Source organism: Ursus americanus, chromosome 21 (assembly GCF_024610735.1).
Source record: "Ursus americanus isolate L20-20 chromosome 21, mUrsAme1.1.p, whole genome shotgun sequence".
Classification (NCBI taxonomy): Eukaryota; Metazoa; Chordata; class Mammalia; order Carnivora; family Ursidae; genus Ursus; species Ursus americanus.
Window position 1 is genome coordinate 50,422,445 of NC_142147.1, and position 113,175 is coordinate 50,535,619.

Sequence of the window (113,175 nt, forward strand, 5' to 3'; positions counted from 1 at the left end):
TCTGCCTGGAAGATGATTCACGCCCCACCTCCTGATGATCTTCCCTCCAAGGATTGTCAGTGGCCCTCCTAGAACACCACGTCTTCACTCCCAGTTTCTCATCACAGCCGTAGTTGGTTGTCTACCTCCCCTCCCGCACAGACCAAGCTCCTTGAGGGCAGTGGGCTTGTCTGCCCTGCTCACCATCGTGTCCAGATGTTTAACATAACGTTTGTCCGGTGAACATGGAGAAAAAAGAAAGGGGGAGAGACAGGTGTAGCGGGCAGGGCAGTGAAACAGAAGGAGGTGCAAACAAGCTGCAAGAAGAGGGGTCGCAAACGGGACAGACGGTTGGCGACTGTGGGCTGGGCAGCCAGACAGGCGTGGCAGCAGGTGGGGCGGTCGCGGCGCCCGGAGCTGAGCGCACGTCGGGCCGCGCCCCCGCAGGGGGCGCCAGCCGCCCGGGGCGTGGCCTCACCTAGCCCCGCCCCCCTCGCCGGAGACCGGGCAGGCGGGCGGCTCACGGCGGCGGCGGCGCAGACATGGCTGCGCTGGTGGAGCCGCTGGGGCTGGAGCGGGGTAAGCGCGCCAGGGGGCCCTGCCCACCGGCCGCGGCCCGCGTCCCGGACCCCGGTCCCCGCCCCTCCCCAGCCAGGCCCCGGCGGGTGGGCGGGCAGATCGAGCGGGGGTGGGCGGGGCGGGGCGCCGCGGTTTGTGGGTGTGGGAGGGTCCGTGGGCTTAGAGGGCCCAGGAGGGGCGCCCACTGCACAGCTCTTCCTGTGTGCGTATGGACATCCTGGGGCGCAGGGCGCCTGGCCGGCCGCAGTCTCCCCTGCCCCCGGCGACTCTGCGGGTGTCCGACTGGGACTCGGCTGTCTTTCCCGGGATCCGTCAGCGCTCGCCCTTAACTCGGCTTCTGGCCGCATCTCTCCGTGCTTCTCCGCGTCTCTGACTTTGTGTCTCTGCGCCCCGCCCCCGCCCCGCAGACGTGTCCCGAGCGGTGGAGCTCCTCGAGCGGCTCCAGCGCAGTGGGGAGCTGCCCCCGCAGAAGCTGCAGGCCCTCCAGCGAGTCCTGCAGAGCCGCTTCTGCTCTGCCATCCGGGAGGTGAGAGCAGCGCGGCGCCGGGGCACAAGCGGTCGGCCGCTGTCCTGGTCGTCGCCCGGAGCCCAGGGACTACGCCTCCCAGCAGCGCCGGGGGCGGCCCGCCTTGGGGTGCCCGCGCTTTAGCTCCGGGGTTCTTCGGGAGTTGTAGTTTCCTCGGGCTCCGGGTTGCGGGGGGCGGGGCCGATCCTTGGGTGGGAGGGTCTGCGGTCCTGGACTCGGGCATCGAAGGGAGGAGGGAGCTGCTGTTTCCCTGATGCTGCGGCGTCTTCACCAGGTGTATGAGCAGCTCTATGACACGTTGGACATCACGGGCAGTGCTGAGATCCGGGCCCATGCCACAGCCAAGGTGGGTGCCCCCTACCCATCCCTCATGGTATCCACTGAACTGCATGGTGTAGCTTAGTAACTTCCTAAAGTCAGGCATGCCTGTTTTTTCATGACTTTTGCCAAATCTATGTACCAGCGTTACTATTATTTACTGATATTATAATCTCATATGTTGTACTTAAATGTCATATAAAGGCATCTTGAGCAACTTCAAATGGAAACTAGTGCCATATACCTGACAAGAAGATACCTTCGAACACCTATACAATGAAATAGCATGAAACAGTGAAATCTTTTTTTTTTTTTAAGATTTTATTTATTTATTCGACAGAGATAGAGACAGCCAGCGAGAGAGGGAACACAAGCAGGGAGGAGCGGGAGAGGAAGAAGCAGGCTCATAGTGGAAGAGCCTGATGTGGGGCTCGATCCCATAATGCTGGGATCACACCCTGAGCCGAAGGCAGACGCTTAACCGCTGTGCCACCCAGGCGCCCCTAAACAGTGAAATCTTTTTAAACTGTAGTTGTATGCTCTTTCTTGCTGCTTCCTGGAGGCTCTCAGCTCCTTCCAGGCCTTGTTTTTCTCTATTAAAAATCGAGATTGGCAAGCGTTGAGTATTTAAGACACGCTCACACCAAGTGGAGATGTTCTCTTTGACATGTCTGAAGCATCCAAAGTGAATTAAGAGACACTCATTATTACAGTGTGAGCTTGTGTTGAACTGTGGCAGGTGTCGTCCCCTGTGTGGGAAAGTGATCTGGCCCAAATCGTTCTCCGTGGCCCAGATCCCCCCCCCCCCATTCAGCCTGCGCACCATGGAGCGGCCCTCACCTCCCAGGGCTTTCTCTCTCTCCCAGGCCACGGTGGCTGCCTTCACAGCCAGCGAGGGCCACGCACATCCCCGGGTAGTGGAGCTGCCCAAGACAGATGAGGGCCTGGGCTTCAACATCATGGGGGGCAAGGAGCAGAACTCCCCCATCTACATCTCCCGTGTCATCCCTGGAGGCGTGGCTGACCGCCACGGAGGCCTCAAGCGCGGGGACCAGCTGCTGTCAGTGAACGGTGTGGTGAGTGGCGACTGAGGCTGGGCTTACACTCTGTTCGAGGTAGCACAGTCCCTGCTGTTATTCATTCAACATGCAGTGGTGGAGTACTGCGTGCTGGGCACTGCTACAGACCCTGAGAGAAGTTTGCCTCAGCTCCTATATTCAAGGACTCCCTTCTTGGTGCGGGAGATTGACTGCAATAGTCCTAATCTGGGGAGGTAATAATGAAGAAGCACAAAGCATTGCAAGAGCCCAAATGTGGATCTCACCAGACTAGTGTAGATGAGGGAAGTTTTTGCAGAGAAAGGAACATTTGAGTTGGGTTTTGAAGGACCAGGAGTTCTCCAGGCAACTAAGGTAGAGAAGAGTATTAGCAGCTAAGGTGTTGTAGGCACTGGCTGTGACTGTACACTCCTCCGAGCCGAACAGAAAGGGCTTAGGTCTAGAATTAGACGGCAGTACAGCTGGATCGGGAGTGGGGGCTGGCTATGCAGGGCCTGAGTGCCAGCCTGAGAAGCTGGGATTTTTGTCTCAGGGGTTCTGGGGAGCCATGGGAAGTCTGTGAATAGAAGGATAGGCTCAGCTTGGAGGTTGAGAAGGACCCCTTTGGGACTCTATAGGGGACGGACTGAAGGCAGAGACTGGAGGCCAGAAGTTCTAGGGAGGAGGCTAGGTGAAAGTCCATTGGAGAGAGGATGAAGCCTGAGCTGGGGCCAGGTGGTGGGGACAAAGAGGAGGGAGTCAGCAAGAGGGAGGGGGCTGGGGATTAACAGGCTTTGGGGACAGAGGGGATAAAGATGGACCTGGAGGTCTGGCTTAGTGAGTGAGGGCAGATAGGGCTTGTCCCCGACATGAAGGTTTTAAGGGGGGACACGAGGCCTTGACATCTCGGGCTGGTACCAGGCCCACCAACAGCAGGTCCCATTTCCAGTGTTGGGCTGGATGTGGGTGGTAGGCCCCAGGCCCAGGTGTCTGTGCACTGCCTTGCAGAGCGTTGAGGGTGAGCAGCACGAGAAGGCAGTGGAGCTGCTGAAGGCAGCCCAGGGCTCCGTGAAGCTGGTAGTGCGTTACACACCTCGCGTCCTGGAGGAGATGGAGGCCCGCTTTGAGAAGATGCGCTCTGCCCGCCGGCGCCAGCAGCACCAGAGCTACTCGTGAGCCCTTTGCCCCCACACCCCTGGCGCCCCTGTTGCCTCCTTTATCCCCAGAGTCCCAAACCAGGCCAGTGATTTCTGGGACCTTCATGGCTACCTCCAGCCTTGGCTCCTCTCCCTGGGGTTCTGACCCTTGACCCCGACCCAGGCTCTTACAAGCCATTCTGGCTAAATCCCTTGGGGACACCCAGCTCACTGTCATCCCAAGATCTACTCTCCGGAATCCATCATCCACTTCCCTGGGCCCTTGGCTCTGGAACCCCGGTCCTGGTTCTCTCCCAGGCCTCCCCGGGTCCCCTCCCCTGAGCTTGGCTCCCATCTCTTCACTCTCTCTGCAGGTCCTTAGAGTCTCGAGGCTGAAACCACAGTATCTGGACCCTCACCCCGCGCCCTACCCTGTACAGTATTTATTGTCACCGGCTCCTTATTTAAAGATCTTTGACCCCCACTGAGTGTCTGTGTGTCTGTCTTGCATCGTGGGGTTAGAGTGTCTTGGGATGTGGGGGAGGGAGAGAAGCTGAAATCTAGAGCAGGCCGGGAAGAAACCCTTTTCAGAGTCTGAGAGCAGAGGAAGCGTTTCCCCCAAGGTCTGAAGGCGGAGGCTGGCCGGCTTCCTAGGCATAAGTCCAAGGCGGAGGCTGGGACCCTGTCTGGGTCCCAGTACGGGGTCGTAACCGAAGACAACGCCGCCTGCCCTTAAAGAGAGACTGAGGGCGAAGGCCAAGCCCCTTCTGTAGTTGGTCTGACAGCGGAGTCCTGAGAAGCTGCAGAGCCGGTGGGCGGCCTCTGTGTGGGCGGGGTGGAGCGAACCATTAGCTTCGTTCGCCAGGGGAGCCCTGCAGGCTGTACTATCATCAGCGTGGGGGGTGGAGGTGCCGCATGCAATTCCCGAGGTGGGCGCAGGGGGTGCAGAACAAGGTGCACTCGCCGACCCGGCATTTACCCCACCTTCCAACCTGAGCGCGTGTCTCCGGAAGCCGCCCCCGCCTTAAAATCCAACCTTTACTCCCACCTCACCGCCGGTCCAGCCCTCGCGTCCCGTGCGGCGCTAGGGCCGGCGCGCGCCACTTCCGAGATCCGGGGTCGCAACTTGCATTCCACGCCGCGCGCCACTAGCTCCAGGTGACATCATCCCCCTGCCGGACTCCGCCTCCCGCCCCAGCCGCCGCACGCCGCGCGCTTATTGGCCAACGCTCCTTGAGCCCCGCCTTCCGCTCTCCGCCCGCGCGACCCCTCCCACTCCGTGCGGAGGCGGGGTTTAGCCACCGGCAGGCGCCGACGACGCCTCCCATTGGCCATTCAGAGCCGTCTGTCAGTCTCCTGTTAAAGGGGCCACGACCGCACGGGAGCTGGGGTGGGGGGGAGGGAGGAGGAATTTTTTTTGGGGGGAGGTGGGATTTGGGGGGCGCTGGTGGGCACCCCTGGATCTGGCGGCTGCGGCCTCGCGGGGGGGAGGCTGAACGGTGATAGGGGCAGGGGGCTATTTTAGGGGGTAGAGGGCTGTGAGACCGTGAGGGGGAGGGGGGGTCCCTAGCGCCCAAGCCGGAGCCAGAGACGCGGAGCCCGCGCGAGCGGCGGAGACAGGGCTCCGGAGCTACAGATCCGGGCCCCGGCCGCCGCCAGGGGCCCCGCCCGGTCCCCCCACCCCACCCCACGTCCCTCCTGAAGCCCAGCTCCGCCCGCAGCCGCCGCGGACCAGGTAGGTAAGAGCCCGGCCCAGCCCGCTTGGCAGCGCCCACCCCGGGGACCCCTCGCCGATCCTCCCTCGCCTTCCCGAGATCTGGACTCCCTTCTTTATCCCAGGGGGCTCTGGAGTCCAGATTTCACAGCCCAACCCCAGAGACTCAGGCGTGCCCCTCCCGGCTCTCAGAGTCCCCAACCGAACCCTAGAATCCCAGGCGTACTGCCGCCTTGCGCCTCGTCCGGGGCCCAGGAGCCTGGATTTCCCAGTTCAGCCCCGGCAGCCCCCTCTGGACCTACATCCTCCTCCTCGGCCCATTCTCGGGAGCTCCAGACACCTGCCGTGGCTGTCTCAGACCCCCGGCTAGGGCCAGCTGCCCCCCGTTGGGTGTGCATAGTCCCCTATTCATGCACTCGGTCTTCCCATCTCCAGCCTCCGGCTTGAACAGCCAGCCTCCTCCTTCGGTCCAGGCCGGCTCGGAAGCCGCCCTGGACACAGGCCCGCTCTGGAGCTGTCCATGGTCAGCGCACTCGGCAGCCTCACCTCCCCCACCTCCCGCTGCTGCTGCCGCCGGGGAGGGGGCGCCTGCGGCGCGGGGAATACCCCCTGCAGCGCCTTTGACCCGGAGATACCCGGGGCCCTCTCCAACCCGGGCGCCTGGGCCTCAGCGTTCCGCTGGCGAGCCTCTCGGCCTGTCCTCAGTACCCCAGGTTTCTGGGACCCCGGCTGCTTCTTGAGGAGTCAGGGCTTCTGAATGTTCCTGCCTGGTCCACCCTTAGGGACCTTGGCATCCAGGGATCCAGCTCCCACCTGGCTCTGGAAGCCCTGTCGGTGCTCACTCCGTCTGGCTGAAGGCCCAGCTGGTAGCCCCCACCCGCTCAGGACCTGGGAATCCAGTTTCCCAGCTCTTGCCCCCTTTAGAGACCCAGTGCAACAGCCCCTGTGCCCCTCAGGCAAATACACCCAGCCTCCTGGCACCCCAGCATCTGCCTGCTTAGGGATTTGGGCACCATGACTGTCTCCCTTTGAGGGACTTGGAATGCAATTCTTAATGCAATTCTCTGGCTTCTGCCCACCTTCCCCCTTGGAGACCTAGATGCTTTGTCCCTGGTCCTGCATTGCCTCAGGGACCCAGGAGTTCAGACCCCAGCTTCTGTATTGCCCACCAAAACCACCAGCCACAACCCTCCTTCCGAACAAGGACTCAGGCTCCAAGCTTCCATCTCCTGTCCTTTATCTCCACAACGATTCAGGAGTCCAGGCCCCCACCAAGTATCAAGCCCATTAGCTTTTACCCTTAGGGACCCAGGTCCCCCCAGCCTCACAATCCTCCTCAACTTGACATCTCTAGTGGCCTTATTAAACCCCTGCCTCATCCCCATATCATCTCAGGCACTGGGCTCCCTGGGGGTTCTCTTCTCTATTCGCTGAGACCCAGTTTCTTGAGATGTTTCCAGCACCCTATCATGATGTTTCCGTCATGATGTCCCATCCTCTGAGTACAGCTTCTCAGGCTGATGAGCCAAACATACATTGCTTCCTCTAGATGTGTTCTGTGACCTGGGTTCATTAGATGATCTAGAACCTACCCACTATCTTCCATATTTCCAGTTAAACTGTGCCCTTGCAATGCTCTAGATTCTTTCTAAATCTTAGAACGCTCTCAGTCAATATCTCTGTTCTGTTTTCACCCATGGTATGCTCTCAATTCTAGGTTAGATGCTAAATTCTAGGCATGTATTTCCCCAGGGGAGTTCAAATGTCTTGATAATGCCCCCAAACCAAATTCTGATCCCACCTTCTCCTCACATATGTTCCAAATTTTTAGAAACAGTACTTGCTTATTCTCTGCTAAAATTTTATTTTAAGTGTGTTCTAGGCTCCAGCCACATCCTTGGCATTGTTCTAGATTCCGTTCTCTTCCCAGGGGCATTCTACATTCTAGAATATGTGTGCTCCAATTATGTGTTCTAGCCTTTCTCCAAATTGTGCTATCAATTTTAAAATGCACTTTCCTATTTTAGGTTCCATCCACTTCTACAGTCTTAAATCTAAAGGATTCTCACTGAAATGTTGTACATCTTCCTTTTTTCATGTACTAGGTTCTAGACCCATCCGTTCCCACCTTTTCTGTCCATCTTTTCCCTAATGTGACCTTCCTTTAGAACTTACCTCCTGGAGGACTGTGGGCTTCCTCCTCCATCTGCCACCTTAGCATTCTAAGCAGGCTCTAGGCCCATCTCCTCTTTTGGAGTCTTCAGCTAGAAATGTCCTCATTTCCAGAACATCTCCCCCACCCCTTCCTTTGCCAGCTCAGTCCTTATGCCAGTAAATTCTCAATTCCCAGCATGCTTCTGAATCTTCCCCCAGGCACTTCTAAGTTCCAGGCAAACTCTTTGCTACTTTCTAGGGTTTTTTCCCCCCACCCCCAGGGCATGTTCTGAATTCTAGAGTCTACCTTCTGCCTTGCGTCTGTCATCTAGACACATGATAACACCAAGAGTGTGACCCCTGCTATATTCTTTGTTACACCTGCATCCCTGTAGGTTCTGGGTTCTAGATGTCTCCTGACTAGGTTTGTCATGCATTGCACTAGGTATATTCTTAGATATCATTATGCTCCCCTCTGTGTTTGGGGTTCTTCAGTGACCCAGACCACTTTTTAATTTATTGGGTTGCTTTTGACTGTTCAGGTTCCAGACCTGGGTTCTAGAATATGCCCCTCTACTTGGCCCTATGTGAGGCTTTTACCCCAAGCACACTGTACATGTGGAAACACATGTCCTTTCTGCACTCTGTACTGTCTTCATGCCAGTGGCTTTCCAGATCCTATACCCAGCCTTGCTAAATTTTATTTCCTTCTCAGTGAATTTGAAGTTCTAGAGCGGCTTCTCGGAAACATCCTGTGTTGCCTCTCCCGAGAAGATTCTGGGTTTTAGATACCATGTTGGTTTTGACCTGTCTCCTTATAAATATTGTCTTAAATCTGGCCTCTGGTGTCTGTCTAGATTCCCAGGGGCACCTCTTCAAAGACCCAAGGCTGCAGGCATCTAGCTGACTTCACTCCCAGGTTCCAGGGCCCTCCATCCCCTCCTCTTCTCATTGAAGTCCAAGACCCCAGTTCCAGGTTTTGGACATAGTCTGCACACTGGGTGGGGCTGGGAACTATCCACTGTCAGAACCGGTTATGCCGCTGCCTGGAGGGAGAGAAGGAAAGGAGGGAATAGAGTGAAAGTCCCTCCTGCTTTCGACCAGGCCAGCTGGACCCGTCTGACCTGATGTGTGTGGAGGGAGCGGCTCAGGAGACCTCCCTTCATCTCCGCCCACGGTTCATGCACCCAGATTCATGGGGCCTGGGGGCCTGGACTCCTGGATTCTGGGGGAAGTGGGGTCTGAAGGCTGGGATTTCTCGGTCTGAGGTTGAAATCTCAGATTCTTGTGTCCCTGTCTGACCCCCAGGATTGGGGAAGAGGCGGCTGGAGGCTCAGACTCCGGGGTCTAGGGGAGAGACGGGAATTGGGGACCCAGCCTCCTGTAACCTGAGGTAGGAGGGAGCTGGATTTTGGACTCCTGGGTTGTGGGAGATGGCTAGCAAGTGGAGTGGTTTTTAGATTCTTCTGGAGCTGGGGTCCAGGTATCTGGGAAATTGGGGGCAGGAGTTGGGCTGGATAGGTGAAGACCATCCCTGTGAATCTGTACTGGTACCACTGACCTAATTCTGTGGCCCCAGTTCTTTGACCTCCTGAAGGCATGGTTCTCAGCTGGGCTTGTCTTCTCATTCATGCAGTGGGTTAATGGGCATTCCCAGCAGGGTCAGAATAGGTAGACTGATTTTCCCCCATTGACTCAGGCAATGGGTCACTTGGCTTTGGTTTCTCTGGTCTGAGATTTGCTGCCAGTGCCTGATGGAGTCTGACCTCGGTTTCCCAAAATGCTCTCACCCACGTAGCTAGGCCTGATTTCCTGAGAGCAATGAGTTTCAGTTTATCCTGTGCCGTGATCAGAATGGATGGGCCCCAGTTTCTTCTGTACAATGCCTGGGTTGCCCCACCTCGGTTTCCACTACGGAGTATCCCAGTGGCCGTGCCTCAGTTTCTCTGCCAGTGCCGCGACGAGGCCGGTCTCTGTTCCCTGCCCCCTCCCCACTCCCGCAGGCCAGCACCGCCGCCATGATGTGCGAGGTGATGCCCACCATCAGCGAGGATGGCCGGCGGGGCTCGGCGCTGGGCCCGGACGAGGCGGGCGGCGAGCTGGAGCGCCTTATGGTCACGATGCTCACGGAGCGCGAGCGCCTGCTGGAGACGCTGCGCGAGGCGCAGGACGGGCTGGCTACGGCGCAGTTGCGGCTGCGCGAGCTGGGCCACGAGAAGGACTCGCTGCAGCGCCAGCTCAGCATCGCTCTGCCCCAGGTCTGGGCGGGACCGGGGCGGGGCCTGCGGGAGGCGGGACCTCGACCACCGAAGGCGCGGAGAGGGCGGTCCGGAAGGGGCGGGACTTGGCGCAGGGAAGGGAGGAATGCATGGAGGTGGGGGCTTGCCGGTGATGGGCGGGGCCTGAGCCGCTGGAAGGGGCGGGATTTAGCAGGGAGGGGCGGGGCCTTCAAATTTCCAGTCCTGTGTAATGAGGGAGAGGGGAAAATATTGATCTAATTGTCCGGATCCTGCCCACATCTGGACAGGAGTTTGCGGCTCTGACGAAAGAGCTGAACTTATGTCGGGAGCAGCTGCTGGAGCGGGAGGAAGAGATTGCAGAGCTGAAGGCGGAGCGCAACAACACGCGGGTGAGGGGTGTGGGGCCGGGGCCTAAGCGGAGTGGGCGGGGCCACGAGGTGTTGCAACCTGACCCATCTTTTTTACCCATCTTGCCTTCTTGTCTTCTCTTCCCTGCTCTCACTTCCTGGCTGGTGTCCTCTGGTCCCCCCCTTCCTTCACATCTCCTCCCTTATCTCCATAATTGTTCTTTTCCTACACCATTCCTTCTTTGACCATGCCCCTACCTCTGATATCCCTCTCTCTTCCTGACCTCTCTCCTTACCCCTTTGCTTGGCTCCACTCTTCCTCCGTGTGTCCGCCCCACCTGTCTGAACCACCCTTGTCCTCGACGCTGCCTCTCTTCCCTTGTCTCTTTTCCTTGGCCCGGTGACCACCCTGTAGCTTCTCCTTGAACACCTGGAATGCCTGGTGTCCAGGCACGAGAGGTCACTGCGCATGACCGTGGTAAAGCGCCAGGCCCAGTCCCCGGGTGGGGTCTCTTCCGAGGTGGAGGTGCTCAAGGCTCTAAAATCCCTCTTCGAGCACCACAAGGCCCTGGATGAGAAGGTATGCGAATCGGGAGAACCTGGATGTAGAACTTAAGCCCGTGGTTGTCTGGGGCTGTACTGGATAGGAGAGATTCTGGCCGTGATACTGGGGATGTCCTAAGTGGGAAGAATGTTAACTGAGATTGATTGGGACGGGCGACTCAGACTGGGACCTGACTGGTTGAAAAATGAATTTCGGGGGTTACCGGTGGGTGGGGCTGCCTTGGTAACTGGTTGGAGCTACACATCCATTACGGGTAGAGAAATGCTAATGTCGCCCTATCAGGCCGTCCCAGGGGTGTTCGGCCTCATGGTCAACTGTCCTAGATTTTGTCTGATCCCCATCTCACTCTGTCCTGCCCTCATCCCCAGGTCCGGGAGCGGCTGCGGATGGCATTGGAGCGGGTGGCGGTGCTAGAGGAGGAGTTGGAGCTGAGCAATCAGGAGGTGGGGGCGTGGCCAAGAAGGAGGAGGGACTAAGGAGCTACCAATGGGGTGGAGCTGATTGGGTGGGTTCGGGGCTAAGGGAAAGAACCGGCTATGGAGGAAATGATTGGATGGGGAACGTTAAGGCTATAGAGGATACCGCCGCTAGGAGGCTAGGGGGAAGAGTAAGGGTGGACTTCTTCACACTGGGCGGCTAAGGAGAGATACAATGAAGGCGCAGGGTCTAAAGACAGACTGTGGGATGGGATGGCCCCAATAGGACCAGTGCCAGTGGGAAGTAGAGCCGGGGGCCCTAGGACTCCTTTTGTCCTGATCTCCGTTTCCGTTCCCAGACGCTGAGCCTTCGAGAGCAGCTGTCTAGGCGCCGGTCGGGGCTGGAGGAGCCCGGAAAGGATGGGGACGGGCAGGTGAGAGGTGGAAGTCCTTCGCTTCCCTTGCTCGTCAAGGATCCCCATCCCTGTGACCTCGACTCAGCCCCCTAACTTTGTGATGGTCCTTTTAATGTTTGGTATGATCCTCACTACCTCTATGACATCTGAAGTCCAAAGATCCTTATTGGCCTTGGACCTCTGATTCAAGTGCTAGCTAACTTCTGCGACCTCCAGGCTGATCTTTGATTCCCTCCCTCCCCCATAAACTTTCTCCTTGTATTCTCTCTGTATCTCTGTGTTCCCCACTCCGGGTTCTGTCCCTTCTTCTCTCCCTGTTCCCACTCTAGCCCCTTGCCAATGGCCTTGGTCCTGGCGGGGATTCGAACCGGCGCACAGCAGAGCTGGAGGAGGCCCTGGAGCGGCAGCGTGCGGAGGTGTGCCAGCTGCGGGAGCGCCTGGCGGTGTTGTGCCGCCAGATGAGCCAGCTGGAGGAGGAGCTGGGCACCGCCCACCGCGAGCTGGGTAAGGCCGAGGAAGCTAACGCCAAGCTCCAGCGCGACCTCAAGGAGGTGAGGCCGGAGCCCCTGGTGGGCTGCCCTCTGTCCCTCCCTCCCCTAACCCTCCCCGTCCTCCTTTCCCCAAAGTCACAGAATTCATGAATGGTGGAACCTGGATTCGGTCCACAAGCTGTGTGGACTCTCCTCCTCTCTGAGCCTCAGTTTGCTTACCAGTAGAATGGGATTTAAGACCCTTACCAGAGGGTTGGCACATGACACACACATGGTAGGCGTTCAATACCTGGTCCAAGGGATATTATCATTGGGAAATTCTCTTGTGCCTTTTTTTTTTTTTTTTAAGATTTTATTTATTTATTTGAGAAAGATCATGAGCGGGGAGGGGTTGGGGGAAAAGGGCAGAGGGAAGAGGGAGAAGCAGGCTCCCTGCTAAACAGCGAGCTGGAGGCATGGCTCTATCCCACAACCCCTGGGATCACGACATGAGCCCAAGGCGGATGCTTAAACCAACTGAGCCACCCAGGCACCCCACTCTTGTGCTTCTAAGTTGACGTCCTTTGTCTGCATTTCACCCCATCCTGGCTTAGGCCCCTTGATCCTAACTCCTATGTCCCTGGGACTGCTGGGAAATGTAGGGTATGGATTCTGGAAGTCATTGGATGAGAAGAGCGAGCACTTTATTTTTCATCATCCATTGGGACTTTCACCTCAGGTTTTAAGCCTGGATGGCCCTGGGGCCTGTTGGGAAGTGTGGCCCCACCTCATGGACCCCTAGGCTGAAGTCTCTCTTCCTTGAGACCCTGGAGCCCTGTCTTAGGTTTTCTGAGCCTGTGCTACCCTGGGGCTCTTGGGAAATGTTTCCTCCGATGTGAAAAAGGGACTTTTGTTTTTCATGAGACCCTAGGGCACTTGCTCTGTGATTCTAAGCCTGAGCTGTGCTAGAAGCTGGTGAAAAATCTAAGGCCTGGATTTCCTTCTTTCTTTCTCTTTCTTTCTTTCTTTCTTTCTTTCTTTCTTTCTTTCTTTCTTTCTTTCTTTCTTCTCTTTTTTACTAGCTTCAGAGGTAGAATTTAGTGATTCATCATTTGCATATAACTGGAATTTTTTTTAAAGGTAGTTATTATTCTTTTTAAGTAAACTCTCCCCGCAGAGTGGGGTTTGCACTCACTACCCCAAGATCAAGAGTCACATGCTCTACTGACTGAACCAGCCAAGTGCCCCTAAGGCCTGGATTTTTGAGGAGAGTGGGCCAAGAAGAGGTCATCCATATGGGGAGGTCTAAGACAGTACACCCTAGAAGCTCATGGGAGGTGTGGTACCACCATTTTAACTCTCAGGTGGCCGGGGTGCTAAGGTTGGCTGTTCCTGAGAGTTCTTGGCCGGTGTGGTTCCACCATTCTGACGCCCAGATAGCAGGAGACTTCATTTCCCAGGTTACCCTGGGGTGCCTGATCTGGGGTTCTAAGCCTACACTACCCGCCGGGCTTTCTGGGAACTGTCGTCCACGTGACCTTTTGCCGCCTCTGCAGGCGCTTGCGCAGCGGGAGGATATGGAGGAGCGGATCACGACCCTGGAGAAGCGCTACCTGAGTGCCCAGCGCGAGGCCACGTCTCTGCACGATGCCAACGACAAGCTGGAGAACGAGCTGGCCAGCAAGGAGTCGCTGTACCGGCAGGTGGGGGCACGGCCGGGGAGGTGACGTGGGGGCGAGGCCCGCGGCCTGTGTGACCTAGCTGCTCTCCTTCCCCCTCCACCCCCCACCCCCACCTCTGTCCTCCCTCAGAGTGAAGAGAAGAGCCGGCAGCTGGCGGAATGGTTGGACGACGCCAAGCAGAAGCTGCAGCAGACTCTGCAGAAGGCGGAGACCTTGCCCGAGATAGAGGCACAACTGGCCCAGCGCGTGGCGGCGCTGAACAAAGTGAGGAGAGACCTGGGGCGGGAGTGTGGGGGTGCGGGGTAGAGGGATGCGGCCGGGCCTTCAGTCCGGAGGGGTAGGAGGCTTGCCGCTGGGATTCTGGGGAAAGGGGCGGGGCCAGGGGGGTCTAGGAAAGTGAGAGAACGTGGAATGGGGGCAGGGCCTGGGGGTTTGTGGGGTGTTCTCTAGTCCTGACTGACCGGGTGGCCTGGAATGCAAAAGAGACAGAACGAACCCTAAGGAAGGGACAGGGCGCGAATCCTAGTGCAGGGTCTGAAGTCTCTCGGGGGAGGAGCCTGGAGCTGGGGGGCGGGGCGCCCAGCCTTAGAAGAGGCGGGGCCGGAGCCTGACTGGTTCCCAGTGGGGCAAAGTCAGATGCCCTGGCTTCCTGTCCGCTAGGCTGAGGAACGTCATGGGAATTTTGAGGAGCGGCTTCGGCAGCTGGAAGCCCAGTTGGAGGAGAAGAATCAGGAGCTGCAGCGGGTGAGGGGGCGGACGACTGCAGAGCGGGTGGGGCTTTGAAGCTGGGGCGGGAGCTTGGGTGAGGGGGTGGAGTGGGGGGGGGGGCTGGAGCCCAGGGCAGGGGCGGTACTCCGGGCCAGGCGGGCTTGAGCATCCCTGTCCCGCTGTCCTTTGGGCAGGCCCGGCAGCGGGAGAAGATGAACGATGACCACAATAAGCGGCTGTCGGAGACGGTGGACAAATTGCTGAGCGAGTCCAACGAACGCTTACAGCTGCACCTCAAAGAGCGCATGGGGGCCCTGGAGGAGAAGGTGTGCCCCAGCCCGGGACTTCAGTAACCTGCAGTCCCAGACCGCCTCTTTCTGGAATCCCGGAGCCCCAGACCTTTCCCCAAACCAGTTAGTTGAGATCTCAAATCTGGGCATCCGGAATTTGAATTCAACAGGCTTCTCTGGACTGTTGTTGGGGCCATTCTTTCACCTGGTCTAAACACCCCAAGAGCTGAATTCTGGGGCACCCATGCCCTGAGTTCTTGGCTTTTCCTCAAGCTTCTCACCCTTTGGACCGTCACACTTTGAAGACTATTTATTTATTAGTTTTAGACAGAGAGTGTGAGCAGGGGGAGGGGCAGAGGGGGAGGAACAGGGAGAGAATCTCAAGCAGACTCCCTGTTGAGGGCGCGGGTGGAGGTGTGTGTGTGCTTGATTTCACGGCCCTGAGGTCATGACCCCAGCCTAAACCAAAAGTTGGATGCTCAACCAACTGAGCCACCCAGGCATCCCTGGACCCTCAAAGTTCGAATTTTTTATTACACAGGATGCTGGGTTCTGGGGCTCCCAGGCATTCCCCTCCTCAGATGCATCTTTGGCCCCACAAGCCCCATGCCCTCCAGCTCACCATTCCTGCCCACCTCATTCCCCTGGGGCCGCCTTTGGCCAGTCTCTGGACACTTACAGCCCCAGGACGTGCCCCTTCCAGGCTCCACCCCCTCACCGTCCCCCTGTCCTCTACAGAATTCACTGAGCGAGGAGATTGCCAACATGAAGAAGCTTCAGGATGAGCTGCTGCTCAACAAGGTAAGGAGGGGTCTGGAGGAGAGGGCCTGGGGGCCTAGGACCAGGGACATGGAGCGGGCATTGCTGGGGGGTGGCATCAGCCAGGCCAGGAGGGGCTATTCCTCAGGGACGGGGTGGATTCTAACCTGATACCTCCAACTCCTCCCACCAGGAGCAGCTCTTGGCAGAGATGGAGCGGATGCAGATGGAGATCGACCAGCTGCGGGGAAGGCCACCATCCTCCTACTCCAGGTGACCCTAGTCCTGCCTCACTCCTGCTGGTAGGAGCCCCCTTGGCCAAGCTCATCCTTCCTGATCTCCAAGTCTTCCCCAATCCCACTCCCTATTCTCCCAAGGCTTCCACTGACTCCTGTTATTTTTGATACCTGACTTCATGACCTCTGACTTCTGACTTCAGATCCCCCTCCCAGTCCTCTGACCCCAGGCCTTTTCCCATGACGCCTGACCTCTCTGCCCTTTTCCTGGCCCCTGGGTCTCTGACTGCCCTCTCCATGCCCACAGGTCTCTCCCCGGCAGTGCCCTGGAGCTCCGTTACTCCCAGGCACCCACATTACCTTCTGGTGCCCACCTGGACCCCTATGGGCCTGGCAGTGGCCGGGCAGGCAAGAGGGGTCGCTGGTCAGGGGTCAAGGATGAGCCCTCCAAGGTCAGCAGCCACTTTTGGGGCCTGGACTGAGCAGGGGTGGTGGGCAGCAGTAGGAAATGGAGTCTAATACGCGGGGCTCTGGGAGGGGCTTGGGCTGAGAAACAGTGTCTCTTGGACCCATGTTGTCTATTTTTTTCTCCCGCAACTGCATCCTCTCCACTTGCCCGATGTCTCTTCATGTGGATATCCTGCTACCTGGTGAGAACCTTAGCAGAATGATGAGGTGGGGAGAGGGGTGGTGAATGGGGGATGGGCACAGTGTAGAATCCTAGAATGGGGGTGCAAGTTGAAGAAAGCAAGTGGCCTGGGTCAAGGGAAATGGTGGAATCAGGAGATGGGATAGAGTCCTGGGTGGGACAGTTGGTCAAGGAAAGGGACTTGTCAAGAGACAAAGCTGGGCTGGGAAAAGTATGTGGGCTGGATCACAAGGTGAGGCCAGTCCTTGTCAGGGGATATGGGCAAGGTCATGGACAGTGGACAAAGTCGGTAGAGGTGAGGGAAGCCCCAGCACCTACCTTGGCTCCTACCCACCTGACATCCTTTTATCCCCACACAGAGACAGGAGTGGGAGCGGTCTGCCCCTGCGGGGTCCATGCCACCCCCGTTCCCAGGGGAGCTGGATGGCTCAGACGAGGAGGAGGCTGAGGGGATGTTTGGGGCTGAGCTGCTCTCCCCCAGCGGACAGGCCGATGTGCAGACGCTCGCCATCATGCTTCAGGAGCAGCTGGAAGCCATCAACAAGGAGATCAAGTGAGCGCTGACCCAGTCCTTCTCCACCCTGCCTGAGCTGACCCTGTAACCCCTCTGAAGGCCTTAGCACATCTCCTCTCTTACTATCCTCAAGGAATTCCCCCAGCCCAACACTCCCTCCAGTAACTAGGAATCCCTCAGGATATACCCAGAAGTCTCCTCTGTGCTTCATATCTATCTATTCCTTACCAAGTATTCACAGTTTCCCAATACACCAAAAGCTGCATTCCCAAATACCCAAGTTCTCAAGCCAGTACACCAAGAATCCTCCAGTACATCCTGGATGTCATGGCTTCACACAGCTGGTACCCAGAGTCTCCCACTATCTCAAGAATCTCAATACAACACAAGGTCCCCAATCCCAAACACCAAGAGGCTCACCCTAATACTTCAAGAACCTCAATTCAAGATACCAAGAATTTCGACTTAATATAACAAGAATCCTCGATTTATCACGAATCCCCCGCTGACATAAAGTCTACCCTGATTTCCCAGAAATTGTCCTACTTGGCAATTCTCTAACAACACACTCTCCCTGGGCCCCCGCAAATATACGAACATGACCTCCACTTTCCATCCAAAGTCATTGTGAGTTGAGGCATTGATTCACATACCAGATGACCCCATGAACTTCCTAGATTCTGGGTTGACCTCAGAGTCCCTGATCTCCCCCCAGTCTTATGATCTTGCTCTTTCTTTCCTCCTTGGAATTGGACCTCTTTCCCATAGTAATCTTTTTTATGATTTTATAGAACCATGTGGTTATCATCATGGAAGCCTTGATGCAGACCCTGATCTTCCTCTTGTCCCTCATCCCTCCATGACCTCCTGAGCCTCTCATGACCCCCTGACTCCCCTTGAATCTGTGAGGCCATGATGAATCCACCAAGACCCTCTAACCTCATTATGCCTTCCTCAGAATTCTTCTGGCCCCACCAAGCCTTCCTGGCCCTTTGGGATCCCCAGACTCTGTCTCCCATTGCTTGCCTCTGTTCTCTCACCCAGTCTGCCCCCTTTCCCTCCTCAGGCTTATCCAAGAGGAGAAGGAGACAACGGAACAAAGGGCAGAAGAGCTAGAGAGCCGGGTGTCTGGCTCTGGCCTGGACTCACTGGGCCGCTACCGCAGTAGCTGCTCACTGCCCCCCTCCCTTACTACCTCTACCCTTGCCAGCCCCTCCCCTCCCAGCTCTGGCCACTCAACGCCCCGTCTGGCACCCCCTAGCCCTGCCCGTGAGGGCACCGACAAAGCTGTGAGTGTTTTGAAGTCTCCTCATTTTGGTGGGGTGGCTGGGGGAGATGGGAGACAGGGCTCCCCAACCAACAGCAACAATAACCGCTCACACCAGTGATTTTCAAAAGCAACCTAGCTTTCCCTAAAAGTTTCAACTTAAAGGGCATAAGGAGGAAGCTGAGCCATGGGGTATCTGAACCCTAACTAGTACTTTACTCAGATTTGGCCTGCTTTTACCTGTTTTATGCAGTAAGTTTCTTCATAGGGTTTTTTTTTTTTTTTTTTTAAGGTTCCCATGACTAAACATAACATTTGAGAGCTAATATTAGATTCTCAGAATTGATCATTGAAGAGGAATAAGACATATTAGTCCTATTTTATTGCCTTAAATCCAGTTTTCCGGCTTCCAGAATGTGTAACTCATTAGCTTTCCTTGAGTCTGAGAGGATCCCACTCCTGACACCAAGAGCTAGGATACATAAAAACCGGCTGGTCAAGCTCCAGGCCGATTCATTGCCTTTATGTTTCTGCAACTTACCCCCACCTGATCTAGGCTACCTTCAGAAATGGTACCCCAAACCAGGGGCATCCCAGACACCCCCTAGTAGGCATCCCAACTAATGAAGAGCCCCCGGCATGACCCCTCCAATTCAATTTAGCTTCTCTGCCTTTCTGTCCCCAGAATCATGTCCCCAAGGAGGAAGCTGGGGCTCCACGAGGGGAGGGGCCAGCCATCCCAGGAGACACCCCACCTCCCACTCCCCGCTCTGCTCGCCTTGAGAGAATGACACAGGCCTTGGCTCTGCAGGCAGGATCCCTGGAAGATGGGGGGCCCTCACGGGGAAGGTCAGCAGGGACAATGGATAGGATGGGGAGGGGTTTGCTTGGGAGGATGTGTCAGGGGAATGGACACGGACTTGGGAGGAGAGGAAACATCCCCGATGGGGTCTGCCCTCACTCTGTCCTGTTCACCCAGTGAAGGCACCCCAGATTCCCTGCACAAAGCCCCCAAGAAGAAGAGCATCAAGTCGTCCATAGGCCGTCTCTTTGGCAAGAAGGAGAAGGGGCGAATGGGACCACCAGGCCGGGACAGCTCTTCTCTGGGTGAGGACTGTGATGCCAGCCCTCTCTCCCTTCCTCTCTTCCTTCTTTCCTTCCTCTTTTCCTTCCTTCTTCTTTTTCACAAGTTCACTTGACGTTCTTCTGAGTCTTCATTCATTTGGTAATTCATAGGATGTGAAAGGGGCAGGACTTGGCAGTGGGAGAGGGAAGGAAGAGGGACAAGGACAGGGCACTCTGAGGCCTGCCTGGGTGACTGGAGGTGGGGAGCTAAATGAATTTTATTATTGCATTTACCTATTTTTTAAATAGAGAAAGAGAGAGAGCCACCTAAAGCCAGGGCTGTTGGTGTGCTGCAGCCTGCTTGTACTGGCCTGTGAAAGCCAAGAGTTCAATTTTCAGGAGTTTTGTGGGCTGCTTGACACTACATCGGTAGCCTGAAATTGGTGGGATTCTTTACACCAATGGAAATTGGCAAACACCACAAATCAGGGAATACGCCCGCCCTCTCTCTCTCCCTCCCGGGGAGCCAGTGGTTAAAGAGTTACTAGCGTCCCACTGCCACCTTACCAAGGCCAGCCCACGGAACCCAGCCCTGTTCTGGGGATGTCTCCAATTCCCGGCCTGGCAGGTGAAACTGGTTCCTGTTTGGCTTTATCACTCCCTCGGGGCCTCCGCTTCCCTGGCCTCCTTCTCAGCAGCCCCCGACATCAGAGAGTCTCCTTCCTACTTGAGACCCTCCAAACTCTGACCCCTCCCTGCCTTCAGCAGGAACACCATCGGACGAGACACTGGCCACGGACCCCCTGGGGCTAGCCAAGCTGACGGGCCCAGGAGACAAGGACCGAAGGAACAAGAGGAAGTGAGTGTGTGTATAGGGTGGGCTGGGGGAGGCCACTTACAGAAATTTCCTTTTTTTTTTTTAAAACCTTCTTCCAAGTTTTCTGTTTTCATAAAAAGTGCTTTGGGGGCTCAGTTTGGCAGCCCATATATTAACACTGGAACGATCCAGAGAAGACTGGCATGGCCTGTGCGCCAGGATGCCAGGCAAATTCATGAAGTGTTCCACTGAAAGACAAAACCGTGCTTCGGAGGGGCTTTGTGGGAAAGGCGCCCATCCAGGATGGCTGGGTGGTGTCTCTGCCCCTGAGAGCCCCTGCCCTACTAGGCCTCTGTCCCCAGGCACGAACTTCTGGAAGAGGCCTGCCGCCAGGGCCTGCCCTTTGCTGCTTGGGATGGGCCCACCGTGGTCTCCTGGCTGGAGGTACTGGGGCCCAGAATTGCCCTGACTCTTGATCCCAACTCCTGTGACAGCCTTGCCACTAAGGGTCACTGGTGCCCCCAGCATCCTCCTCCTAGCCCAGAGGGGGGTGGGAGGAGGGGGATGAGGCACTCGGAGAGGTCAGCCTTCCCGTTGATCCAAACAGCTTCCTCCTCCTTGTCCCCCCATCCCTGTGCCTCTGGCTATGCGCCCCTCGGTGCTGCTCTCCTGTTGTCTCGTGTCTTCCCACATCTCTCTCTCATTCTATGGGGTTCCCTGTGTCTGATATTTTGCCCCTCTCCCCATCTCTGTTTTTGTCATTCCCCACATTTCTTCCCACGTCTCTGGGGCTTCCCGTGTCTCTTTCCCAATGTCTTTTGCTTCTCTTTCCCCCACATCTCTCTCTCATTCTATGGGGTTCCCTGTGTCTGATGTTTTGCCCCTCTTCGCATCTCTGTTGTCATTCCCCACATTTCTTCCCACGTCTCTGGGGCTTCCCGTGTCTCTCTCCCAATGTCTTTTGCTTCTCTCTCCCCCCATCCCTCTTTTCCCGATGACTCCGGCGTCACCCTCTGCCCCCCCTCTTTTATTCCCTGTGTCTCCCTCTGACTCCCTCTCATCTTGTTTGCCTTGCCCCATCTCTATCGCTTCTCACCGCTAACTTTCCCACCTCTCCGTCTCCCTCTCTCCTTTTCTTTCTGCCTCTCTCCTGTTTTTCCGGTGTCTCCCCGGATATTGTCTGTGTCTCTCCGTGTGTGCGTCTTCCTTCCCTCTCTCCTCCCCCCTCCCTCCTTCTGTCCAGCTGTGGGTAGGCATGCCTGCATGGTATGTGGCCGCCTGCCGGGCCAACGTCAAGAGCGGTGCCATCATGGCCAACCTGTCGGACACGGAGATCCAGCGGGAGATTGGCATCAGCAACCCGCTGCACCGGCTCAAGCTGCGCCTCGCCATCCAGGAGATGGTCTCGCTCACGTCGCCCTCAGCGCCCGCCTCCTCCCGCACGGTGAGCGTCCGCAGGCCAATCCCAGCCCTTGCCGTCTCAGGGCCCCCCCACTTGCCCTCAGACTAGCCAATCCTGGGCTCGCTCACTCCAGCTCCTTCTCAAAGACCCTTTCCCCCTTGTGTCTCACCTGGATTGGATTATCTGGGGCGTGGGGTGGGGGGAGTCCCTTCTCAGGTCTCCCTGCCTCCGCCCTACCTCTATCTGTCTTACACAGACAGAACCCCATCCGGGAGAAAAATCCAGATTCATATGGTTCCTTACAAAGTCCTTGATGAGCCCCCTCCACTCCCGTCAGCCCACCTCTGACTCGGCTCCTTGGCTAGTGCCGCTCCCTGGCTCCCTTTCCTCAGAGCACTTCTCCCCCTGTCTCAGCTCAAATGACACCGCCTCCAAGAAGCCTGCCTAACTCAACAACTAGTCCCTCGCCCCATCACCCCAGCACCTTAACACCCAATTTTCCCCCCACAGTGTTTATTTATGGCCTTCTAATAATTTATCCTTTTGTTCCCTGCCGAAACTTCTTTGTGCCATGCCCAATTCAGCAATTGTTAATCCCTTGCCCGACTTGCTGTTTGCCTGTGTGTGTGTGTGTGTGTGTGTGTGTGTGTGTGTGTATCTGAGACCCTCCAGTGTAATTTGTGGACATCATTACTGGTTAGTCCGCAAAATTACTTCATCAGGGCATCTTCTAACACTAAGAACATTCTCTGCAGCCACCGCGCCCTTATACCGAAGAATGTGACCATTATTGTCAGTTTTATCTCTTCCGTCTATTTTCAAATTTCCCCTCATGTATCCCAGACCCTGCACCTGGGCCTGGCGCGCATGAAGAGCTTCAGAAGTGTCTGAATCAATGTACGAAGTCCTAACTCGGGGGGTTGTTGGGAGCAGGTGCTCTGTAAATGCGAACACCCCCCCTCTTTTGTCCCAGTGCTGTGTCTGCCACCTCATTCTGAGCCGTCACTCTGTCCATACATCTGTGTGAGGTCAGAGAGGTGATGTTGTGCCTGGGGTCACACAGCAAAATACCCAGGCAGGACCCCAATTCAAGCCTGAAAACTTGCCCGTCCTCAAAGCCCATGTCCTTTTGCCTGGTACACTGCAGGTGCTCAATAAATGATCATTCGTTTTCTCTTTCACTGCCTGGCCCGGAGCAGTGACTGGCCTTTCTGAGACAGAAAGCAGAATGTATATAAATGGACCTGGCCTGGGCCTCTGGGAACACCCCTCCCCTATCCAGAAGCCTTCTCCTCTCAACCTCCATAACACCCCTCGCCCCTCAGTCCACAGGAAACGTGTGGATGACACACGAGGAGATGGAGTCCCTTACGGCCACGACCAAGCCTGTGAGTGACCCCTGCCGGCGGCCTTGGGGGTGGCACTAACTCTCCCTGGGGAGGGGTGGGGAGGCGAATCTCTGGCTGTTCGTCCGTCTGTTCGTCCCTCCCGCCCTCCTCCGCCTGCCCCTTAACCCACCCCTTCTCTCCCCTCTTCCCACTAACGGGTCAGGAGACCAAGGAGATCAGCTGGGAGCAGGTAGGGGGCGCGGGGAGGGACATGGGCGCATGAACAGGCTCTGCACGCTGCATGCACGCCCCTCCTTCCCCAAGCCCCGCCCCCTCGCCGGAGCGTTCCATCATTGCCGCGGGGGGCGCCGCGTGGCGCCGGCTCTGGACTGTCTCATTGTGGCTTGGTGGGGGTCGGTGGAAAAGCCTGGACTAGTCCATTGTTAGCGTGGGGCACGGGCCATTCCATTCTCCTGGGTTGCGGGGGCTCCAGGGGCTGTCCCACTGCTGTAACTAGAGGGAGGCCTTTTCTCTCTGACTGAGGGGAAGTGGGACTGTTCCAGTGGACTGGAGCAAAGGGGTAAGCATACTGGGGAGGGCGGCAGGTGAGGCTGAGAAGTTGGGGAGGAGGAGGAGCTATACTTTGTTCTCAAGAAGGGAGAGGCATGCACTCCCCTGAGGTAGACGAACCCAGTTGGACTGGGGTCTTCCGTTTCCAGTCCCGGGGTAGGGAGGTGTGGAGGTGGGGATTGTTTCCTTATGCTAAAGGGAGTGACGGACTTTGGGCTGATCCAGAATATTGGCCCCGGGCCAGATAGCATTAGACTAGTATTTTTGGCCAGTGCAAGAGTGGCGGATGGATCCATTATCGTTTATTGTGGGGAGAGCTACATTGGAAGAATCCGTTGTCCGGGCTTGGGGGAGTAGCTATGTTGGACTGATCCATTGTTCTGAGCTGGGACTAGACTAGTGCCTGTCACCCCTTACTGTTCCGGTACCCCGAGGATCTGGTGGCAATGCAGCTTCTGATTCAGTAGCCTGGGGTGGGGTCTGACCTTCTACAGTTCCGGCAGGTGCACAGGTGATGGTGCTGCTGCGGGTCCAAGGACCACACTTTGAGCAGACAAGGGTCTATTCTGTTATTATGAAGGAGTAGGAGACCCCTGGATTGGTCCATTGTCCCGAGCAGAGATTGACCATTGTCCTAAGGTGGGGTGGAGAACAACCTTGGGTCAGGGGGTTGGAGTGTACCCTTTCATACATACATGGGAAGGGGTCAGAGGGCCTGACCCCTCCCCCACCTGCCCATGGCCCCAGATCCTGGCATATGGTGACATGAACCACGAGTGGGTGGGGAACGACTGGCTGCCCAGCCTGGGGCTGCCCCAGTACCGCAGCTACTTCATGGAGTCGCTGGTGGATGCCCGGATGTTAGATCACCTTAACAAGAAGGAGCTCCGGGGCCAACTCAAGATGGTGGACAGCTTCCACAGGTGGGGGCTGCCTGGCCACTGGGGACAGTCCAAGGGGAAGCCTCAGTCCTAGAGAGTCTTTGGCCAGTGGGACTGGTGATGGGAACGTCCCTGGACTATCTTTGGCCCTTTAGCCCGGATTCTCAGGCAATCCTGACTTCTGTGTCCCTTCCACCAATAAGATGGTCCACTAGGAAAAGTCCAAATCCTCAGACAGCTTGGCTCGTTGACCCTGTACCCTGTCCACGTTATCCAGTAAGAACTGCCTGTTGAAAATACCCCAGCTCCTGGGAAGGTCGGCAGTCCAAACCACTGACCCAGTGGAACAACTCCCCAACCTTTCCCAGAAGACCACAGCCAATGGGGAGGGAAGGAGCAGTAGCCATTGGAGTTGTGAAGGCTCATCTGTGACCCCACTTTCCCTACTGCTCAGGGTGAGTCTGCATTATGGGATCATGTGCCTGAAACGGCTCAATTATGACCGGAAGGACTTGGAGCGGAGGCGGGAAGAGAGTCAGACCCAGATCCGAGGTGAGTAGGAATATAAGAGCTCCCCCCAGCCCCCAAGCCAGGTGGAGGAGTTTGGGGCAGGTGGGGAGGAGCTATGATTAAGGGAGGGGGAGAGGAGGCGGAGCACGGGCCTTTTGCGAGGGGGTGGAGCCAGCATAGGGGGCGTGGCCAGGAAAGAGGAAATGGAGGTGACATGTGGGCTAAATTGGACCGGCTGGCAGCTGAGAGTCCTTTCTGTCCCAGACGTGATGGTGTGGTCCAATGAGCGGGTCATGGGTTGGGTATCCGGGCTGGGACTGAAGGAATTCGCCACGAACCTCACGGAGAGCGGGGTGCACGGGGCGCTGCTCGCCCTGGACGAGACCTTCGACTACTCCGACCTGGCCTTGCTCCTGCAGATCCCCACTCAGAATGCGCAGGTGAGCTGCCGCTCGGCCCGGGGCACACTGGGCACCCCCACCTCGCAGCCTGCACGCTGCCACCCTTCTTCCACCTCTCGTCCCCAGGCCCGGCAGCTCCTGGAGAAGGAATTCAGCAACCTCATCTCCTTGGGCACAGACAGGCGGCTGGACGAGGTGGGCGCAGTGGCAGCCCTGGAGGCTCAGCTCCCAGCGGCAACTGCAGGATCTGAGCTGAAGAAGTGGGGCTGGGCTTTGGCGGCGGGAGGTTGCTGGAGGCGGGACTAGGGCAGGGGCGGGGTTAAAGGGGAGCTGAAACCCGAGAGGGGTGGAGTCAAAGGGAGGGGCTGAGTCAGAACCCGGCCCTGGTGGCTCATCGTCTGCCCGGCACCTGTACCTAGGACAGCGCCAAGTCCTTCAGCCGCTCGCCATCCTGGCGGAAGATGTTTCGAGAGAAGGACCTCCGAGGCGTAACCCCCGACTCAGCTGAGATGTTGCCCCCCAACTTTCGTTCGGCGGCAGCGGGGGCCCTGGGATCTCCAGGGCTCCCTCTCCGCAAGCTGCAGCCCGAAGGTGGGCGGCTCCCCTATGCTACAGCCCCTCCCCCCTCCCCCTTGCTCGGGGTGGGAAAAGGACCAACTCTACATTCCAGAAGCCTCCCTCCAGGTTCTGAAGTGGCCTAGTCCTTTCTCCCCGACCCATGACGATTGGATTGCTCAGTATGCCAACTCCCTCCGCCGGGTGTGCAATGGGCTAATCCCGCCCCCCCCTTCCAAAGTGGGAAATGAGTTCGCCCACCGTCACCTGGGGCGCCGTAGATGAATCCAAGGCTGCAGGAAGGGAAGGGAAACCGGCGTGGAGCCAGGCGTTCGTTGTCATTTCGGGAAATCCAAGAGAGGATGCTTGGGATTGAGGATCAGAGAAACCCTGCTGTGTGTGTGTGGGGGGGGAGAGACACGCGCGCACCAGACCAAACCACTGCTCGCTCTCCCTCTAGGCCAGACTTCTGGGAGTTCGCGGGCAGACGGCGTTTCGGTCCGGACCTATTCCTGCTAATGTAGGCCTCCAGGTGAGGACTGTACTGGGCGATCTTGGGGGTTCGGGGCGGCACAATGGATCTTCACTGCTCCACGTACTGCCCCGGCGTCAATGCAGGTGACCTCACTCGGATGGAAGAATCTTCCAGAGGCTGGGCTGTTCCCCCTCCTGCCCAGAGTATGGTCTCGCCGGGGAAAGCGGGCGGGGGAGCTCGCGCCGCGGACTGGACCATCTGTACAGACGAGCGGGGAGTGTGCGTCCCCGCCTCACAAAAGGACTGGGCCTGGACCAAACCACACGAACTGGACTGAGAGGGGGAACGAAGAGGGCAGGAAGAAATCCCGCCCCAAACTTCCGCCTCCATTTTCTCTACTTTGTAATTTATTGGTCAGTTTCCGTTGGGAGATGGGTGCCCTTTCCCCGCGGGAAGGGAGCGGGGCTTCCCTCCCGGGCCGCATGCTAGGAGAGGCTGCCCGCTCCCCTTTCTCCTCCCCAGTCGCGGGGCCCAAGTCTTCCTTCTTCGTCCGAAAGGCGGGGAGGGGGGACTCGCTGCTACAAGCCTCGCCCCATGTGCCACTCAGCCCCGCCCCGCCGCGTCAGGTCGCCGGTGCCTGGGGTCAGCTGTGGGCGGAGTCCCCTCTTCCTCCCCAGTGTCTCGTGTCCCCGGGGCCTCTCCGCCCCCCGTGCTGTGGCCGTGTCCGTGCCCCAGGGGTAGGGAGTGCAGAATTGCGCTCCCCGTTCCCCTCCGGCTCCGGGGTTTGCATGGGAGAATCCTCTTTCCACGATGCCACTGGGCGACGTGGCGTGGGGGGAGGGAGGACGGTGGGGGAGCCCTCGCCCGAGACTCTTGGTCGGCCTCCCTGCCCCAGGCGTCACTCAGTGATCACGGGTAAAGAGAACTGTTTCAAAAAGCTCCCGTGTTGACTGATTTATTTGTCAGGACCTTAGGAAAACCGACCTCAGGAACCCAGGAGGCCAGACCACTCCTCCCTCAGACCCATGAGCCCAAGTCCCCAGTCCCCACCCGCGCGTTCCCTGGTGCCCCGAGAATCCAGACCCCACGCCTGACAATGAGGTTTCGGGGGGCATCTTTGTTCATAATGCGATTCAATAAATATGGCTCGTGGAAAGGGGTGGGAGGGCCAGAGAGGTACGTCTGCGCGGCAGCCGCACCGCTGGGTCAGGGTTCCGCAGTTTCCAGCATGTCCGCCAGGGCTCTGGAGAGGAGGACGCAGAGGTTAGACAGCCCAAGTGTCCGAAGCTCACCCCAGGCGCTTAGAGGGACATGTTAACCTGCCCATTTGATCCACAGGGGAATGGAGTCCCAGGGTCGTCCAATCAGCGGGACTGCGCCTCTCTAAACAGGGCCCTTAAACTGCCCCCCCTTCCACACACTTACTGGTACAGGGAGGAGGAGAAATAGTCGACGTAGCTTCCTGTGGGAGAAAAGATGAGAGGCTTGAGGGGTACACCACAGTCGAAATTAGGGGGCCACTGATTCACCGAATCCGGAATCAGGACTAGCTCCGCCTCCCTTTTACCTAATTCTTTCCCTAAATTGAATTCCTTCTACTGGGACTCCTTTCAAGGCCCTGGGCCTCTCTCCTTGCTCCTGATGTTCCCATTCTCCAGAAGCCCCTTTTCTTCTAAATCTGCCTGCTTTGGCCTCGCCCGTTCGTTTCTAGACCCACCCTTCAACCTTCCACCCCTTGCCTACTAAGTAAGCCTCAGCATCTAGCCCCACCCCTCCCTCGGTCCGGGTCCCGCCCCTCCGCGCGCGCCCCACCCCACCCGTAGACTCCCAGCCTTGGCCACGCCTCCGCACCTAGCCACGCCCCCAACCTCCCGGGCCCGCCTGTCGGATTTGGCTCCGCCTCCACGGAGTGTGCCTGGCTGGGCTCCGCCCACCCTCACCTGGAGTGCAGACCGTTTCGCAGACCAGCGGGCAGAGGTAGCAGAACTGGCAGTGCTGGGGGCGGGGCCGGGGAGAGACAAGTGTAAGGCAGGGTCCGGGCTGAGCCGGGATGGGGGCGGGTGCCGGACAGGGGCCTGAGTCGGAGGTTAAGGTCAGAGGCGGGATCGAGTGTGGAATCAAGGGTGCACCAGGGATGGAGGGTTGGGTCAGTGAGGGCAGAGGCCAGGATTTGGGACTGTGGGTGCCCAGAGGGCCCCCGGCCGACCTGGGGCCTGGTGGAACCTGGGTCCGGGGAAAGTGTCACCTGGCACTGGTCGCAGTGCTCCCCCATGTTCTCCTCGTCACAGTGACAGTTCTCACATTCAGTGCATCTCTGGGAAACGGGAGGATGCTAGTTTGGGGATACCGTTTGGGAGCCGCCCGCCAGTCCTCCACCCTACCCCCTGGACATTTCCCCAACTCCCCACACTCATTACCTCCCACACTGAGCTCAGCAGCTTCTCCCTCGTCCCCCTCTTGCAAGGTGTCACCACATCCCCGTCACTGTGGGCTGGACCTGTGGGTGCTCTCTTCATGCCTTCTCCCTATTCTCCCCACAGCCTGCCAGGCCCCAGCCCCATTCCACCTGCCCCCCAACTCTGCCATAGACTCTCCCCTCCATCCCCATATCTGCAGGTACAGCTCAGGCCTCACTCCCTCCTGGACCATTGCCCCAGCCTCCTCCCCAGCTTCCTGGCCTCCAGTCTGCCCCCTACATGCCCCCCCCCCAGTCTCTTTCTTCACCTGGCACCGCCCTTGCCCCTCCTTTGCTCAGAGCTGTCCCTAGGCACCTTAGAGGCTGGGGACAAATTCCAGGGACAGCCTGGAGGATGGACCTGGGCTGGGCACTCACATTGCAGAAAGAGCAGTAGCCACACAGGGACCCAGGCTGGTAGTTCCCGTACTCCTGGACACCCTGCAGATCTGTGGGGACAGGAGAGCAGCTGTGAAGCGGGCTGACTCTACTCCTCCCTGCCCCCACCTGGCCAGGTCACTTACCCGTGTCCTTGTCCTCACCACTCTGCTCCTCACTGGAGCCACCTCCAGTCACCTCCCTCCCAGCCTGTGGGTTAGGGATGATGGTGAAGGGGAGCTCCTCTTCCTCCTCCTCTTCCCCCTCCTGGTGGTCTTGGCTCAGTGGGGCCTGAATCTCAGCCCTCCCTTCCCTCGTCTCTTCCTCCTCTTCTTCCTCCTCCTCCTGGCTCAGGCTGAGGCCGTGACCCTCCTCCTCATCTTCTTCATCCTCTTGGTCCCGGCTGCCATGGTGGGTGCCTTCTTCTCCACGTTCTGAACTTTCATCATCTTCCTCATGGGAGCTCTGGTCCTCCTCCTTTTCCTCTTCCTCCTCAGAATCCCTGTCCCTCAAATGGCTTCTATCCTTGACCCCCATGTGTTCTGGGGGCTGGGGGCTAATCTCATCTTCGATGTGGCCAATCCCTTCATCTTGGTGGCCTTGTTGCCTGTGACTGGGAGCCTGGTGGCCAAGCCTGTCAGAGATGTCCTCATCGTCATCCTTAGGGACTCCATGGTGGTGATGGCCAGGGACTGCTGATTTATAGTCATCTGGAAAGTCCTCCTCCTCAGTGCTCTTGGGGCCTGGGTGTTGGGAGCTTACAACATGGTGGCTGAACTTGACTGTGATCTCCTCTTCTTCTTCCTCCTCATCTCCAAGGCTGTGAGTATGTCTGGGAATCTGGTGCCAATGTTCGGTGGACACATCCTCATCCTCATCTTCTTCGTCTCCATGGCCTCGGTGTCCGTGACTGGGGATATGATGACGGTGTTCATCTGAGACATCTTCATCCTCTTCCTTCCCGTGGCCTCGGTGCGTGTGGGTCTGGTGTCCGTACTCAGTGGACATATCCTCTTCCTCATCTTCTCTGTGGCTGCGGTGTTCATGACTGGGGAGATGATGACCGTGTTCATCTGAGACGTCTTCATCCTCTTCTTTCCCGTGGCCTGGGTGCCTGTGGGCGTGGTGTCCATACTCAGTGGAGATGACATCATCATCATCATCACCTTCTTCTCCGTGGCCTTGGCGTCCGTGGCTGGGGACATGATGGGAATATTCATCTGAGGCTTCTTCATCCTCTTCCCTCCTGTGGCCTTGGTGCCTGTGGGCCCGGTGCCCATACTCAGTGGAGACATCATCATCATCATCATCATCATCATCATCATCATCATCACCTTCTTCTCCGTGGCCTCGGTGTCTGTGGCTGGGGACATGATGGGGATATTCATCTGAGGCATCTTCATCCTCTTCCCTCCCGTGGCCTTGGTGCCTGCGGGCCTGGTGTCCGTACTCTGTGGAGACCACCCCTTCTTCCTCATCTTCATCGTCCTCTTCTCCGTGGCCTCCATGTACGTGCCTGATGATATGGTGGTGATACTTGCTGGACTCCACTTCCTCTTCATCCTCATCCTCGTCCTGATGGCCGTGGCTTCTGTGGCTGGGGAAGTGGTGCCCGTGCTCGTCTGAATCATCCACATCTTCAGTCTCGTGGCCCCTGTGCCCATGGGCCTGCCGAGCATGGTCTGTGAAGACCTCCTCATCGGGGATATTCTCTTCTCTGGCCTCGTGGTCTTGGTACCTGTGGTCTCCGAGTCCGTGACTGTATTCCCCGGAGACATCTTCGTTCTCATCTCCATGGCCTCTGTGGCTGTGCATGGGGTGGCCAAACTCACCTGACACGTCCTCTGAGGGCCCCACAACTCCCGCATTGTTGTTCCAGTTGCTGGGGCCCGGCCCGGCCCCTCTCAGCTGCTGGGTCATGGCGGGGGGGAGGAGCAGGCTGGCCACGGCAGCCCAGAGGACAGAAGTGTGCAGCCATGGCCCACGGTGGCCCATGGGGAAGGACAGGCAGCAGAGTCTCTCCCAGGGGTGGCTCCAGCTGCCTCCGCAGCTATGTGGATGAGTGTTGGGGTCCTTGCCCCTCTTTGGGTCCTTCTGGTTCTTTCTGCCTGTGTCTTTCCTTTGCTGTGTCTCCGGGGCTGCCTCTGCCTGTCTGCCTTCCTCTGGCCCTCACTGCTGGACACCCCTCTGAGGCAGTCTCAGGAGCCCCCTCACCCCCCTCTCTGGCCCTCCCTCCCCACCTCCCAGCCAATAGGGTCTTTCTCCTCCCCTCTCTGTGGCTAAATTTACTTTCAGCCCTGAGTTATTCTGGGTCAGTCCCCGCCTGCCCCTCCCCTCCTGTTCCTCCTCCTCCCAGCTGGGGAAGGGGTAGGTGAAGGGGTCTCAACTTGGCCAGCAGTGGGGGCCAAGGACTTGACTTGGTACTGCCAACAAGTTCATGTTTGACAGCTGCAAAGATAATGGCTAGACTTTCAGTGGGCCAAGTTGGGGGGAGCCTAAGGCACCTGTGGAGGCCGGAGGGACCCGTCCGAGAGGAGAGACCCCTGCCATGGAAAGATTGGGAATTGGATTCTGGGGACTTTCTGGCCAGAATGGGAGCCTTTGCTGAGAGAGTGGATGACAATATGGAGGCCCTGGGCAGGGGCGGAAGGAACTCGCTCCAGCACACGCACCTATGACCTCCTGTCCCTGGAACTCAGAGCCAAGGGCAGGAGACCAGGCCAGGCCAGGGCTATAAATACAGCGAGGGGGGGTGGGGGGCTCAGGTTACCCAGCTAGGCTGCAGCTGTCCCTGTCAGAGCTGGCGGGAGACACGTGGCCCTGCCTGTCTGTGGGTCACTATCTCCCACTCCTCACCCTATCACTATGGCCGTGGCCCTTTGGGTCCCCAACCCTCTTTATGGGTCTCCCTCTCTCATTTCTGTCACCCACACTGTTCCCCAGCCACAGGATTCTACTATCTTCCCGTCACTCTGAGCGTCTGCTCTCCACCCAACTTTTTGTCTCTCTCTCTCTCTCTGAGTCAGTGTACCTCCCGAATCTCTGTTCACCCCTCTTCTGATTTTCTGCCCCCTACCTAAGTTTTTGTGTCCCACCCCCCGTGGATTAATGTACCCCCTCCCTATCTCTGGCATTCCATCTTGAGTCTCTGCCCCCCTCTCTCTGGATCTCTGTTTCTCTCTCTGGTCTCTGACATCCCTTTTCTGGGTTCCTGCACCCCTCTCTCTGGTTTCTTGTCCCTCTCTCAGTCTCTTGTCCATCCTTCTCTGGATCGCTGTCTCTTCTCTCTCTGGTCTCTGACACCCTTTTTCTGGGTTTCTGTCCCCCTCCCTTCTCTGGATCTCTGTCTCCCTCTCTCTGGGTCTCTGTCCCCCTCCGGGTCTCCGGGTCTCCGTCTGGCCTTCCCGTCTGGCCCTTTGCTCCGCCTCTCGCTCTACGCGTCCACAAGACTCCCCGCCCCCCCAGCCTTGCCCCGCCCCGGCTGGGAAGTGGCGGATCCGGTTTGTCCTGGGCGGGTCTGGAATCGGGGTTGGTGGAGGGAATGTAGGGAGCCGGCTTGGTTGCGGCGGCTGCGGCAGTATGGTGGGTCCGGAGAAGGAGCAGGTACCGCGGCCGGACTCCCGGGCTTGGCCTCCTGGTTCCCAGAGCGGAGGGCGCTGGAGACCCAGGTTCTTGGGTCAGACGAAGGAAGGGGTCGGGGTGGGAGGTCCCGGAGGTTGGGGGGCTCCGAACTCCTGGGTCCTTGGGGACAGATGGGAGGGGGGCTAGGGGAGTCCTGCGGCTGGCGGAGGAAGGCGCTGGGGTCCTGGACTCCTGGGTCTGGGGAAGGGTGCGGGGTGGGTGACTCCGTGTCCGATAGGACCGAGCTGGAGCCCTCCCACCCCTTGTTCCCGTCCCCAGAGCTGGATCCCCAAGATCTTCAAGAAGAAGACGTGCACGACATTCATCGTTGACCCCACAGAGGCGGGGTGAGGAGCTCGCCCCTGGAATCGACCCCGGAGCGTCCCCTGAGCGTCCCCGGCCCGCTGACCCCGCCCACCTTCGTCCCCCCCCCCCCGCCCCCCGTTCCTGTCACTGCGGACACTTCCAAGGGCGTGCCCTGGTGGCGCTCTCCCTCGGGGGAGGTTTGGGTCCGTGCAGATTCTTCCAGTTTCCCTTCGGTCAGGATCAGTGTTAAAGCCCAGGGCTTGGTTCTGTTTCTTTCCTTTCCTGTGTCTCTTCTCTGCGTCTTCTTGCCTCACTTTCTTTTTCTTTTTTGACTGTTTCATTCATTCATTCATTCCTTCATTCGTACATCCAAGAAGCCTTCATTCAGCGCTCCCGAGGGAGCATAATTATCAGGAGCACAGGCCCTGCCAGGGTTCAAATGTCACCCGGGACAGGTGCTGTGTGGCTTTGGGTAAATCATTTCACCTCTCTGGGCCTCATCTGTCACCTGGACATAAAGACCGGCCCTCCTTCCTGAGTGGGCATTTATTGTGAGGATTTAAACAAGTACCTGCTTGCGATACTTCTGGAATGGGGCCCAGCACATGGTTGGCGCTGGCAAATGCGTGCAGTCATCGCTGGAGGGTTGCGCGCAGGCCCTGTGCTTGGGCTCGGTGGCCAGGGACACGTGCATGCGTCCTGTGGGCTGTTTGCCTACCTTGAGGAGCTCCGGCCTTCAGGGACGGTCTCTCCAGTGGACTCTGGCTTTGAAGTTGTTTTTAAGACGATCTTTGGGGCCTGGGAAATGTCAACATTCGTAACTTAGTGAGTGTGTGCTGGGAACATATCTGTGCGGTAAGGCCTGCGATGATGTCTAAATAAACAGATGGGCATTATTGGGGGGGAGTGCTCTAAGCCCTTTTACTGATGGGGAGTGTGGCCAAGGCAGTTTGGGGACCTCTGGTCTGGCGGGAAAAGGACTAAGGCAGAGAGATGGGGCCTCTGAAAGACAGGCAGCCGGGCCCCTGCCAGCCTAAGGCTGGGGAGGGGACACAGGGTGTCACTGGTGGCTACTGGAGGAGGAGGGGCCAGTGAGGTGGCATTTGAAGGATGCGCTGGAGTTTGACAGTTGAGCATGGATTCAAAGGCTGAGAAGAACATGTGCAAAGCTCAAGGTGCAGGAGGCCTCCGTGGAGGAGGGTGGGGCAGACTTTGCTGGGCCTCAGGGGCCCGGACCTTGTCCCGGGGTGCTGGGGAGCAGCGGGAGGGGCAGGATCAGCTCTGGGTGTGGAAAGAGTTCCTGGGGGTTGTGTGAGGATGAACAGAAGTTCGGGAAGCCATGGAGGAGGCTGGGCTTAGGGTCTGGGTGGGAGGGGAAGAGGCCTGAGCCAGGCTACTGCTGGGGGGACACAGGATGGGGATGGGGACAGGAGCTTGGGGACTGCTGGATTTGAGGAGTAAGAGGGGAGTAGGAGGGGGGAGGATGGCTCCCGGACATCTGGTCTGGGACCTGGGGGACAGTGGGGTTGTCCCCCGAGACGGGGAATCCAGGAGGACGAGCGGGTCTGGGGAATGTTGCCAAGCTCAGCCCAGGCCTTCAAGTGTCAGGGGACTTGGAGGGAACTAGGAGTCGCTGCAGACCTGACTCTGGGACTTCTGTCCAGCGTTTGAGAAGTCTTGGTTGTAGATGGTAACTGAAACTGAGGAAGGAGGCGGAACGTCGGTGGTGGGGCGGGGGTGCATAAAGTCAGGGAGGGTGCACTGGCCTTCTTTTTTTTTTTTTCGCATGGAAGGGTATTTTTATTTTTTATTTTTAAAGATTTTATTTATTTATTTATTTATTTATTTATTTATTTATTTATTTGAGAGAGAGAGAGAGAGCGCACAAATAGGGGAAGGGGCAGAGGCAGAGGGAGAAGCAGGCTTCCCACGGAGCAGGGAGCCCAATGCGGGGCTCGATCCCAGGACCCCAGGATCATGACCCGGTTCGAAGGCAGACGCTTAACTGACTGAACCACCCAGGCGCCCCCCGGAAGAGTAGTTTTAAAAACCTGTCTCTGAATGCCTCAAAACAAACATACCACCTCACAAGTCACCACAGTCTCCAGCACATCCGCTGTTTTCCACCTGATGCTTCTTTTTATTTTTATTTTTTTAAATGTATTTATTTGAGAGAGAGCACTGGGGGTGGGGGAAGGGCAGAGGGAGAGGGAGAAGCAGGCTCCCCGCTGGGCAGGGAGCGGGGTTCAGGCTCAGTCCCAGGACTCCGAGATCATGCCCTGAGCTGAAGGCAGATGCTTAACCCACTGAGTCACCCAGGTGCTCCTCCACCTGATGCTTCTTTCCCTTTAATTATTTGCTTGGCCCCTGGGGCATCAAGTTTGAGACCCATGCACGGAAGCCATGTGGTCTGGGGCTCTGGGAACACCTCCACTCGAGGGAGGCACAGAGAAAGAGAAAAGCCACCGATGTGTCAGGGACAAGGCAGCCAGGGGAGCAGGTGTGCCCTGCCAAGGGAAAGAAAAGATTTTTTAGAATCAGTCTTTGAACTGTGACCAGTGGCATTTTGTGATAGTCACACGAGACCTGAATAGAGGCCGTTGTGTTTGGGGATATGGTTGTCATTGCTGATCTTATCGGGAACAATTTCAGCTTCAGTGAAAGGAAGGTAGGAGGTGAGAAGTGCAGAGTGGGGAGCCTGCCAATTCTGTCCACAGGAACTTTCTGCAATGGGAGAAGTGTTCTATATCCTTATCCAATATGGCGGCCACTGGCCTCATGTGGCTCCCGAGCACTTGAAATGTGACCAGAACGACCTGGGAACTGAACTTTTAATTGTATTTAATTTTAATTCACTTAAATGTAAAGAGCCACATGTGGCTGTGGTCGACTGGATTAGACAGCTTAGGTTCTGGAATATTCCATGAAGAAGTTTTGTCTACAAGGACTAGTGGGAGGTAGATGGAAGGTAATCAGGGGGTCCAGGGATGGGGCTGAGATAGGTGAAAGGATCAAGAGGGTAAACTGAGGCATTCAGACTCCTTGGAGGTGGACTCAGAAGTGAGGAGGGATGTGTCCCTCAGTGTACTCACTGGGCCAGGAGCCGGGCTGAGTGTATTCTGCTCATCCTGTGTGTGGATTGAGGGCCATTCTTTCAGTGTTTAACCAATCCATGTACCACCGGCGGTATTCTTCCGTAAAACTGGTCTTTAAGTCAAGGCTCACTCCGCTTATGTAAATTCGGGTCTCCTCCACTCTCTGAAATACCTTATGGAATCAGGGACCAAAGAGATGTAGATACATTTTCAAGTAAATTCTTCATTCCTCAAACCCATGTTGCCTGCTCTTTAAAACTCAGAGGCCCATCACTCGTCCCTTTATTTAAGGGATGCAAGGGATACTTGTAAATTTAAGGGGAAAAAAAGATTCATCTCCGATGACCACAAATGTAAAAACTTCCAGTTGCCACAAAGAGAAAGAAACAAGCCAGAAAAGACCATCACAATGAGAAGCAGATGAGGGTATTTCCCTTCTAACTGGACGTTGTTGGCAGCCCAGTTTTCTGAGCCTGAGGCCCACTTCTCTCTGTTCAAAAAGGAGGGTAGCGGGGCGCCTGGCTGGCTCAGTCGGTGTGAGCACGTGGCTTTAGATGTCTGGGCCGTGGGTTCGAGCCCCACGTTGGGTGTAGAGATTACTTAAATTAAAAAATAAAAATAAAAGTAGTGAAGGGTTAGGCCTTAAAGATAATCTAGTACCCAGCTAAGCCTCTCCGTGACAGTAATCAGGAGAACTGGAAAAGGCAAGGTTATTTAAAGCTCCGAGTGGCGCGTGGCATTGGGCTGGAGTGGCTTCTCCACCCGAGTCCGGTATGCAGCCCTCATTTCGCAAAGCACCGTGTGATTTCACTGAAGTAGGCTGTGTGACCGTTGTCTTGCTCTGAGGAGGAAATGTGGGCTCAGGGAGGTGAAGCCCAAGTCCCACAGCTGCCCCCGCCTCTGAGCCCTCTCCGAAACCTCTGGATTTTCCTTTTCGTGGAATCTCTTCTGTTTGGATTGGGGGCAGCCGGGTCGGCCCCTGATGGCTGGTGGCACTTGTGCAACTGGGGGGGGGGAATCCCTGCAGGTCGCAGTGAGGGTGGGGCCCTGTCCGCCTTCCTGCTCCAGCGTCCTTGAACCCCTGTGGCCCTTCTGCTGAGCCAGCAGCTCTGGCTGCGCTCCCAGCGAGGGGCTGTGCGGCTGCCTGGGGGTGGAGCGTGCGAAAGTGTGGGCGCTTCTACAGGATCCTTAGGGTGGGGGGACACCCCTGGGGTTCATGCTCCCCCTTCCCCGTCCTCCCCAGAGGAGACTTGTGCCAGTGCGGGCGTCCCCGGAGTGCCCACCCGTCAGTGGCTGTAGAGGATGCCTTTGGGGCAGCCGTGGTGACTGTGTGGGACAGTGACTTGCACACCACCGAGAAGCCCACCGACGCCTACGGGGACCTGGATTTCCTGGGCGCCGGCCACAAGACCAGCAATGTGAGGCCTGCATGTCTGGGCAGGGCCGGGGTCGGCGAGCGGGGCTGCATGCATCAGGGGCTCCCCAAATCAGAGTCTGGGGTGCCACAGCTGAATGCTGTCTCCCCGTTTGCCCATCCCTGTCTTCCCCTCTCCCTGAATCTCTCTCCCTCCACCCCTGTCTTTTCTAAGTCCGTCACTCTCTCTCTGGGTCTCTGTCTGTTCCCCCTGGGTTACTGTCCCCCCACCCTTCTCTATCTGGATCTCTGTTCTCTGCATCTCTGTCCCTTTCTCTGTCTCTGTCCCTTCTCTCTGGGTGTCTGTCCCCATCTCCGTCTTTGTCCCTTTCCCCGTGTCCCCTCCTCCTGTGTGTCCACAGTTCCTCCGGCTGTCTGACCGCACGGATCCAGCTACTGTTTATAATCTGGTCACGCGCACATGGGGCTTCCGGGCCCCGAACCTGGTGGTGTCAGTGTTGGGGGGGTCAGGGAGCCCCATCCTCCAGACCTGGCTGCAGGACCTGCTGCGACGCGGGCTGGTGCGGGCTGCCCAGAGCACAGGTGACTGAGGTTGGGGGACTGGCTGTGCCCCCTGAGCCTGGGCCCCTGCCCAGCTCCCGCATTTCTCTGGGATGTGGTCTCCCCCCAGCTCTGAGGGGGTTTTGGTCTCTCTCTTCTGTCTCTCTCTCTCTCTCTCTACACACCTGTGTCTCTGGACCTCAGCATCACTCTCTGTGTCTTTATGTAGGGGCCTGGATTGTCACCGGGGGGCTGCACAGGGGCATTGGCCGGCATGTGGGTGTGGCTGTGCGAGACCACCAGACGGCCAGCACTGGGGGCACCAAGGTGGTGGCCATGGGTGTGGCCCCCTGGGGCGTGGTTCGGAATAGAGAGGCCCTCACCGACCCCAAGGTGGGACCCAGAGTCTTGGAAGAGGAGGGGGCTGGGAATCCTGGGCCTGAGGGAGGAGGGGCTGGGGACCTGGATCCCTGGGTCTGGGGGAAGAGGGGCTGGGGGCCCAGACCCGTGGGTCTGGAAGAGGAGGGGCTGGGGACCCGGGGCCCTGGGTCTGGGGGAGGAGGGTTTGGGGGGCCCGGACCCCTGGGTCTGGGGGAGGAGGGGCTGGGGACCCTGACCCCTGAGTCCAGGGGAGGAGGGTTTGGGGGGCCTGGACCTCTGGGTCTGGGGGAGGAGAGTTTGGGGGGCCTGGACCCCTGGGTCTGGGGGAGGAGGGTTTGGGGGGCCTGGACCCCTGGGTCTGGGGGAGGAGGGTTTGGGGGGCCTGGACCTCTGGGTCTGGGGGAGGAGGGGCTGGGGACACTGACCCCTGAGTCGGGGGGAGGAGGGTTTGGGGGGCCTGGACCTCTGGGTCTGGGGGCCTGGACTCCTGGGTCTGGGGGAGGAGGGGCTGGTGTCTGCCCTCCTGGTCCTGATGGAAAAACACTCTGGTCTGGCCACTTGTCCCCCAGGGCTCGTTCCCTGCGAGGTACCCGTGGCGCGGCGACCGCGAGGACGGGGTCCAGTTTCCACTCGACTACAACTACTCGGCCTTCTTTCTGGTGGACGACGGCACGCATGGCCGCCTGGGCGGGGAGAACCGCTTCCGCTTGCGCTTCGAGTCGTACGTGGCGCAGCAGAAGACGGGCGTGGGAGGTGAGTGGCGCCCTGCACCCGGGACCCCCGTGCAAGGCTCAGGGGCCCCGCGGTCCGTGTGGTCGAGGTTTGGGGATTGGGGGGCGGCGGAGTTACCTCTGGTCTAGCACCTTCTCCCACTATTTGCTCTGTTCTTAAAAATCTTTGCCTCGAAATCTAAACTACACGAGAGCGGACGGCTCGGTGAAGTTTTAAGAAACTGATCCCGCGTGTGCAACCAGCTCCTAAATCAAGAAACCCGTCACCGGCCCCCAGAAGCCTTTTCCTTCCCGCAGCCGAGGGTCACCCCGGTCCTGCCTGTAGCGCGGGGACAGGCTCTGACGGCGCCTCGTGTGAACGGAATCCTCCACCATCTGCGCGTTCTTGAGTCTGGCTGTTGTAGTGACAGTATTTCCGTGAGATTTATCCGTATCATTGCACAAGTTGTGGTCTGTAGATAACCCATGGGTCAAAAAGGGGGGGGGGGGAGCCAGAAAATATTTTGAACTGGATGGTGAGAAATACATGACCTACGAGCACTTTGGGGGTGCAGCCGCAGCGGTATCTAGAGGGAAATTTGTAGATTTAAGTGCATATATCAAAAAGAGGAAGAAAGGCTGAAAGTCAATGATGTAAGCCACCAATTAAAAAAATAAATAAATATAAATAAGCCAGACCAGAGGGGCCCCTGGCTGGCTCAGTCAGTAGACCACGTGACTCTTGATCTCGGGCTTGTGAGTTCAAGTCCCACATCAGGTGTAGAGATTACTTAAAAAAATAAAATCTTAAAAAGAAAAGAAAGAGGGGCGCCTGGATGGCTCAGTTGGTTAAGCGTCTGCCTTGGGCTCAGGTCATGATCTCAGGGTCCTGGGGTTGAACCCCACGCCGTTGTTGGGCTCCATGCTCGGTGGGGAGCCTGCTTCTCCCTCTTCCTCTGCCCCTCCCCCGCTTGTGCTCTGTCTCTCTCTCTCAAATAAATAAATTAAAAAAATAAAGAAAAGGAAAACACCCCCAAACTCCTATGCCCCCCTTTCCCCAAGCTGCATTGAATTTATATGTCACTTTCTGATAGGTCAATGTGGTATTTGTTTTTCCGTTTATTCAAGTCTGGTCCTTAAAGTTTGTCACTTTTCTCATAAAAATCTCATACCTTTCTGGATGAATTAATTCCCAGGTATTTTATCATTTTTATGAAAACATGGATAAGAGACATTACTAGGTTGGAGAAAAGTTTTTGATTTCTGTATATTTTTTTGGTATCAGTCCTCTTACCAAATTCTCTTATTAATATTTATCTATTTTGAGTGGAGTCTCTCCAGTTTTCTGAGAATCTAAGCCACGTTTTCTTCTAATAGATACCTTTGTCTCTTCCAGCTCAAAAAAAAAAAAATACTAGTTTGCCTTCCAGTTTTACTTTCTTGCATCATTATATTAGCTCGAAACTCCTGGATGAGTGTGAATAGAAGTAACGTTGTCTTGTTTGTTATTTTACTGGGAATAGAATTAGTAGAAAACTATCTTACATGATTTTGCTGTTAGGCTTTGGAAATGTCTTTATTGTATTTAGATAGTTTCTTTCTTTCTTTCTTTCTTTCTTTCTTTCTTTCTTTCTTTCTTTCTTTCTTTCTTCTAAAGATTTTATTTATTTGTTTTTGAGAGACGGGGGAGACAGCAGGAGCAGGGAGAGGGGCGAGGGGCAGAGGGAGAAGCAGGCTCCCCGCTGAGCAGGGCGCCCGATGCGGGGCTCAATCCCAGGACCCTGAGATCATGACCTGAGCCAAAGGCAGATGCTTAACTGACTAAGCCACGCAGGCGCCCTCTTTCATTGATTTTATTTTTAAGTAATCTCTATACCCAACGTGGGGCGCAAACTCACACCCCGATCCAGAGTCATGCGCTCTACCCACTGCGCCAGCCAGGCACCCCTAGATATTCCTTTCGAGTCCTTATTTCCTTCATTTCTGCTTAAACTTCCATCCTTTTCTGGCTCCTGAACTGTAACCAATTACAGGAGTGACTCGTGCCCTAAATACCTGCCTCATTTGGGAGCCTGGGGGTCCAGGCCCCCAGCCCCTTCCTCCCCTCGGAAGTCAAGTATTACTGTCTTCAAAATCTGGTGCTTCCTAACCTTCTCAAAACTATGACAATTCCCAGGAGCCTCAGGACACAGGATTAGGCAGAAGTCAAGCTTGTCCCAGGGACTCATGGGAAATGTGGTTCTTTGCCATCCCTGGCAAAGGCTGATAGGAGGTGACCAAGCCCCTTGCTCTCTTCTCCTCAGGGACTGGAATCGACATCCCTGTCCTCCTCCTCTTGATTGATGGAGATGAGAAGATGTTGAAGGTAGAGGGTCTAAGTGGGGAGGTGGCTGGGGGCCCTGACTCCTGGCTCCTGAGTCTCAGGGGAGGAGAGGGCTGGGGATCCGGACTCTGGGTGGGATGATCCCTGCCTTCCCTCATCTGACTGTCCCCTTTATCCTGTAGCGGATAGAGAATGCCACCCAGGCTCAGCTCCCCTGCCTCCTGGTGGCCGGGTCTGGGGGAGCCGCAGACTGCCTGGCAGAGATCCTGGAAGACACCCTGGCTCCAGGGAGAGGGGGGAGCAGGCGAGGCGAAGCCCGGGATCGGATTAAGCGTTTCTTCCCCAAAGGGGACCCTGAGGTCCTGCAGGCCCAGGTATGACATTGGGGGCCCAACTCTGAATCCTGAGATGGGAGGGAGCTGGAGACCCGGGTCGCTGGGTCTTGAGAGACGAGGGTGCTGAGGACTTGGAGTCCTGGATATCAGGGAAGAGGAGAATGGAAGCCCAGACTCATGGATTTGAGGCAGGAGAGGCCTGGGGGCCCAGACTCCTAGGTTCTGGGAGTAGAGGGTGCTGGCCACGTAGACTACTAGGTCCTGGCGGGAATGGTCTCCTGTGACTCTATGGACAGAGCACAGGTGGCCGGGGATTGGGGAATGCGGTTTTCTGCAGGTGGAGAGGATCATGACCCGGAAGGAGTTGCTGACAGTCTATTCATCTGAGGATGGCCCTGAGGAATTTGAGACCATTGTTTTGAAGGCCCTTGTCAAGGGTAAGCCCTGGGCCCCCAAATTCTCCTCCCCTCTCAGCTCAACTTTGGACACCTTTCCTGGTCTGGGCACTTTATCCATCCTCTCTAATCTAAAGTTGGGCTCCTTTTTATCTCTTTCCATTTTCTTATTCCCCTTGGCAGAGTTTCTTGGGGCTTTGCATGGTGCTGTTTGGACAGTTTTCCCAAGATCCTTTCATTATGTTCCAACATTGTTTTCTTTCTGTTGGACTCATGCATCCACCCATCTGTACATTGATCTTTCCATCTACCCACCATTCCATTCATCCTTCATTCTTCCATTCATCCAATCATCATCCACCTTGCCTTCTACCCATCCTTCTACCTGTCCATCCACATATGCATTGACAGTTCCATCCACTCATTCTTCCATCCTTCCATCTTTGATCCATCCATCCATCCATCCATCCTTCCATCCTTCCATCTTTGATCCATCCATCCATCCATCCTTCCATCCTTCCATCTTTGATCCATCCATCCATCCATCCATCCTTCCATCTTTGATCCATCCATCCATCCTTCCATCTTTGATCCATCCATCCATCCTTCCATCTATCCACCCACTCGCCCTTTCTTCCTTTCCTACGTGGCTCCAGTATGTTTTAAGCACTGAGGGGCAGGGGAGTCAGAGATGAACCAGAGCACTGTCTCCCATTGAGGAACTCCTGATATTTTACTACAGGAATAGATGATGAAAACCAAGGTAGGGATCCGAATGGCCACCTGGTAGAGGCTGGGGATGGGGATCATTTATTCATTCAACAAACATCATCCTTGGCTCCAGAAACTAAAGCAGACCCTTTTTTTTTTTAAAGATTTTATTTATTTATTTGACAGAGAGAGACAGCGAGAGAGGGAACACAAGCAAGGGGAGTGTGAGAGGGAGAAGCAGTCTTCCTGCCGAGCAGGGAGCCGATACAGGCCTCGAACCCAGGACCCTGGGATCATGACCTGAGCTGAAGGCAGACACTTAAGGTTGAGCCACCCAGGCACCCCAGCAGACCCATTTCTTGCTCTGAAGGAGCCCAGATCCTACCAGAGTTTTTTGTTTTTTGTTTTATAAGATTTTATTTTATTTATTTGACAGAGACAGCCAGCGAGAGAGGGAACACAAGCAGGGGGAGTGGGAGAGGAAGAAGCAGGCTCCTAGCAGAGGAGCCTGATGTGGGGCTCGATCCCAGAACGCTGGGATCATGCCCTGAGCCAAAGGCAGACGCCTAACAACTGTGCCACCCAGGCGCCCCCTTACCAGAGTTTTTTTGGATACAACCTTAAGTGCAACTGAAGACCAAAGCGTGGAGGGGGAAACTGCTGTCAGTAAAGAGACAAGGATTTGGTGCTATTTAAATGGGTCTTGAAGAGCTAGTAGAATCTGGACTTAGTGAGCTGGGGAGGTAGGATAAATAAATGGTAAGGAGGATTCCTGGAACTCTGTGGGGGTGAGGATGGGGAGGGTCATTCTTTGGTGTCAGAAGTTTTACAGGGAAAACACCCACTTAGGTAAAAACTCCCAAGAGGCATAGTGTCAATTTATAATTCGTTCTCAGCCCCAGGTCCCCACCCCAATTATATCCATCATGTTCTGTGGTGTGGCGGAAAGAGCAGTTACTTTTGACTTTGGAGTCAGATGAAGCTGAATTGGAATACCAGTCTGGCCCCTCCCCCCCGTGTGACCTTGAGAAAGAGACTTTCCCCCACTCTGAGCCTTCGTTTCTTTCTCTGAGAAGTGGAGATAATGTCTTACAGGAGTGTTGGGAGTCTCAGGGACAGCTCATGAACAGTGCCTGGTCTCCAGGGATGGGCCAATATATGGGAGCTCTTTTTTTTTTTTTTTTTTTTTTTAATTAAGAAGGCTCCCCAGCGTGGAGCCCAACACAGGACCTGAACTCATGACCCTGAGATCATGACATAAGCTGAGATCAAGAGTCAGACATTTAACCAGCTGAGCCACTCAGGCGTGCCCAGGGAGCTCTTCTTTGTTTTTTTTTTTTTTTGTTGTTGTTGCTTTGTTTTGTTTTTAAAGATTGTATTTATTTATTTGACAGAGATAGAGACAGCCAGCAAGAGAGGGAACACAAGCAGGGGGAGTGGGAGAGGAAGAAGCAGGCTCCTAGCAGAAAAGCCCGATGTGGGGCTCGATCCCAGAACACCAGGATCACGCCCTGAGCTGAAGGCAGACGCTTAATGACTGTGCCACCCAGGCGCCCCCCGATTTTAACGACCTTATGCTCTCAATAGCCTGACTTCTTACAGCCCCCAGACGCTACCCAGCAACACCCCCTTTATATGGGGTTTAAGTATCACGTATCTCCCATGGAAGCAAAACAGACATTCATCTGAAGTTCCCACCCCCACCCCCGCCCCCGATTTCTCGCCCCCTTTCCCTCTCGCTCTTTCAGCTTGTGGGAGCTCGGAAGCTTCAGCTTACCTGGACGAGTTGCGTTTGGCTGTGGCTTGGAACCGCGTGGACATTGCGCAGAGTGAACTCTTCCGGGGGGACATTGAATGGCGGGTGAGGGGGCAGGGCCGGGGTCTGTGGATCCTGACAAGGGGGATGCACTGTCCTTCCCGCCTGACTTCTTCCACGTCTGGCTTGGTTTGCCATTGTGGCCTGTCCAGCATTCTCTTATTTGTCCATCTGTTCCCATCTCGTTTCCCTTCTCCCCATCCATCCATCCATCCATCCATCCATTCATCCATCCATCCATCGTCCATCTATCCATCCATCCATCCATCCATCCATCCATCCATCCATCCATCCATCTGTCTACCCACCCATCCGTCACTCGTAGCTCTGTACCCCATCTCTTGTCCTTATCATCTGACCTCACCTGGTCTGTGTTCTCCTCTCTTACCCCGCCCATCGCACCCCTGCCAGTCCGTCCACCTGGAAGCCTCCCTCATGGACGCCCTCCTGAATGACCGGCCCGAGTTCGTGCGCCTGCTTATCTCCCATGGCCTCAGCGTGGGCCACTTCCTGACCCCGACGCGCCTGACCCAGCTTTACAGCGCAGCGCCCTCCAACTCGCTCATCCGCAGCCTCTTGGACCAGGCGTCCCACGGCGCAGGCACCAAAAGCCCAGGCCCTAAGTCATCTGCAGAGCCCCGACCCCCTGACGTGGGGCAGGTGCTGCGGATGCTGCTGGGGGAGACTTGCGCGCCGCGGTACAGCTCCGGGGGCGCCGGGGATCCCCACCAGGGACAAGGCTGCTGGGAGAGCGTAAGGACTGGGCCCGCGAGCCTGGGAGTGGGGGCTGGGGGGAAAGCCCTGAAGGATCTGGGGGGCGGCCCGGGAAGGGGGTGTGCGCCTGGACGGGGGTGGAGCTGGTGGCTGGGGCGGAGTCGGGTAGCGGCCAGTCCTCACCGCGCCGCCCTCGCCTGCAGGTGGGTCTGCTGTCCGACAGGGCGCACTCCGATCTCCTGCTGGACGCCATCCTCGGGCAGGCCCCCTGGAGCGACCTGCTCCTCTGGGCGCTGCTGCTGAACAGGGCTCAGATGGCCGTGTACTTCTGGGAGATGGTGAGCGCTGATTTGACCTCTGATTCTACTTTTTCTATATCCCTGTCCTTTATCCCTACTGGACCCCAGCGCCTGCGCAGTAAGAGTCCCTGATCTCTGACGTCACTCCGACCCCCAGCCCGGCCTGCGTTCCTGACCTGTGTCTCCTGACCTGTGCTGCTTCTCCTTCCCACCCCCCAATATCATGCCGTTCTCGTAACTTGTGTTTTCCGTTAGCCATGTATATGGTGTATTTTCCCTTGTTCATACGTGAGAATCCGTCTTATTCTTTCGGAATGGTTACCTGTATGAGGAAGTTGGCCGTAATCCGGTAGCTGATGGGGAGTCATTTAAACGTAGTTACACTTGTACACTGGAGGCAAGGACACCGGCCAAGAAGGTAGATCTGGAGGCTTCCAGGCAGCCAAGATGGGGGCCTGGACTAAAACAGGTGGGATGGAGGTGTTGGGACACATTTGGGAAGTTTGAGAAGAAAAAAAGTCATAGGATTTGAATAGGATCTAAGATAGAACCTATTTTTATGCCATAGAACTATCTAGACAGGGGGGCGCGTGGGTGGCTCAGTGGGTTAAGCGTCAGCGTTTGGCTCAGGACACGATCCCAGCGTCCTAGAATCCAGCTGGTATCAGGTTCCCTGCTCAGCAGGGAGTCTGCCTCTCCCTTCCCCTGCTCTTGCGCGCTCTCTCTCTCCCTCTCAAACAAATAAAGAAAATCTTAAAAAAAAAAAGAAAAAAAGAAAAGAAAGAAATATCTTGACAGGACTTCTTCAGCGTTGGGTGGTTTTTTAGCCCCTCAAATCATGGGTTAAATATAGATTATTTTTATTGAGATAAAATTCATATAACAGAAAATTCACCATTTAAATCACTTAAAATTGTACGATGTAGCCTTTAGCACTCTCGCAGTGTTGTGCAATCTCTGTCGAGTTCCAGAACGTTTGCATCATCCCAGAAGGAGACCTCGTACCCATTTAGCACTCAGTCCCCATTCCCTCCTCCCCCAGCCCCTGGCAGTGACTAATCTGCTCCCCGTCCCCGTGGACTTGCCTATTCTGGATGTTTCATAGAAATGAATCGCCTCATATGTGGCCCTCTGCACTTGATTTCTTCTGCTTAGCATAGTGTTTTCGTGGGTCACCCAAGTTGTGGCGCGTGTCTGTGCTTCATCCCATTTTGTTACTGGGTGATGTTCCGTTGTGTCGATACGCTACGTTTTGTTTATCCATTCATCTCTTGATGGTCCCATGGGTTGTTTTGACTTTTTGGCTATTGTGAATAATAGTGCTACGAACATTGGTGTGCAAATATCTGTTCGAGTCCCTGCTTTCAATTGTTTTGAGTACATATCGAGCAGTGGAATTGCTGGATCGTATAACAATCTTAGGTTTAAGTTGAGGAACTGCCGTTCTGTTTTCCACGGTGGATGCACCATTTTCTCCACATCTCCAGCAACACTTGTTATTTTCTGTTTGTTTTTATAATTGCCATCCTAATGTGGTTTTGATTTGTGTTTCCTTCACGATTGGTGACAGGGAGTTCCCTCTCATGTCCTTATTGACCATCTGTATATCTTTTGAGAAATGTCTGTTTAGGTCCTTTGCCCCCCCCCCCCCCCGCTTTTTTTTTTTTTTTTTTTTGAGAGAGTGAGTAAGTGAGTGGGGAAGAGCAGAGGGAGAGGGAGAGAGAAAATCTTAAGCAGGCTCCACGCCCAGCATGGAGCCCAACACGGGGCTCGATCTCATGACCCTGAGATCATGACCTGAGCTGAAGTCGAGAGACAGATGCTTAACCAACTGAGCCACCTAGGTGCCCCTCTTTGCCGATTTTTAAAATTGGTTTGTCTTTTTTTTTTTTTTTTTTTTTGTGGTTGAATTGTATAAATTCTTGATATGCTCTGGATAGCAATCCCTTATGAGGTATATGATTTGCAGATCTTTTCTCCCTTGCTGTGGGTTGTCTTTTCACTCCGTTCATAGTGCCCTTTGATTCACAAAAGTTTTAAATTTTGGTCAAGTCCAGTTTGTCTGTGTTTTTCTTTGTTTTTGCTTTTGGTGTCATGTCTAAGTAACCATCACAAAATCCAAGGTCGTCAAGTTTTATTCCTATGTTATCTTCTGAGGGTTTTATAGTTTTATAATTGTATATATTATAGTTATTTAATCCTACATGTTAATCTTATTGAGATTCCTTGTGCATGATGAGTAACTTCTCTTTTGCTGGTTTCAAGAGTCTCTCTTTTTGGCTTTCGACAACTTGATTATAATGTTTTTCAATGTGAATCTCTTTGAATTCATCTTGCTTCAATTTCTTTGCTGTTGGATATGCAGATTCATGTCTTTCATCAAAATTTGGCACGTTTTAGTCCCCTAAATCCGAAATATCTTTATATGTATCTTGAAATATTCTTTAAATCTTGACATATCCTTTTCTAGCACTTTCTCAGTGTCCTCTTCCTTTGGGGCTCCCATCGTGCATATATTGGTATGGTTGATGGTGCCCCACAGGCCTCTTAGGGTCTGCATATTTTTCTTTATTCTTGTTTCTGCATTCAAAACCAGGTAATCTCAATTGATCTGTCTTCTAGTTCATGCATTCTTTCTTCTGCCTCCTCAAAGCTGCTGTTGAGCCCGTCTAGTGAAATTTTCATTTCATTTCATTGCACTTTTTAGTTCCAGAATTTCTATTAGGTCCCTTTTTGATAATTTCTGTCTCTTTATTCCTATTCTTTGTTTAGTAAGACATCCTTTTCCTGGCTTTCTTTCATTTTTGTCCATGATTTCCTTTAGCTCTTTGAGCATTTTTTTTTCTTTGAGCATATTTAAAGCAATCGATTTAAAGTCTTTGTGTAGTTAAGTCTAATGTCTGAGCTTCCACAGGGACAGTTTCTATTGATTTCTTTTTCTTTTCTTTTCTTTTTGTTTCTTTTCTTTTCTCCTTTCCTTTCCTTCCTTCCCTCCTTCCTTCTTCCTACCTTCTTCTTTCTTTCTTTCTTTCTTTCTTTCTTTCTTTCTTTCTTTCTTTCTTTCTTTCTTTCTATTATTATTATTATTATTATTATTAATTTATTTTCTTCCTGGGAATGTGCCATACTTTCCTGTTTCTTTGCAAGCCTCTTAGTTTTTTGTTGAAAACTGGACAGTTTGAATATTATAATGTGGCAGCTCTGGAAACCAGCTTACCTCCTTCCTCCAGGGTTTGTCGTTGCTTATTGTGGGTTATTGGTGGTGGTTTTTGTTTAGTAACTTTCCTAAGCTATTTGTGTAAAGGCTGTATTCTTTGTCACGTGTGGCCGCTGAAATCCCTGTTCTGTTAGCTTAGTGGCCAGCTAGTGACTCATCAGAGAATTCCTTAAACGCCCAGGCTGGGTTAGGGGAGCAAAATGCTCCTGGCTTGCAGACAGGCTCTGTGTTGGAGCTGTATTTCAATACTTACGCAGACTGTTTACAGTTTTGCCTTAGCCTTCACGTCCTAGTTTTGCTGAGGCAAAAGGTCAGCAAGAGGTGAAAGCTTAGGGTTTTCTTTGGTCTTTTCTGAGCCTGCACCTGGTTTTGGTCATGCATGTAGGCTTCTCTTCCCTGATACATGTAGGAGCTTTTCAAAGCCCTTATTCCTCGGAGTATCTTCTTCCCCAGACACGTCCCTCCCCAACTATTCAGTTTTTGCTTAACCCTGACTGTTATTCTTTGCTTCAGGCAGCTGAGCCTAATACATTTGCCTTTAAGTGTTTTCAAACTTAAGGGAAGCCATTTCTGGGAAGCCATTTCTGCTTGGGGAAAGCCCCAAGAACAGTGAAACAAAGGCAAGCCCTTGAGCTGTTCCTTCAGGGACAGCTAAGTCCACACCCGCAACCACAGTTATTTAAGAGTAAGATTTGAATTGCCCCCCTGGTACCAATAGCTTGCACCAGGAATGTGGGCTGTTGCCTTCCAGGCTGCCCTTGAGCTGGGGCATTGGTGGTGGTAGTTCAAATGTCACGAGCTCTTTTACTGAAACATGGTGTTTTCTTTCTTTGTTGAGCTTTTTCCTATTTGTTGTAAATTTTGTATTCAGTTCTGGAACTCTGAGAAAGTTGGCTCTGACAGCTTTTGCCAGCTTATCTGTTGCTTGTGTGGAGAGACGGAGTTTTGAAATGCTCTACTCTGCCATTTTAGGTGACATCGCCAGCTTCTTGACCTGTCTGTAACCTCTGGTGTCCTTCTAACTCTGACCCAGCCCTTGGTCCCTGAACGACCTGACTTTTGACATTTTCACCTGATGACCGCCAGCTTCTTCCAGATTCATCTACAAACATTACCTCATCCTTGGCCTCTGATGACCCTGGTTAATTTCTGACTTTTGGTTCTGGCCCTTTCTCTTGACCACAGGCTTGCCCCCCTCCCCGCCCCCTTCTGTGAACCTCACTCTGAACTCTGTCCATGACCCTTCTCTCTGCCACTGCAGGGCTCTAATGCTGTGGCCTCGGCTCTCGGAGCCTGTCTGCTGCTCCGAGTGCTGGCGCGCCTGGAGTCTGAGGCTGAGGAAGCGGCACGGAGGAAGGACCTGGCGGCCAAGTTTGAGGGTCTGGGTGTTGGTGAGTGAGACAAGGGTGCATGGGGGTGGGGGACAGGGATCTGCCCTGCAGGGGTTTGTGCCTCTCCCCTCTGCTCCTCTCCCGACCCTGCACCTTCCCCTTCAATCCCTTCATCTTCCCCTCACACCATCTCCTCACTCCCTTTCTTTCCGCTCACATAAATCTCCCGCCCCCAGACCTTTTTGGTGAGTGCTACCGCAGCAGTGAGGAACGGGCCGCGCGCCTGCTACTCCGTCGCTGCCCGCTCTGGGGGGACGCCACCTGCCTCCAGCTCGCCATGCAGGCAGATGCCCGTGCCTTCTTCGCCCAGGATGGGGTACAGGTGAGCATCTGAGGTGCCAACATCGCACAGAGTTCCCACCTGGACTTTGGGAAGTATGGAGGATCAGCCCCTGCCATGGTGGGCAGTGAAGGGTCTCTGCCAGCCTACCCCCCTCCCCCCGTCCTCCAGAAATTCTCTCCCAGGAGGGCTGCGCTTCCCATAAGACACCCCACCCCCTGCCACACGAAAGCCAACCTTCCCACAGCAAAGCCCACCCTCCTAAAAAGTTCTATTCCTGAACAGAAATTCCTGGTGGCTCTAGGAAGTCCCATCGGTCACACAGGAAGTCCTCCCCTCTCCCACAGGAAATCCCATTTCTCCCAAAGGAAGCCCTACGTCATCCACGGGAAGTCCTTCCCACTTCCTTAAGGGGTCCTCAGTTCCAGAGCTCAACAATTAGAATGACCTCACTGAACATTACCTAGTGTTTTGGGCATAGACAAACTCTGGCTTAGGAAGCCCACCCTTCCCATAGGAAGTCCTGTCCTTCGGGAAGCCCTGTTTGCCCCATGTCTCTCCCATCATGTCCGTCCTGACATTTTAAAACTTTTCTCAGTATCATTAACGTACATCTGACAAGGGCGTGATGCCTGAATGGCTCAGTGAGTTACAGCGGGCGACTCTTGATCTCAGGGCTCAAGTCCCACATTGGGTGTAAAGCTCAGTTAAAAAAATAAAAATAAAAAAACCTGATAGGGGCTCAGAAAGGCCCTCCCTCAGTACAGGAAGTCCGCTTACCCCAACCGGAAGTCCCATCCTCACTCGTCAGAATGATTTGGCTGGCATTTCAAGTAATTACCCAGAGCTCTTTGCTTTGAATACTGGTTAAACTCATGAATTCCAGCTTGGGCCTCTTCCTTCACCTCCCCGTGCCCTGTCTGTGAAAAGGGAGAAAATATTATCTGTTCTGGGAGTGTGGTGAAGGTTAAGTGGGCTAATCTACATAAAGTGCTTAGCCTGGTAGCTAGCATATTGTGTTAAGAAATGTTGGCTATTTAACTCTACCAGCTAAGACCTGGGACAGGTCATCCTCACCTTTGACCTCCTTGCCCCCACCCCCAATAGTCATGGTCGCCATATTGAGCGCTTGCTCTGTGTGCTGCAGCTGTGGCCCGGTTCTTGCCTGGGGTCTTTAGAAAGGGGCTCTGGGGGAGATTCAGGCTCCTAATCCTCCTCACGCCCCACAGTCTCTGCTGACACAGAAGTGGTGGGGGGAGATGGACAGCACCACTCCCATCTGGGCCCTGGTCCTCGCCTTCTTTTGCCCCCCACTCATCTACACCAACCTCATCACCTTCAGGTCAGTCCCCTGGGGTTAGAATGGCAGAAGGGGGGGTGCTCAGTTTCTCCTTCCTGCTCACTTCTGGCTGCCTTCCTACTTGGTCTTCCCAGTGCATCCCCTCCCTGTTTGCTCTCTTTCCCTCCCCCAGGCTGGGGGCATGTCTGGGAGGTGAGCTTTTGGGGGGCTGTCTGCAGTTTCTCTGGGGAGCAGTTCCTCTGCCCTCTGGCCATGGCTCTGGGGAAGGTCTCTTTGGGGTGACTCTGGAAAGCCCCTCAGTGTCTCCCTGCCATGCCTCTGGGTGAAGAAGTTTGGGTCTCTTTCTGGAGAATTCCTCTTCCGCTCACCCCTGCCCCCATTCCTCACTCCGTGCTTTCCTCCATGCCAGGAAGTCGGAGGAGGAGTCCATACAGAAGGACCTGGCATTTGACATGGATCGGGGCGTCAACGGGGAAGGCCCCGTTGGGTGAGTGAAGCCCCAGCACCACATGACGTGGGGAACCCTGGGCAGCTTCAGGGGCACCCGGCGCTGGGAGCAAAGCCCGAGGGGAGAAGTGGAGCTCCAGGGGGTGATGGTTTCACGAAGCCACTGAAGATGCCGAGGAAGCTTCCCAAATGCCAAGTTTGAGGCTTGGGTCAAAGTTTGCTTCTGCCACCAGGGGCGTCCTCACTGGAAACCAGTTTACTTCACGCTACACATACTTCCGTCTCGATGTAGCGAGTGGAATCGGGGATTTGGTTTACTTAGGGATCTTTCATCTTTTTTTTTCTGACTCCAAGGGCCTTTGCTCTTCAGTCTCCATGCTGGGGTGCCCAGGCCTAAGCAAATAGTCTCTCAAACTTCTGATAATGCCGCAGAGTGGAGGTGCTGAGGGATTTGGCTGTGAGTCCAACGGACCTGGGTTCAAATCTGGACTTTGACCTTAGAAGTGACTTTACCCCAAGCCTGTTTTCTTTTCAGTAAAATGTGTATGGAAGGCTGTGCCTGTGTCAGGTTAGGCAGGGCAATGCTGCATAAGAAGCACCTAGGGACCCTGGGTGGTGCAGTCGGTTGAGCATCTGACTCGTGGTTTCGGCTCAGGTCATAATCTCAGGGTCGTGAGATCGAGCCCCGCATCGGGCTCTGCGCTCAGCGCGGAGTCTGCTTGCGATTCTCTCTCTCCCTCTCCCTCTGCTCCTCCCACTTGTGTGCTCTCTCTCTCTCTGAAATAGGTAAATAAATCTAAAAAAAAAAAAAAAAAAGAAAGAAAAGAAAACATCGTACACTCTCAGCGACTGTCAGGAACGAAGGCTTACTTCTCCCGCTCCATTTTTGGGTTGTCTGTGTCTTGGCTCCAGTGTGGTTTCCACTTTGGGATGAGCGAGCACCTCCTAGCTGAGATGTTGCTGGTCTCATAGCAGAGGGAAAAGAGAAATGGCGAACCAGGTACTGGCTCTTACAGCCTCCCCGTAGAAGAGACACATGTCACTTGTGCTCACATTTCATGGGCCAAAGTGTGGCATATGGTAGTTCCTTAGCTCCTAACCCTCCCACTGAGAGGGAACCAGAATATTCGGTGCAGAGTCACACAGTGTGCCCCAGTGCCATGGGGAGCAGCTGGGGGCTCGTGGAGATAACGGATAAAATGCATCATGGTGTCCAGCACATAGTAAGTAGTCAGTTAATGGAGTTTATTATCGCTACTGCTGTTAGTGGACCCATTTCTCATTTATTTTGTCGAATGGTGGGTGCAGGCATCAGGGTCTAAATCTCTGGTAATAGAGAAAGAAAGGAGGAGGTCCACATTTATGTTCATTTTTGTACCCTCCGTCTCTACTTTAGTCACTTCGGTGAGAAAAGGGAGGGACCCCAGCCCCCGATATCCCAGAAGAAAAATGTTTCTGGTAACTGTTAGAAACAAGATCAGAAGCCAGAAGTCTGTAAGGCCCACCACATACCTCAAGGAGCAGTCGAACTGAAAGACATATATGCATACATATTTTTCTGAGACAATGCACAATGAATACAATGTATTTGTCAAGATAGGAGAGAAAACTAAGAAAAACATTAGGACCACTGAAAAAGGTTGGCTAGAAGTCGGGATCAGTAACGATGTCCCTTGCCCAGGGAGTTCCCAGCTTTTGCACCGTGAACATGACGACAGTGACAGTGACAGCAGCTGATGCCACAGAACACTTAGAGGGTAGCCAGTGCGCTAAATCCTTTTGAAAATCAGTTTATTTAATTTTCTCAACAACCCTGTACAATAGGGTCTATTATTATCCCCATTTCACAGTTGAATTCACTGAGGCACTAAGTCACTCGCCTGAGCTCTTGTGATTGGTAGGTGGTAGAGCTGGGATTTGAACCCAGATCTTGTTCCTAAAGCTATGCTCTTAGCCACTGTGGAGAGCCACCTCCATGGGGAGCTTTGTAAAAGGACAGATTCCTGGATCCTCCCTCAGGGAGGCTCAGGATGGGCCCAGGAATCTGTGTGGCCTGCTTGTGCCTGATTCAAGATGGCGGACGGCAGGGAGCATTCTTACCACATGTTCTTGCTCCCAGGGCGCCCCAGAGGGTGAAATACAAAATACCAGGTCTGTTTTCCCTTGATTTTAGGGAACTTTGTGTCCTTTCTGCATCACACTTTCTTTAGCTTTTACAATTCTTTCCTCTTGTTTTCTTGGGAACAGCTTTACTGAGATAAAATCCACGTATCACTCAGTTCACCCATTCAGTGGTTTTTAGTATATTTACAGAATTGTGCAGTTGTAACCACAGCCAATGTTAAAACATTTTTGTCACCACAACAAGAAACTCTGTACCCCTTATCAGTCACTCCGTATTCCTCCCTCCCCCAGCCCTTGGCGGCCAATAATTAGCTTTCTGTCTCCATGAATTTCCCTGTTCCTAACGTATTGTATGAATGGAGTCATGTGCTGCGGGTCTTCTATGATTGGCATCGTTAACTTAGCATCATGTTTTCAAGATTTCTCCATGTCGGGGAACAGAACGGTGCTCCTTTCCTTTTTAGCGTTAAATAATATTCCGTTGTACGAATAGAGCACATTTTAGTTATCCGTGGATCAGTTGATGGACATTTGGGTTGTTTCCACTTTGGGGTTACTATCTTTCTCTTTGGTTTATAAAAAGAAGATGCCTCCCCAAGCCAGTTTATTTTTCCTGTTAGTTTGTTGAGTTTATTATTATTCATATTACTCATTTTGGCGTTTCTGGTTTGAGGTCAGAATGAAGAGTCCGGATGAAATTGGGACAGAGGGTCAGAACTCTGTCAAGGGTCAGAGAGAAGAGTGGACCAAAAAGGTCAGACTTTGGAAGCCAAATATGGCTGTTTGGTCTGAGGTCAGATACGAGGAACACTGGGCTAGACAATCTGACATCAGAATTTGTGGGTCAGAAGTTACTATTCAGGCACGTGGCTGTCAAACCTGGGGAGCCAAGTCATGAAAGTGAGGGGTCAGAGGTCAGGTAGATGGTCCAAGGTCAGACATAGAGTCAGAGGTTGTGAAGGTGAAAGCAGAAGGATTTGGAGTCAGAAGTCAGACTAGGGTCAGAGGTCATCCCAGGGCCAGAGGTCAGAGGGTAGAGAAGATCAGAGGTGGAAGCTCAGCAGTCTTGACGGTAGGCGGTCTCAGAGGTCAGAGGTTAGGTACAGGGGTCAGAAGTCAAAGAGATGGTAGACAGGGGACTCGGTTTCAGGTCAAGCGGGGTTAGAGGTCAGATGTGAAAGGTGAGGCCTTGATGACGGTGAAGAGGGGCTCAGAGGTCGGGCTGAGCCCTCCTCCCTTCCCCCCTGTCCCCCTCAGGCTGGCAGAGCCCCCCGAGAAGACGGCCGTGCGGGTGCTGGGCCAGCCCAGACGCAGGGGCTGCTGCGGGGGCTGCCCCCCGCGCCTGCGCCGCTGGCCCCAGTTCTGGGGGGCGCCGGTGACCGCCTTCATGGGCAACGTGGTCAGCTACCTCCTCTTCCTGCTGGTGTTCGCGCGGGTGCTGCTCCTGGACTTCCAGCCCGACGCGCCCGGCGCCCTGGAGCTGCTGCTCTACTTCTGGGCCTTCACGCTGCTCTGCGAGGAGTTGCGGCAGGGCCTGGGCGGCGGCTGGGGCAGCCTGGCCACCCGCGGCCCCGGGCCCGGCCCCCAGCAGGCCCCGCTGCGCCGCCGCCTGAGCCTCTACCTCGCGGACGCCTGGAACCAGTGCGACCTGGTGGCCCTCACCTGCTTCCTGCTGGGCGTGGGCTGCCGGTGAGTGTCCCCGCTCCCTCCGCGCCTCCCTGCGGGGCTGCGGCCAAGGCCGCTTTTCCCTGCGACACAAGCGAGAGGCCCTTCTGGATGGAAAGCACCGCAAGACGGTCCACAAGCAGTGCGCTCGCGCCTGGGTATCCTGCTTTAGGGACTAGGGCGGGATTAGGGCGAGGCCCGCCCTGTTTTTCTAGATCTGCAGGTTGGCGGGCTTCTCTCTGGTCCCCAGACGGGCCCTGCGGCCGCACCGGGACCCCGCTGAGCGCAGTCTTCCCCGCAGACACCACACCGGGCCAGGCGGGGGCACCACGCTCACCTAGCCCGCTCTGTCCCGGCCTGCGTCTGTCCCACCCGCCCCCTCGCCGCAGCCTCCAGGACTCTCCCCTCTTCCCTCCAGTCCATCCCCACAAGGCTCTTTCTACTCCCAGAGCTTCCCTGCCCTGCCTGCTTCCCGGGGCTGCCCAGCGCCCGGGACCGGTCCTGGGGGCGCTGCCCGGGGGAGGCCGGCCCAGCTCTGCAGGCCTGCTCCCCCACTCCTTTCTCTTTTCTTCATCCAGGCTCCAGCCCTTTCTATCAGCTTGCGGTTCCTTCCTCACAGCCAGTAATTACAATAATCCATGTAATTCGTGTAATTAGAACATTGTAATCAGAATTTTACCAGTACAGATGAGCTCTTACCAAGGAAGGGTTTTCCTGTTTCTGCAAACTTCCTTGATCAGTTTAATCTGCAGGGCAGTTAAACTCATTTCATTCATTTTCATTTTCAGTTTCTGAAATTATTTCAACTTCGTTAATTATTATTTGGGCTAAGTCCTACAACAAATATTTGGCTCATCGTTGGTATTGTCTGTAGGGAATTTTGCCAAAATCTAGGTTCTGTGTTTGTGAATTTTACGTTGTGGCTTTTATGTCATTTGGGTCCAGTCTCCCCGGGTCAAATTTTATAGATTCACATTTTTTTTTTAAGATTTAAAAAAAATTTTTAAGTCCTCTCTAAACCCAGTGTGGGGCTCGAACTCACAACTCCGAGACCTCGAGTCCCGTGCCCCGCCCAGGAGCCGGCCAGGCACCCGTACAGATTCACATTTTACCAAGGAAGCTTGAATGTTCTGTCACCTTTTTAGTCCATAAAAACCTTGACTTTCTGCTTACTTCTTAGGTAATTTATAAAAAACATATTGTCAGGAATTCACCTCAAATATTTTCTGTTGCCAAGACTGGGCTGTGTCATGTTAGCTCATTTCTTCCGTGGCTTCCAGATCATACTGTGTGGTGCCCAGAGAGAGGGCAAAGGGCAAGTCAAAACATCCTTGGAAACAGATTGTCTTGTCTTTGGGTCTTGGCACATGCTATTCACCCTTCTTGAAACACTTTTCCCTCTTCTCCTTGGCCAAGCCAACACCTACGCTTCCTTTAGGCCTCCGCTTCGCTGCCTCTGTCTCTGGAAGTCTTCCTTTATGCTTGCGAAACTCTGGGTCCCTCCCCAAATGGTGCTCGCAGTACGGCTTGGGCGGTCTCTCTCCTCACCCGAGATTATAAAGTCTTCTAGATGTGTCTGTCTATCTCGGGGCGCCTGGGGGGCTCAGTCAGTTAAGCGTCTGCCTTCAGCTCAGGTCATGATCCCAGGGTCCTGGGATCGCCCCGCATCGGGCTCCCTGCTCAGCGGGGAGTCTGCTTCTCCCTCTGCCGCTCCCCCTGCTTGTGCTCTCTCTCTCTGACAAATAAATAAATACGATCTTAAAAAAAAAAAATCTATCTCATCTCCCAGCAACTGAAAATATCTTTGAGATATAGCCTATTACCAAGCAAATGCAGAAATGTGCCCTCAGTGAGCAAGATTGAATTAATGAAGGACACGCAACAGAAACCAAGTCTTTCTAAGACTCCCCACGGTCTCCTCTGTGTCTGAGTTCGGTGCACGTTCGGCCTGTTCTTTTCCAGTGTTTTTACGTGGACAGATGCACATACTTTTATAAACGAATGACATTATATTTCATGGATTCTTCTGCAACTTCTTTTTTCTTTTTCCTTTTTAATATGTCCTGGCCTGCTTTCCATGTCAGTATTTGCAACAATACCTTCGTCTTTGAAAATGTGGCATCAGGGACCCCCGGGTGGCTTAGTCGTTAAGCGTCTGCCTTTGGCTCAGGTCATGATCCCAGGGTCCTGGATCGAGTCCCACTCAGCGGGGAGCCTGCTTCTCCCTCTCCCACTCCCCCTGCGGTGTTCCCTCTCTCGCTGTGTCTCTCTCTGTCCAATAAATAAATAAATAAATAAATAAATAAATAAATAAATAAAATCTAAAAAAAAAAAAGAAAGAAAAGAAAGAAAATGTGGCATCAGATTCCAGAGGAAGGGGTTTCGGCCATCGTTGGCTGGAGATCAGACGAGTCAGACTTCTCGTTGCCAGAATGTAAGGAATGAACGAATTCTTCTCCTAAGGCAGTGAGACAAAAGTTCTAAACTTCAAGAGGTAGAAATCAAGCCAAAAGTCTGGCCATGCAGTCTCATTTTCCACTCAAAGTAACATGAAGTTATAATCAGATTATAGCTGATGTGGCTTCTTTTTCTTTTTTGTTTTAAATAAAGCAGTTAGGACACTGCTCCTTTTGAGGAGAGCAGAGAGCCTCGTGGACATAACCTAGTGACTATTTCCAAGGACTGAAGGGACCTGACACCCCGTTTTAAAATGTGGACCGTTGACTCCCTGCCTGTCTCCACTGGCACGGAGAGGCTCGCTTCCTCTTGTGCTGTGTTCGAAATGCTACACAGTAATTCGGCATGAATAATTTACAGCAAGAGCAAGATAAGAGAGCTTTGCAGGGCACTGTGCTGTTTCTCTCGTATTTTGATTAAAGTAGCTTTTGAGGTGAAAGGGCCATGTGCTACCATGCTTTAGGAATACCAGTGATATTTCAGACGTTTTGTCAAGCTCACTGTGCTCTAGGTGAGGGAGGAATTATTGCATGGGGAGAAAACGTCTGAAGATCTCTGCTTATAAGGGAGAAATTTCTGATGATTTCCAGAATTGAATAGATAAATCATTTTATTAATAAAAGTTTGCATCCCAGATTTAAACCGTGTGGGTCAAAGGGTACATTAAATCTTTTTTTTTTTAAAGAATTTATTTATCTGAGAGAGAGAGAGCGAGCATGAGCGAGGGGAGGGGAGGAGGGCAGAGGGAGAGGGAGAAGCAGACTCCCTGCCAAGCAGGGAGCCCGACACGGGGCTTGATCCCAGGACCTTGGGATCATGACCGGAGCCAAAGGCAGATGCTTAACCGACTGAGCCACCCAGGCAAAAGGGTACACACATTCTTGACAATAGATTTCCTTGTAAAATAGCTTCACCCGCATACACGCCCATCATCAGGGTAAGAGGGTGCCTCTTGAGGACATGCCCGACAGACAATAGCAGGTGTTTTCAGTCTTTAAAATTTTGTAGCTCTCAGTTTAACCTTTAGATTTTTTTCTTTCTTTTTTCCATTCTGATGGGTAAAAATGACTTCCCGTTTTCAAATTTATGCATCCCTGACTACTAGTTAGCTTGGGCATCTGTTCATAGCAAATGGCCACTTGTCCTTCTGTCAACGTCTTTTCATAGCCTCGCCGCCATTTTAGAAAATACGTGTTTATGTTAGTTGATCTCTTGTATATGTGTAGGGGTAGGTGCTCTCCTAACCCTTGGTGTTTTCTGTTTTTTTAAGATTTTATTTTTAAGTAATGTCTACACCCAACATGGGTGAACGCTTGAACTCACAACCCCGAGATCAAAAGTCATACGCTCTGCCTCCTGAGCCAGTCAGACGCCCCTAACTCTCTGTGGTTTTGTTCTAAATACCTTCTCACTGTCTGCAGCTTGTCTTTCACTTTTATATATTATCTTAAACATTCTTTTATGCTTTAAGTTTGCATCCTGAACTAACCCGAGACTTATAACAAATGTGGCAAAAACAGTACAAAGAATTCCTCTGCACCATTCACGCAGATCCCCAGATGTCAGCATCTTCCATCATCAAAACCAGGAGATCTTAAATTTTACCAGTTGTCCCACCGATGTCCTTTTTCTGTCCCAGGAGCCAATCCAGTTCTTCAGTCCTTCTTTGGCTTGTATGGTCTTCACACTTTTGAACGGTCCAGGCCAGTTATTTAGGATTTGCCTCCGTTTGAGGTTGTCTCACGTTCTCTTGGCATCAAATTTAGGTCATGCATTTTGGGCAGATAGTTTTGCCTTTCTCTGTTTATCATATTTATGTTACCTTTTGATGTATGGAAGTTTTGTATTTCAGAGTAGTAAATTCGTCAGGCTTTTTCCTGTATTGTGATTTTATATGTACATTACTTGTATAGAAGTCTTTTTTTTGTTTTGTGACATTGCATCCTATCAAGCTCACGAAGAAATTCTTCTATGTTTTCAGATTTTAATGTTTTGCCTTTTAACTCTAGGTTTTTTTAAAAAAAAGTACTTTTATTTTTGTTTATTTTTGAGAGAGAGAGTTGGGGGGGAGAGGGAGAGGGGGAGAGAGAAGCTTAAGGGGGTGCCACACTCAGCACAGAGCCCAAGGCAGGGATCGATCTCAAGACACTGAGGTCATGACCTGAGTGGAAATGAAGAGTCCGAGGCTTAACCTACTGAGCCACCCAGGCGCCCCTTGCCTTTTCCTCTAGGTTTTTAATCCATTCATAGTTCAAGTACGTGATGGTGCAAATAGGGATATAAGTTTTTTATTTTCGCCCTAGGGATTGCTGATGTCACTGGCCATTTGCCCTTCTGCTGTGAATTGCATGTTCTCTTTATCCACTCTCCTGTTAAGTCATTTGTCTTCTGCTTACTCGTTTGCTGGAACTCTCTATATTTTGCCCTTTATAGGCTGGACAAATATTCCGGCGTTTTTCCAAGTTCCAATTTGGACCTCCCAAATTTCTGCCAAGGCCCTGATTTATGTAGGCATTTTTAAGTGGGTGCCAGCGCCCTGCGCGGCTCAGCTTGGCTCTGTGAAATCTGGGTAAACCCCGGGTGAGTCGGAGGGTCCCAGCTGTGGGCCCCTCCAGGGTCACCCGAAGCCTGGTGTTGGGAAGACCCGGGTTTTCCTTTGCACCCGTGACCCCTGAGTGACCCCTGCCGCGTCTCCCCGCATCCCAGGCTGACCCCTGGCCTGTATGACCTGGGCCGCACTGTCCTCTGCCTCGACTTCATGGTCTTCACGCTACGACTGCTGCACATTTTCACGGTCAACAAACAGCTGGGGCCCAAGATCGTCATCGTGAACAAGATGGTGAGGGGGGCGTGGCCGGATGGGGGGGTGTCCAGAGGAAGGAAGGGGCGGGGCAGGGAGGTGTGGGCACGCGTGCGCAGAGCAGGGTGGGCGGGGCTCCAGCGGGCAGGGCGGGGCTCCGGCGGGTGGGGCGGGGCCAGACTTGGTCTCCTTTTCCTACCCGGCAGATGAAGGACGTGTTCTTCTTCCTCTTCTTCCTTGGTGTGTGGCTGGTTGCCTACGGGGTGGCAACGGAGGGGCTTCTTCGGCCCCGGGATCGGGACCTCCCGAATATTCTGCGCCGTGTCTTCTACCGGCCCTACCTGCAGATCTTTGGGCAGATCCCCCAGGAGGACATGGACGGTATGGAGGGATGAGAGGGCCTGATGCCCTCCCTCCAAGTCCCCTCCCAGTGCTCCTCGTCCCTGGGTCTCTGTACCCCTCTCTTTAAGTCTCTGTGTCTCTCTCTCTAAGTCTCTGAGTAGCCCCTACCCCCTTCATCGCTATGGGACTCCGTCCGCCTCTCTCTTCCTATCTCTGTTCCCTGCCTCTGGGTCTCTGATCCCTCCCCTGTCTCTCTCTGAGATTCTGTCTCGCTCTCTCTGGGTCTCTCTCCCCCACGCCCCTCTGAATTTCTGTTTTTCTCTGGCTTCTGTCTTCCTGGCCCCATCTCTGAGTGTCTCCCTTTACAGTGGCCCTCATGGAGCATGTCAACTGCTCGTCAGAGCAGGGCTTCTGGGCTCGCCCGCCGGGGGCGCAGGCAGGCTCGTGTGTCTCCCTTTATGCCAACTGGCTGGTGGTTCTCCTCCTCATCATTTTCCTGCTGGTGGCCAACATCCTGCTGCTCAATTTGCTCATCGCCATGTTCAGGTGAGGCTTGACTGCTCTCTGATGTGACCTCCCCCAGCGTGACCCTCAACCCCAGCGTGACTTTCCATCCCAGCTTGACCCTGACCCCAGCATGATTCTTGATCCCAGCCTAATCAATTCTATTTTTAGTCCCAGAATTCAGACTCTGCTCCCGACCTGGACTTGGGACTCTGATCCTCCACCTGAGCCCAGGCTGAACATTAAAAAAAAAAAAAAAAAATTATTGTGGCAAAATACGTATAACATAAAATTTGCCAATTTTGAGTGTACAAATTCAATGGCATTAATTAAATTCATAACGTTTTACAACCATTACCATTATGTATTTCCAAAAAAATTTATCACTCCAAACACAAAGTGTGTACCCATTGAGCAAGCAATAACTTCCCGTTCCCTGCTACCCCCTAGCCTCTGGTAACCTGGAATCTACTTTCTGTCTTTAGGAATTGGCTTATTCTAGAGGTTTCGTATACGTGGATTCATACAATATCATTTTCTGTCTGGTTGTTTCACTGAGCATGTTTTCGGTGTTTACGCATGTTGCAGCACAGATCAGTACTCAAGTTTTTTATGGCTGAATGATATTCCGTTGTATCAGTCTATCACATTTTGTTATCCATTCATCTGTTCGTGGAAACTCAGTTGTTTCCATCCCTTGGCTATTGTGGATAATGCTGCAATGGACATTAGTGTTCATGTAACTGTTTGAATCTCTGTTTTTATTTCTTTTGGATATATTTCTAAAGTATGCTGGGTATGCTGTGGTAATTCTGTTTAGATTTTGGAAACTGTTTTCTATAGCAGCGGCGCCATTTTCTGTTCTCATTAGCAATGTATGAGAGTTCTGTTTTCTCCACAGCCTTGCCAAGAGTTGTTATTTTCCTTTTCAAAAAATTATAGCCACCCTAGTTAGTGGGTATGAACTGGTATTTGATTGTGTTTTTGATTTGCATTTCCCTAATGACTAATGATGTTGAGCACCTTTCCATGTGCTTATTGGCCATTTGTACATCTTCTCTGGAGAAATGTCTATTCAGGTCTTTTGCCTGTTTTTAAATTGGGTTGTTTGTCTTTTTGTTGCTGAATTATAGCAGTTCTTTATATATTCTGGATATTAAACTCCTGTCAGGTATATGATTTGCAAATATTTTCTCCCATTTTGTTGGTTGTCTTTTCCTGTTCTTGATAATCCCCTTTGATGCACAAAAAATTTAAATTTTGTTATTTGTATTACTGGTGTCATATCTAAGGACCCATCACCAAATCCAAGGTCATAAAGATTCACTCTATGTTTTATGGTTTTAGCTCTTATATTCAGGTTGTTTGTCAGTTTTGGCTTAATTTTTGTATATGGTGTGAGGTAGGGTTCCAACTTTGTTCTTTTGGCATGCAGAAATCCAGTTGTTCCAGTCTCTGTATTTAAGAGACTATTTTTTTCCACATTGAATGGACTTGTCACCCTTGTTAAAAAAGAGTTGGCCATTGGCTATTTTATTAGTTTTCTGGAGCTTCCCTAACAAAGTACCAAAAAGTGAATGGTTTTAAATAACAGAAACTTTTCCATTACAGTTCTGGATGCTATAAGTCCAAAACCAAGGTATGGACAGGCTTGGTTCCCTCTAAGGGCTGTGAAGGAGAATCTGTTTCCTCCTCTCTCCTACCTTCTGGTGGATTGCTGGCAGCCTTTGGCTTGTAGATGTATCATTGCTATCGCTGCCTTCATCTTCATATGGTATTCTGCCTGTGTGCATATCTGTGTCCAAATTTCCCCTTTTCATAAGGACACCAGCCATGTTAGATTTGGGACCAACCCTAACAACTTCATTTTGACTTGGTTACCTTTGTAAAGACCCTACTTCCAAATAAGTCACATTATGAGGTACTAGAGATTAGGATTTCAATATAACTCGTTTGGTGGAAAGGGGACACAATTCAACCCATAATACTCATAGAGGTGTCGTATCTGGTTTATTTCTGGACTCTCATTTCTATTCCATTGGTCGATACGTCTGTCGTATGCCAGTACCACAGTATTTTGATTTTGTAGCAAATTTTCGAATTAGGAAGCGTGAGTCCTCCAACTTTGTTCTTTTTCAAGATTGCTTTAGCTGTTCAGGGCCTCTTGCAATTCCATATGATTTTTGAGGATTGGCTTTTACTTTTCTGCAAGAAAGGCTGTTGGAATTTTAATAAGAATTGCGTTGAATCTGTAGATCGCTTTGGGTAGTATTCTGATGTTAACAATATTAAATCTTTGTACTCAGGAGCACAGGTTGTCTTTCCACTTATTGAGGTACTCTTAAATTTCTTTCGGTATTGTTTTGTAATTTTTAGTGTAAAAGTCTCCACCTTGGTTAAAGTCATTCCTAGGTGCTTTGTTCTTTTTAGATTCTATTGTAAATGGGATTGCTTTCTTAATTTCCTTTTTGGATTGTTCACTGCAGGTGTAGAGAAACACAACCGATTTTTGATTGATTATCTTGTACCCTGCAACTTTGCTGAATTTGCTTATTAGTTCTAGTAGCTTTCTTGTTTTTTTTTTTTTTTAAAGATTTTATTTATTTATTCGACAGAGATAGAGACAGCCAGCGAGAGAGGGAACACAGGCAGGGGGAGTGGGAGAGGAAGAAGCAGGCTCCCAGAGGAGGAGCCTGATGTGGGGCTCGATCCCGGAACGCCGGGATCACGCCCTGAGCCGAAGGCAGAGGCTTAACCGCTGTGCCACCCAGGCGCCCCTCTAGTAGCTTTCTTGTGATTCTCTGAAAATTTTGATATATAGGAGGATCTCGCCATTTGTGAATAGAATAGTTTTATGTCTTCCTTTCCAATTTGGATGCCTTTTATTTCTTGTTCTTGTTTAATTGCTCCGGCTGTAACTTTCAGTACGGTGATGAATAGTTGTGGTGAAAGTGGGTATCCTTGTCTTGTTCCTTATTTTACCTGAAAGCTTTCAGTCTTTCTTCACTGAGTATAATGTTAACCATAGGTTTTTCATAAGTACCCTATACCCATGTTGAGGAATTTTCCTTTTAATCCTATTTTTCTGAGTTAATTTAAAAAAATTTTTTTTTTAGTTTTTTACCACAAAAGGGTGTTAGATTTTGTCAAATGCCTTTTCTGTGTCTCTGTCACTTGAGATGACCATGTGGTTTTTTTCTTTGTTCCATTAAGGTGGTGTCTTATATTGATTTTTGGATGTTGAGTCACCTTGCATTACTGGGATAAATCCCACTTGGTCATGGTGTATAATCCTTTTACTATGCAGCTGAATTAGGTTTGTTAGTATTTTGTTGAGGATATTTGCATGTGTATTCATAAAAAGTGTTGGTCCGTAATTTTGTTTCTTTGTGATATCTTTATCTGGGTTGGTAATGCTGCTGGCCTCATAGACTGAGTCAGGAACTGTTCTCGCCTCTTCAATTTTTTTGGAGAATTTGAGAAGGATTGGTGTTAATTCTTTTTTTGTTTATTTGTTTGTTTCATAGAATTCATCAGCAGAAACATCTGGGCCTAGGATTTTTGTTGTTGCTGTTGGGACATTTTTGATGAGTGATTTAATCTCTTAACTTGTTATAGGTCTTTTGAGATTTTCTATTCTTCTTGAGTCAGGTAATTTGTATGTTTCTAGGAATTTGTCCATTTATTTCATTTAGGTTATGTAATTTGTTGGCATACAATCGTGATAATGTTCTCTTAGAATCCTTTTTATTTCTATAAGGTTGGTAGTAATGTCTCCATTTTCATTTCTGATTTTAGCTGTTTGTGTTCAGCTGACTTTTGAACCTGTCTATAACCTCTACCCTAATTACTGATACCATCTCCACTTGACCGCTGACATGACTCTTTGCCCTCCTAACCCTGGTTCTAAGTGCATCCTGTAGTACCGCTGACCTTATTGATTCTGACATTTGCCTGCTGCCTTGGACTTAAAACATATTGTCTAATATCTAACCTTGATCTGCCCTCTTTGACCTCTGGTGACCCTTGACCTCTGGTCCCCACAGCTACACCTTCGGCAAAGTACAGGGAAACAGCGACCTCTATTGGAAGGCTCAGCGCTACAGCCTCATCCGGGAATTTCACTCTCGGCCCGCGCTGGCCCCGCCCCTTATCATCATTTCGCACGTGCGCCTCCTTATCCGGCAACTACGCAGGCGTCGGTCCCGCTTGCCGCCCTCCCCGGTCTTCGAACATTTTCGTGAGAGCGGGGTTTGATGCAAAAGGGGAAAGCACAGGGGCAGGACCTGGGGAGAAAGAAGAGCACGGACAGGCTGGGGGAAGATTTCCGGGAGCACTGGGGCAGGGATTAGGCGGTCAGGGGGCGGGTGTGCAATATGAGGGCGTGGCCTGGGAGGGCTCGCGCTGGAGGCCTTGGGTGGGGAGGCTGGGTCGAGGAGGGGGCGGGCCCTTTGACTCCGTCCTGACCCCGCCCTCCAGGGGTCTACCTCTCGAAGGAAGCAGAGCGGAGGCTGCTGACGTGGGAGTCGGTGCAGAAGGAGAATTTCCTACTGACGCGTGCGCGGGACAAGCGAGAGAGCGACTCGGAGCGTCTGAAGCGCATGTCGCAAAAGTGAGGGCGGGGCCTGGCTGGGGGAGGGGCTTCTGGCCTCGGAGGCGGATCCCGTGACTTCGGTTGAGAGGAGCCCTGGATTGGGGCTAGGCAGGAGCCGGGCTCTTGGTGGAGCCTGAGTGGGGCGGGGCCCCAGAGTGTTGGGGAGGAAGGCGGGCCTTCATGGGGCGGGGCTTCTGGGGTGGGCGGGGCTAGTGGGGGGCGGGCGTGAGCCTGATGCCCTCGGTTGCTGGTTGCCGTGGGTTGCAGGGTGGACACAGCGTTGAAGCAGTTGAGACAGATCCGCGAGTATGAGCAGCGTCTGAAAGGGGTGGAGCAGGAGGTGAGGATTCCCGGACCAGGCTGGGGGAGTGTGGCCCGGGTGGTGGGTGGTGTGGGATTCTAGTCTCCTGTCCTTCTGTCGCTCCTGCTCCCCAGGTGCAGCACTGTAGCCGTGTCCTGGGCTGGGTGGCCGACGCCCTGAGCCGCTCTGCGTTGCTGCCCCCAGGGGGGCCACCGCCTCCAGCCCCGCCTGGGCTTAAAGGTCAGTGTTGTGGGGTCCACCTGTGTCTATCCCTGGCCTCTGTCATCACCACCCTACATTCTGGGGCTTTCGTTCCTCTATGATTTTTTTTCTCCCTTTCGCTGCCCTTCCACTGTCCCTGGGGCACTCTCCCTCTCCTTTGGGCCTTTCGTGCTGCTTTCTCATTCTTTTTGGCAGTCTTCCATTTTTTTCTTTCTCTCCATCCCCACCACCTGTTCTCTTTTCTGTCTTTCCCCCAGACTGAGTCTTGCTGGCAGACTTCAAGGAGTAGCCCCCATAAGAAGTTTTTGCTCCCCAAGTCCTAGCTGGTCCACGACCCTTGCACCTCGTGGCCTTGTCTTCCACGTGGGCCCCATGCTCACGGAGGACAACCTGGGCTACTGTCAGGACCACCTCAGGGAGTGTCATCCATGTGAACCACTGCAGGCCCAGCTCCTTCCAGAACCAGTCCCACTCGGGGAGAATCAGCCTCTGGAGCTCAGGCATTGCTCTTCTGAAGGCCCTGCCACAGCCCGCTGGGCGGGAGAAGGCTGTAGGGTCCTTGGGATTCAGGGATCACAGATCCCACTTGCAGCTCCCCACACTGGGGAAATAAAACCATTTGAGAGGAGTGGAGTCCGATGCTTGATTCTTGGGGAAATGGTGGGTATTTAGATCCTTTTGAGATGGGGGCTGGGGCTCGGTTTAAGGTCATTGGTCACTTTGTTGTTGTATTTTAGATAATCTCCAGGTCTGTTCCCCACTCCCAGGCCCACTCTGCCTGTCTGATTCAGGCCCAGCACCTCTGGTCTGCACTATTTTGATGGTTCTCACTTCAGTGGGACAGAAACCTCAACCGTCTGCAACCCCCCTAGTTTCTACTTTCCAGTGGAAAAAGAACTCAGTGATAATAAGCAAATTATTTCGTGGAGTGGGGGTGGGTGGGAGCTATGTACATCTGCTTTGGCAAGAGGGGAACAGTTGATGCAAATTTGAGTAGATAACTGCAGAAATGTCTTTAAAGAGTCTAATTAGTGGGAAATTGCAGGCCACGCACACATGGAATTGAGGCAAATATGCATCATTATACATGCAGTTTAACTAAACAACCCATAACAAAGTAAACCGGTAATGACAAGACTGAACTGACAGCAGTTATTAGTTAAATAGCAAGAAAACCACCAACAACTATCACATTCAAAAACCACAACCAAAACATCCTTCCTCCAAATTGGAGTAATTCCAACTATCTTGCCACTTTGGGTGCAGAGTAGCTTTGAAATATTGCCAAGTGTTATGTGGCAACCAGATTTTTCCAGAAGATGCTGAATTAATTCTCACTAACCCAAGTCGTAATAATAATATAAATGTTGGGGGCGCCTGGGTGGCGCAGCGGTTAAGCGTCTGCCTTCGGCTCAGGGCATGATCCCTGCGTTGTGGGATCGAGCCCCACATCAGGCTCCTCCGCTGTGAGCCTGCTTCTTCCTCTCTCACTCCCCCTGCTTGTGTTCCCTCTCTCGCTGGCTGTCTCTATCTCTGTCGAATAAATAAATAAAATCTTTAAAAAAGTAATAATATAAATGATGATGGTGGCAATATCAATACAATACTGTTTGACATTTTTTAAATTTCGAATTGCTTACTGCTAGTATACAGAAATACTGCTGATTTCTTTTGTTTATTGACCTTGTGTTCTATGACTTTACTAAACCCACTTTATTCTTGTACAATTTTTGCAGAGTCTTTGGGATTCTTTCTGTGTACAGTCATGCTGTCTGTAAACAGAGGCAATTTTACTTGTTTCCAGTTTGTATTTTTTTTATCATGGTAAAATATACAGAATACAAAATTTACCATTTTAGTCTGTTGGAAGCATGCAACTCAGTAGCATTTAGTCCTTTCACAAAGTTCCGCGATTACCACTGTCTCGTTCCAGAAGTGCTCATCACTCCACACGGGAACCTTGTACCCACTAAGAACCCACTGCTCATTCTCCTCTCCCCTCAGCCCTGGCACCACCATTCTGCTCTCTGGCTGTCCAGATTTGCCTGTTCTGGATATTTCATGTATACCGAATCATCACACACGTGGTCCCCTGTGTTTGCCTTCTCTCAGCGCAGTGTTCGCAGGGTTTATCCGTGTTGTATGACAACCGCAGTTCTGCCTGCAGCTGAATAATATCCACAGTATGGAAATAGCACTTTTACTTTATCCATCTGTTCATGGACATTTGGGTGGCTTCTACTTTCTGGCATTTGCGAATAATGCTACTGTGAACATTCATGTACAAGTTTTTGTTTGAACACTGTTTTCAGTTCTTTGGGGTATAGACCTAGAGTGGAATTTGATATTTCTATGATTAACTTTCTGAGGAACCGCCAAGCTGATTTTCACAGTGGGCGCAACATTGCATGTTCCCACCAGTGATGCAGGAGTTTCCAGTTTCTTCAAAGCCACTCCAACAGTTGTTACTTTGCATTTTCTTTGGTTATCAATATCCTGGTGGGTGTGAAGTGGTGTGTCATTGTGGGTTTGATTTACATTTCCCTGATGACTTAAGACATTGAGCTTCTTTTCATGCGCTTGGCCATTTGTACATCTCGGGGAGGAATGATGTGTTAGTAATGACCTTCACCCAATCGCAGTTATCTAGGGATGGGTGGGCCTTGAATGAAGACAAAAATGAAGGCCCTGCTACACCAGTCATCGTCTGAGGACCACCTGGGCTCAAATAGACATTTCGTAATTTAGGAAAGACACACAATTGGTCCTGAAGCTTCTATAAAGGAAGTCCAACAAAGATCAGCCTTCATGGCTCTTGTATGTCCCACAGGTGGAAAATTTTGCTGAAGCTGATGCTTCAGGACCCACGCATGTTAGACTCCTTGGTCCATGTTCCCCAAGAAGGAAACATGCACCTGACTTCAACTGATAAATCACACAGTGGGGGAAAAGTAAGCCGAAGTGACCCTGCTATTTTGGCTTCTACTATTAAATGTATAATTGATATTTCGTGTGTCCATACTGTGAATGTCTTCGGAGTGTTGGGGGTTCTCCCATCCAGAGAGTGGAGCATGTGCCGTCCTCTCCAGCATAGTGTACAGAAACAACAGAATCCCAAAAGGAGAAAGGGGAATTACAGTTTTCGTGACTTCGTGGCTGCCGCAGGACGCAGGGAGGCCATTTCCCAGTACAACAGCGCCACCTGCTGACACAACCACCGTGAACACACATTTTAGGAAAAGGCCGCTATTAATTTGCTATTAAGCGCTCCTTGAAAGAGGAGGCCCCACACATGGAGGCCTGGTGACTCTTCGGCCTTACATCTTCATTTTGGGGTCAGTCAAGTTGAACTTGACAACCAGTAAGGTCTGAAATGGTTAAATGTAAATGGTATATTCAAGAGCACAGCCGCCCTGGTCCTCACGTTAACTGTTTTGGAATAGGAAAGTGGCAGGAGCCCATCGGAAGGAACTATCCCCCACTCCACTGCCTGAAGCAAAGCCAGGGGTTCCATGGGGCCCTCAATTTACAAAGGTCCCCCTAAACGACTGGGCCTGGTTCACTGCTGGTTGGGCAAAACTAAAAGGTTGGTGGTATCCACTGGGCCTCCCAACCCCAAAGCCAACCCTGGAAGACAGATTGAAGGTTATAGTTAACTTATTGGATGGGACTTTCTATTTTCCCTACTCTCCTCAAGCATCTGGTATTATTGATTGTTGGAACAGTTTCCTCAAAAATCCACTCAGAATTTATTTCTACCTTTCCCACGTCCTGGTCCACACACCATAGGCTGGCAGTTTGGTCATTGGATGTGGGTGTTTCCAGAGAGGCTTCATCTCTTCCAGGCTGTCTCCTGGATAATGACTGAGGCCGAAGGGGTGAGGGAGTTATAAACACTTATTCTGAAAATTAAGGATTCTGGCCCCCTGGCTATTCTTGGGTCACCTTTCTCTCTGCTGGACTGCCTGGGTGGCAGCCTCGCCCAAAGTGGGCCAACTGGGGAGTTCAAACTCAATTCTGCTTTAGCCACTGGCATTCTCTTGGCCTGACACGGCCCCAGATCAGGGGTTGCCAAAATACTGCCTGTGCGATATTCTGGCCCTTGAGCTAAGAATGATTTTTACATTTTTAAAAAGTTATAAAAACCAAATAACAAAGAACATACAACAGAGACCATATGTCCTGCAAAGCCAAAAATATTTATTATCTGGCCCCTTATAGGAAAAGTTTGCTGACTCCTGTCTAAGCTGCAACTACTTGCTGACTATGCATGTGGCTCAACTAAGCCAATGGAATGGCCATCCAGATCAAGGTTAACAACACGACCCCTCACCCGTGCCGCAAGACCTCATTACAGAGGGCCAGAGGCTTCCACTCCACATTCACCAAGACTACCAACCTACCCACACACAGAGGTCACCTCAAATGTCCTCTTTTCCCCTCCAAGCTTGTGGAAGCACCTCAGATTGGAGAATGGAGGTCACATGCCAGCACCCTAGCTGCAAGGGTCAAGAAGTGGTTAATCTGGTATGGAAATGAAAAAGAAAAGGATCCCAGACTAGGACCCGGAAGACCTTGATTTTATTTCCACCCTAGTCGCTGACTGGTTGCTTGATCTCAGGGCCGTTCTTTCTCTTCTCAGATCCTCCTGCAGTATCCACTCCCTGGTGGGTGAAGGAGGCCAGCAATGGGCCTGTCTGTTGCCTTGTCTAAGTGGTGCTTTGTTTTAAGATTTAACTTATTTGAGAGAAAGCACAAGCGGGGGGGGGGGGGCAGAGAAAGAAGCAGACTCCCACCGAGTGGGAGCACACTACGGGGCTCGATCCCAGGACCCTGGGATCACGACCTGAGCTGAAGGTAGACGCTTAACCAACTGAGCCACCAGGTGCCCCGCCTTGTCTAAATGTTAACCAAGGCATGGGGGCTTCTTGCAGCACCTGGGACAGTGTCCTCCATGCCAGGACTTCCCACCCCTCAACCTCACACAGAAACAATAACCTTAGAACTAGAGCCCTACGTGGTTTAAGACACATCATCTCCACTGGTTTTTAGCTCACCCTGCCAGACTCTGGCATACCTGGTTCGTGGTGGCCCGTCCTGCCTCTGAGAGGGGAAGTGACGCAGAGGTGAGGGTGAGGGTGGGAAGGGAGACCAGGCCCTCTCCCCACAGCAGCTCGTTTCCTGAGCCAGCTCATTTCCTGAGTTTCCTGAGCCGTGTCATCCCAGACCACGGTCCCTGGAGAGCAAGGTGGAGGCAGGAAGCCAGGAGGTGTGAGTCTCAGACGCAGGAAGGGCCTGCAAGCTTCTGCCTCTGACCTTTTCGGGGCTCTCCAGATAGGGTTGTAGAAGCCATTACACTGGGGATGCAGGAAGAAACATTTAGAATTTCTACTTATATCATCTACTTTTTTAACAGAAATAAGCAAAACAAATTAAGCTTTACTGATATTATGTAGAATGACAGTCATTCACAAGTAGATTTTCTACATATGTTGGGAATATTTTCTCAAAAAATTGTCACTGATAAGGGAGTGTGATAAGGAATGTTTAGAGACCTCTGAGGTAAATAAAAGGTGTGAATGGGCAGGCAGAGATTTGGGAGGTGATTTGGAACCAGAGTGGGTGGTGATGAGAGCTGGCATTGATTCTCAAGGCCATGACCTTTGGGGATGCGGAGTTGCCCAGGAAGTCACCAAGAGGTGTGGCTTCTAGAAGTTGCCTCCACCTCCTGAGCTGCCTTAACTCCATTTGGTGTTTGAAGAGGCAGGGTGGTGTTGCTACCTATTCCTGCAGACAACCCTAATAAGCTCTAAGTTCTCCAAGACTCCTTGGTTCTGAGCCCACAGAAACCAGCTGACCTACCTTCCAATGCCCAAGTGGGTGAGCGACTCTCCCCGAAGTAAGAATGAAGCATGATAGGTAGCGAGGACTTACCTACCTGGTGCTGTTCTAAGCATGCTCCCCTCTTGGTAGGAGCAGTGAGATGATAATTATGAGACATATTTAGTACGGTCACCAAATCAAGTTAGACTTAAGGGTTAACACACTTTCTGGATTGAGTAATACTGATTGCTGCAAAGTTCCCAGGTGGTTTGTCTCAACTCCAGAACAAGAAGGAACATAGAAACTCCGTATCTGTGTCCCAAAGGGAGAGGGAGATTGGAGTCACCAGACTGGACACTCAGTTCATCAGAGGTTGGTGATTTGGAGGGTAGATGTGTAGAAGGAGGCTGACAGAAAGAACACTGTGCCCACAGCCTGTGCATGGGGTCTCAGTGGATGGATTTATTGACTCAGCATTGTTATCCCAGCCCATTCTGAGAAGGTGGCCCTGGAGAAGTTAGCCACCCCGGTGATCCACAGTTTGTGGACTTTGGGGTTTGGAGAGAACACTGTCTATCTCCATGATAACTGGGAAGGCTGGGTCCTAGAGAGTGCTACGGAGCCCATCCCCATTATACCAACATGGTATTCTCTCCTCACAGGGAGAAAGGAGGCACTAGGTCCAGTCCTGTGAATGGCTGAGTTGATTTCTTCGTCTGAATTCTCCAACCCCAGAGCAGAACGTTCCACTTAGCTGAACTGGTATTATTCCAGGAAAGGAAAGAGCTCCTGAGTTGTCCATTTCTTTCCAAGGCCAAATAGTGGTTGCTAGGCAGAATTTCCACGGACCCCTCCCCCTCCTTTCCGGCAGAACCAATGATTTCTATAGCAAAATGGACACTAATGCCACCAGTTATTGGACAGAATTGCTGCCTTGGAAAAATGGGTCGTGTCACCAGTTACTGAACAGACTTCTCGTGCTGATTTTCTTCTCTGGTCTCCATGTGGTGGTCACTGTTGTCTATGGCCATTGAGGCCGGGCTCACCTGCCTTGAAACTGGTAGGCTGAAACTCCTCATGGACAATGTGGATGTCAGGGAGGTAACGACAGGCAGGCTGAACCAGGAAGAGTTCTGGGTGTTCCTACTCAAGGGCAGGCTGAACCGCCATGAGTTCAGGTTCACCCCCCTAGTGAAGGGCAGGCTGAGCTTCTTGGAGGAGTTTTCATTGTCTCCCTTCTGGGACTTCATGTGGTGCTTAGGCCACTGTAAGGGCTTGGGGGGCACCAAGGGCATCTTTTTGGACTGTAGCTTTTCAAAGGGATCAGAAGCAATATGGTCCTCGAGGTACCACCAGTGTTGAAGTGGGTAGACTGGGATCGGCAGGAAGGTGAGGATGCTGAGGAAGGTGACCCAGCCCAGGGTGCTCTGCAGGTAGGGCTGTTCTACCTCCTGGCTCTGGAGGCAGAGAGAAGAGCGCAGGGTGGGAGGAGGAGGTGGTGGTGAGGGGATTTCAATCCATGTGATGCTGGGGATCAGGCTCCCCAGGGGCTGGGAAGCTGGCTAACGGGCCCCTGAGGATGGAAGGAGCCCAGACCTAGGGTCCTGTGGAATGGGAGATCAGGTGAGGGGTGCCCAGAGTGGGGGTGGGAGGCCAGGGAGGGAATCTCACCATACTGCTGTTCCAGGCAATGTAGTAGGGGGGTTCCGTCTGGTAGAGCTGCATGATGCAGATGGTGGTCAGGGCCAGCAGCCCGGGCAGGGTCACATAGCACCACAGGACAGTGAAGAAGGACCACAACAGGCGGCCCAGATCACCGAATATTTCTTCCCTGACCCTGGGGTGGGGGCAATGGGCATAGATGTCTGGAAGGAGCCCTCCTTGGCCACCAGGGCCTGGAGCTCTTGGGAGGGTGGGTCTGCCAGACCTCTGGTTCTCTCACCAGTTCCCAACTCATAGGGGCTACCAAGTCCTGCTGGGCCCTCCCTGAGGCTGGGCCCTGCATCTGGTATCCTCATGGGAGCCCCCTGATCCAGGGGGAGTGCCAGGCTCCAGCCCTCTGCCTTCAGACTATCCCATGTGGCCCATGGTAGGGGAATCTGAGTCTCCTGGTTTCTGACTACTTTTACTGTCAGGACCCACCTGGTTGCCCTCAGATCACTCCCTCTGCGCCCCCGTGCTATGAGCTAGACCCCCCTGCTATAGGATAGACAGAGGGAACAGATCATGCCCCCCTTCTCCTCAGAGACCTGGGATAGGTCCCTGGCTGTGTGGACCCCAGGGCTTAGACATTACCTCCTAGCTCCGTAGATCCAAGCCAGGGCCACATTCTGGAAGGCCACAATGATGATGAGGGTCAGCGGGACCAGGCACTCATCAAACAAGGACATTATGTAGCTGCCAGGGTGACTGGTGAAGATGAGGCTGCCCAGAAACCCTCCCAAGCAGACGAGCGCTGTGGCAAAGGCAGGTTTGGCCACACTGAGGTATAGGTGTAGGGCTGGGCCAGGGGTTGAAGTGAGCCCAGGAGATGGGGGTGGCCTGGGAAGAAGGGTGAGAATCCACAGTACCTGACAGCAGCTTGGGATACCTCCTGAAGAGGGAGATGGAGTCCTGGAGAGGATAGACGATGCCTTCCAAGATCCTTAACAAGGTGTTCAGCCCTGTGATGACCAGGGCCAAGAAGAAGAGGATGGCCCAAAAAGAGGCACCAGGGAACAACGAGACGGCTTGGGAGAAGGCTGCGAATGCCAGGCCGGGGCCCTGCATGAACTGTGGGGGAGAAGGGCTCTCAGGCCGTGGTGGGTCTGGATGGGGGGAATGGTGCGGTGATCGATTAGCAGTGTGTGTGTCGGACAGAGGACAGAGACACAGGGCGGTGGGTGGACGGCAGAGGCTGTTTCCTGAGCTGTGTGAGCTTCACCCCTCGGGGCCTCAGTCTCCTCCTCTAACAAACTGGGATCCTAGGGTTGATGTGAGAATTAAAGTCAAGTGACAACTTAGCAAAGACCCTGGTACATACACAATGGTGGTGGAGACATGACTGTAACTGCTGCCTGCCTCAGATGACCCATGGGTGGCCCCCAGTGTCCTCTGGGGGCCTTTGGGAAGCACCCTCCTGCCCCCACAAACACACCTTTTCCTTCTGTGTCTTGATGCTGCAGGATGGGGAGAAGTGGATGACCTGGTACTGGAGGTGTTGAGGGAGATTGCTGATCCACTCTAGGTAGTCGAGGGCGGGCAGGAGTAGGATGTCTTCTGGGGGCTTGGCATCCTGAGGCAGCACGCCCTTTTTTATCAGGTTCATCAGATTTGAGACGCTCCTGAATGGGAAGCAGAGGCAAGGGAAGGTGGTGACCAGGCTGGCCCCCCTGCTCTCCACAAACCAGCACAGCTGGGGACTGGAGAGGAAAGTGAGAGGCCGAGGGGAGTGCAGCTGAGTAACAAGGACCACTGGACGCGGCCTGGAAGCTCATCACATGGGCTTGGTGTGAATTGCCCCGGGGATTCCACCTAAGGGGCAGAAGATTCTATATTTGTAGTAGCTAGGATTCCTGTGCGTTATAGGTTAAACAGTCCCCCTGCCCCTGGCTAAATTCATATGTTCAAGTCCTAAGCCCTTGCTACCTCAGAACGTGAAATTATTTGGAAATACGGTTGTTAAAGAGGTGATTAAAGATGGCCCCTGATCCAATATGACTGGTGTCCTTATAAAAAGGGAAATTTGGACACCCACACACAGGGAGAACCCCATGTGAGGACAACAGCAGACACCTACAAGCCAAGGAATACCAAAGATCACCAGCAAACCACCAGAAGAGGCATGGGACAGATTCTCCCCTATCACCTCAGGAACAACCAACTCGGCCAACACATTGATCTCAGACTTCCGCCTCAGAGCTGCGAGAGGATAGATTTTTGTTTTGGCCATGTAGTCCGTGAGACTTTGTGATGGCAGCCCTGGGAACGAACACACTCAGAATTGTCTCTCTTTTTGGACATCGGATCATTCTCCTCAATCAGTAGAGCAGTCTGTTTAAACTTTTCCCTCCTTCAAGTCTGAATTTCACTCTTTCCTTCACGCCTACAGCTATTCACTTTCATGTGCTTGACTAATAACATTAAATACGGGTATTTCTTAAAAAAAAAAAAGAAATATATGGTTTTATAAAGATTTTATTTATTTATTTATTTATTTGACACATAGAGAGCACAGGCAGGGGGAGTGGCAGGCAGAGGGAGGGGAGAAGCAGGCTCCCTGCTGACCAGGGAGCCCAAGGCGGGACTCGATCCCAGGACCCTCGGATCATGACCTGAGCTGAAGGCAGACGCTCAACCAAATGAGCCACCCAGATGTCCCAAGAAATATATGTTTTGTGTGTCATCACTTGAATGTCATTGTGTTTTGTTTTTCTGTCTCTTACTTTTCTTCCCTCAGTTTTTCTGGCAATATCTCTACATTGCTGAGTGTATAATCTGGTTTGTTGTTCCTGACTGCTGCCCTCTGCTGCATTTGCAACCCACATTTTATACTCTATTCCCCAAATAATGACCCCACTTCCTGTGATTACAAACACTGCCACAATAACCATCCCTTAGCAGGGCTTGTGTGAGGACTTCTCTAGGATACACACTTGGGAATGGGGATCACTGGGTCATAAATACTGTGCTTGCTTAATTTAAGGAAATGCTAACAGATCCTCAGGTGTCTTCTATCCTCCTGATTAGAAAACTCTGATAATCCATACCTCCACATTTCCTTACCTAAAGAGAAAGTAACCTATAGTCTTGCTACTCTAACTAGAAGCTCCATGTAGGGGCAGCGATACCTGGGAATTTGCTAGAAATGCAGAATCTCGGGTGCGTCCCAGACTTCCTGACTGATCTAATGCTGATTCATAATGTCCACTGCAGTTGGAGAAGCTCCATATAATGAAGGGCAAGGGGCTCATGTGGCAGCTCTTCGAGGGCCGCGCTAATATGACAGCCACTAGGCACACACGGCCATGTCAACTACTGTTAATTAAAATTATATAAAATGAGGGCACCTGGGTGGCTCAGCCCGTTAAGCATCTGCCTTCAGGCTCAGGTCATGACCCTGGGGTCCTGGGATCGAGCCCTGCATGAGGCTCCCACTCCCTGCTCAGTGGGGAGTCTGCTTCTCCCTCTACCCCCTCCCCTGCTCGTGACCTCTTTCTCTCTCACGCTCTCGCTCTCTCTCTCAATGATATAAAACGAAAAATTCAGTTCCTTGGTCGCATTTGCATTATTTGGCCACATTCACCACATTTCGAATGCTCTAGCTACTTGTAGCTGGTGTCTACGTTATTGGATAGCGCAGGTATAGAAGGTTTCTGGCATCACAAAGAGTTCTACTGTACAGTGCTGCCTGAGGAGCTAATGCTTCTCGTTGGAATCAACCAGGAGCTTTTTAAAAAACAAACTCAGTTTTTATTGAGCTATAATTTAGAGACAATAAAAAGCACAGATATTAAATGTACATGTCAGTGAGCATTGACAAGTGACCCAATCAAGATATAGAGTATTTCTGGGGCGCCTGGGTGGCACAGCGGTTAAGCGTCTGCCTTCGGCTCAGGGCATGATCCCGGCGTTACGGGATTAAGTCCCACATCAGGCTCTTCCGCTGTGAGCCTGCTTCTTCCTCTCCCACTCCCCCTGCTTGTGTTCCCTCTCTTGCTGGCTGTCTCTCTCTGTCGAATAAATAAATAAAATCTTAAAAAAAAAAAAGATATAGAGTATTTCCATCACTCCACAGAATTACTTTGGGCCCCTTTCCAGGGCGCACCCTCCATTCCAGAGGCCACTATGGATTTCCGTCACTACACATTCATTTTGCCTCTTCTAGATTTTGTATAGATTCATACAGTGTGTAGTCTTTTACGTCTGGCTTGTTACATTCAATATAATGTCTGAAATTCATCCGTGTTGGTGCATGTATCAACAGCTCATTCATTTTTATTGGTAGATAGTACTCCATTGGTTGAGTGAATATACTAAGATTTGTTACCTCTCACCTCCCGACAGATACTTGGGTTGCTTGGAATTTTGGCCATTACAAATAAAGCTGAAAGCAAGATTTCCTGCCCTAATTCTCTCTCCTCTCCTCTCCTTCTGCAGCTCCAATTATACATCTATCAGTCCTCTAGGTCACGGAGGCTCTTCTCCGGTTCTCATTCTTCTTGTCCTCTCTGTGCTTCACTTTGCAGAACTTCCATCTACCCTGTCCTCAAATGAACTGATCCTTTATTCTTCTGGTTCCAATCTAAACTAAATACATCCAGTGAAACTTTGTCTTCATCTACTTTTTGAGTTCTAGAATTTCCATGTGGTCATTTTTTAGATTTTCTGTATCTTCCCTAAAATATCTCCATGGCTTCCATTTTATTCATCTTTTCTCTTAAATTCCTTAACATAACTTATAATGGTTGTTTTAAAGTTCTTGTCTGCTAATTCTAATGTCTGGATGATCTTCGGGTCTTCTTTTTTCTCTTGGTGATGGATTATATTTTCCTGGGTTTTGGAATGTTCTGAGGGTTTTTAATTCCATGTTGGACATTGCATAGAGAACAACAAAGGAGGAAGGTATGTTATTTGTTTTATTTTGTGTAGTCTCAATACATTTAAGCCTCTTATTCCAACAGGCAGCTAGAGTGAGGGCTATTTAGAGTTTTCTAAGCACTGAGGCGAGCTGGGGGTGGGGGGCAGTTTTAATTAGTTGAGCTTTTTTCTCAGCCTTTAAATGGGATTAAAGAGGGCTCACTTTGCCCTCGAGCCATGCCCGCAACTTTCTGCACAACCCGCTCCCCCCAGCGAGGACTAATTTCTTTGACGTCATTATTTTGGTTGGAGTGGGTTGGATTGTAGCTGTGGGTGTTTTTGGCTTGTCTTTGTATTCAGCTCCAGTGGGGCCACAAATCTGAGCACCGTGAGACCACGTCTCCATTGCAGCTTCTGCCACTTCTCCAAAACAATTCCTAGGAATCGAGAGGAAAACTGTTGGGTCGAGCAGTTTATTTCTTTGCTGGGGGCTTGTTGTGATTCCAACACCTACCGGCAGTCCATACTGTGATTAAATGCCTGCATGGTTTCTTCTTATCTGTGCAAAGTCTCCCCATCCATGGCAGGCCTATGCCCCCAGCCACGTGCTCCCAGGTCAGGCGCTTACCCAGGTATAAAGGCATTCATGGCTCTTTGCTCACATGATGAACTCATCAAGGCTTCTTTGTGTCCACTGCTCTTCAGTAATGTTACAGGAAAGTATTAGTTTTATTTTTTCCATTTTTAAAATTGCTGTACCAAGGAAGCATGGATTTTTGCAGCCTTCAAAATCTTAACTGGAAGAGAAACTCCACCTTGGAGATTTTTAAAAAATCCCAGCACCTAAATGCACACCAGATCAAGTAAATCAGAATCTCTGGAAGTAAGACTCAGGTGTGTGAATGTTTTCTAAGGCTCTCCAAATGATTCCAACACGCAGCCTAGGCCAGTAACCTCTGATTGTGGCTCAGAATGCTGTAACAACTCCTTTGTGAGTTAAATAATTGATTTTGAAATCTTCTTTACATCATTTGCAATTTATGGAAGCCTTCAGACAGTCTTGTCTCTGGGACTATTTTCTTATCTATGAAGTGGAGGCTATTAGAATATTATGATTTGGGAGTTTTCTCTGAGAATGTGATATTACTACAACTATTATGATTGTCGTTGTTATCACTATTATTGGAGAGAGATGTCTGAGTCTGAAGGCCCACGAGGCTGGGGGATTGCTAAGGTACAGGGAAGGAGACCTCTTGTTGGACCTGCAAGGATATAATTACTCACTTCTCAACACAGGTGGGGCCACTGGTGGTAGTCCAGAACCCCAGCACTATAAAGATGATGGATGTGACCAGCAATGAAGTCCCCAGGTTGACCAGGGCCACCAAGGAGGCCACCTGGATATAGTTGTCTTCTCCAGCCTTGTAAGAGGAGAAGTTGATGGTGGTGCCCATGCCTAGGCCCAAGGAATAGAGCACATGGCCTCCTGCCTGACGCCACAGGTCCAGGGAGGCCCAGGCTGAGAGCTGTGGATGGGGATGAGAGAGAGACATTTAGGGGTGAGCTTGAGAGTGGACCCATCGGTGATCTGGAAGAGGGATGAACTGGGGTGAAGAGCAGAGGAATGAGGGGCAGGCTGGAGGCAGAAAGGAAGATGTCGGAGAAGGAGAGTCAGAGAAGGACTGGGAAGTTGGGGGAGGCAGATGGTTTGGAGTCCCCAGAACCTCACCTCTGTGGTCACCATACGTCTGAGGCTGGTGATTGCGCCCTCCAAGAAGAGACCTCGGATGAGGAAGCAGAGGAGGAGGATGCAGGGGAGGAATACTGTGAAAATCAGGATCTGGCCAGGTGGGTCAGGACAGAAACCAGAAGTCAGGAGGAGTGGGGAGGAGGGGGAGGCAGAGGCAAGCATTAACAGGGAACACAGGTCAGCAGGAGTAGAGAGATGGGGATGAGCTGGGTTAAAGTGGCCTGGGTGGGGGGCGCCTGGGTGGCACAGTGGTTAAGCGTCTGCCTTCGGCTCAGGGCATGATCCCGGCGTTATGGGATCGAGCCCCACATCAGGCTCTTCTGCTATGAGCCTGCTTCTTCCTCTCCCACTCCCCCTGCTTGTGTTCCCTCTCTCGCTGGCTGTCTCTATCTCTGTTGAATAAATAAATAAAATCTTAAAAAAAAATAAATAAAGTGGCCTGGGTGGAACATGAGGGAGCTGTAGGAGGATTATTCTAGGGAGACAACAATGTTGTTTGGGGGGAACATCCACCAATAAGCTGCTCAGAGGTGAGGGGTGAGACCCCAAGTAAAGATGGTTTTTAAATGGTAGGGCAGTTGGACATTATTAATTCATAGGCCTGGGTTTTATGGTCTGTGCATGAGTTAAGGCTGTATGGAACAACATCATGAAGGGGGAGGAACAGCAACTGAGAAGAGACTTTGGGAGGAAGTAACACGGTCAATAGGAATTTTAAAGTATTTCTGGTTCTTTTTGCTCTGGGATAGGAGGACAAGCCTCCCTCTTTCAGTGTGCCCCTACTACTAAGCTTTTAGTATAATCTGCTTTTGTGTAAGTGGTTTATCTTGGAGGCTGTGGAGAGATGGTGAGGTGGGCCTCTAGGGACGCATAGGGTGATTGCGTGAGTAGATGCAGGGGCCAGAAGTTGCAGGTAAAGTTAACCAAAATGACCTGACACACACACGCTTGTAAGGAGAATAGGATCCAGGTGCCGGGGGCACGGACTGGAAGTATGGATTGGGATAAAATAAATGGGAAACTCTGGAGAGGAATCAGTGGCAGTCAGTTCTTTCAGGGATTAATGGGCGCCGTCAACATGTAGGCAGGTGCAGGAGGCAAGGCTTGGGAGAGAGGCTGTGGTCTGCCCTAGAAAGTCTCCACTGCTGTCACTTGGGGGTGAGGGATGGTGAAGAGGGTGCTGCGTCAATACAAGGCCCTCATTGCTGCCATGGGTGGGAGGGGAGCAGTTCCTTGTGACAGTGGTTGACGCCACAGCCTGGGGAGATTATAGCACCTTCCTCAGGACCCCTGGATGGCGGAGCCTGTCCTCTAGCAGTGGGAGAGGGTCACAGGGATTAGAGAAGAGAGGTCAGTAGGAAGGAGTGGGATGGTGTCGGGCGGGACGCCTGAGAATATTTGGACTTGCGAACACGAAGGGGGAGAGGGGTCCGTGGTCGGGGTGGCTTACCGTCATTGAAGTCTTTAGCTTTGTGATCATGGTTAAGAAGAGGAGGCACCAGGCTGCGAAGATGCCCAGGGTGAGGTGCAGGACGAGGTCCTCGACCCCTTCCTCAATGTGGCCTGAGGCACTCAGGGTGGTGTGGTACCAGAAGTACTGGTGGCTCACAGTCCGAAGGCACGTGAGGTCTGGGGGGGACGCAGGTGCTTAGGCACCACCTCCCGTGGTGTCTTGCCCCTGCTCTTTGCTTCCTCTCCTTGGGCTCTCACTCCCTGTCTCTTGCTCCTTGGTGCCCTTGCCTCCCGTGGCCCTGCTGGCCTTCTCCCTCCCTCTCCTCACCAGTGACATTGATGGTCTTCACCAGCGGGCACTGGTTCCAGGGCAGGGAGTTATCAAAGGAGTTGCCCAGGTAGGAAATGCTCCAGGTGATGATGACGCTGTTATGCAAGCTCATCAGGATGCACACCTACGGGGACACGGGGGGCCTGAGGGGCAGGACGGACAGAGACGGGGGACCTGGAGGCCACAGGGTTGAGTCGGGATGCCTCTTGGCTGGGCCCTTCATTCACCAATATGCTAGCGTATCCTATGCCGCCCAGCCAGGGGATGAGCTGCTTCCAGACCCGGATGTTGTTCACACGCAGCCAATGCCCCATGATCATCTCCATGTACAAGAGGGGAATCCCGAACAAGAGGAGCATGAAGAAGTACATCAGGATAAAGCTGCCTGAAGAAGGGGGCCAGGAGCTGTGCTCAGGCAGCCAGGAGTCCTGGCCCCCCTCCTCTTCACCCCCTACAAGTCTGGGTAAACCTCCAGTTCTCTCCTCCCCCAGGACCCAGGAGTCTGGGCTCCAAGCCTTAACGCTCCTTCCTGAAACTCAGGATCCAGGCCCCTGGCCTTACCTCCTCCGTTCCGATGACACAGGTAGGGGAAACGCCATATGCTGCCTAGCCCAATGGAGAAGGCAACTTGCATCAAGATGTTCTTAGTTCTTTTAGTCTGAGCAAAGTAGTTTTGCGTCTTGGTGGCCAGAATCTCCTTGGCTGTGAGCTTCCAGGACGGGGAGGAGGAACTTCTGGGTTCTCTGGGAGTCTCTTCCTCTGATAGTTCTTCAAGGGACTCCATGACTTTCTTCTTACAGGCCAAATAACTCCTGAGGGTATCTTGGGGTCACCAAGAAGAGCAGACTTTAAGGGCTATGTCTCAGATACCAGCCTGTAAAAGTTCACGACAGCAGGGTTTTAGAGCAAACAAAGGGCCAGAATTGAACTTCTGGTTTAATTCAACCCTTCTCACTGGTTGAACTTTGGGCAAATAACTTCATCTCTCTGAAACTCAGGTTAGTGGCTTTTTTTTTTCTCATCTTACAAGCATAGATGAATTTCAAAATATTTAATAACTGTTACAGTGTGAGCACCAATCAGAATGAATGAGCCATAACCGCTAGAGGGTCAGCTTAACATTAGCCCCATCGGCCGTGTCTGACAGAATTAAAAATGATGTAATGGGAGTGCCAAGAACACAGAAAACACTCCGGCACTCAGGGTCCTTTCCCTTCTCCTTCTGGTCTACCTGGCCCAGCTAATGCACACGGAGCTCTGGGCCAGCGGTTCTCAAACCTGTCTATCACAACCATGGAGCTCTCAAAACACACAGACCCCTGCCGTTCAATCTGCCAGCCTCACTCTTCCAGGCTCTGATTCAGTGGCTCTAAGGTGGGTCTAGAGGATTGGTAGAATTCAAAAGCTTCCTTGGGGTTCCATTTCTGGAAAGGCAGCATGAGGGCTCTGTGAACCCATTCCCTAGTGAAACAAGCACAACTTGTGACCATTGCAAAGACAGAAACGTTTAAGGTCTCTGGAAATTGTCCTAAGGGCATGCAGCCAATGAAGAAACATTTATTCAAGAAAATCTCATAAAACTCACTAAGAATAGTGAGAGTCGGTGGCATTGGACGCACAGCCTGCTCCCTCCCTCCTCACTCCTGGCTTCATGCTATGGAAACTGCACAGGGTTCCCTCTCTCCCCAGATCCCACTCAGAGGCTAAGGCATCTTCCCAGGAGGGGCAGACCACCAGCATTTTGCATTCCTTTTTAGTGACAACGTGTTGCAGATACTAAATTCCAGACAAGTGTGGTATAAGTAAAGGTCAGGAGCCCCCTTCTTCCACTCTGCCCTCGTTTCTGGCATGGCATACTGGAAATACTGGGGCCCTGGTCTCCGCCGACCCCAGCTCACTGGTGAGATAGAGGTTATATGCTAGGAGGGGCAAGTCAGTAAGACCGGAGGCTAATGCTCCACATTGCATCTGCTCTGAAAGCACTCAGAGAGCAGCAAGCCACTGTTCCGTCCAGCTCTGAAGATCTTGTCCTGGGAGAGAGACAGGCCTTCAGAACACAGGAGCCCAGAAGCGCTTCCCAGAACTGACTTTATTTGAAACAGAGTGTGAGGACACTCAAAATCAGTGGACGTTTTGTGGGTAGCAATTAAGAGGAGGTTGGTAACTTCATGAAGATATAAGGTAAACTTCATGAAGATATAAGGTAAATGGTAATAGACTAGACAGAACCAAGGAAAGAGACAGGTAAGAAGATCCCTTCTGGGGTCAGAACAAACCTCAAACACTGAGTTCAAAAACTACTCCCGGAAAGGAGCCCAAATTTAATTGGATTAGATTGTGGAACAATTTGTGCATCAGACCATTGTCAAAAACAACAGAGCAGGGGGCGCCTGGGTGGCACAGCGGTTAAGCGTCTGCCTTCGGCTCAGGGCGTGATCCCGGCGTTATGGGATCGAGCCCCACATCAGGCTCCTCCGCTGTGAGCCTGCTTCTCCCTCTCCCACTCCCCCTGCTTGTGTCCCCTCTCTCGCTGGCTGTCTCTCTCTCTGTCGAATAAATAAATAAAAAATCTTAAAAAAACAAACAAACAAACAACAACAACAGAGCAATTGGCTGGAAATTCAGGAGTCCTAAAAATGAAGATGCGATAAAGACAAAGAATTCTGTCTCCAGAAGCCCTGCACCACGGGAAATACTACAGTGGACCCCTCTGTGAGAGGGGACATTCTCTTAGATGGAAGGTCGGATGTGCAGAAAGAAATCAAGAGTAATGAAAATGTAAATCTGTGGATGAAATTGAGACTGCACAAAAACAGTAACATCTTACTTGGTTTTAATTAAGTGAAGAATAAGAAATATCAAAGATTAGGAGGGTGGCAAATGGAATTGAACTGTTGTTAAGTACTTTGTGTTGTCTAGGAAGAAGATAAAAGTACTGACGGTGGGGATGCAAGCCCCTGCAGACCCAATTTAGACATAGGGCTCTGAGCAGCTTCTGACCAGAGTCACAGGGCCCCTAGCTACTGTTAAAGGAGCTTATAAAATTGCCTCAGGAAATACCAGCAAGTTGCCTCTTGATAAGCCTGTGGGATGCTGTTCTGCCTAAGATAACAAATCTAACCTGCAGTGTTTGCAAGAAAACACAATAATTTGCAGCTTAGCAGTAGCCACAGGATGTAGAACTTCTGCCTTTGTACTCTAGAGATGACGTCACTAATGCAGTCTGCCCAGGGTGGTTTCCAGTTCCGGGGCCCTGAAGCAGAGCGACAGCTGCACAACAGCTACACTGAAATCAGACAGGAACATGCCAGAAGGGACGGGATGGTCAAGAAAGGGAATAGAGCTGACCCAATCTTGAATTACTCAGCATGATCCAAGACCCTTACCCTGAATTTCCACCTTTTAAAAACCCCTGCTTGCAAGCCATTGGGGAGTTTGGGACTTTGCACCATTAGCTCCTGATTCTCCTGGGTGGCACCACACCAGTAAATCTCTCCTCACTGCAAAAGCTTGGTGCCAGTTTTTATTGGCTTGCTTCGCATCAGGTCGGCAAACTCTCATGTGGTCTGCTCACAGTACCAATAAACATTGTTTGATACAATGTATGCATATTTACTATCTAGGGGAACAATTAGAAGTATAATTTCTAAGCTATAAGAGAGAAAAAATAGACTAATAAAAACAAGCAATGCAGGGGCGCCTGGGTGGCACAGCGGTTAGGCGTCTGCCTTCGGCTCAGGGCGTGATCCTGGCGTTATGGGATCGAGCCCCACATCAGGCTCCTCCGCTATGAGCCTGCTTCTTCCTCTCCCACTCCCCCTGCTTGTGTTCCCTCTCTCGCTGGCTGTCTCTATCTCTGTCAAATAAATAAATCTTAAAAAAACAAAACAAGCAATGCATGAAGAATGCAAGAAGAGGAGAAAAAGTAATATAGAGTCGATAGGACAGGTACAAAATACCTCATTAAATGGTAGATTTAAACCTAAACATATCAGGATTTGTGTTAAATGTAAATGGACTGAATGTTCCAGTTAAAAGATGAGTTTTCAGAATTAATAAAAAACTGAAATCGGACTAAATGCTGTTTACAAGAGACATCTAAAATTAAGAATTTGGAATAGTTAAAAGTAAAGAGCATGAAAAATAGTATTCCATGAAAACCCAACCCAAAAGAAAGCTTGTATAGCTTTATTAATATATAATATTTACACATTAAATTATAATATTAATGTTTATATATACCTAATATTTATAAATATATTAACATGTTTTAAAGTGCCTATGTTTGGATATTAAAAACTACATTTTAAAATAACCAATGGTTAAAGAATTGATTATAATGGACAGACTTTGAACAGAATGATAATGAAAATACTACATATGAACACATGGTGGGGGGGGGGGGCGCCTGGCTGGCTCAGTTGGTGGCGTGAGCAACTCGTGATCTGGGGTCATGAATTCGAGGCCCCACATTGGGTGTAGAGATTGCTAAAAAAAAAAAAAATAAACAAATAAACTAAAAAAAAAAAAGGATGCAGCTAAAGCCAAATATTAGAATATTAAAAAACATGAAAATTAATAAGCTAAGATTCCTTCCCTGGAAATTAGAAAATAATAGCAAAATAAACCCGAAAAGGAAGAAGGCAGGGAATAATAAAGTCAACAGGAGAAATTAATAAGATGGAGGACAACATACAATAGAGAAGATCAACAAAATCAAAGCTGGTTCTTTTTTTCTTTTTTTAAGATTTAATTTATTTGAGAGAGAGAGAGAGTATGTGAGCAGAGGGAAGGGCAGAGGGAGGCAGAGAATCTCAAGCAGACTCTGTGCTGAGCACAAAGCCCGATGTGGGGCTCGATCCCATAACCCTGAGATCATGACCTGAGCTGAAACCAAGAGTCGGAGGCTTAACCGACTGAGGTTAAGCAGGCACCCCAAAGGTTGGTTCTTTAAAGAGAGAAACAAATTTGATAAAAATCTCTAATAAGACTTGCCAAGAAATAAAGAGAGAAAGCACAAACAACCAGGGTTGGAATAAAAAGGCAGCATCATTATAAATCCTATAGTTATTGAAAATATAATCAAACACTACAATAAAGAATTTTATGCCTGTAAGTTTTGGGAAAAATAATACTCAAAAATACTTAAAAATAATACTTATGGAAGAAGAAATAGAATTTCTGAATTGTTCTATAAATTCTTTCATTTTTATTTAAAAAAATATTTAGTTATTGGGGCGCCTGGGTGGCTCAGTCGTTAAGCGTCTGCCTTCGACTCAGGGCGTGATCCCAGCGTTCTTGGATCAAGCCCCACATCAGGCTCCTCCAATGGGAGTCTGCTTCTTCCTCTCCCACTCCCCCTGCTTGTGTTCCCTCTCTCTCTGGCTGTCTCTATCTCTGTCAAATAAATAAATAAAATTAAAAAAAAATTTAGTTATTTAAGAAATCTTTCTGCCCAATGTGGGGCTCGAACTCACTACCCCAAGATCAACAGTTGCATGCTCCTCTGACTGAGCCAGCCAGGTGCCCCTGTTCTATAAATTTTTAATAAATTACTTCTGTAATTAGTTATTTTGCTCCAAAGAAAATTTCAGGACTGAATGATTTCACTGGTGAATTTTACTAAACATTTAAGACATAAATACTTTGAATCTTGCATAAAATCTTCCAGAATAGAAAAAGTGGCGAGACCAGCATAACCTTACTACTAAAATCTGGCAAGGGAATAATGAAAAGGAAAATCACATATCAGTGTCAATCATGAACACCGATCCAAATGTCTCAAACAAAATACTGGCAAATCAAATCCATCAATGTATAAAAACAATGTTACATCACAACCGTGTTGAGTTTATTTCAATCACACAAGGGGTTTAGAAGTAAAAATCAATCAACGATAATATAATATAGGATAAAAATAATACAATCATCTCAATATTTGTATTGAATTATTTCAATATTGAAATATTTTATAAAACCCAATAACCATTTATTTAAGAAAATCCACCAAACCAGTTTGAGGAAACTAGGACTAGAAAGGAACATCCTTAATTCCATAGAGGTTATTTACAAAAAAGCTTACAGCACACACTGTACTTAAGGATAAAATGTTAAAGGCTTTTCCTTGGAGTTTGGGAATGAGACAAGGATGCGCACTCCAGTCCCTTCTAGTCAAACTGGATTTAAAGTTCAGGTTGATTGATGGCATTCATGGTTCCAAGTCTTCAATTTCTCCTACGCCCACCCCCTTTGCAATGTGATGCTGTGCTTCCTCTCACTAATGAGGCCATCATCTATTTTCCTACTCCTTGAATTGGGGCTGTTGTGCCTATTCAGAGCCTAGGCTGCAAAAGACCTTCCTTGTTGCTGCTTGATCTCTCACACTCTTGCCATCACCATGAGGATATATCTAGGCTAATTTGCTGGAAAACGAGACGTGTAAATCCGAGCTGAGCTGAATCGCTCCAGTGGTCCCAGCACGAGCTGGCCTAGATCAGTCAACAGCCAGCCAACTCCCTCACGTATTAGCTGAGCCCAGCCCAATGACTCTTTGAGGTATAATAATGACTCACGAGGTATAATCATAAATTCCCGTTGTCTTAAGTCACTACATTTTGAAATGGTTTGTTATACAGCATTTTGGTGGCAATAGATAATTGGTACAAAGTCCTAGCAAGTGCAGTAAGATGTTTTCAAGTGTAAAGTTTGGAAAAGAAGAAATAAAAATGTCACTATCTACAGATACAACTGTGCATGTAAAAAATAAAACAGAATCTCTAAATACATTTTTAGGACCAATAAGTGAGTTTAGCAAGGTGGCTAGAACCAGGGTTAATGGAATAGAATTAATAGCACTTCTAGATACTACCAAGAAATAAACAGGTAATGAAAAAAAATTTAAGGTAACGTTTATAATAACATCAAGACATTTCAAGTGTTTCAGAATAAATCTAACAAAAGAAAGATGAAACTTCTATGCCAAAACCTATAAAGGATTATTAAGAGAAGTAGAAGTGTTTTAAGAGAAGTAAAAGTTTTAAATAAATGGGGAGGTATTTCCTGTCAACTTAGAGTACTGTGGAAATGACGATGTTAAATAATTAGGATGGCCAACTGTACATTCATATGGAAACAGTGAAATTTGATCATTGTCCTACATCATACAAAAATTAATCCATGAGATTTAAAAAAGAAAGGCATATTCATAAAGTTTCTGAAGAGGTTAATATGAGGGAGTATCTTCATGATCTGCAAGTTAAGAAAGATTTCAGAAACGGGACTTAGAAAATACTAACCATAAAGGAAACAACAGGTAAACATTAGAATTCAGAACATCCGTTCATCAAAAGGCAGCATTAAAAATGTCAAAAGCCACAGAGTAGAAAAAATTTGCCACACAGATAGCTGATAGAGGTTTTTTAAAATCCAGAATCTATAAAAAGCTCCTACAAATTAATAAGAAAAATATAAATAACCCAGTCGAAAAATGTTCAGGAAACGTAAAGAGGCCTTTCACCAAAGTGGTTCTCCAAATGAACCTATGAACGTATGAAGGGTTCAAGCTATTTAAACAGAAGAGAAATGGTGAGTAAAGCTACACTGAGAGGCCACTCCATACCAGTCAGACTGGCTAGAATGAAAAGGCCAAGAACACCAAATATCGGCAGGAATGAGGAGCTGTGGGGAATATTATACACTGCTGGTGGGGACGGAAACTGCAAAGTTATTTTGAGAGATGGGCTGGCCATTTTCTATTAAGACTGAAGGTATACCTATCCCACGAACAGCAATTTCACTCCCAGGTATAACTGCAACAAAACGGTGTGTGCACGTGCAACAAAGCACACATACACGAATTTCCTTAATAGCACTCTTTGTAACGACCCCAAAAGGAAACAATCCAGAAGTCCAATACAGTAGTGCACACACACACACACACACACACACACACACACACACACACACGTAGTGATATAACCAGTACATAAGAATACTACACAGCGAGGGAAAAAAATGAGCTAAAGCTACACTTAACAACATGGGTGGATTCCCAAAACTTAACATTCGGCCAAAGAAGCTATATCCTGACAAATACATATCATAGGACTCTGTTTATATCAAAGTCCAAAAAACAGGCAAAACTAAAGTGTTTAGGTTCACACATGGAGGTGGTAAAACCATAAATAAAAGCAAAGAAGGGATGATATTAAGTGTCAGAGTGGTGATTCCCTCCTGAGGGGCAGGAGGGATTGGTGTTTGGGAGAGGCAATGTTCTTTTTCTGACTAGGATGGTTGGGATATTTGCTTTATAATGAGTCATTCAGCTGAACATTTCAGTTTTGCAACACTTTTGTGAATATGTACAATATTTCATAATAAAAAAGAAAGGTATGTAGGTATTCAAGAACATAGCAAAGTATCCAAAACCCACTTCAAGGTGAAAAGTCACAGAATGTCATATGATACCATGTAAAAAAAAAAAAAATCCATATAAAGAAAATGACATATTTCTAAGTGTTCATACATAAGCATGTAAATGCATAAAGAACTCTTTCTGGGTGCTCCTTATCACCTACCACCCTCCCTCCTGCCCCTTCCCATCCTCCCTCACCCAGATAACTTCAGCTCATCAGTGGTGACTCCTCTCAGATCTAACTTCCTCCAGGAAGCCAACCTTGATCACTGTTGCCACTTCCCTGCTGCGTTGCCCGCTATGTAGCTGGAACTCCCCAGAGGTGTCTTGAGGTTTTAATACACCTTACACATAAAAACATCCTTTTGCATGTCTAGTCCAATGCCCCCAGTAACCCCTTCTGGGCATGTCCTGATTAAAATGCTTCCACAAACTTCTGAAATCTGGAAATGTTGCTACTTTGGTATTCGGATCCCATCTCCCAGGCTTTTTCTCTCACTAGAACAGCCTTTCTTTGTCAGGTACCCAGTTTCCAATTATGGGTTGGGAAGTGTGTGGCCCCTCTCCCAGCCCACTGCCCAGACTCCAGCCAGAGGGGCAGTCAGTTACCCTGCCCTGCAAATGCCTTTCAGCTCCTATGTGGGCAGTACTGGCACCAGCATCAGCTTCTGTACCAAAGCAGCACACAGTCCAGCTCAGTTCAACCTGGTGACTTGAGAAGATGGCTCAGGGTTGATGCTATTTGTAAGGTAGGTCATTGGCCTCTTCTTAAGTTTTGAGGTTTTAGTTGCAAGCCTAGGTGCAAAGTCTACGTAATCTTAAAAGACCATGATTTAAAATGTTTGCTCTTTGGTCTTCCTTCCTTCCTTCCTTCCTTCCTTCCTTCCTTCCTTCCTTCCTTCCTTCCTTCCTTCCTCTTTTTTTCTGCTGGGATTCCCTTTAGGTTTTGGAAGGAGCCACAGCCAATTTTATAAATTGGGTATTATCATAGTACATGTATATATGAATATTTTATACACATGTATTTCTTACAAACTGGATATTACTAATATATATTATGTACTGGATAATGTTAAATGCAACATATATATACCCTATGAACATATGTGTATGTATTACTTACAAATTGCAGATAATATTGGAGATTACATACATGTATATGTATCTCCACTATATCAAGAGTGTTTTCCTATGTGATATTCTTTAGAAATATGATCTTTAATGTGTATTTAATATTCCAGCATCATTGTATAAACCTGACCAAGTCTATCATTTGCTCAAATCTTCCTAAGGGGACTCAGCCTTATTTAGGTTCACACACAGGGCCCTTCCTCAAGGGCAGCTCCTTCCCGATCCTCCCAAGTCACACCCTAACTGCAGTGGCAGCCACCTCGTCACCCTTGTCACCAAGGCTTTGTACCTGCAACTCACTCCACTGCCAATGCTCCTTCTGCCTTCACCCCCAGAGGTGTCAGCCCAAGTGCAGCACTTGCCTGGGATTAATTGTCTCTGTCACCAGTCCAGCCCCGCCTGGGTATGTGCACTCAGTGTTTCTCGGCTTCCGGGCCCCCTGCTCTCTTTACTCTCCGCTGGGCTCTCAGAGAATAAAAGGAGCAACAACCTGTTTGAAGACCAGCTAAGAAACTCTTCGATCCAGATGGGAGAGTCCCAGGAGTCCACCTCTGGAGCCAGTCAGTGAAGGACGCACCTACAGCCTCCCAACCCTACAGACTCAGCTCAGGTGACCTGCTGGGGAAAGTTGGTGTCTCCAGGGCGGCCCATCGGTGACCTAAGTAAGGAGAGAGAGAAAGGGGGAGGAGAGGGGAGTGAGGAAGGGGCAAGATACGCCACCAGACTTCGGCTCTACCAGCGGGCGTTTACTATCCTGCCCCTCAGTGTCGGGGGTCCAACCCGCCCCTCCCAGACTCAGGGCATCCTGGATTCCTAAATTCCTGGAAAGAAAGGGAGATGGGAGGGGAGGCTCGGTGGTCTAGGTCCAAAGGTGGAGGGGGGTGGCTGGGGGTAACAGACGCCTGGCTCCCTGAGAGGTCGAGCTGGGGGCCAGGACCACTGCACCGCCCCTTTACCCGCCACTGACGCGCGAGTCTGGAGAAGACCGGTCGCTTCTGCGGGCGTGGCGGGGGGTGGGGGGTGGCCTGGGCGCGCGAGGAGGGTCCGAGGGTCTGTGGGAACCATCACTACTGGGGCCAGAGGCGATTTTAATATTTCACTGCAGGCAGAAGGCGATTTAGGCAATACACCCTGGAGATGCTCACACCTGAGCCCAGCCCCTAGGCGTGCGCACGTTCATCCATTCGTCTTGGCTTCCGACCCACAGCCCATAGACCACTGCCGGCGTCTTGGCCCCATCTTCTGCAGGGTGCCGCCTGCTCCGAGGTTCCCAAGCTCAGAAACCCGACCGTCTGCGTGCTTAAGTGTGAAGCAAGTACCGGTCAGTTCTCCCCACTCCGCCCGCATCCCTTACTCTTTGGAGCATCTTCTCTCCAAGTTTTTTCTTCCGGGAAGATCCCGGACCACCTGCCGGATTCGGTGGGCCGAGTGAGGTCACCGGTTGCCAAGCAGATTTAGTCTGGCTGGTAGACTTCATGGTTAACACATTTTGTGGACTGAGGGAACGGGAGAACCTAGAGAGGAACCCAGGGCGCCTGTTTCAGAGTTCATGCTCTTAGTCACTGTGCTATTCAACATATAGATTCAACGCAGTGAAAAGCTTCAATATTAAAACATGGTGGTTCTGGAGCAAACAAGTAAGTTGATGGCATAGAATACAAAGTCTAGAGGACCTGGCTACTGATGGAAATCAGGATGTGATAAAGTGGGATTTCAAATTGGTGGACAAAACATGAATTATTCAGTGATTGGGTTGAAAGAGTTGGCACCTGGGAAAGATTATGTTCCTTACATCACAATACATTTCAGATGGGTCAAGGATCACGATGTAAAAAATGAAAACATAATTCAGTAGGAATAAAGATGGGTGAACATTTCTATAATCTTGGCACTGGGAAGGGCTTTCAAAGACTAGCATAAAAACAAGAATCCATAAAGGAAAAGTTTGTTAAGTTCAACGATATAAAAACAAAATCTCTGTAGGGCAAAATAATAAGAAAATAAAACAAGTTAAAAGGCATCAAACTCATTAAAAAAGTCATGTATAACAAAGAGCTTAATTTCCCTAATATGCCAAGAATTTTTAAAATTACACAAAAGGATCAACAACCCAATAGACAAATGAGCATACAAAACGAACAGACAGTTTAAAAATAAAATATAGACTATCTTATGATCCAGAAACCCACCTCTGGGCATATATCCAAGGGAATGAAATCACTATCTCAAAGAGATACCTGTACTCCTATGCTCATTGCAGCATTATTTGCAATAGCCAAGATATGGAGGCAGCCTAAGTGTGCATCTAATGGATGAATGAATAAAGAAAATGTTATATGTAGAATAACGGAATATCATTCAGCCGAGAGAAGGAAGGAAATCCTGCCATTTGTGACAACATAGATGGACCTTGAGGGCATTATGCTAAGTGAAATAAGTCAGAGAAAGATAAATACTGTATGATCTCACACATGGAATCTAAAAATGTTGAACTCATAGAAACAGAGTAGAATGGTGGTTACCAGACGCTGGGGAGTAGAGGAAATAGATGGTGGTAAAAGTGTACGAACGTCCAGTATACAACATGGCGACTACAACATACTGTATTACGTACTTGAAAATTGCTAAGAGAATAGATCATAAATGTTCTCACCACATAAAAAGAGGTAATTATGTGAGGTGATGAAATGTGTTAACTAACTCTATTGTGGTAATCATTTTGCAATAGACATGTATATCTAATCATGACATTATACATCTTAAACTTACACAATGTTATATGCCAATTATACCTCAATAAAGCTGAAAAAGTAAAGAACTGGCATATGAATAACAGTGGACCCCAAAGTAAAGAGAAAAGATGGAGAAGAGGCAAAAAATAAACTAATACTAGAAGTTAATGTCCTCCATTAAAGAAAAATCCATTTTTACAAATTTAAAGGCTTCACTGGGTTCCAGGCAGTTTTGATCAGAAAAAAAAAAAAAATATATATATATATATATATATATATATATATATATATATATATATATATATATATATATATGGCAAATCCTGGTGAAATCTGTAAACTCCAGAAATTAAGAGAAAAATCTTACAGGCATCTAGACAGAAAAACAAGTTACAAAGGAAAAAGGATCAGATTAGCACTGGACTTCTCAGCTTTATCACCAGAAGGCCGAAGAGTATGAGATGACATCTACAGAGATAATAAAAGAAATTACAACCCAAGAATCCTTTATCCAGCCAAGATATGAACTGTCGGGGGGGGGGGGATCTGTTTTTTAACAAGCTCTCCAGATGATTCTTAGGCATACTAAAGTTTGAGAAGCATTGGCCTAAGTCACAGAAAAAGATGGAGAGCTCCTTATTTTACTTTATGAAGTAAAGCATCACTTTAATACTAAAATCTAAAAAAAATATAGTTGGGGAAAAATCATCTACAACGACTAGATGAACAAACTAAATAAATATTAGTAAATAGAATCCAGCAATTTATCAAAAGGATAATACATTATGACTAAGAAGGATTGATTCCACAGGACTGGTTCAATATCAAAAAATCAAGATGAAAACGCACGTGGCAAGATTCAGCCGCTCTATGAATATACTAAAAAATACGGATTGTAGGCTTCAAATAGGTGGCATTGTGCAAAAAGAAAATGGTTGAACTGTATGGTGTATGGATTACATCTCAATAAAGCTGTTGTAGAAGGAAATAGGTCTCTGAACAAAAAGCTTGGCAGGCAAGGTAGAAAGCCAACGGAATTAATGATGGATTTTGGGTACTCTATAGACAGAGGGCGACAAGGGATATTGGAGCTTCCAACTCCTAGTTCACTTTACTGCTGAGAGGCGGAAGCTGGGAGGAGGAGCAGTGGGCGGGGCCCAGGAAGGAGGGAAGCCCAATGGGTGTCAACAAGTGGAACCACACCCTCAAAGTGACCAGCAATTTTTAACTCCTCCATAATTAACCTCCTATCAGCAAGAGTGGGTGAGGAAATCCAGAGAAAAAGGCCCCTTGTACAACAGTTCTTTTCTGATGAACCACCCCAAACTTCAAATTTCACACCCCATCCCACAACCCTCTCAAGGGAAACCCACTCGGAATTATTAGGCAATCAGAAATCTCAGATCTCCAGGCAGTAGCTATCACTTCTTTATGTTTATTCAAAATTTTCAAGGCTGAAAGTTGTTCACTCAATTCTCTTACTAACTTTTTGGAATCTCTCCTGCATTTGTAAAAACCAAATTTTTACTTTTTGAGACTCAGCTTTTGACTTTGCTGATCCTGTTTTCTTTTTTGGCTGGGCGGGGGGGGGGGGGGGCGCTGTTGGTGCTGAAACCTGGGAACGAAGATTCTATTTTCTTTCTTTTTTTTTTTTTAAGATTTTATTTATTTATTTGACAGAGATAGAAACAGCCAGCGAGAGAGGGAACACAGGCAGGGGGAGTGGGAGAGGAAGAAGCAGGCTCATAGTGGAGGAGCCTGATGTGGGGCTCGATCCCATAGCGCCGGGATCACGCCCTGAGCCGAAGGCAGACGCTTAACCGCTGTGCCACCCAGGCGCCCGGAAGATTCTATTTTCTATATCAGTAATTTCTGCTGGTTATTTTCTTCCTTTTACTTAATTTAGATTTATTGTTCTTTTTCTACATTAAATTGGATGTTTTAATCAATTTCAGCCTTCTTTTCGAATAATTTAAAATTAATTTACCAATTTAGTGTATCTGCTCCTCCCACTAAGACTCACACAATGCAGATTTCTCCTAAATGGAAAATAGGTTTGAATGCAGGACAGACCAAATACACACACACACACGTACACTTAACCAATTTAGCTCCCTCCCATCTTTTTGACATGCAGTTCTTATCATTTACTTTTATGTGGTTTCTAATTTTTATTATGATGCAGTCCTTGACCCATGAATTTTTTAAAAAAAGACTTTGCTGGTTTTTTTTTTTTTTTTAAGATTTTATTTGAGAGAGAGAGAGAGAGAAAATGGGGGGGGGGGCATGAGGTGAGGGAGAAGCAGACTCCACACTGAGCAGGGAGCCCTGAGATCATGACCCCAGCCAGAGACAGATGTTTAACCAACTGAGCCACCCAAGCGCCCTGACCCATGAATTTTTTTTTATGTGAATTTCTTTTGTTGTATTTTCATTGTTCATATCTGACTTAGTTATATTGTAGTCACAGAACATGGTCCGCATAATGATTTGAAATTTGTTGCGGCTTATGCTATGGATTACTATGTGATCAATTTTATATTCTGTGTGCTTCAGAAGATATGTGTTCTCTAATTATTGAATACAGGGATAAACATATGTCCATTATGTCAAACTTGTTAACTGTGTTCAAATGTACATACTGCTTTTCTGCTAAAATTGTGTTATTTTTCCACAAAAATGTTGAATTTGTCAATTTCTCCTTATAGTTCCATCAGTTTTATACATTTGAAGCTATATTAGGTCATTGCAATTTGTAATCTTTGCATCCTTCTCATAAATGTAACCTTTTGGGGGCGCCTGGGTGGCTCAGTCGTTAAGCGTCTGCCTTCGGCTCAGGGCGTGATCCCGGAGTTCTGGGATCGAGCCCCACATCAGGCTCCTCCACTGGAAGCCTGCTTCTTCCTCTCCCACTCCCCCTGCTTCTGTTCCCTCTCTCGCTGTCTCTATCACTGTCAAATAAATAAATAAAATCTTTTTTAAAAATGTAAACTTTTAACCTCTTTATCTCAAAAAATATTTTATTGCCATAATGATTTCGTCTTTTGGTTGGTATTTGGTGGGAATAGCTTCCTCCTTCCTTTTACTCTAAATCTTCCTGTGTCCTAATGTTATAGATGTGTCTCACATAAATGGCAGAGAGCTGGATTTAAAACAGTTCAGTCTTCAATATTTGTCTTTTAACTCGTATACTTAGTCCAGGGCGCCTGGGTGCCTCAGTCGTTAAGCATCTGCCTTTGGCTCAGGTTATGATCCCAGGGTCCTGGGATGGAGCCCCGCATCAGGCTCCCTGCTCAGTGGGAAGCCTGCTTCTCCCTCTCCCTCTCCCCCTGCTGTTGTTCTCTCTCTCGCTGTGTCTCTCTCTGTCCAATAAATAAATAAAATCTTAAAAAAAACTGATATAGTCTATTTGTAAATAATTGTAATTACTAGAATATGTGATTTATAATTTTTATCTTCTTCTTGTCCAACTTTTTTTACATTAATCTTTTATATTTTGTTTTGCATTCTTTTGGGTTGATTTTTCTTTGATTCTTTTTCCTCTGCTGATCTGTGAATGCAGCAGAAACCACTTGTGCTTTCTAATAACTGTGTTCTCTGCTCTTCCGGCCTTCTTGCTCTGGCCAGTGGAATATGGACAGAAGTCATGTACTCCACTTCTACATCTGGCCTGTAAAACTCATGCTCTTTCCCTATCCACCAGATCACTGGCAAAAACTCCAGAATCTAGAGAAGGGAAGAGCCCCAAGATGAAAGAAGTCTTGGTTCTTTAATGACTGAATGTGAAGCACTCTTACCCTTATTCCAGCCTATATTGTACTATATTCTGATGTAAGCAGGAAATAAAATCTGATTGTATGAAGTCACTGAGATTTTGTATTGAAACTCTTCGAGAGGCTATCATTATTTACCTTAACTAATACATAAATTATAGATGTTTTCTTTTTTAGTAGTTACTCTCGAAATTTTAACATGCATCCTTACCAAAATCTAAAGATCAATATTATATTTGTCATCCCTCTGAGAGGAATATTCTATCTCTAGCTACGTTCTACTGTTTCCAGTATTTTTGTTCTATGTCACTTCTTTAATCTTGCAAATTAACCATTGTTATTACTGCTTTATGAAGTCAGTGTGTGTTCACATTTACCCACATTACCATTATCTTGGCTTGGCATTTCTTCTGTCTCAGGTCTCAGATCTTCCTTCTCAGATCATTTTACTTTTCCTTGAAGCACATACCTTACCAAAGATTTGTGAGTGGAAAATTGTTTTGTTCACCTGAAAATATCTGTATTTTGCTTTGTTCTTGAAGAATAGTTTTTGCTGGATTTATAATTCTAAGTTGACAGTTATTTTCTCACTTCTTGGCAGATACTTTCCCACTACCTGGCTTCTCTTGCCATTGATAAGAAACCAGCTATGAAATGGTCATTCCTTTGTAAGTAATGTCTCTTCTGCCTCGCTGCTCTTTAGATCTATTTTTGGTGTGTTCCAGTTTCCTTTTATTTATCCTTCTTTGGATTTGTTGTGCTCCCTTGGTGCAAGTGTTTCTATCTTTCCTTGATTTTGGAAAATATTCAGCTTTTTTCTCTTTGCAAATTGCCTCTCCCCTATTCTTCCAATGACCTCTTTCTGGAGATCCTATTACACATATGTTGGACTTTCTCCCACTACCCTCCATGTCTTATCATCTCATACATTAAACATTTAAAAATTTTTAATCCAACTATAATTAACACAGTGTTTTGTTAGTTTCAGGTGTACAATATAATGATTCCAAAATTCTACCAGTGCTCATCAAGATGAGTGTAATGTTGGGGCCCCTGGGTGGTGCAGTCGGTTAAGCATCTGACTTGGTTTCGGCTCAGGTCATGATCTCAGGGTTGTGAGATCAACCCCCAAGTTGGGCTCCACACTCAGTGCAGAGTCGGCTTGAGATTCTCTATCTCTGCCTCTCTTCCAGCTTGCTTTCTCCCTCTCTCAAATAAATAAATAAATAAAATCTTTGAAAAAAGTTAAGTGTACTCTTGATCCCCTTTATTTCACCTCTCACCCCACTGACCTCCCCCCTGGCAACCACCGGTTTGTTCTCTGTTTTTAAGTCTGTTTTTTTTTTTTTCTCTCTTTTTTGCTTGTTTGTTCATTTGTTTCTTAAATTTCACATACGGTTAATCTCATATTTTTAATACTGTAGTTTCACTGTGCTATATTATTGGTAATTCCTTTGATTTGTCTCTTCACAGTTTTCTAATTTGGTGTTTAACCCATCCATTGATGTTTTTAGTCTTTGTGATTTTTTTCATTTCTAAAAGTTCTTTTTGGTTCCTTTACAAATACCCTGGTTGTTTCTGAGTCTTTTGTAGCTTGCTCTTAATTTCAAGTCTCTTTTTGCCTTAATTTTTTAAAAAGATTTTATTTGTTTATTTGTCAGAGAGAGAGAGAGAGCACAAGCAGGGGGAGTGACAGGCAGAGAGAGAAGCAGGCTCCCCGACACAGGGCTCGATCCCAGAGCTCTGGAATCACGACCTGAGCTGAAGGCAGATGCTTAATGACTGAGCCACCCAGGCACCCCTGTCTTTAAATATACTAAGCATATTTTAGTTTATATTATGCACCTGATAATTTCAGTACATTAGGTCCTCGCAGCTGTCATTCTGCTACTTGTTGTTTCTGCTAATTCTCCCTTAGGGTACCTTTTGCCTTGCATGTTTTATGATTTATTTTTCTGAGCTCATGTTCATGGAATTCTATGAGGCTTGGTAGAGGTTATGTTTTCCCCAGAGATTATTCATATTTACTAATGACAGGTGCTGGGGGCAAGGTGTTATCCACCAAGCACCTTTTATATTAATCTCAATTTGGGTTTTTCAGACTATTCATGTTGTGTGAACCAAAATAACATGTGAGAGTAGGTTTGGGTTACCAATTCTAAAAAAAAAAGAAAGAAAGAAGAAGAAAAAAGACATCAGTTGCTTGCTATCAGAGACAGAACCAAGACATATACATTTTATTGCCATCTAACCCTTTCACAGAGGATATAACCCTTCAGCTTTCTATGTGTGTGGGGCTTTCTTTTCTTTCATGAATTCAAGGCTTTGTCTTCACCTAGATTTTAAACCCTAAATCACTAAGTTCCTAGAGTGGCAAATGTCCCAAAGCAGTTACTACCTTTAACACTTGCTGAATTCAGGCTTAGGTTTAATTTTTGGTCTCTTAAAGATTTCCCTTAATTTCTTCAAAGCTCATCTATGCATTTACAGAGAATTGTTGAAATATACTTTATGGTACATTTTAGATGTCTTATACTACGGTGTGTCTTGTTTGTCTTATTTTGTTGTCACCTTGCCCTAAATGAAGTATTCTTTGGGTCTTCAAACTGTGCAGTTAACCTCTACTCTCCCTTGTTCCCTGCCAAATATCCTTCCATCAGGCTCCTAGACAACCATAGTAAAAACATAAAATGTGTAAAGTTTTAAGTCCCTTGGTAGACTTGGTAAAGTAATCAACTTGGTAAAGTAATCAATTAGTCCAAGTATTTAAGAGATATATGAGGAAGTCACCAATTATTAACCGCTTTGCCATAATTAGTGAATCCACTGCCTTCTGAGAAAACTGTCTCTATCTGTTTAAGAAGGACCAGGCAGAGAGGGACTGGATTCTAGCATTTGAATTGAACAAAGGCAATGAAAGGCAAGAATGGGAGATGGGCATTTTTTTATGACAAAAGCAAAGTTCCAGCGATGTGGTTACCAGCACCATTTTTTACCTTAGTTTCATAGGGATCAGACCTGACACAGACCAATTCCAAGAGGAAAGCAGCCTGGGAGAAGTAGGATCAACCATCAACCAAATACTGGAAGTCAAAGAACACCATTATTATGTGTCTGGTGAGGGCAAGTATAGGAGATGCAGGGAATGGCTGCTGTGTTAACATCCATCTGGCCAGAAAAAAACTTTCCCAATCCAGGAAAACAAAATGTCTTGGGTCCAGTTACATTAGCGGGTGCTATTTTTACCTTTTCTAATGTCAAGTTGCCAGCCAGGGAGTTCCACTTTGAAAAAGAAGTGATGTTTTGCCAAATAAACCAAGTCTTTATTTCCAAGATGAATTACTCACATGGCAGAGAGGTTTTCCCCCATTATTTATCCATTGTATTAACCTTCTTTTGGCTTTTCCTCACCTGAAGCCGTGGATGGGACTTCGGTGAGTTCCCTTTAGCTTCAGGTTTGAAGATAACTGTGCCCCTACTGTGAATCATGGAGACTGTGAAATCCACACCAATGAGGTAGGCAGGGATAGGCAAGATGGTAATGACGATGAGGATGATGAGCAAGACTTTAGCCCATGATGGATAAATTCGGATTACCTCATTTGACTGTGGAGAAAGGGAAGGTTTAGAATACCCAGGTTCTCTGAAATGGAAGGCTATAGAGGTTGGGGGTAGGACATGAACCAAGGCCAGAGACCAGATAACTGAATCCCTAAGGGAATCAGGGAATAAGAGGACAGAGTCCTAGAGGCCAGAGCAGATTGAAAAGTCCTCACCCACTCCCTAGGGGTTTCTGGGGTCTTAGAAGGAGGCTCACAATTCTTGAGTCCCAGGCCAAGTAGGTGATGTTCTTCAGAGACAGATGAATCAGGGTGCTTACAAACAGGACTAGCAGCACAAATGGAGACAGAAAACACCACAGCCAACGATAGATGGGGGAGATGGGGTGGCCCAACATGATAATCAAGTCTGCAAGGAATCTGGGAGGAAGGGCCACAAGACTTTGGGGGGGGGCCTATTCAGGCCTCATCCAGCCTTGGGGAGGGGTCAATCCAAACCCAGCCTGGGAGATAAAGCTTCACATTTCTTAAACCTTTTTATTAACCTCCACAACCAGTTTTCTTGCCTCTAATTCATCACCTTTCAGTCTGATTTCTGTCCCAGCCCCAGGATTAAAAAAAAAAAAAAATCTCTCCTCCCCCACCCTCAGAATAAAAGCCAATATATCCAGTTTCTAAATGTAGTTTCTTCAAGTCCATATATCCAGCTTTCTTTGGTGTACCTTCTTAACCCCAACATATATGTACCTTGGGTTTTTGCCTAGAATGCCCTTTCTTTCTTTCCCTTGACAAACTCCCTTCCTCTGTCTAGATTCTTTTCAAGCATCCCCTCCTTGCCTTCTTTAGATACCATCTGTGTTCCCAGAGTGCCCTTGGCTGCCTCTATCATAGGTTTACTAACCTGTCCCAAAATCTACCTACGTATGTATTCTTCTTTCAACTCTGAGACCAAAAACTCAATATAATTTATCCCAGTATCCTCAGTGCTCACAAGGCCTGCCTGGCCTTTGGGCACACTCTGGGTAATATGTAAGAGTGAGTGTATGAATCGGCAAACTGATGCCAAGAGCCACTATCACCTAGAAACACTGCCACATTTGGATTATACACTGCTTCTCAAATGGTAGTGTGCATATGATTTACTTGGGGTTCTTGTTAAAATGCAGATATGGATTCAAAGGTCTGGGGGTACAGGCTGAGGGTCTGCATTTCTAATAAACTCCCAGGTGATGTCAATGCTGCTTTTCCAGAGCACATTTTGAGAAGCAAGGGATTACATGCCCACACTGCCCTGGTTAAAAGTAGGGCTCAGGAGGCACTAGGACTTGATATGGACTGTCCACCACTTTTCCGTTCTACACCTGTTTTCTCCAGGAGTCTTCTCCTTCCCACCCTCTGGGGCCTCTCCATAAGCTCTGGGTCAGAGGCCTGACAGTGAGAGAGGAGGGCCAGTACTCCCTCAGGGCCCTTGCTGTGTGGTTGCATGACTGCAGATCCTGGGCTTAGAGCATCACCTCCTGGCCCCATAAATCCAGGCCATGGCTATGTTCTCCAAGATGACAATGAGGAAGAGCGGCAGAGATACCCAGTAATCATCCAGCAGGTTCACATAGTAGCTCCCCGAAGGCCTCACGAAAATGAGACTGCCCAGGAACATAGGCACACAGATGCCCACTGAGGGAAAACATCAGATTTGGATCAAGGTCAGAATTCAAACTTGGTTGTGTGAGAGTCCCAGTAGGGTTAAGCTAAACAATGGTCCTAGGTGGGAATGGGGTCACAGGTTAGAGTACCTGTGAGCAGATTTGTACATTTCCTGAGGGAAGAGAAAGTGTCCTGGAGAGGGGTAACAATGCCCTGCACAATCCCTGTCATGGTGCTCAGCCCCAGGCTCGCCAGCAACACGAAGATGATGATGGCCCAGAAGGTGGATCCAGAAAAAGCAGAGATGATATCAGTAAATGCCACAATGGCCACACCGGGACCCTCCATAACCTGTAAGTGAAGGGAGGAAAGGCAAGGGCTCTGAGCTCACTCTGTAGAATCCTAACTGCATTCCCATCCCCTCCCCTAGGAAATGATCTGTAGCACCGTTAATAGACATTGTTAAACTCATCTGGCCTTGAGGCATGAGGACTTCATCCAACAACAGCTGCTGGTCTGGCAATTCTTTTGGGTTGATATGAACAGGCTTATATGAGCTCCAATGCCTGGTGCTACAGAGGCTACAACTGCCTTATTGCAATAGGGTACTGTGAACCTTGGTCTTGGTTGTCCAGGATGCTGCCAAGAATTGCCTTTCTGGATTCTAGAGACACCTAAGGAGAGCTGAAGTTTCTGGTGCACTGGGGGTTTTGAAGGGAACATTAGGACCACATCCCCAACCCTTACCTACCTCCTTCAATTGTTGAGATAAGTCGCAATTGGTCATATAGGGTAGGACCATGTCTTTGATTTGCTTAGGGAGACTCTTGATCCACCTGGAGTAGATGGAGCTGGGATCATGATACATACTGTCTGGGGGGTGGGCCTCAGCAGGCAGCACCCCAGAAGCTATCAGATTCAGCACTATCTCAGCATTCCTGAGGACAGGGATAGAATCACATAAAACCTTTTGGCCCTTTAAGATAACTTCTCTTCTCTTATCTTCTACAGGAGAAGGAAAACCACTAGTCTATAGAAATTTTGATCTCGCTGAAACCTAGGTCTCCAGGGTCCTAGTGCTCACTGTCTGACACCTACTTTCATAAGGTGTCTGCTGGAGGCCAGCGAGTTTCTGACTTAAGTGGGGCCCTGGAGGGGGTCCTTCATACAATGTCATGCAGGGCTTTAAGACATTAACAAAAAAAATTTACCACCTTAAAAAAAAAAAAAGACATACACTTCCTACTAGACAATCTCAGGACATGTTAAAGCTTCTCAGCTTTCTTGACCTGCTGGTCTCTCCAATCTCCTAACATATAACTCTTCACCTTCCCTACTTCAGCCACGCTCAACTATTCAACCTGCTTCAACCTGCCATGTTCCCAACCATCTCCGTATCTTTGGCACATGACATTCTCTCTGCCTAGAACCACCCCCATTCCGCTCCTGCTCAGTCTACCCCAATTCTACCACTATACCGTTCTCCATATGCAAATTCCTACAAATCCTCACTCAGCTCCCTGAACTCCATTTACTGCCATGGAAAGCTATTCAAGATCTATTTCCATAAGGACAAGTCAACAAGTTGCAGAAAAGTAGTATGGTATGATCCAATTTTTTTAATGGTATGTTTTTATATGTAGGTCTATGAATGGGAAACATTTGAAAGCTGTGGTTGTCAGGAGACAGACTGAGCTCGGGATTGCCTCCACGAGGAAGTCTTCTCTGACTGCCCCACGAAGTTAATAGCTTGCTCTTCTGTGTTTCTCATCATCCCTACTACCAGTTCTTACGTCCTTGTGATTATCTGTTTAGTATCTGCTTCCTCAAAAGACTGTGGTTTTCCTGAGGGCAGGGATGGTGATCTGCTTCACCACTGGTTGTGTTTCCAGAACCCAACACTGGGTTGCCAGATAGATGTTTTATAAATATCTGAGGAGTATTTTTACAATGAATCTCACAGGAGAAGAAAATCAGAAATGGGCTATGGGGACTCTGGTGGGGCTGTGGGTCCTTTTTTTTTTTTTCCTCATCTAATGATTCTGCTGAAGGTATTCTCTTAATTTTCCATGGCAGACCCCAGTTAAGAATGGGGTGAACACGGGGTGCCTGGATGGCTTAGATGGTTAAGCATCTGCCTTTGGCTCAGGTCATGATCCCAGGGTCCTGGGATCGAGCCCACATCGGGCTCCCTGCTCAGCAGGGACTGCTCCTCCCTCTCCCTCTGCCTGCTGCTTCCCCTGCTTGTACTCTCTCTGTGTCAAATAAAAAAATAAAATCTTAAAAAAAAAAAAAGAATGGGGTGAAAACCTCCAAGTTTGGGGATTTCCTAGTTTAGAAAGGGAGCTCTGAAAGAGAGTTGGAAAGATTCCGGTGTTTTGAAGGTTCAGGAGGCTCCTGTCTGAGGGTCCCATATTGACTGAGCCAACAGCCCTGAGGGATGGGGGCCTAGACTGGAATTCCATGAGCTATTTCTAAGACTTTGGTCTTTTTGATGATCTCCATATGAAAGATTGGGCTCACCTCAGGTAACATTTTTCATTGTTCTCTGTGGCCAAGTGGCCCATTATGGCAAATACAAACACTGTGGAAGTCAGTGAGGCAGTCAGGTTGAGAAGAGCCACAGCAAAGGCATCCATGACACAGTCGTTGGACCGAGGGATGTATGAGCTAATTGCGGTAAAGCTGCCAAAGCCAGGGCCCATGGATAAAAAGAGCTGGTTCCCTGTCCGGCGCCACACTTCCACAGAGTACAGGGCTGACACCTGGGGAGAAGTACCATGTAAACTGGGATATAAAGGGAAGAGGAGTAAACCATGACATAATGGAAGATGAGAAGAAGGCGGTGAAGGAAGGAGCCAGGAGGGCCTCTATCAGACTGACCCTGACACCCCCATATGGATAAGAGGATCAAAGGGCAGAGGACACCTCACCTTGGCAGCCAACAAACTCTTGAGACCAAAATGTGCGCCTTCCAGCATGAGACTCCGGATAAGAAGACAGAAAAGGATGAAGTAGGGAAGGAGTACTGAGACATACAGCATCTGAATAGGGAGTATGATTCAGAAATAGAGGTCAGCAAAGGCAGAAGCTGGGACAGTAGGATCAAAGACTATGGAGAGTCAAAGGTCATATTAGAAGGAGTTAGAAGTTGGAGACCTCTAGGCATCAAGTTAGGAGAATATTAGGGGGTCCCCTATAAGATTATAAGTTAGAGGATGGCTCACCTTCCCAGTGGACTTGAGTCCTTTGATCATGGAGATGCAGATAATTAACCAGGTCACAAAGAGAGAGACACTGAGATGCATAACTGGTAGTCCACCCATTTCAATTTCATCTGTGGCCTTCAATACATTCCGGTACCAAAAGTATGTGGTGGATGTTGTCCGCTCACATTCAGGATCTGAGGTGAACTAGCCATGGAGGAAACTGCAAGACCACGTGCCTCCCTCTTCCAATCCCCCTCCACCCTTTCCTTCTAATCTCCATCATCTTCCTGCTCGTCCCTATTCTCTCAATGATCCTCCTCCTTCTTCATTGCCCTATCCTTTTTTCAGCCCTCCCACTTGCCCTTTTCTTCCCTCTCTTCTCACCAAAATCACTGGAGTTCTTCAGTAAGGGGCACGCTGACCAAGGCAGTGGAGACTGGAAAGACTGAACCAAATAGAAGAGACTCCAAGCCATGAGCACACTGTAGTACAAGCCCACGATGCAGCACACCTAGGGACCATGAAGAATTCTGGAGACGGGAGAAGAAAGGTAGGCCAGCAGAAGGGAGGGGATTTGACTAGAGGACTGGGGAACTGAAGAGACTTGACCCACAGAAATGAAGTCATTGGACCCATCCCAGGACAAGGAATGGTTGGTGTGGGAGTGGGACGTAAAGGGTAGGCCTTGGCAGGCCAGGACTCCTCACCATGAAGCTGGTATACCCCACACCACCAATCCATGGGCTGATGACCTTCCATACACCAATGCTGCCCTGACGCATCCTCTGACCAGCTGCCATCTCCAGGAATAAAAGAGGAACCCCGACCAAGAACAGCATGAGGATGTAGATGATGAGAAAACTGCCTGTGCAGGGAGTCAGGAGGGGCTCTGAGAACCACCTGGCTTTTCAGTGCCTGGACTTCCTTGGGGGTCTGGGAAAATACATTCCCCACCAGTGACCTCCCTCAGGGCTACTGGCATCAGGGATCAACTTTTTCCACAACCCTCATAGTCCCAGGTGTCCCTTGGGTCCCCAGGTCCTGGAAGACCCAGATGCTTAGTTTCTACTCCCGCCCTGAATCTCTGCCTTTAGCCCCACCACCCTCATGAACCTAAATGTTCAGATATTCTGCTCCCACCCACCTAACATCCTAGGTGTTCAGGTACCTGGCTCCAGTGTTGGTGGTGTAGTGGTGAGCATAGCTGCCTTCCAGGTACCTGGCTCCTGCCCTAGTCAGGTTCCCGAATCCCCCACCCCTACATATCTCAGACACCCCAGAGTAGCTAGGATAGTCCTCTGGCTCCTCACCCCCTTGTGAGTCCATGATGCCTGGTCCCCAGGCTTACCACCTCCGTTGTGAAAACATAGATAAGGAAAGCGCCAGATGGTGCTCAGTCCCACAGAAAAGCCCACCTGGGCCAGGAGGTACTCGATTTTATTGGCCCAGGATGGTCGGTCAGTGGGGGCTTCCTCCTTTGACTCATCATTTTCTATGGTCTCCAGTATTTCATCATTATCTTCATCAGACCAAATGTATGATGACACAGTGTCAAACTTCTGTTCCTCTGCCATCAGTTCCTCAGTAGTCAAATCAGGCTTTAAGAGCTGGGAAGCTGAGGTAGTAGTAATCAGGGATTTGGAATCCAAAGGTCTAGAAATCTGGGATTTCTCATCTTGGGTCTCCGTGTTTTCACTAACAGATGTCATCTTGGGTGGACTCTACTTCCTGCTTCTGCAGGGATGGGGCTTCCTTCTTTGTTGACCTTAAGGACATCAAGAACTACAGACTTCAGATATATGAGCTAAGGAAAGACAAGATTCATCCTATGAGAACCCCTGAGGCCTCCCAAACCCTTTCATCCTTATGTGGAGAAGAACATGGAGCCTCTACCCTTGAAAACATACCAAGGATATGCATGCCTCTAGAACATAAATAAAACAATACTACCTACAATAATACCAAAGACATAAAATGTCTAGGAATAATTTTAACAAAAGATGAGCAAGGCCTTTACACCCCCCCCCACACACACAAGCACACACACTAAAATATGACTGAGAGAAAATAAAATTAAGGGATATAACATGTTTGTGAAATGGAAATATAACAATGTCAATTATCCCCAATTTCATCTATAAATTCAATGCAATTCTTATTGAAATCACACCAGGGTTTGGGGGAAATTGACAAGCTGATTCTAAAATGTACATGAAAAGCAAAAGGCCTAGAATGGTTAATACAATCTTGACAAAGAAGAATCAAATGTAAAGACTAATTATAAAGCTATAGTAATTTAGAGAGTATGGTATTGGCACAGGGATCTATGGCATAAATAGGTCCATGGATCAATATGCTCTACTGTTTAATATGGTAGCTACTAGCCACATACGGCTATTTAAATTAATTAAAATTAGGGGCGCCTGCGTGGAGCAGTCGGTAAGCGTCTGCCTTTGGCTCAGGGCGTGATCCCGGCGTTATGGGATCGAGCCCCACATCAGGCTCCTCTGCTATGAGCCTGCTTCTTCCTCTCCCACTCCCCCTGCTTGTGTTCCCTCTCTCGCTGGCTGTCTCTATCCCTGTCAAATAAGTAAATAAATAAATCTTTTAAAAAAATAAAATAAATTAAAATTAAGTAACATTAACAATTTAATTCCTCAGTCATACTAGCCATATATCAAGTGCTCAGTAGCTACATGGCTACCATACTGGAAGGACAGGTATCAAACATTTCCATTATCACAGAAAGTTCTTTGGATACTACTGGGAGAGTTCAGAAACTCACACAAATATGGTTGCCTGAGTTACAATAAAGCTGGCACTGCAAAGCTGTAGAGGAAGGGCATTTGTTTCAATGAACACTGGTTGTTAGAGCAATTGGAAATCTACAGAGATAAACGAACCCCTGCCTCCCCAACTTCACATATTAAACAAAAATCTATTCAGAGAAGATCGAAGTTCTAAATGTGAAAGATAAAACAGTAACACTTCCAGATGAAAAACCTATAAGAATATCTATATGGGGGCGCCTGGGTGGTGCAGTCGTTGGGCGTCTGCCTTCTGCTCAGGGCGTGATCCTGGCATACCGGATTGAGTCCCACATCGGGCTCCTCCGCTGGGAGCCTGCTTCTTCCTCTCCCACTCCCCCCTGCTTGTGTTCCCTCTCTCGCTGGCTGTCTATCTCTGTTAAATAAATAAATAAATAAATAAATAAATAAATAAATAAATAAATAAATAAATAAATAAATAATCTTAAAAAAAAAATCTGTATGACTTAGGTGTAGGCACAGATTTCTTAAATAGGACCTAAAAGCACCAATCATAAAAGAAAAGTTTGACACATTGGATTAAATTAAAAATAGAAAATTCTTCAATGAAAACTTTGCATTAAATGAGTAAACAAGGGCACCTGGGCGGCTCAGTTGGTTAAGCATCTGCCTTCGACTAAGGTCATGATCCCGGGATCCTGGGATTGAGCCCTATGGAGGGCTCCCTGCTCTGCGGGGGGCCTGCTTCTCCCTCTCCTCCCGGCTCATGCTCTCTCTCACAATCGCTGTCTCTCTCTCAAATAAATAAAATCTTTAAAAAAAAATAAATGAGCAAACAGACAAGCCCTGGAGCAGTGGAAGATATTTGCAACATACGTGGTAGACAGAGTAATGCCCTTCTCCAAGATATCCACATCCTAATCCCTAGAACCTGTGAATATGTTACCTTACATGGAAATAGTGACTTTTCAATGTGATTAAGTTATTGATCTTGAAATGAGATTATCCTGGATTATCTATGATGGGCCCAATGTAATTATAGGGTCCTTCTATGGGGAAAAGGGAGGTGGGAGAGTCAGAATCCAAGGAGAAAATGAGATGGCAAGAGCAGAAGTTAGAATGATGTACCTTGAATGTGGAAGGGGACATGACTCAAGGAATGCTAGCTGGAAAAGGCTAGGAAATGGATTTTCCTCTAGAGCCTATGTAAGGAGCACAGGCATGCTAACACCTTCCTTTTAGCCCAGTGAAACAGATTTCAGATTTCTGACCTCCAGAACGGTACATTTATGTTGTTTTAAGCCACAAACTTTGTAGTTATTGTTAGAGCAGTAGTAGAAAACTAACAATATATAACCAAAAAAAGGGCTGTTTCCCAAACAGTATTTATTAAAAAAAGAAATACCTACAAATAAATAAGAAAAAGTAGACAAGTTAAAAAGTGGAGGGGAGGGAAGAGAAAGCTTGAACAAGCTTACTAATATACTAAAGAAGATAAACAAATTGATAACCACTGGAAATGGTGGTCATTACTGAACTTCACTGATCACCAAGAAAATGTAAATAAAACCACAATGAGAATAGATGGATATATATGCAATAAATTGCGTATAATAAAATGTTAATTGTAGAACCTAGGTTGATTGGGTATATGGATGGTCACTGTATAAATCTTCCAACTTTTCTGTATGGCTATTTCTTCATAATAAAATGTTGGGACGAAACCACAATGAGACTACTATATACCCACTAGACAAGTTAATACGAAAAAGTCTGATTAAACCAAATGACGGCACATGTGGAAACTTCTGGAACTCACACACTTCGTGGAAGCATAGGTTGGTACTACTTCAAAAAACTAGTTGAACATATTTATATACTTTCCATTCCAAAGTGATCATCTAACAGAAGTGTATACACAACTACACCAAAAACCATGTCCAAGAATGCTAATAGTTGGGGGCGCCTGGGTGGCGCAGTCCTTAAGTATCTGCCTTGGGCTCAGGGCGTGATCCCGGAGTCCTAGGATCGAGCCCCACGTCAGGCTCCTCCGCTATGAGCCTGCTTCTTCCTCTCCCACTCCCCCTGCTTGTGTTCCCTCTCTCGCTGGCTGTCTCTATCTCTGTCAAATAAATAAATAAAAAATCTTAAAAAAAAAAAAGAATGCTAATAGTTGTACTATTCATAACTACCCAAACCTGGAAACAACACAAATCTCCTTCTACAGTAGAACGGATCAGTGACAGTATATTCATATAACGGGTATGCAACAATAAAAAGACTGAATTGCTGATATGCACAAGAACCTGAATGAATCTCAGAAATACTACTTTGAATGAAAGAAGCAAGGCCCAGAAGAGAACATACTATATAATTTCACTTATATGAAGTTCAAGAAGAGGCAAGACAAATTCGTGGTGTCAGAAGCCAGGATAGTGTACTTACACTGTGATAATTTATCTAATTATAATTATGATTTGCACATATTTTCAATTATATTCTGTCTACAAGAGACTCACTTTAGATCCAAAGACACAAATAAATTGAAAAGATGGAAAAAGATATACCATAAAAATAGAGAGAAGGGGTGGGTATACCAACATCAGACAAAACAGACTTTAAACAGAAAAAGTTTACATGAGACAAAGAAAGGCATATATTAATAAAACGTTCAATACAGCAAGAATATATAACAATTATAAGTATTTGCACACCTAATAACAGACCATAAAAAATACATGAAGCAAAAATAAATAGAACTAAAAGAAGAAAGAGTTCTACAATAACAGTTGGGGACTTACACATCCCACTCTCAATAATGGATAGGATTACCAACTGGAAGCAGAGATCTTAAACAACACAATAAACCAACCAGATCTAACAGACATAAACGGAATACAATTTAATGACAACAGCACATACAGTCT

General features: G+C 50.0%; 7 protein-coding genes and 1 non-coding gene across 14 annotated transcripts; 4 read left to right on the top strand and 4 right to left on the bottom strand.

The window, feature by feature from the left end:
* The first annotated feature begins 451 nt into the window (after positions 1 to 451).
* On the top strand, positions 452 to 4,059 carry LIN7B (lin-7 cell polarity scaffold B). Its single transcript, XM_045772186.2, has 6 exons — positions 452 to 558; positions 966 to 1,084; positions 1,359 to 1,430; positions 2,269 to 2,478; positions 3,448 to 3,611; positions 3,950 to 4,059. Exons 1-6 carry the CDS (start codon positions 522 to 524, stop codon positions 3,969 to 3,971), a joined length of 624 nt encoding a protein of 207 aa, XP_045628142.1. The 5' UTR covers positions 452 to 521; the 3' UTR covers positions 3,972 to 4,059.
* C21H19orf73 (chromosome 21 C19orf73 homolog) lies at positions 4,036 to 5,687 on the bottom strand. Its single transcript, XM_045772268.2, is given in 5 exon segments — positions 4,036 to 4,311; positions 4,313 to 4,360; positions 4,362 to 4,517; positions 4,519 to 4,659; positions 5,592 to 5,687. Coding segments are annotated over 5 exon segments (717 nt in total).
* Positions 5,134 to 26,819, top strand: PPFIA3 (PPFI scaffold protein A3). Of its 4 annotated transcripts, XM_087870972.1 has the most exons (30): positions 5,134 to 5,310; positions 9,447 to 9,701; positions 9,971 to 10,072; positions 10,446 to 10,610; positions 10,964 to 11,038; positions 11,371 to 11,445; positions 11,757 to 11,978; positions 13,454 to 13,600; positions 13,709 to 13,843; positions 14,240 to 14,323; positions 14,482 to 14,613; positions 15,316 to 15,378; positions 15,530 to 15,609; positions 15,880 to 16,024; positions 16,587 to 16,774; positions 17,802 to 18,024; positions 18,688 to 18,851; positions 18,982 to 19,109; positions 19,833 to 19,926; positions 20,247 to 20,328; positions 21,128 to 21,328; positions 22,612 to 22,674; positions 22,838 to 22,864; positions 23,932 to 24,107; positions 24,520 to 24,617; positions 24,840 to 25,015; positions 25,103 to 25,171; positions 25,396 to 25,567; positions 25,992 to 26,063; positions 26,150 to 26,819. In XM_087870972.1, the coding sequence occupies exons 2-29, from the start codon at positions 9,462 to 9,464 to the stop codon at positions 26,048 to 26,050; spliced, it is 3,585 nt and encodes a 1,194-aa protein (XP_087727098.1). In that variant the 5' UTR covers positions 5,134 to 5,310; positions 9,447 to 9,461; the 3' UTR covers positions 26,051 to 26,063; positions 26,150 to 26,819. The 4 variants fall into 4 exon arrangements, with proteins under 4 accessions (XP_087727098.1, XP_087727097.1, XP_087727099.1 ...); XM_087870971.1 differs by having other exon boundaries at positions 25,992 to 26,819; XM_087870973.1 differs by having other exon boundaries at positions 19,836 to 19,926; positions 25,992 to 26,819.
* LOC123776367 (U6 spliceosomal RNA) lies at positions 20,033 to 20,139 on the top strand. The gene has a single exon (XR_006775323.1). It is a non-coding gene; the product is annotated as a U6 spliceosomal RNA (small nuclear RNA).
* A 126-nt stretch (positions 26,820 to 26,945) lies between the features above and the next one.
* On the bottom strand, positions 26,946 to 31,045 carry HRC (histidine rich calcium binding protein). The gene is made up of 6 exons (XM_045772246.2): positions 28,986 to 31,045; positions 28,840 to 28,910; positions 28,252 to 28,320; positions 27,947 to 28,001; positions 27,432 to 27,468; positions 26,946 to 27,249 (listed from the first exon to the last, which is right to left on the bottom strand). The coding sequence occupies exons 1-6, from the start codon at positions 30,832 to 30,834 to the stop codon at positions 27,213 to 27,215; spliced, it is 2,118 nt and encodes a 705-aa protein (XP_045628202.2). The 5' UTR covers positions 30,835 to 31,045; the 3' UTR covers positions 26,946 to 27,212.
* Positions 31,046 to 31,980: 935 nt separating this feature from the next.
* Positions 31,981 to 67,732, top strand: TRPM4 (transient receptor potential cation channel subfamily M member 4). Of its 4 annotated transcripts, none has more exons than XM_087870968.1 (25): positions 31,981 to 32,507; positions 32,740 to 32,807; positions 37,105 to 37,279; positions 37,638 to 37,818; positions 38,006 to 38,169; positions 38,727 to 38,910; positions 41,171 to 41,232; positions 41,373 to 41,564; positions 41,863 to 41,962; positions 44,380 to 44,492; positions 44,859 to 45,200; positions 45,365 to 45,499; positions 49,939 to 50,068; positions 50,245 to 50,390; positions 51,578 to 51,690; positions 52,058 to 52,135; positions 55,477 to 55,908; positions 61,048 to 61,180; positions 61,348 to 61,522; positions 61,852 to 62,029; positions 66,034 to 66,227; positions 66,467 to 66,599; positions 66,849 to 66,921; positions 67,017 to 67,122; positions 67,362 to 67,732. In XM_087870968.1, the coding sequence occupies exons 5-25, from the start codon at positions 38,113 to 38,115 to the stop codon at positions 67,364 to 67,366; spliced, it is 3,081 nt and encodes a 1,026-aa protein (XP_087727094.1). In that variant the 5' UTR covers positions 31,981 to 32,507; positions 32,740 to 32,807; positions 37,105 to 37,279; positions 37,638 to 37,818; positions 38,006 to 38,112; the 3' UTR covers positions 67,367 to 67,732. The 4 variants fall into 4 exon arrangements, with proteins under 4 accessions (XP_087727094.1, XP_045628165.2, XP_087727096.1 ...); XM_045772209.2 differs by having other exon boundaries at positions 32,286 to 32,442; XM_087870970.1 differs by lacking the exon at positions 55,477 to 55,908 and having other exon boundaries at positions 32,286 to 32,442.
* Positions 67,733 to 73,200: 5,468 nt separating this feature from the next.
* On the bottom strand, positions 73,201 to 83,802 carry LOC148108296 (orphan sodium- and chloride-dependent neurotransmitter transporter NTT5-like). The gene is made up of 11 exons (XM_087853369.1): positions 83,580 to 83,802; positions 83,246 to 83,403; positions 83,016 to 83,142; positions 82,686 to 82,864; positions 81,215 to 81,325; positions 80,770 to 81,011; positions 76,064 to 76,250; positions 75,498 to 75,699; positions 75,223 to 75,382; positions 74,599 to 74,764; positions 73,201 to 74,384 (listed from the first exon to the last, which is right to left on the bottom strand). The coding sequence occupies exons 1-11, from the start codon at positions 83,800 to 83,802 to the stop codon at positions 73,887 to 73,889; spliced, it is 2,253 nt and encodes a 750-aa protein (XP_087709495.1). The 3' UTR covers positions 73,201 to 73,886.
* Positions 83,803 to 102,436: 18,634 nt separating this feature from the next.
* Positions 102,437 to 109,189, bottom strand: LOC148108297 (orphan sodium- and chloride-dependent neurotransmitter transporter NTT5-like). Its single transcript, XM_087853370.1, has 11 exons — positions 108,829 to 109,189; positions 108,188 to 108,345; positions 107,865 to 107,991; positions 107,499 to 107,674; positions 107,205 to 107,315; positions 106,795 to 107,036; positions 105,023 to 105,209; positions 104,421 to 104,622; positions 104,142 to 104,301; positions 102,885 to 103,047; positions 102,437 to 102,673 (listed from the first exon to the last, which is right to left on the bottom strand). Exons 1-11 carry the CDS (start codon positions 109,187 to 109,189, stop codon positions 102,437 to 102,439), a joined length of 2,124 nt encoding a protein of 707 aa, XP_087709496.1.
* Positions 109,190 to 113,175: the final 3,986 nt, after the last annotated feature.

Bases quoted from the DNA above. Each gene is read 5' to 3' on its own strand.
- PPFIA3 (XM_087870971.1), top strand. From the start codon at position 9,462: ATGATGTGCGAGGTGATGCCCACCATCAGCGAGGATGGCCGGCGGGGC. The intron at 10,611-10,963 runs GTATGCGAATCG...CCTCATCCCCAG, and splicing joins ACAAGGCCCTGGATGAGAAG to GTCCGGGAGCGGCTGCGGAT. The intron at 18,025-18,687 runs GTGAGTGTTTTG...TTCTGTCCCCAG, and splicing joins GTGAGGGCACCGACAAAGCT to AATCATGTCCCCAAGGAGGA.
- LIN7B (XM_045772186.2), top strand. From the start codon at position 522: ATGGCTGCGCTGGTGGAGCCGCTGGGGCTGGAGCGGG. The intron at 1,085-1,358 runs GTGAGAGCAGCG...CGTCTTCACCAG, and splicing joins TCTGCTCTGCCATCCGGGAG to GTGTATGAGCAGCTCTATGA. The intron at 3,612-3,949 runs GTGAGCCCTTTG...CTCTCTCTGCAG, and splicing joins CAGCAGCACCAGAGCTACTC to GTCCTTAGAGTCTCGAGGCT.
- TRPM4 (XM_045772209.2), top strand. From the start codon at position 32,419: ATGGTGGGTCCGGAGAAGGAGCAG. The intron at 50,069-50,244 runs GTGAGTGAGACA...TCCCGCCCCCAG, and splicing joins GTTTGAGGGTCTGGGTGTTG to ACCTTTTTGGTGAGTGCTAC. The intron at 55,909-61,047 runs GTGAGTGTCCCC...CCCGCATCCCAG, and splicing joins CTGCTGGGCGTGGGCTGCCG to GCTGACCCCTGGCCTGTATG.
- LOC148108296 (XM_087853369.1), bottom strand. From the start codon at position 83,802: ATGGAGTCCCTTGAAGAACTATCAGAGGAAGAGACTCCCAGAGAACCC. The intron at 83,143-83,245 runs GTGAATGAAGGG...GTGTCCCCGTAG, and splicing joins TAGGATACGCTAGCATATTG to GTGTGCATCCTGATGAGCTT. The intron at 75,383-75,497 runs GTACTGTGGATT...CCTTTGCCACAG, and splicing joins GTATCCCAAGCTGCTGTCAG to CGCTCGTCTGCTTGGGAGGG.
- HRC (XM_045772246.2), bottom strand. From the start codon at position 30,834: ATGGGCCACCGTGGGCCATGGCTGCACACTTCTGTCCTCTGGGCTGCC. The intron at 28,911-28,985 runs GTAAGTGACCTG...CTGTCCCCACAG, and splicing joins TGGTGAGGACAAGGACACGG to ATCTGCAGGGTGTCCAGGAG. The intron at 28,002-28,251 runs GTGACACTTTCC...CCCCGCCCCCAG, and splicing joins AGCACTGCGACCAGTGCCAG to CACTGCCAGTTCTGCTACCT.
- LOC148108297 (XM_087853370.1), bottom strand. From the start codon at position 109,189: ATGACATCTGTTAGTGAAAACACGGAGACCCAAGATGAGAAATCCCAG. The intron at 107,316-107,498 runs GTGAGCCATCCT...CTCCCTATTCAG, and splicing joins GACTCAAGTCCACTGGGAAG to ATGCTGTATGTCTCAGTACT. The intron at 107,037-107,204 runs GTGAGGTGTCCT...ACTTCTCCCCAG, and splicing joins AGAGTTTGTTGGCTGCCAAG to GTGTCAGCCCTGTACTCTGT.